Here is a 144179-nt window from a genome sequence, read left to right on the forward strand (position 1 = left end):
GCATATATTATCCAAGCTTGAGATTCATCTCTTTATGGACAGCCACAAAACAAGAATCTCAAAAGAACCCATGAAAAAAGACACTCCTCCTCCTCCTCCTCCCACATACCCTAATCTACACTTTATCCTCCCCATCCTAGTACCCTATTTCTCTTTATCCATCATATCCTATTCAAAAAAACCCTGTACTGCTTAAGAAAGCTAAAAATACCCTGACCTGTTTTCTCTCACCCATGCCCAACAGCCCTTTTAATGTGAATTCCTGCACCCCAATTCCCTTAGATTAATTCTCATCATCTCTCTGTATCCCATACTTCCTACAACTCAGAACTACATGTTCTACTGACTCCTCTTCCTGACATTCCACACACAATCCTGCCTGGTGTTTCCCTATCAATTTCAATGTTTGGTTTAGTGCATAGTGCCCCTGCCTTAACCTAGTCCACACAATTTCCTCTCTTCTGTATCTACTTCCTACCCTAGTACCTGCATCATTTCTTTGTATTCCATATAAATGCCTCCCTTTCCCCTCCCTGTCCCATCTTTCTTGCCACATTTGGTTAATTTTTTTCCCAGATAACACACTTAACCTCTGCTTTACTGATACTAATGTGCATTTCTATATTTTCTTTCTTTATTGCCCTCTTTGCCAACTCATCCACCCTTTCATTGCCCTTCACCCCTACATGAGCTGGAACCCATAGAAATTTATCCTGACCTCCCTGATTTGCAACTCTTGTGACTGACTGAAGGATTTCATGAAGTACATCTTGCCGGCTGTTTGAGTGAGAAGACCTTAATCTTGCTAGTACTGAAGATGAATCTGAGCATATCAACGCTTTGACGAGTTTAGTTTTCTCCACCCAACACAACGCAACCAACACTGCCATCATCTCCACTGTATACACCGCTAACTTATCAGATGTTCTTCAGCTGATTGCAATTGCTTTTGCTGGTATAGCCACCCCAAACCCTGTCACTCCTGTCTCAGGTTCCTTAGCACCATCTGTATAGACCTGAGTATAATCACTATACTTTTCCATCACATGACAGTTAAATGCACTTACCAAATCAGTTTTATACTTTCCTTTCCTTGTTACCTTTAACAAATGCCAGTCTACGTCAGGCCATACCAGCTTCCATGGAGCTACTGAAGGACTTATCCTTAGATCAAACACTCCACATGATCTAGCAATATCATTCCCTACCCAACTAAAGTTTTCCCTCTGAAACCTCCCATTTTCCCAGGACTCCTGTAACACTCCTTTAGCAGGGTGAGAGTCATTGTGTCCCTGCAAATAAACCCAGTAGTTTGCCATCAATTGCATCCTTCTTAATTCCAAAGGCATTATTCCGATTTCTACCTGCAGGGCCGATACTGGTGATGTTTTAAAAGCCCCACTGCACACTCTCAAAACCTGAGCCTGAATCACATCCAGTTTCCTTGTAAGAGATCTAGCTGCTGATCCATACGCTACACTTCCATAATCCAACACAGATCTTACTAAAGCCACATACATTCTCTTCAATGCGGAACAACTTGCTCCCCATTCCCTACCAGTCAAACATCTCATCACGTTTATTACTTTTTTACATTTCTCCTCAACTTTCCTGATATGGTCTGCCCATGTTAATTGTGAATCAAATATAAATCCCAGAAATTTAAATGATCCAACCCTTTCTAATTCAATCCCATACATCCTTAACTTCTTCCCTACTTCAATTCTTTTTCTAGTGAAAAATACAGTTTGAGGTTTTTTTTCCACTGAAAATCTACATCCCCAATCATAACCCCACTCTACCACTTCATCAATTGCTCCTTATTGTTTCCTGATTATATGCCCCATGTTCCTGCCTCTTTTCCACAAGGCCCCATCATCCACAAACAGTGACCTACCTATATCGACTGGTACCTTTGTGAAGACATCGTTGATCATAATGATGAAAAGTAACGGGCTAATCACACTACCCTGAGGTGTGCCATTTCCCACTATGTACTGTTTTGATAATTCTGATCCAATCCGAACTTGAATTTTTCTACCAAACAAAAAATATTTAATCCAATTAAAAACTCTCCCCCCAACCCCCATCTTGTGCAGTTTAATTAATAATCCTTCCATATCATATCATAGGCTTTGTCAATGTCAAAAAAAACACTGCAACTACTGACTCTTCATTTGCCTGGGCCTTTCTTATTTCAGTCTCTAACCTTATCACTGAGTCCATGGAATTCCTCCCCTTCCTAAAACCACTCTGATAACTTGCCAGCATTCCTCTCTTCAAGATCATATGATAACCTTTCAGTTATCATCCTTTCCATTACCTTACATATATTTGATGTTAGTGCTATTGGCCTGTAGCTAGTGGGTTTTGACTGATCCTTGCCAGGTTTCCTTATTGGAATTACTACTGCTTCTTTCCATGCACTTGGTAATCTTCCCTCCTCCCACATTCTGTTATAAAAATGCAGTAACTTCAAGAGCGCTCCCTCTCCTAGATTTTTTAGCATAACATAGCATATTAGATCGTTCCCTGGGGAGGTTGTTCTTGATCTCTTTATTGCTCTCACCATTTCTGCAAAAGTAAATGGATCATCAATTGTATCATCCATTTCTTCCCTCCAATTTAACACACCTGGGTATTGACTCATTGTTCTTTCCCTTTTCCCTTCTTCAGACAAATTTTCTGAACTATGTATCTTTACAAATGACTTGGCTATGATCTCAGCCTTATCCCTGCTGGAGACTGCTGTTTCCTCCTCAGATATCTTTACTGGATACTCCCAATCCCTTCCATCTCCCCCCAGCCTCTTAATCATTCCCCATACCTCTACCACAGGCATTTTTCTTCCTATTTTGTTGCAAAAACTCCTCCAACTTGCTCTTTTAGCTTGACGTATAGTTCCTCTCACCTCTGCCTGTGCCTTCTTATATTGAATCAAATGGTGCATATTATGGGTTCTTTTAACTAGCCTGAATGCTCTATTTCTGTTTTTTTACAGCCTGACAACATTCCTTTGTCCACCATGGCACAAGTTTTCTATTCATCCTATTTTTACTCCTGGTTTATAGATCCTTCTGCTGCCATAATAATTGCTGAAGTCCCCTGACTGTTTAATTCATCTATATCTCCAGAAATGTCAATCCTTCTTTGCGTAACTTCTGGAACTTAACCCAATCTGCTTTTCCAAACACCCACTTTGGGACTCCCCCACCTGGTCTTATTTCAACTCTTTCACCCACTGAACATAAATCTGGGTAGTGATCACTGCCTACTGTTGAAGCAGTCCAAACTCCCCAGTTACTAATGCCAGCCAAGACATTAGACACTAACGTTATATCAATACCGACTCAGTTCCTGTTATGTTTATCCTTGTTCCTCTACCATCATTCATACACACCAAATCCCTTTCTTCCATCAAATCTTCAATTACCGTTCCATTTGAATCAGTAATCGGATCACCCCATATTGTGCTGTGAGCATTGAAATCTGCATACCACACTACTTTATGTCTATTTTGTCCTTGTATCCTTAGTAGGCTGTCCAAATCCAACCTCTTACATGGATTGTAGTAGTTAATTATAACCACTCCCTCACCTCTCTTCCATATTTCCACCACTATTTATTCCTGTTCGTCTCCTTTTTCCAGTACTCTATACGGTATACCTTGCTTGATTAACATAGCACAACCTCCTCCTCCCCCTAGATTTCTGTCTTTCCTTATCATTGTATACCCATGTACCACAAAGTCTAAAGCTGGTTTCAACCAAGTTTCCTGAATACACACTACATCCGGTTTTACAACCATTTCTTTAATAAAGTCCTTAAATTCCTGGCCATTGGCCAGTAAACTCCTTGCATTCCATTGCAAGAGGATCACCATAATGAGTATTAACCAACCTATGACACTTCCTCGCTTGACTGATTAGTGAGGTTCTCCCTCACTTCTTCCCATGTCAGTCCAACTAACCCTAAATGGTTTACTGCTGCTTTGACCACCAGCTGAATTTTGTCACTTTTTGACTTTACCTCTGCCGTACTATTAAGGACTCCTGCAATGAATGTTACTAGAGCTTTTTTCCCCACATAAATTCTGTCATTTACTCTTCGCTGCATCTCATGTATCCCTATTGCTCTCTGGTCATTAGGAGCATTATTTAGTTCTCTTCACATTCTTACAGCTTCTGCATGAGTGATCTTTTTTTTCACTCTTATTTCTTGAATTTTATTCTCCCATCTCATAACCTCACGCTCACAATACGCCACATTATGAGCTCCTCCACAATTACAGCATTTTGGTTGCACTCCTGTTCCGCACTTTCCATATTCATGATCATCCCCACATCTAGCACATCTCCTCTGCCTTTTACAGTTTTTAGCTATGTGTTCACACCTTTGACAATTATAGCACCTCAATGGCTTTGGCACACATACCCTTACTGGGTAACTCAGGAAACCCAGGAACACTTTCCTTGGCACTCTTTCTTCTTCAAATTCAATCAATACTGTTTCACTTTCCTTTTTCATTCCCTCCTTTGTTGTTTTCAGTCTTAGAATATTAATTACTTTCCCCCCTTTGATATTCCTCTTCAACTCCTCCATGTTTATACTCATTGGTATACCCATGATCACTCCTTTACAGCCACCATTTCATGCTCCCACCCTCCCTGTATATTCCACCTTGCATTTTCCTATCTCTTTTAGCTTGAGTGCTTTCTCAAGTTGTTCCTCATTCACACGCCTTACCAATAGATTGCCATCATTAAGGACTTTTGCAAATACTATTTCCCCTATCTTATTTGCCAGAGTTGTTGTTAGCACAAAAAGGGTACTTTTCTTCATGGTTCCTTGCACCTTCTCATTAAAACTAATTATGACAACACCTCCTCTCTGAACTTGTTCATCTTCCTCACTTTCAGAACTCTCTCCACTGTCATTTCTTATTCTTTTATTCCCTTTGTCTTGGTTTTCATTCATCCTTCCCCTCACTATCTCCTTATTCCCTTTATTTCTCCCTTCACAATAATCCATTTCTCCCCAGCTGCCTACCTCTGATCCCAAATCCCTATCCCACTCCTTCCCGACTCTTCTTCCCTCAACAAGTCCCAAACCACATGCACCAACTCTAATCAGAACCCTCACCCCCCTCCACCACCCACCCAGTCACCGTCCCACAGCCCCTTATAAACACCTGCCGCCAAATTGGCCACAGGTGTGCCTCTTTGATCCAGGCTGATCTTAACAGCTGCAAGAACCAGAGTCCGGAGCTTCGGACCGGATTGAGACCCGGAATGCAGATTCTGGACCGGACAGGACACTGACACATGGGCTGATCCAATAACCCTTTCATTCCTGGAATCATTCTTGTGAATCTTCTCTGAACCCTCTCCAATGTCAGTATATTCCAGTCCGTTAGCCTCTGCACCTAGGTCCAGGTATGACTCTAAGCTGAGCAGATTCTTTTGAAATGTTTCACCTCAGACTTCTGCCTCTTGGTCGTGCTCTTCTTGTACACTTGATAAAAGTGATGAGATTGAGTCTTACCCATGTCCCACCTAGACTTCAGAAAAGGGAATGTCCAGAACCTTTGGAATGAATCCTGGAGTCGGCCACCTTCCAGCAGCCAGTTGTTACAGAGCTTACGTGGACCCCACTCATGTGCACGTCAGGACGAACTCTGCCCACGCGAAGTGATGGATTGAGTATGAAACTGGCCTCACAGTGGACATCAGACATGTTTGCTGCTCAAATTATAGATGGTCTCCTCCGTCAGCCCCCTTCAACTGTTACACCAGTGCTTGATCACACTGGGGACTGCAGCAACCCTCCTCTTACCGGTAGATTTCAATTTCAAAAAAGAGGCAGTCCCACTGGAAATTAAAATGAAATGATTCATGTTGAGTTCCCCCCGCTGCCCCCCTGCATCCAAGAGACAGGTGGCTACAATTAAAATGGACTCCACGGGGTGTGGAAATGTGGCACAACCCCGGTGAGACTCACCATCTTTTATAGATGCACCAGAGCAAGCATCCTATCTGGATGCATCACAGCTTTGTATGGCTACTGCTCTGAATATGAAATGGCAGAGTTGTGAATGCAGCTCAGTCTGTCACACAAAGCAACCTCCCATTCATGGACTGTGTCCTCACTTACCACCGGCTCAGGAAAGGAGACAACACAATCAAAGAGTCCACACACCACTGTCATTCTCTCCTCTCTCCCCAGTCCACCCCCACACCGTCCCACTGACCCAAAAATCTGTCTTTCTCTGCCCAACACCCGACCCCACACCATGCCTTCCAACAACACTCTCCGCAAAGTCTCCACTTTGTCTCCACCGTCCCCAGCACACAGATGCACAGACGCACACAGACACACATAGACACACACACACACACACATGGGATCAGGGTGGAGACAGCAATCGGAGGGTGGAGGGGGGTTGAGGACTGAGGTAGATCATCCATTTTCATATTCAATGGTGTGAGAGGCTGGGTTGCTTGAGGGGCCAAAGCCAACTCGTGTGTGTGTTTGTGTGTGTGTGTGTGTGTGTGTGCGTGTGTGTGCGAGACAGAGAGAGGTGGAGAGATCTTGGGAACTGAGGGAAAGACACAGAATAAGTAACCAAGAGAGGAATGTGGACGCAGAGACTTCTGAAGAGAAATTAAAGATAAAGTGAAAGAGATGTGCTGTCAGAGACTATGTGAAACAGGAGAATGAAAGGACAAGATAGAGATGGGCAGAGAGGCTGTGGGTAAGGGTACAGAATCTGAGAGAGGGAGAGAGCTAGAGATGGACAGGGACTGTGGTTGGAGATGTGGAGATGGTTAATGGGATGTGTTTGAGTTACAGCTTGTGCTCTGTGCCTGTTTGGAGTAGTATTGCCTCTTCCCCATCACAGTGCATTAGATAAGTGTGACATAGCCAATTTCCACTGCTTTACTTATTACCCCTCAACCATCAAGCTCTTGAGTAAATGTGGATACCTACCCTCACTACCCCATCATTAAATGTCTTACACCAAAGATCTCACTTTAAGGATTCTTTATCTCATTATCTCATGTTCCCAATATTCATTGTTATTTATTTATATTTGCATTTGCACAGTTTTGGTTGTCTTCACTCTGGTGAATCTTTCATTGATTCTGTTTTAGTTACTATTCTATGGATTTGTTGAGCATGCCCAAAGCAAAATACATCTCAGGCCTGTATATGGTGATATATATGTTCCTTGATAATAAAACTTACTTTGATCACTTTGAAGTGTACTTGTTTCCAATCTTTGTTCTCCAATCACCAAATGAAGTTACAAGTTTTAAGTTCAAGCCCAAGTTTCAAGTTTAATTATCATTCAAATATACATGAATACAGGCAAACGACAAGGTGTAAGTCACAAACCAACAGCGTACAGCGCACTGCACATAGCACATTGCACAAATAGCACGTTTGGTTATTCATCAGTGCAGAACAACATACAGTCACAAAGAGAGATAAAAATATATCGCCCAAGTCTTGAGTTGTCCTGGTCCAGCTTGTTCTTTCACCAAGTGAACACTGGAGGGCAGCACAGACAGGAGGGCTCAGACACCAACCCAGTATGAAATCTGATTTGGACAATCCACATAGTATAGTGAGAATGGTTGCAAGGACAGTGTACCTGGAGGAAAAATGTACAGCCAGTGCAGAGTACACCTGTGGCCATTCCCCTCAATAATAACTTTAGATACTATTGAGAGGGATGACCTAACAGGGAGGAGCCACAATGACCAGGTCTCTGGCACTGAGTTTGATGCTGTGTCTCAGATGAGCGGAGAGGTGAAGAGGACTGCAGTATTGGTAGGAGATTCCTTCATCGGAGGAACAGAGAAAAGGTTCTGTGGGTGAGATAGAGACACACAAATTGTATCTTGCCTCCCTGATGCCAGGATCAGGGATATCTCAATTCTTGACCATGGCATTCTCAAAGGCAAAGTTGAGCAGCTGAAGTTTTTGTACATATTGACATCATGACATGGGTAAATAATGTGATGAGGTCCTGAAGAGAGATTTTATGGAGCTAGGTAGAAAGCTGAGAAACAGGACCATCAGGATAGTGATCACTGGATTGTTGCCTGTGCCATGTGCCACTGAGGGAAAGAATAGGATGATTTGGCAGGTGAATATGTAGCTGAGGAACTGGAGCATGAGGCAAGGGTTGAAATTTATGGATCTTAGTGATCTCTCCTGGGGCAGCTATGACCTGTACAATAAAAGACAGGCTACACCTGATCCCGAGGATCTCCAATATCCTTGTGGGCAGGTTGGTTCAAGTTGTTTGGGTGGGTTTAAACGAGTTCAGCAGGGGGCTGGGAACTGGAATGATAATGCGGAGGATGAGCGCTATCAGATGTAAATAGATGGAATGTGTAGTGAGACTCCTAGCAGGCAGACCTATACGATAGATAAAAATTGCAGTAAACCGGAAGAGCTGTAATGTAAAGGTGTTCAAAATTGAAAAAGGTGAATACAGAACTAAAGGTGTAATATTTGACCGCGGGCGGTAATGGAATAAGGTCGATGAACTTATAGTACAGATTCAGATTGGCAAAGATGATGTAGGTATCACTGAATAGGCAGGAAGGCAGAGGGTCTGGCATGGCACTGTTGATAAAAAATGAAATTAAATCATTCGAAAGAAGTGACATAAGGTCAGAAGATGTTGAATTGTTGTAGTTAGAGCTGCGGAACTGCAAGGGTAAAGAGACACTGATGGGTGTTATCTACAGATGCCCAAACAGAGGTAAGGATGTGGTCTACAAGTTAGAATGGGAGATGTGAATTGCCTGCCAAAAGGGCAATGTTACAGTACTCACAAGGTCCATCAATATACAAGTAGATTGGGAAAACCAGGTTGGTGTGGGATTCCAAGAGGGGCAATTTCTAACTTATGGGATATCTTTCTAGAGCAGTTTGTGTTTGAGCCCTGTAGGGGTTAGCTGTTCTAGATTGAGTGTTGTGCACTGAACCAGAATTGATCAGAGAGCTTAAAGTAAAACAATCTTGAGGGGTAACTTATCATTATGTAGTCAAAATGACACTGCAATTTGAGAAAGGGAAGCTGAAATCACATCTTACAGTATTACAGTGGAGTAAAATATATCACAGGGGCATGAGAGAGGAGTTGTCCAGTACTGATTCAAGAAAAAAATAACACAGGCAAGGATGATGACAGAGATGCAATCGCTGCAATTACTTAAAGCGATTCAGATGACACAGGATTTATTATTCTCAGTGTAGGAAGTATACTAAGGGCAAGATGACACAACCATGGCTAACGAAGGAAGTCAAGGTCAACATGAGGTCCAAAGTGAGGACATATAATAGAGCAGAAAATTTGCGAGATGTTAGGGGAGTGGGAAGCTTTTAAGTACCAACAAAAGGCAACTAAAAGTCATTAAGTAGGTAAATATGGAATAAAGCTAGCCAATAATATTAAAGACAATACCAGCAATTTCTTCAGGACCATAAAGTGTGAAAGAGAGGCAAGACTGGATGTTGGACCAGTGGAAAATGATACTGTTATGGGGACAAGGAAATGGCAGGAAAACTGGATAAGTATTTTGCATCAGTCTTACTGTGGAAGAATCTAACAGTGTGGAGGAAGTTATAGGTATCAGGGGTCATGTAATGTGTAAAGTTACCACTACTAGAGAGAAGGTCCTTGGGACACTGAAAGGTCTGATGATGGATAACTCACCGGGAGCAGATGGTGTACTCCCCTAGATTCTGATAGAGGTGGTTGAACAGATTGTGGAGGCATTAGTAATGACCTTTCAATAATCATTAGATTCTGTAAAGGTTCCTGAAGACTGGACAATTGCAAAAGGAACCCCACTCTTCAAGAAAAGAGAAAGGCAGAAGAAAGGAAATTAAAGGCCAATTAGTCTGACCTCAGTGGTCGCGAAGATGTTGGATTCAGTTGTTAAGGATGTGTTTTCGAGGTTCTCGGAGACACAGGATAAAATAGGCCATAGTCAGCATAGTTTTCTCAAATGAAAATCTTGCCTGACATATCTGTTGGAATTTTTTGAAGAAATAACAAGCAGGATAGACAAAGGAGAATTGGTTAATGCTGCAAACTTGTGTAACACCCTGGGAAAGTGTTCACTGCTGACATAATGGTCTTTCAGTAGAAGCTGTGTTTGGAGTATTGTGAGCAGTTTTGGGCCCTTTACCTCAAAAAGGATGTGCTGAAACTGGAGAGAGAACAAAGGAGGTTCATGAAAATTATTCCAGGATGAATTGACTTGTCCTATGAAGTGAGTTTGATTGTTCAGATCCTGTAATCAATGGAAATAAGAAGAATGAGGGATGACCTAATTTAAACCTACCAAATGGTAAAAGGTCTTGATAGAGTCTCTGAGGAGAGGACGATTTCTATGCTTGGCGTTTCGAAGACCAGAGCGGACAGACTCGAAATAGATTGGCATCCTCTCCGAACAAAGCTTAGAAGGAATTTGTTTAGCTAGAGAGTGGTCAATCAATGGTATTTGTGATCACAGGCAGCTGTGGATGCCAATTCTTTATGCGTAAGGCAGAAGTTGATAGATTTCTGATTGATCAAAACATGAAGTGATATAGGGGAAGACAAGTAATTGAGGCTGAGCGGAAAAATGGATCAGCCATGATGAAATGGTGGAGCAGACTTGATGGGGCAAAGGACCTAATTCTGCTCCTATATATTATGGTCGTCTGGAAATCCAGCAGCACATCTTGTTCATGCATCAACTAGAGCGATGCAACTCCCCCATCATTGGTCTTTCCAAAGAACAAGTAAACTTTGTGCTGTGGACTCTCCCTCCTCTGGGGCTGAGACAAAAATTGATTCGCCATGGTGAAATGGCAGAGCAGATACAATGGGCCAAATGGTCAACTGGAAATCTAGCACCCCGTTTTCTTCACACAACAACTCAATCAATGCAACTGCCCCATCATTGCTCTCTGCATAGAACAAGTAAACTGAACTTGCAGTATTTTTTGTCCAACAGGATCTTGCGATCACTGTACTAAATATCCAAGGCAATCAACTGTACTTGTTTAGGACCGCCACACAGTCTGGGCACAAATGTACAAACAAGTCCAGCTCCATCAATATTGAACAAGTTGCTGATGGGGTAGTCCTGCAGTCATTGATGTTCTTAGTCTCCAGCAGTGACTTGCGGATGGAAAATAGACGTACAGGATGAGCAAATACACGGGAGTGGTCGCTGTGTCTGAGCACGCCGCCATCGTTCCAGAAGCAGATGTAGAGTCTCGATGTGGAGGGGCCCCTCCCTCCTCTGAGCTCTCTCATGTCTGCTTGGTGGGCAAGACCAGTTGTAATGGGGAACTCTGAGTAGAGAGCAGTAACAAATATTTGAGACATGTTGAGTGGACGTGCAGACCCCTCATCCATTGTGGTCACTCCCGGGTTCTCTGCTTGTCCACATCCATGAAGCTCTTTGTCTCCTTTAGCGTCTCTGTCTGCTGCTCTCTCGGCTGCCCTGTCCATTCTCTGACTTCCTCTGCTATCCATTGGGTCAATCAGCACAGAGATCGTCCCTTTGATCCACTGAGGGAACTCCAACCATCAAACACCACGTTACACCAATACCATTTCATTAATCCCATCACCTCCCCCAGTTTCTACCCCTCACCCTCTCAGTGGGGGCAATTTATAGTGGACAATTAACCTACCGCCCTTGCATCATTGGAATCTGGGATGAAATAATAGCACCCTGGGTAACCCGTGCCTTCACTGGGAGAACATGCAAACCCCACCCAGATGGAATCTAAAACCAGGATTAAACTGGGTTTGCTGTAGTTGTGAAGCAGCAGAACTTCCTGCTGCCCATCTGTGTGTGTTTTCTCTCTCACTCCAGAGACAACTGGACTCCAGCACCATTTTCTGTTTCACAACCTCAACCACTTCCTGCCACCATGTTACAACTTTGCAAGTCGTTTATCAAGGTCCCACACATCTCGAGCTGCTGAAACCGTTCATTCGTATTCTCTGCCTTGTTGATCAATCTGTTGTGTTTTGTTTTCACTAGATCTGTTTCATCTGATTGACCTGTGCCAGCCTCTCACTGGATCTGGCACAAGGCCACAAACAGTATTAATTTATTGCTCTTGCCCCATGTCACTTCCTTTGTTCAACACAGTTCATCCAAACATGCAGCTCAGTCTTCGTCAGGTCACACAGGCTGTTTTTTTGATAAGCCTGTCAGTCGACGAAATCAAAAACAGCTTTTTATTTGGAAATGATCGCGCATTAATCAGATTGTGGACCCCACTGCATCTACTTATCGCAGCTTTGATGAAACCGTCCCCGGGGGGGGGAGCCAGCTCACAAAATGGTGGCTGCAGAGAACACACATAAAATGGCAGCATCCATTCCTTCCACTACAGGAATATATTTGTTTTTACTGCTTCCCTTGTCCCTGGGTCATTCTGTGCTTTACATTCCTCCTCATATGCTCTAAACATGAGCTGTAGAATACTTGAAAGTGAGTCCATAGGTTGTGGAATCAATTCAGAGTTGCAGTGTGAGAAGTTACCCACGCTGGTTCAGGAGTCTCATGTATAACTGTTCCTGAACCTGGTGGTGTGGAACCTGAGGTCCATACCTCCATTCCAACAGCAGCAATGAAAGATTATGGACTGGATGGTAGGGTTCCCTGATGATGCATGTTGCTTTCTTGTATCAGTGCTTCTTGTAGATCTGCTCAGTGGTGGGGAGGGGGTTTTTTGTGATGGATTGGCCATATCTACCACTTCATGGAACGCACACAAAATGCTGGTGGAACGCAGCAGGCCAGGCAGCATCTATAAGGAGAAGTGCTGTCGATGCTTTGGGCCAAGACCCTTTGTCAGGACTAACGAAGCTTCGACAGCGCTTCTCCCTATAGATGCTGCTTGGCCTGCTGCGTTCCACCAGCATTTTGGGCGTGTTGCTTGAATTTCCAGCATCTGCAGATGTCGTCGTGTTTGTCCACCACTTCACGTTGGCTTTTTTGTTCCATTGATCAGGACTGTGGTGCTGAGATAAAAGATCAGTCATAGTCCCATTGAAGGGGGAGCAGGCAGAAGGATCCAAAAATCCTTCTACTCTCATTGTTCTTATTTGGTGTGAGGTGACGTTCTGACATCAGTCAGTCCGCTCTTGACGTCGAGCGCTGTGGCTTTCTGCCTGTGATCACACCTCTGTATTTCACCTTTTGCACAACACGTACTTTCTTGTCGACTGCTCCTCACAACGTACTGACTAGAAGGGGAAGCTTTGTGCAGTGCATCAGCGTCTATTCTGTTCCGTGAGAACAATGAACACCAGGCATCTGCTGATCTCCTGCTGGCTAACTCTCTGTGCCTCACTCTGTAAGTTTTATTCAGAGCAAGTCTTTGTCTTTAAAATCCTTCTCTGCACGTTCTCTGTTACTTTCTGGACTGGGGCATTTCTGGGTCCCACACTACCAGGGCAAGGAGAGTGTAGGTTGGGCACAGTGAAGCTGCCTCTCCTGTCACACTCTCATAAAGCACGAGTTTGACATAGAGAGCAAGAGAAGCTTGGTTATTGGTGGATATTAGGACAGAGGATTGTCTCATTCTGTAGCCAAAGAATCCATCCTGCTGCTAATTCTGGAAACGGAGATTGAGAAACTGGCACCAGTTGTTCACAGGATTGGCAGGGATGTGGAATTACGTACACGAGAGAAAATGGCGGGGTGCCACTCCAGAAATGAATATCTGTGTGATTGAAAAATCTCCAGAGAGGAGGCCCTGAATCCTCGACTTTGCCTGTTGCTTGGCGGCCGGGGCCGGGGCCGAAGCGTTCGGCAGAGATGGTGCTCGGCGCTCGGTGTCGGAGGGCTGGTCGGAGGCTCGAAGTTTTCGGACGGACTCAGAGTTGGCCGTGGTTGGGTGCTTCCAGGGTGCTGCATCGGCAACTTTGCGGCACTGGAGGTTCATGGCAGGAAGAGTTTTTCTTCCTTCTACCGTCTGCGTGAGATGATGGGCTATCGGGGACTTTGAGACTTTTTCTTTACTGTGCCTCTGGTCTGCTCTTTATCAAATTATGGTATTGCTTTGCACTGTTGTAACTGTATGTTATAGTTATGTGGTTTTTGTCGGTTAGTCTTGGTCTGTCTTGTGTTCCTGTGATATCACACTGGAGGAACATTGTATCATTTCTTAATGCATGCATTACTAAATGACAATAAACGAGGACTGAGTGTCCTCATAATCTAATAATCTAATGTGACCCAGGACCCCTCAGAACCCAGGAACTGGGATCTGGTCTGGAGATGTTTCATGGGAAAAGATCATGATGGGGAATCGCTGCAGGAATGATGGATGGTGAGGGCAGGAAGTAGGGAGGCACTGGAATGCACAAAGAGAGTGGAAGTTGTTAGCTGTCATCTAACGTTTTGGCATCCGAGTGCTGGTTTCCTCTCTCTCTGCAGACAGACTGTCGATCTATCCATAGCCCAAATGACAATACTGAACATTCAAGCAGTGAGAGAGAATGATGAAGAAAATCGTGATATCATTGCCAGAAAAGGTTGTTAACCTGCAGAATGAGTCGAAAACCTGAGGATTGAGATTGATTACGAACACAGCAAAGAGTAACAGAAGTATCATTGAAGAAAACGAAAATGGACAATTGAAGGATGTTAAGAACAGACTGTGAGAGCTGGAATCAGGAAATGAAACGAATATAGCAGCAGGTACAACTGTGGTTCCCTTACAGACAGAGGTGGGTCTTTGCAGTGGGGAATGAAGGAACAGTGGAGGAAATAAACCGTGTCTTCTTGTGTGCCTTTGTGGAAGACACAAAAACCTGCCAGAAATACAGGATAGACAAGTGTTGAATGCAAGGGTAGAAATAAAATCAGTCAGCATCAATGATGAAATAACATCATGAAAATGGATAACTGACACATACCGGATGATCTCCATCCCGGAGTTTGTGACAAGATGTCAGTAGTGTTACTCAACTTTCTGGTTATCATCTGCCAAACTCTACAGTTTCAGGAATGGTTCCTTCAGCCTGTTTCAAAAAGGAGGGAGAGAGAGAAAACTGGGAACCACTCACCTCCCCAGCTGACACTGGGAGCGGGGACAATATTGGGATCTGTAATAATGGATGTGAAATGCATGCTGAAGAGGAATTATCACAAAGTTTCACCAGACTGGTTTCTAATGTGAGGGGTCTGACATGTCACTAGTGTGGGAAATAGACGAGGCCTCTATTCAAATAGTTCAAAGTAAGTTTTATTATCAAAGTACATTTCTGTCACCACATACAAACCTGAGATTATTTCTCTTCGGGCATACTTAGCAAATCTATAGAACAGCAACTGTAAACAGGATCAATGGACAACGAACTGTGCAAATGCAAATATAAATAAATAGCAATCAACAACCTGTTCTTGGACCTGGATTCTTCATCTTTGCAGCATATGGAGCAGGTCGCGTTTCTAGCGGCTCTCTCTCTTTTAATATATTTTTATTTCCCACTAACAGATCCCTTTTAGTTCTAATGACTCACTACTTCTACTGAAGGAATTATTATTTTTATTGAAGGATTCATGACTTAATTACAATGGCCGAAAAAAGTCGTTCTGGTATTGAATTGTGTTGTGGCAAGACTTTCCCCGAAATGGAGCAAAGGGAACAAACCAAGAAAACAGAGGAACCTGTTACACTAGCGGGAAAATTTTCTTCAATACAAGACCTGGTCAGAATTCGGATCGCTGAATATTAAAATTGATAAGCTGACCAGTTCAAACGGGAAGCTTGAAAAAGCTATTTCTACGATTCAAGACTCGCTGAAAAACTTGGATTCTCAACTTCAAACACTTCAGCAGACTACAACCCGAATCGAGAGCAAGCATGATTTATTCAAGCAAACTATTAAAGATCAAGGAATGAAGATATCTTCGACGGAAAAGAAAATCAATGAAATTACCTCGGAACTATCTAAAATTAAGAAAAGAATGGTTGATTTAGATAGTAGAGGGCGTCGGAGGAATCTGCGTATTCTGGCACTGCCTGAAAATACTGAAGCTGGCGATCTGTTAAAATTGTTTTCAGATATGCTGTATTCACTTTTCAATGAGACTCTCGAAACTAGCCCCTTAATCGACAAAGCCCTCAGAATTCCATACTCTCGTCGTTCAGCCGAATTACGTCCTCCAACAGTTGTACTTTCTTTGCATTATTACATGACTGAAGAAGCTATTCTCCGAGAAGCCAGAAAGAAATGGAAATTACTCTTTAATTCAACACACATTCGTATAGTTGAAGATTATCCCCCCGAAATCTTTGCCGAAAGAACGAAATATCGAGAAGTTATGAGTGAAATGTATAAGTTAGATTTAAATCCCTCCCTTCGCTTTCCAGCAAAGCTGATAATTCTTCCTGAAAAATCTCAACCATTGAGAATCTATTCTCCTCACGAGGGATGGGAGAATATTAAAAACTTTACAGTTAATCCTACTGAATACAATATTGAAGTTATATTGATTATTCAATAGCCAATTTTGAAGTATCTGCTGTATGAGTTGTTTATGGAGCTTTTAAGTACATGTTATACCTTTTCACTCTCTGGTATGGGACATGGTCGATTTATTTTTTTTACCTTATTAATAATTAATACATATACAACTGTTTTGTAGGGAACCTTTATAGTATTGTACTTTAGTGGTCTGTGTGGGACCTGTTGTGTATTAATCTTTTTTTTTATTTGTTTCAATACTTATAGTTTTAGGTCTGTCATATACATATATTCATTTATTTTTATTTTTTCAGAGAAAGAATATTCTTTGTAAAATTATTTGCTCGGATTTATTCTTTCTTTTGAATATGTGTTTAAGCTACTTTAGCTGATTCTGAGATGGCTGTTGTTGATTACGTTTTTATTAATGTTAGACACAACGTTATAGTAGTTGGATTCTGTTTGTGCCTTTTATTATGGCTATTTTCCATGGGATTTTTGCTTTTTTTATATCTGGAGCTGCAAGTTGGAGAACAGGGTCAAAGGTGATTAGTTAGCATGGGACCTGCCTATCGGTTCTATCTATCTATTGGGTGGGGGGAGGGGGAGGGGTCTATTCGTAGGTTTTTTTCTTGATTGGGCAGTTCTTTTGATGGATTTCTCTTTCGTAAATGCGACACTCCTTCTGGTTGTACCCGCACCTTTTGGTTTAATCTGTTCTTGCGTAATATTTCTTTTATATAATATTAAACTCAATTTTAAACATTGATGTTAATAAAATTAATATAATATCGTGGAATTGGAACGGTGTCAATCATCCCATTAAGCGTTAAAAGATTTTTAAGAAATTAAAAACACTTAATGCTGATATTATTTTTGCGCAAGAAAATCATATTCAAAAACAGGATGGGGATAGATTTTTCGATTTTGGAAAGGGCCTCTTTTCACTCAATGTCGGATAGTAAAACAAGAGGCGTTTCTATATTTCTTAGTCCCAAAACCCCTTTTGTACTCCTTAATACTATTCAATTGGAAGATATTTAATTGTTACTGGTTTATTATGTGAGCAAAAGGTAGCTCTGGTGTGTGTATACGTACGTAATGTAGATAATTCTGATTTTTTAAAGAAACTTTTTTCAGACTTACCGAATCTCAATGAATATAAGCTGATCATGGGTGATGACTTTAACTGTTGCTTAAATCCGGCGATTGACAGGTCATCAACCAATCCGTTGCTTCCTAATAAAGTGGCAGCTTCTTTTAACTCTTTTTTATTAGAATGTGGCCTTGTCGATATTTGGAGATAGAAACACCCCAATGATAAAGATTTCTCCTTTTTTCCACACGTCCGTCACAAATATTCCCGAATTGATTACTATTTTTTAGATACACATCTGTTAAACTCCGTTGTTGAATGTGCTTATGACATCATTGCGCTTTCAGATCATGCGCCTTTAAAGTTAATCCTTAAGCTCCCAAATAGATTTTTGAAAATCTCACAGTGGAGATTGAACCCCATTTTGTTACAGGATCCAGCTTTTGTTAATTTTATTAAGGAGCAAATTTCTGTATTTTTCGAATTTAATACAACCGAAGGAATGTCAAATCTGGTTATATGGGACATCTTGAAATCTTTTCTTAAGGGACATATAATCTCATATTCAGCAGCCTTGAGAAAGAAAACCAAAGTGGAATTGTCAGTGCTTATTAATAAAATTAAACAGATAGATAAAGTGTATTCAGTTAAACCTACTGAAGACCCATATAAAGAAAGGGTCAAACTTCAATCACAGTATGATTTATTTCTGACCTTTCCCATTGAACAGAAAATTTTTAAATCTAAAAGTTTATTTTATATACATGGGGAAAAATCTGCTAAACTTTTAGCGGGTCAGTTAAAGGTTGGGATGGTCAGAAGACAGATTTTAAAAATTCGCTGACCAGATAGAACAGAAACTTTAGATCCTTATGAAATTATTAAGATACTTATGGACTTTTATTCTAATCTTTATAAATCTGAATTCTCTGATAGTAATATCACTATGAATAGATTTTTGCAAAGGTTAAACATACCTCAAATTTTCAATTTTTCAATTTCATAGATTTTTTGAATTAAATGATTTTTTACTTTCTGGTAATATTTATTCTAATTTCTTTTTTAAACCTTGGATAAGGCTTTTCTAACATGGAAAATTAAGGGAATAAAAACTTCTTTAGATTTGTTTCTACAAGACTGTTTAATGTCTTTTTCACAGTTAATGGATAAAAATGATATCTCCAATACACAGTTTTTCAGATATTTACAGGTTAGGAATTTCTTACGTGATTTTTTACCAAATTACCCCTTGATCTGCTCTTCAAATTTTGCTTTTGTTATTTTTCAGTTTAAACCTTTTCAAAAAGGATTAATGGCTATCATTTATAAACAGTTAATGAATGCTCGCACATCGCCTAATGATAGGGTTCAACACTCCTGGGAAGTAGAACTTCAACATTCACTCTCAGATAACCAATGGAGTAAAATTTATTATTTAGTTAATAATTCATCTATCTGCGCACGCCATATTTTAATTCAGTTTAAGATAGTACACAGGGCCCATATGTCCAAAGATAAATTGGTGCATATTTTGCCTAATATATGCCCTATTTGTGAAAGATGTAATGCAGAAGTGGCTACTCTAACCCATATGTTTCGGTCATGTGTAAGTTTAAATAATTTTTGGAGGGATGTGTTTAGAATATTATCTAAAGTTATAGATCTGGATGTTCAACCTAATCCACTTACAGCAATTTTTGGGATTTTCCCAGAAGAAGCAAGTAAAGTGTCTGCCTCCGCCCAACATGCGATAGCTTTTTCAACTTTACTGGCAAGGAGAGCTATTTTGCTACACTGGAAAGAAACTAACTCGCCCACTGTTTTCTATTGTCTCTCCTTTATCATGTCATGTTTAAGCTTGGAGAAAATTAGAAGCCGGACATTTGATACATCTTTTGAATTTGGGGCCCTTTATTTAATATTTTCACATGATTTAATTAAGCTTTATTTATTTATTTTTCTCTATTCTCTTTGGACAATATCCCTGTCCATGAAGGTTCAGAGATGACTGGAAGGATGTGTTGTTTTTTCTCTCTCTTTTTTTAAGTTTATCCTCATTTGGACTGCCCAATCTTTTTTTTCTTTCTCTCTTTTTTGTTTTAGTTTAGTTAGTGGGGTTTTTCTTTCTATCAATAAAATTTCCAAACTTTTTTTTTACGATTGCTATGAGGTGTTGTAATTTCTCTCTGACCATTGTATATATAACAGCATAATATATTACCTATTTGAGTTTGATATTATATGCTTTTTGTCTTTAATATTGCTGTTTATATGTCTTTTATATTATCTACTTGTTAAACTCCTCTTTCGATTTGTATTTGTATATTCTTTATTTGAAAATCAATAAAAAGGATTGAAAAATGAAAATGTTCTTGGACGTGGTGGTGCAAGTCCAGAGGCACATGGACCTTCTACCTGATGATAGCACTGAGAAAGAGCATGGCCTGGGTGGTGAGGATCTTTGATTAATGTAGATGCTTTCAGTGGCTGGGGGGATTTTATCTGCGATGTACTGGACTGAATTTGCTACATTTTGTAGAACTTCCACTCAAATACATGGTTTCCATACCAGGCCATAATGAAACCAGCCAGCATACTGTGGGAAAACATTGGAATTCTCCCGTGAGGAATTCTTCTTTCATTGATAGACTTCTAGATATTAAAATGATCAAGCAAATGGCAAGAAAAAGTTTTAGCCAGGATCAGTTGACTACGTTGTGTGGTCCATTGGTAGCACATCTGTTTCCTGCTCCTGCTCGTCATGTTGACATGAGCTCGGTAAAGTGTTTGTGAACACAGATCACACAATAGAACCTCAGAGCAGGGAGTGTGAGTGTTTACACTCTGCGGCCATTTATTGATAACATCCTGTGCCTAACAAAGTGGCCACTAAGGGTATGTTCATGGTCTTCTGCTGCTGTCATGCATCAGAGATGCTCTTTTTCATCAGCACTGTTGTAACGTGTGGTTATTTGAGCTACTGCCACATTCCTGTCAGCTTGAACCAGTCTGGCTATTCCCCTCTAGCCTCTCTTATAAACAAGGCACTTTTGCCCAAAGAAATGCAGCTCAGTTTGTTTTTTAGATTTAATCACCACTATCAGTTTTATCTAGAGATTGATGTGGTGAAAATCCCAGGAGATCGGTCGTTTCTGAGATACTCAAACCATCCCATCCGGCATCAACAATCATTCCACAGTCAAAGACACTTAGGTCACATTTCTGATGTTTGGTCTGAACCTCATGACAATGTCTGCATGCTTTATGCATTGAGTTGTTGCCACATGATGGCTGATTTGGTATTTGCTTTAATGAGCAGATGTCCAGTTGTATCTAATAAAGTGACTATTGAGTGTGCTCCAGGCACAGCCCTGCAGTGGATTCAGTGACCAGCATCTCAATGTGGAGAAGCCATCCAAAGTGAGACAGAGAGAGATACTGTAGGGAAACTGTACCTTCAAATCTCTGAGTCTACGCTAACCATCAACCACCTGTTTACACTCATCCTACATTAATGGTGTCTGGTCCAGACAGCATTCCTGGCCAAGTACTAAAGATCTGTGTGGTCCAACTAGCAGGAGTATTTAGCACTTTCTTTACTGTGCATCCGCACATGGTTGGGAACGGGTTTAGAACCAGAGAAGCTGCCCCAAAGACACTCTGATCCATTTTTTTAAAATCTTGCCGTCTCCATCATATGAGACCGGAGATAGAAGCAGTCAGCAGTTCAGGACACTTTGTTGAATGAGAAAAAGCCAACATTTCAGGTCAAAGTCTCTACATTAGAACTGTGGAGAAGAAAAATTCTACAGGGGGTCTCTTTGATAGGGTGCCATGGGGATAAGCTGGCTACGGGATTATCTGGTCAATGAGTGGCAACAGTTGGAACAGGGAGAACATGGACAAAAGGACATTGAGCAGAATGTATAGACGTGAACTGTAAAACAGGAAGCCTGGTCCGGTAGGTCAGGCTGGACACCATCTCCACCACCACATCCAGCTAGATTCTCTTACACCCTTCTTAAGCCAATCACCCCTAGTGGGGCACAGGCTGTTGACAGCCACTAACTAGAGACCACTGTTCATCTAAACAGGGAATTCTGTCTCTCCAGGACACCAGAAACCTGCCCAGAAACTGTAGTATTGGACTGTACACCCTCTTTGCTCCAAGGTCTTATCAGAAGAGGAGAGTCCTCAGAGACAGACTCAAACTGTGACTCCACGCTCACCACCTGACACTGGAGATCCAGCCAACAGGTGAGGGTCGGACAGTGCAGTGTGTACAGGAGCAGCCAGTGGAAGGAACCCCCTGGGGACGGGAGGTGCGGCCTGTGGGACATTTCCCAGAGACGGAACAATTTGTGCTGAACCAGCTCTGTCGGAGAGCTTGGGGACCCAGGTCCAGTGACAATTCAGTCTGAGTGGTGGTCACCTTGAGTCCGAACAGCCGACAAACTGACCCCTGCACACCCACAGTGAGGGTATCCCAGTGTCTGACCCCAAACCTCCAACAATATGTCTGTGACCACACCCGACCACTGATATCTGGCTGCAGGTTGAAACTTCATTTCTCAGGGCTGGGGGCAGAGAGTTTTGAGCCCTGATGAAGGGTCTCAGCATGAAACAAAAGGAACTTTGTGTTGACTGTCTCACAGGGCTGGGAGAAACATGATGGGCCGAATGTCTTTTTCCAGTGTCTTTGATTTTCCCAGGACTGATTCCACTTCCAATCTCTGACCTCACCTATGGACTGTCTTGTCTTGTCTCCTCAGCTGGGACCGCGGTTCCCCCAACCACTGTGACCGGAACTCAGGGACACTCGGTCTCCTTACATCCTGGGATCCCAGTCGGACCGGACATTACTGAGGTTGAGTGGAGTCGGGTATGGCCCAGAAACAGGATTGTGAAGTACTCGAATGGGAACATTGACTACAGTAGTAATGAGCTGTACAAGAACAGGATAACCTTTCATTCTGGGAACATCAGTCTGGAAATCCATGATCTACGGAGAAATGACTCTGGTGAATATATTGGGATTTTTACAGCTGCAAGTTCAGGAGATGAAAGTAATACAACAGTGCGACTGGAGGTGTACGGTGAGTGACACCAGTCCCTGAAACACCCTTAATGGATGGGTGAGGGCAGATCCTCTGTGTTTCTCTGTTTACTGAACCCCACTGACTACCCGTGGCTGGGGCTGGGCTCACGGTTCCAGTGTAGTGAGTCTGGAGGATACACCCGCCACATCCACAGAGGCGGAGTCAGGAGCCGGGAGGGATTGAACCAACAATGGGGAATCTCATGTGTCTGAGACTGAGGGAGCTCAGCACACAGGGAGAATGGACTTGATGTGAATGGGCTGGACAGTCTGTATCTGTGGGTCTCAGTTGCACACTCTACCCCAGGTGAAAGGCCTGGTCTGTCCTGTTCAGGGATCCCAGTTATCCCATCTGTTTCCCAGGACACTGCTTGTTAATTGCCCAGACTGAGCTCAGCAAGGTGTTTATTCCTCAGCCTTCATGCTGTGCTGTGCTGAGTGAGACCCTGTGTATTCATTACACTGAATATTGTGTCCCAGTGAGTGACACATGGAGGGAAGGGAAATGGTTTTGTGACACTTCCTCCTGTGTGTGTCCAGAACGTGGTGTGGGACATGGAGTGATGGGAGTTGTGGGTGTGGCAGTAGAGCAGAGCAAGGTGTTACTCAGGGAGAAACTGGTCAAAATATGTAAGAAAGAGGGAAGGGAGTGGAATGTAAGTCTGAGGATAGTGTAAACTAAATGGGTAAAGTTACTCGAAGGTATTCTAAATGACCAAGCATAGAAGTATTTGGATTGGGAGATAGTTGAAATGTCTCTCTGTGTGGTAGGTTGTGTCTAGATTTTTGAGGAGGATATCGGAAAGTTGATGAAGGAAAAGCAGTTAAATTTGTCTACATGGACTTTAACAATGTCCTGCATGGGATGTTGGTGAAGAATGTTTATTGCCTTGGCATTCAGGTTGAGGTTGCAAATTGTATTCGACATTGGATTTGCAGGTGATCTACAAGATGGTTGTCTCTCTGATTGGAGGACTGTGATTAGTGAAATGCCTCAAGGATTGGTGCTGGGTCCTTATTTGTTATCTCTATCAGCAATCTGGATGACAATGTGGTTAACTGGATCATCAAATTTGAGGATGACACTGATTGGGTGTACGGTAAGGAAGACTATCAAAGTCTTTAGCGGGATCTGGACCAGCAAGAATAATGAGCTGAAAATTGGCAGTTTCAATTTGATGCAGACGAGTACAAAGCCTTGACCCTTGGGAAGTAAACCAGGGTGGAACTTAAATAATGACCAGTCAGGTACTGAAGAGTGTAGTAGAATAGAGAGATCTTGGAATACAGAACAATAAATTCTTGAAAGTGTTGTCACAGTCAGATAGGGTCATAAAAAAAGCTTTTGGCACGTTGCCATTCATAAATCAAAGGATTGAGTCCAGGAGTTGCAATGTTATGTTGAAATTTTATAAGACCTTGGAGAGGATTAATTTGGAGTATTTGTGCAATTCCTGTCACCTATGTACAGGAAAGGTATCAATTCGATTGAAAGAGTGCAGAGTATCAGGACTTGAGGACCTGAGTTATAGGGGAAGGTGGGGGAATTTCAAGGTGCAGGTGGAAGTATTGGAACCAGGTTCAATTTCAATGTCTAACTGAAACTTGAATAAATATTGGGAGGGATGTTAAAGACTTTGTCCAGATGTGGATCAATGGGGCTAGGTATAGACTAGATGGACTGAAGGATCTGTTTAGCCACTGCAATGTTCTATGATTCAATGTAGTCTCATTGAAAGGACCAGGAAGCATAGATGTTGATCCACTGAAGGTGGAGACCAGTGGGGTCGAAGGAAAGGGCCAGAGGAAACATATCCTTGCTTTCGGTGGGAGAGGGTGTGAGAACAGAGACGTAAGAAATGGAACAGGTTCTCAGGGTCTCACACCTTCATCATAATCTGGGCAGGCAGAGTAGAGATTGAGAGATTGACAGAATAGAATGGGCTGTGTCTTGTGTTGGACCAGATTCAAGGCAGCTCAGGGCTGGGGCTCACTCAGGTTTTAGGCTTTGAAGGGATGCAGGGACCACACAGAGGAGGAACAAAAGACATGGAAATGGAGAGAATTTCTGGAATAGAGCGCTATAAACAGGACATGATGGAGAGTTTGTAGATGAGTGTGGGTTGTGTTTGGGAAAGAGGGTGCAGCACGTGGGAACTTGCTTCAGCAGCAAGTGACTGAACAGAAGGATGAGGGAAGGTTTAAATCGTTTGGGTAAAAATGAGGTTGGATTGGTTTGAAGTTTACTCTGGACTGTTGGGGATGGGACGAGGGCGTTGAGGATCGAGCTGTCCACGATGATCTCCTTTACTCATCTTCTATCTCTCCCTCACGCCCTCAGAGCCTGTGTCAGGAGCAAACATCATGGTTCAGAACATCACCGGGACCTGTAGCCTCACCCTGACCTGTTCCGTGGCCTCTGGCAACCCCATCAGCTTCAGTTTGTGGAGAGGAGGAGAAGTTACAGGAGACAACAACAGCCATCACTTCTGGAGACACGAAGAGACGATACAGGTTCATTGCACAGCAGAGATGGAGGATGTGGTGTACGGGTGTAAGGCCAGCAACCCCATCAGTGAGGACACCGCACAGGTCCGGCTGGGGAACGTCTGTAATCTGGACACATGTAGTGAGTGTCAGAGGAAGGAGTTGCGATTTAGTTATCTCCCCATCCCAGGAGCGTGAGATGGGACAGTTTAGAAGAGCTTAATAAAAACATAAACATTTACAGCAGATTACAGACCCTTTGACCCACAATGTTGTGCGGACCATGTAACCTACTCTAAAATCTGCCCAGAAATTCCCTATAGCACAGCCCTCAATTTTTCCAAGCTCCATGCTCCTATCGAACAAGCTCTTAAAAGACCCTATTGGACCTGTCTCTACCAGCATTGCTGGCAGTGCATTCCATGCACCCACCAGTCTCTGTGTGAAAACTTACCTCTAACAGCCCCCTTGTCCCTACTTCCAAGCATCTTAAAACAATGCCCCTTTGTGTTAGCCATTTCAGCCCTGGTTATATGTCTCTGACTATCCACATGATCAATGTCTCTTATCATCTTGTACACCTCTATCAGGTCACCTCTCATAATCCTCTTTTGTTCCAAGGAATTCACTCAACCTATTCTCATAAGGCATGCTCCCCAATCCAGGCAACATCCTTGTAGATCTCCTCGACACACTTTCTATGGTTTCCATATCCTTCCTGTAGTGAGGTGACCATAACTGAGCACAGTATTCCAAGTGGGGCCTAACTAAGTGTAACTCCACTGATTTTAATCTAGCACCGTCACACTGGCCCTCAATAACCCCTCTACTCAAGCTCTACCTCCACCTCCCTGACCACTCGGTGCCTCAGCCATCCTAAATAATCCTTCCCTCCAATCTAATCATTCCTTCGCTCCAGCAAGATTGCACAGTTGTTTCAGTATGGACCATCTGCAAAATGCACTGCAGATCCTCACCCAGGCTATGCTGACAAATATGAGTGGAGGCCTGTGTATAAAATCCAAAGACAAAGCTTACCTACAAAGTAAACTGTCCTCTGCAGTATCCTCTCGGACAGGGTCAGAGAGCAGAATACATCCAAGCTGAAGTTTTTAAGAAAGCACATGGTACATTGGCATTCATCAACCATGGGATTGAGTTCAAGAGCCGAGAGGTAAAGTCAGACCCAACTTAGATTTCTGGTCACCTCACTGCAGGAAGGATATGGAAACTATAGAAAGGATTCAGAGGAGATTTAGAAGGATGTTGCCTGGATTGGGGAGCATGCCTTATGAGATTAGCTTGAGTGAACTCGGCCTTTTCTCCTTGGAGTGGTGGATGATGTGATGTGACCTGATAGAGGCGTATAAGATGATAAGAGGCATTGATCGTGTGGACAGTCAGAGGCTTTTTCCCAGGGCTGAAATGGCTAACATGAGAGGGCACAGTTTTAAGGTGCTTGGAAGTAGGTACAGAGGAGATATCAGGGGTAAGTTTTTTTAATGCAGAGAGTAGTGAGTGAGTGGAATGGGCTGCTGGAAATGGTGGTGGAGGTGGATACAACAGGGTCTTTTAGGAGAATCCTGTATAGGCGCATTGGAGCTCAGAAAAATAGAGGGCTATGGGTAGCCCTAGGTAATTTCTAAGGTAGGGACATGCTCGGCTCAGCTTTGTGGGCTGAAGGGCCTGTATTGTGCTGTAGGTTTTCTATGTTTCTATGTTTGAGAAGATGGGCAATTTCAGTTTTGATTCTTCCACCATTTCCTTAATTCCTGTCACAACATTTTCAAATGTCAACAGTATTGTTCTTTTGTGTACCAATGGGAGCACCATACAGCAGGAGGAAATGGGGGGAGTGATGTGATAGTGACTGGAGGGAATAGAGGATGATGGGACTGAGGGGTATTGAAGGGGTGGAGTGCAGGTCAGTGATGTGATGTTGATTAGAGGGAATGGGGAAAGAGGGGACTGACGGGTATCAGAGGGGTGGTGATGGGTTTGGAGATGAGTGATTTGATGGAGAGAATTGGATGGAAAGATTGAGGGGTACTGGAGGGGAGGGGTGGGATGGAGGACAGTGAGGTGATAGTGATCGGAGGGAATCGGGACTCAGGGGACTGAGGGTTATTGGAGGGAAAAAGGTTGGAGGGACTGAGGGATGTTGGAAGGGAGGGGAGTGGGGTGAAGAGGTGGGGGTTGGAGGGGATTTATGTGATGGTGATTGCAGGGTACTGAGGGACCATGTTGAGGTGACAGGGAGATTTTTCCGACAGAGGAGGGATGGAGTGAATTCATCAATCCTGTGTCACTGGGAATGTGAGGACTGGATTCATCAGGAAATCTTTTCTCCTCTGTGTTACAGCTTCTAAACCAACAGCGGTGCCGATTGCAGTGACCCTGGTGTTCAGATTGTCAGTGGTGCTGACCCTCCTGATCTCTGCTCTCACTGCGATCCTCATGGTCACACGGAGGAGAAGACCTGAGGGAAGGGAAGTAACTTCAGGGACTGAAGGCAAGTGGAGCTGACACCCTGTCATTGAGTCTAGTATTTGGGAGAGGGAGAGAGAGGGGGTGGGCTGGGGTGGTGACAACAGTGGTGGGAGAGAAGAGTTAGATGGGGTAAAGTGGGAATGGTTTCAGTACAGGCCCTGTCACCTCTGCTTTCTGTCCCACAGACCCACTGGAGACAGGCATCATTGACACAGACCTTCAGAAGAATCGCAGTGTCTGGCAGCCCCCCAGGGAGATTGACAGGGTAATGACAGACACATTACCCCTGAAAGAGGGCACCCAGGGACCACTCACAGTCCTTGGGGCAAACTGAATGCAAGGCCTGCATGTAATCTGAACAATCCCAGAATCAACCACAGGTCCCTGTCACCGGGGGTCGTTCCAACCACCACTGCATATTAATACTCTCAGTTACTCCAAAATCTGCTTCTGCAAACTCCAGTCTCAACAACAACATTGTGTGGGTAGTCATCAGTACTAAGCCCCCAAATCTCAAAGGCACCGAGTGGCATCAATTGTAAATGTGTCAGATACCGTTTGTAAACGGATCTATAAAGTAAAGTAAGTTGAGAACCTGTGTCAAGTATGGCTCGAGCAGAAATACCTTCAGTCCATTTGGACACACCAGAGTCTGGTCCCACTAAACCTTCACGAATATTGTTTTGCACTTTAGTATTTCCCGTGATGCACTGATTGGAACGTATTCTGTCTGAGATGCCAGTCCATATCTATACAGTGTTCACCCGCAGTTTTGCATCTTTAGTTCTCTGTTTGATTAACCGTGATTTACTTTCTGTAGATTTTCGTGTTACTCATAGTTTCACTTGAAATGTCTATCTTCTTCACAGTTGTTACAGAACTTCCAGGTTTGGTACGTTTTGTATTCAACTGAACAGGACAGTTGGAATATTCTGATGCGGGAATAAAAATTGTGGTAAATGCTCTGTAAATGCTGCCCCATGCAAAGTTATTATTTTCCAGGGAATAACACCCTGCACCAGCAAAAAATAAAGTGGAGTTATATTTACTGATATTAAAACTTTAACAGTTAATAGAGGGAAAAGAAAAGGGTCCAGCACAGCTAAGCCAGTCTGAATGGGCAGATAAACGTTGGATCTTTGATTTCTCACTTGCTGAACCCATGATCTGCATGGAAGACACCAGTCACCTTTGGAACTTCCCTTGAAAGCCATTTTGAATGAACTGGCTAACTCAGGAGCATTGGCTCTTCCTGCTGAGAACCATTTGGCTACACGAAGCACTTCTTGCAACAGTGACTCGCCTTTGAACAGTGTTCACTGAGCATCTTCCCTTGTGTTCTCCTCCACTGCTCCTGCCAACCAAACCTCCCCGGACTGGCTGACACAACATTCCCAGCCTGAGCAAATAGTCCTTATCTCAGCCGAAACCAAAACACTAAGCTATGAGGCTTAACGATGAGAAAACATTGCATTTGCAGAAAAACTGCTAAAATTAAAATACCTCACAGCATACTAGTAGAAACACAATAAAACATGTGCTTAACTTGGGAATGACACAGGCAAATTGTTTGAATGTGAGCAATGACTCAATGGCAGCCATAGAGATGGAGGGCCAATGGGCCTGTTTCTGTGACTCCACCCTATTTGACTCCCTTCACCAACACATCACAGTTCAGAGTTCAAAGTATATTTTATTATCAAAGTGTGCATATATTATACAAGCTTGAGATTCATCTACTTATGGGCAGTCAGAACACAAGAATCTCAAAAGAACCCATGAAAAAAGAAAGTTAACAAACACCCAATGTGCAGAGAGAGAGAGAGAGAGAAACATCACACCAATCATGCAAACAATAAAAGCCAGCCAAAGCATTCAGGATGAAAGCGAGCCCATAGACACAAACCCTGGAGCATCCGGAGCAGGCCCACAGCCTCAGCTTCAGTTCATCACACAGCAGAGCAAAATGTCATGGAGCTGACACACATGGACCCTGAGGCATCTGGAGCCAGCTCACAGCCTCAGTGTCAATATGCAGCAAACCAGCCAACACACACGACCTTTTCAATCGATCTGGCTCAGGTTTAAATCATCCACTATAACACCACACACAGTTCCAGTCACGGTCTGTGCCGATCAAAGTCCCAGGTCTGCTGCTCTTGGACCAGATTCAGACACGGTCTGGGCTGGGTCACACCCGGGTGTAGAAGGGAAACTGGGACCATAAGACCATAAGATATAGTAGAAGTAGGCCATTTGGCCCATCGAGTCTGCTCCACCATTCAATCATGGGCTGATCCAATTTTTCCAGTCACACCCACTACCCTGCCTTCACCCAAACCCTTTGATGCCCTGGCTAATCAAGAACCTATCTATCTCTGCCTTAAGTACACCCAATTACTTGGACTCCACAGCCACTTGGGGCAACAAATTCCACAGATTTATCTCCCTCTGACGAAAGTAATTTCTCTGCATCTCAGTTCTAAATGGACGTCCTTCAATCCTGAATTCATACCTTCTTGTCCTAGACTCCCCTACCATGGGAAATAACTCTGTTATATCTAACTTGTTCAGGCCTTTTAACATTTGGAATGTTTCTATGAGATCCCCCTCATTCTCCTGAACTCCAGGGAATACAACCCATGAACTGCCAAACATTCCTCATGCAGTAACCCTTTCATTCCTGGAATCATTCTGTAAATATTCTCTGAACCTTCTCCAATGTTAGTATAGTCTTTCCAAAATAAGAAGTCCACAGCTGCACACAATCCTCCACGAATGCCTTATAGAGCCTCAGCATCACATCCCACCTCTTATATTCTATACCTCTAGAAATGATCGCCAACATTGCATTCGCCTTCTTCCCAACCAACTCAACCTGGAGGTTACACTTACAATGGTGACAACATATGTGGGCCTGGAGAGGATTACTGGGAATCAAAGCCATAAACAGGGAACTGTGGATTTTTTATGGATGTTGCGGGAAGTGGTTGGGAAAGTGGGAACTTACTCCAGCAATAACTGATGAAATGAAGGTTGAGGGAAGGGCTAAAGTGGTGTGTGGCAATGAGCTGGAATCAGCTTCAAGTTCACTTGGGACCATTGGGGATTGAATGCAGGAATCGGGGACCGATTTTCCTTAACTCATCTTTCACCATTACTGCTCAACCTGAAATCCCGTGTAAGGAACATACGTCATGGTCTATTCATTTTCATAGATGCTGCTTGACCTGTTGAGATCCTACAGCATTTTGAGTGTGTTGCCCTTGGTTCTGAACATTACCGGGACCTTTGACCTCACCTGGTCCTGCTCCATGTCCTTAGGGTTCTCACCAGCTTCAAGTGGTGAAGGGGAGGAGAAGCTGTGCGAGACTCCAGCATACATCACCTCTGGAATCATGGAGAGATGGGTGCGGTTCATCACACAGATTAACCTGTGAATGGGCAGTGTGATGGGGCAGTGTAGGTGGCGCTTCACTTTGTGTCAAACATGTGCATATTTATTTGTTTTACAATAATCACACTGTTCTCAGTTCAATCTTGACAAATATTTATGCATTTAAAACATCAAATTAAATCATGATCATCCTTGTCCAGGATGCAACCCAACCCTTGTAATGCCCACTGCCATCTGAAAACATCCAAGATGTGAATGAAGAGTACGTACTCTCTTTCCAAAACTAGATTGAGCTGAGTTACTGACTCTCAGCTGATCTGCAGTGTCGGAGCCAGAGTCAGGTAGCAGTTTGTGGTGTCCTGCCATTTTTCGGTTGAGTAGCAGTGCACAGTATGAACTGTTCCCTAAAGCGAAAGACTACTCTGAGTGATCTCCTGAGGGGCTGATCCCTCAGTAGGTACTTCTGTCTTTCATCAGTACTGTGGGTCTCTTAATTGTTGTCCAGCCTATAGTGGTTAAAGCCTTGTGCATTCTGTTTAATCTTGTCAAGCTTATTTTTCTACATCCTGTGATTATTTAAAGTGGACTCCCAATTAACACCTAATGGTGGGTCATTGTGTTCCGAAAATAATTTGTTTCACAGAGTCGCTCGCTCAGGCCACCAATGTTCTGTTGGAATTCCAATGCATGAACTCATCTTCTATCTCCACATGGGAGTCTATCGCTCCTCTGCACCTGGGTTCAGTTGTCTCCCAGCACACACCGTGACACTGTCTGCTACAATGCAGGTAGTCAACAGCTAGGTCCAGGTATGACTCTAAGCTGAGCAGATTCTTTTGAAATGTTTCATCTCAGACTTCTGCCTCTTGGTCGTGCTCTTCTTGTACACTTGATAAAAGTGATGGTGGTGAGTCTTACCCATGTCCCACCTAGACTTCAGAAAAGGGAATGTCCGGAACCTTTGGAATGAATCCTGGAGTTGGCCACCTTCCAGCAGCCAGTTGTTACAGAGCTTACGTGGACCCCACTCATGTGCACGTCAGGACAAACTCTGCCCACGCGAAGTGATGGATTGAGTATGAAACTGGCCTCACAGTGGACATCAGACATGTTTGCTGCTCAAATTATAGATGGTCTCCTCCGTCAGCCCCCTTCAACTGTTACACCACTCCCACTGGAAATTAAAATGAAATGATTCATGTTGAGTTCCCCCCGCTGTCCCTCTGCATCCAAGAGACAGGTGGCTACAATTAAAATGGACTCCACGGGGTGTGGAGATGTGGCACTACCCTGGTGAGACTCACCATCTTTTATAGATGTACCATAGCAAGCATCCTATGTGGATGCATCACAGATTTGTATGGCTACTGCTCTGAATATGAAATGGCAGAGTTGTGAATGCAGCCCAGTCTGTCACACAAAGCAACCTCCCATTCATGGACTGTGTCCTCACTTACCACCGGCTCAGGAAAGGAGACAACACAATCAGAGAGCCCACCCACCACTGTCATTCTCTCTTCCCTCCCCAGTCTGCCCCGACACCATCCCACTGACCCACAAATCTGTCTTTCTCAGCCGAACACCCGACCCCACACCATGCCTTCCAACAACACTCTCCGCAAAGTCTTCACTTTGTCTCCCTTGTAAAGGCCGACTCCACAGTTCCTCCACCGTCCCCAGCACACAGATGCACAGACACACACAGGATCAGGATGGAGACAGCAATCGGAGGGTGGGGAGGGGGTTGAGGACTGGGGTAGATCATCCACTGTCATATTCAATGGTGTGAGAGGCTGGGTTGCTTGAGGGGCCGAAGCCAACTCCTGCTCTTATATCCCTCTTTGTGTGTGTCTGTTTGTACATGTGTGAGAGAGAGAAAGAGTGGGTGGGGAGATCTTCAGAACTGAGTGAAAATGCAGACTGAGAGGGAGAGACACAGACTAAGAAACCGAGAGAGGAATGTGAAAACAGTGACTTCTGAAGAGAAATGAAAGGTAAATTGAAAAAGATGTCCTCTCAGAGACTATGAGAAACAGGAGAATAAAAGGACAAGAGAGAGATGGGCAGAGAGGCTGTGGGTAAGGGTACAGAATCTGAGAGAGAGAGAGAGAGAGAGCTAGAGGTGGACAGGGACTGGTTGGAGATGTGGAGATGGTTAATGGGATGTGTTTGAGTTACAGCTTGTGCTCTGTGCCTGTTTGGAGTAGTATTGCCTCTTCCCCATCACAGTCTATTAGATAGCTGTGACATAGCCAATTTCCACTGCTTTAGTTATTAGCCCTCGACCATCAAGCTCTTGAGTAAATGTGGATACCTACCCTCACTACCCCATCATTAAATGTCTTACACCAAAGATCTCACTTTAAGGATTCTTTATCTCATTATCTCATGTTCCCAGTATTCCTTGCTATTTATTTATATTTACATTTGCACAGTTTTTTTTGTTTTCACTCTGGAGGATCTTTCATTGATCCTGTTTTAGATACTATTCTTTAGATTTGTTGAGCATGCCCAAAGGAAAATAAATCTCAGGATTCTATATGGTGATATATATCTACTTTGATAATAAAGCTTACTTTGATCACTTTGAAGTGTACTTGTTTCCAATGTTTGTTCTCCAAGCACCAAATGAAGTTGCAAGTTTTAAGTTCAAGAGCAAGTTTCAAGTTTAATTATCGTTCAATTATACACGAATAGAGGCAAACGACAAGGTGCAAAACACATACCAACAACATACAGTCACAAAGAGAAATAAAAATATATCGCCCAAGTCTTGAGTTGTCCTGGTCCAGCTTGTTCTTTCACCAAGTGAACACTGGAGGGCAGCACAGACAGGAGGGCTCAGACCCCAACCCAGCATGAAATCTGATTTGGACAATCCACATATTATAGTGAGAATGGTTACAGGGACAGTGTATTCCGTGTGGTATGTGGGAAGTCTGGGACACCTCCAGTCTCCCAGATAAACACAACTGCATCAGGTGCACCGAGTTGCACTTCCTGAGAGAACATATTAAGGAACAGGAGCTCAACTCGATGACCATTGACTCATGTGGGAGAATGAAAAAGAGATAGAAAAGAACTAGAGGGAGGTAGTTACCCCAGGATTACAGGTAACTGAGAGATTGCCAGGAGAAGGAGGGGAAATGTACAACCAGTGCAGAGTACACCTATGGCCATTCCCCTCAATAATAACTTTAGATACTATTGAGAGGGATGACCTAACAGGGAGGAGCCACAATGACCAGGTCTCTGGCACTGAGTTTGATGCTGTGTCTCAGATGAGCGGAGAGGTGAAGAGGACTGCAGTATTGCTAGGAGATTCCTTCATCGGAGGAAAAGAGAAAAGGTTCTGTGGGTGAGATAGAGACACACAAATTGTATCTTGCCTCCCTGATGCCAGGATCAGGGATATCTCGATTCTTGACCGTGGCATTCTCAAGGGCAAAGTTGAGCAGCTGAAGTTTTTGTACATATTGACACCATGACATGGGTAAATAATGTGATGAGGTCCTGAAGAGAGATTTTATGGAGCTAGGTAGAAAGCTGAGAAACAGGACCATCAGGATAGTGATCACTGGATTGTTGCCTGTGCCATGTGCCACTGAGGGAAAGAATAGGATGATTTGGCAGGTGAATATGTAGCTGAGGAACTGGAGCATGAGGCAAGGGTTGAAATTTATGGATCTTAGTGATCTCTCCTGGGGCAGCTATGACCTGTACAATAAAAGACAGGCTACACCTGATCCCGAGGATCTCCAACATCCTTGTGGGCAGGTTGGCTCAAGTTGTTTGGGTGGGTTTAAACTAGCTCAGCAGGGGGTTGGGAACTGGAATGGTAATGCGGAGGATGAGCGCTATCAGATGTAAATAGATGTAATGTGTAGTGAGACTCCTAACAGGGAGACCTATGCGATAGATAAAAATTGCAGTAAACCGGAAGAGCTGTAATGTAAAGGTGTTCAAAATTGAAAAAGGTGAATACAGAACTAAAGGTGTCATATTTGACCGCGGGCGGTAATGGAATAAGTTCGATGAACTTGTAGTACAGATACAGATTGGCAAAGATGATGTAGGTATCACTGAATAGGCAGGAAGGCAGAGGGTCTGGCATGGCACTGTTGATAAAAAATGAAATTAAATCATTCGAAAGAAGTGACATAAGGTCAGAAGATGTTGAATTGTTGTAGTTAGAGCTGAGGAACTGCAAGGGTAAAGAGACGCTGATGGGTGTTATCTACAGATGCCCAAACAGAGGTAAGGATGTGGTCTACAAGTTGGAATGGGAGATGGGAATTGCCTGCCAAAAGGGCAATGTTACAGTACTCACAAGGTCCATCAATATACAAGTAGATTGGGAAAACCAGGTTGATGTGGGATTCGAAGAGGGGCAATTTCTAACTTATGGGATATCTTTCTAGAACAGTTTGTGTTTGAGCCCTGTAGGGGTTAGCTATTCTAGATTGAGTGTTGTGCGATGAACCAGAATTGATCAGAGAGCTTAAAGTAAAACAATCCTGAGGGGTAACTTATCATTATGTAGTCAAAATGACGCTGAAATTGGAGAAAGAGAAGCTAAAATCACATCTTACAGTATTACAGTGGAGTTAAATATATCACAGGGGCATGAGAGAGGAGGTGTCCAGTACTGATTCAAGAAAAAAATAACACAGGCAGGGATGATGGCAGAGATGCAATTGCTGCAATAACTGAAAGCAATTCAGATGACACAGGATTTATAAATTTCAAAGTGTAGGAAGTATACTAAGGGCAAGATGACACAACCATGGCTAACAAAGCAAGTCAAGGCCAACATGAGGTCCAAAGTGAGGACATATAATAGAGCAGAAAATTGGCGAGATGTTAGGGGAGTGGGAAGCTTTTAAATACCAACAGAAGGCAACTAAATGTCATTAAGTAGGTAAATGTTGAATAAATCTAGCCAATAATATTAAAGACAATACCAACAATTTCTTCAGGACCATAAAGTGTGAAAGAGAGGCAAGAGTGGATTTTGGACCACTGGAAAATGATACTGTTATGGGGACAAGGAAATGGCAGAAAAGCTGGATAAGTATTTTGCATCAGTCATACTGTGGAAGAATCTAACAGTGTGGAGGAAGTTACAGGTATCAGGGGGTCATGTAATGTGTAAAGTTACCACTACTAGAGAGAAGGTGCTTGGGACATTGAAAGGTCTGATGATGGATAACTCACCGGGAGCAGATGGTGTACACACCAAGATTCTGATAGAGGTGGTTGAACAGATTATGGAGGCATTAGTAATGACCTTTCAATAATCATTAGATTCTGTAAAGGTTCCTGAAGACTGGACAATTGCAAAAGGAACCCCACTCTTCAAGAAAAGAGAAAGGCAGAAGAAAGGAAATTAAAGGCCAATTAGTCTGACCTCAGTGGTCGGGAAAATGTTGGATTCAATTGTTAAGGATGTGTTTTCAAGGTTCTCAGATACACAAGATAAAATAGGCCATAGTCAGCATTGTTTTCTCAAATGAAAATCCTGCCTGACATATCTGTTGGAATTTTTTGAAGATATAACAAGCAGGAATAGACAAAGGAGAATTGGTTAATGTTGCAAACTTGTGTAACACCCTGGGAAAGTGTTCACTGCTAACATAATGGTCTTTCTGTAGAAGCTGTGTTTGGAGTATTGTGAGCAGTTCTGGGCCCTTTATCTTGAAAAGGATGTGCTGAAACTGGAGAGAGAACAATGGAGGTTCATGAAAGTTATTCCAGGATAAATTGACTTGTCATATGAAGTGCGTTTGATTGTTCTGATCCTGTAATCAATGGAAATAAAAAGAATGAGAGATGACCTAATTGAAACCTACCAAAATTGTAAAAAGTCTTGATAGAGTGGCTGTGGAGAGGATGTTTTCTGCGGGTGGAGTTTTGAAGACCCAATAGATTGACATCTTCTTCGAACAGATTTGTGGAGGAACTTGTTTAGCTGGAGAGTGGTGAATCAGTGATATTTGTTGCTACAGGAAGCTGTGGAGGCCAATTCTTTATGTACATTTAAGGCAGAGGTTAATAGATTCTTGATTGATCACAGCATGAAGGGATACAGGGGGAAGGCAGGAGACTGGGGCTGAGAGGAAAACAGATTAGCCATGATGAAATGGCAGAGCAGATTCAATGGGCCAAATGGTCATTTGGAAATCCAGCAGCACATCTTGTTCACACAACAACTCAGTCAATGCAAATCCCCCGTCATTGGTCTCTGCAGAGAACGAGTAAACCAAACGCAGTATTTTTTTGTCCAACAGGGTCTTGTGATCACTACACTAAATATCCAAAGCAATCAACCATACTTTTTTAGGGCTGCGCACAGTCTGGGCACAAATGTACGCAACAAGTCCAGCTCCGTCAATATCGAGCAAGTTGCTGCTGGGGTAGTCCTGCAGTCATTGATGTTCTTAATCTCCAGCAGTGACTTGCGGATGGAAAATAGACGTACAGGATGAGCAAATACACAGGAGTGGTCGCTGTGTCTGAGCACGCCGCCATCGTTCCAGAAGCAGATGTAGAGTCTCGATGTGGAGGGGCCCCTCCCTCCTCTGAGCTCTCTCATGTCTGCTTGGTGGGCAAGACCAGTTGTAATGGGGAACTCTGAGTAGAGAGCAGTAACAAATATTTGAGACATGTTGAGTGGACGTGCATTGTGGTCACTCCCGGGTTCTCTGCTTGTCCACATCCATGAAGCTCTTTGTCTCCTTCAGCGTCTCTGTCTGCTGCTCTCTCGGCTGCCCTGTCCATTCTCTGACTTCCTCTGCTGTCCATTGGGTCAAACAGCACAGAGATCGTCCCTTTGATCCACTGAGCGAACTCCAACCATCAAACACCACGTTACACCAATACCATTTCATTAATCCCATCACCTCCCCCAGTTTCTACCACTCACCCTCTCAGTAGGGGCAATTTATAGTGGACAATTAACCTACCGCCCTTGTATCATTGGAATCTGGGATGAAATAATAGCACCCTGGGTAACCCGTGCCTTCACTGGGAGAACATGCAAACTCCACACAGCTGGAATCTAAAACCAGGATGAAATTAGGTTTGCTGGAGTTGTGAGACAGCAGAACTTCCTGCTGCCCGTCTGTATGTGATTTCTCTCTTAACTTCAGAGACAACTGCACTCCAGCACCATTTTCTGTTTCACAACCTCAAACACTTCCCGCCACCATGTTACAACTTTGCAAGTCTTTCATCAAGGTCCCACACACCTCGAGCTGCTGAAACCCTTCATTCGTATTCTTGTTGATCAATCTGTTGTGTTTTGTTGTCACTGGATCTGTTTCACCTGACTGACCTGTGCCAGCCTCTCACTGGATCTGGCACAAGGCCACAAACAGTATTAATTTATTGCTCTTGCCCCATGTCTCTTCCTTTGTTCAACACTGTTCATCCAAACATGCAGCTCAGTCTGCGTCAGGTCACACATGCTGTTTTTTTGATAAGCCTGTCAGTCTGACAAAATCAAAAAGAGCTGTTTATTTGGAAATGATCGCTCATTTATCAGATTGTCGATCCCACTGCATCTACTTATCGCTGCTCTGATCTAACCATCCCCAGGGGGGAGCCAGCTCACAAAATGGTGGCTGTAGAGAACACACATAAAATGGCAGCCTCCATTCCTTCCACTACAAGAATGTATTTGCTTTTACTGCTTCCCCTGTCCCTGGCTCTTTCGGTGTTCTATAGTTTTTTAATCCCTTCATCACTGACAATCCACAGGATCAGCATTCAATCCCTCACTTTGTTGTACGAAAGCTTCAGAATTCGGGGAGATGAGATTGTTTGGTCAGGTAGGCAGAGGAAGAGGCAAATGGAGAATAGAATGGAGTTTGTGTTGGATCAATGTAAATTGATGTTCTCTATTTGGAGGCTGTGTCGTCTGGTCCTACACTCCTCCACCATAACAAGCATCCTCTCTGTTGAGGTCTTTTAGCATTCGATAGGTTTTACTGCTTCCGCTGTCCCTGGCTCATTCCGTGTTTTACATTCCTCCTCATATGCTCTAAAGATGAACTGTAGAATACTTGAAAGTGAGTCCATAGGTTGTGGAATCAATTCATAGTTGCAATGTGAGAAGTTACCCACGCTGGTTCAGGAGTCTGATGTATAACTGTTCCTGAAACTTGTGGTGTGGAACCTGAGATCCATACCTCTGTTCCAACAGCAGCAATAAAAGCAGATTATGGACTGGATGGTAGGTGTCCCTGATGATGCATGTTTGCTTTCTTGTAGCAGTGCTCCTTGAGATCTGCTTAGTGGTTGGGAGGGATTTTCTTGTGATGGACTGGACCGTATCCACCACTTCATGTTGGCTTTTCTGTTCCTTTGATCAGGACTGTGGTGATGAGATAAAACTTCAGTCAGAGTTTCATTGAACGGGGGCAGGGACGAGGGTCCAAAAATCCTCCTGCTCTTATTGTTCTTATTTGGTGTGAGGTGACATTCTGACATCAGTCAGTCCGCATTTGACGTCGAGCGCTGTGGCTTTCTGCCTGTGATCACACCTCTGTATTTCACCTTTTGCACAACACGTACTTTCTTGTCGACTGCTCCTCACAACATACTGACTAGGAGGGGAAGCTTTGTTCGGTCCATCAGCATCTATACTGTTCTGTGAGAACAATGAACACCAGGCATCTGCTGATCTCCTGCTGGCTAACTCTCTGTGCCTCACGCTGTAAGTTTGATTCAGAGCAAGTTTTTGTCTTTTAAAGTCCTTCTCTTCAGGTTCTCTGTTAATTTCTGGACTGGGGCATTTCTGGGTCCCACAATACCAGAGCAAGGAGAGTGTATGCTGGTCAGAATGAAGCACGGGTTTGATATAGAGAGCGAAAAAAGCTTGGTTACTGCTGGGCATTGGGACAGAGGATTGGCGCATTCTGTAGCCATAGACACATCCTGCTGCTAATTCTGTAAATGAAGCTTGAGAAAAAAGTATCAGTTGTTCACGGGATTGGGAAGGATTTATCAGGGATGTGGAACCCAGGAACTGGGATCTGATCCAGAGATGTTTCCAGGAAAAGTTCATGATGGGGAATCGTTGTAGGAATGATGGTTAGGGGGGGGGGGGACACTGAATGCAGAAAGAGAGGGGAAATTGTTAACAGTCATCTAACATTTTGGGATCTGAATGCTGGTTTCCTCTCTCTCTCTGTTAACAGAGTGTCGATCTGTCAATAGCCCAAATCACAGAATCACAGTGAGAGAGAATGATGAGGAAAATCCTGATATCATTGTCAGAAGCAGTTGTTAACCTGAAGAATGAGTCTTTTCTTTTTCAATCTTTTTATTAAGTTTCAAATTAGTAAACATAACAATAATGATAATGATACAAAGAGGTCGGGATTACATTAATAACGGTTAACATGTACAAACACAGATTCCAAATAACAAATGTAGTTTAGCCTCCCAATCTCTTAGTAAATGCCCATGAAAAAAAAATTGATAAAGAGAGAATAAAAACCATAAACTAAAAAAAAACTGAACTAAAAAAACAAAGATTGGACTGCCATATTTCATTGGCTAAAATTATAATTTGTTGTTAACTCTGCTCCTCTATACCTGAGCAAAATATTAATAAAAATGGATTCAGAAAGGCTCAACTTACATCATATGAAAACAAATGGCCTCCAAGTTTCTTCAAATTTAACCAAAGGATCCACAGAACTGCTCCTCATTTTTTCCAAGTTTAAACATGCTATCATTTGGTAAAATCATTGAAATGTGGTAGGGGGATTGGAATCTTTCCATTTAAGTAAAATGTTTTTTCTGACTATTAATGTAACAAATGCAATTAAATGACAAGCTGATGAGGTTAAATGATTGTAGTCTATCACTGGTAATCCAAAAATTGCAGTAATCGGATGAGTTTGTAAATCAACCAACAGAACTATTGAAATAATATCAAAAATATCTTTCCAGTATTTTCCTCAAAGAAGGCAAGAACAGAACATAAGTGTCAAGGAAGCTACTTCAGAATTATATCTATCGCAAACAGGATTTATTTGGCAGTAAAAGTGAGCTAGCTTATCCTTGGACATATGAGCCCTATGAACCACCTTAAATTGTATCAAAGTGTGTCTGGCACACATTGAGGAAGTATTAACTAGTTGAAAAATTTTCTCCCATTTCTCTGTAGATAAAGATAATTGAAGTTTTCTTTCCCACTCATTCTTAATTTTATCAGAAGTACTTAAGTGTATTTTTATAATTAAATCATAAATAAATGCTATTAAACTCTTCTGATATGGATTTAAACTTAATTTTTTTTCTGTAACTTCAATTTGATGTGATATCTGAACGGTACCTAAAGTAGCGTTCAGAAAGTTTCTAATCTGTAAATATCTGAAAAAGTGTGATGTAGGCAAATTATATTTATTACACAATAAATGAAACATGAAACAATCATCCATGAATAAATCACTAAAACATGTTATTCTCTTTGTTTTCCATAAAATAAAAGCTTAATTAATTCTTGATGGTTGAAAGAAAAATATAGATATAATAGAACTTGGCAGGATAAATTTATTCAATCCAAAAAATTTACAAAATTGTAACCACATTCATATTGTATGTTTGATTATTGGCTTCTCATTTGTTTATTCAATTTAGTAAGTGCAAAGGGAAGCGCAGCTCCTAAAATAGAAGCCCATGAAAACACCTGTGCAGACTCCCACTCGAGGTTCATCCATCGTGGATATTGAGTTTCATCCAACTCTTGTGTCTGAAACATTAATTTTGAATATTAATTGCCCAATAATAAAATCTAAGATTCGACAAAACCAAACGCCTTCCTGTTTTGATTTCTGTAAATATTTCTTACTTAACATAGGATTTCTTTTCTGCCATATATATGAAGAAATTTTAGAATCAATAATATCAAAAATGATTTAGGGATGAAAATTGATACTACCTGAAATAGATATAGAAATTTAGGTAAAATAATCATCTTCATAGCATTAATTCAACCAATCAAAGATAGGGACAATGGGGACAATTTAGTAAACAGTTGTTTAACTTGATCAATTAAGGGTAAAAATGTGATTTTAAATAGAACCTTATACTTCTTAGTAATTTTAACACCCAAATAAATAAAATATTCAGTAACCAATCTAAATGGTGATTGCATATAAATTGGAACCTGCATATTTAATGGGAAATACACATTCTTATTAAGATTCAATTTATGACCAGAAAATCTACTAAACTGAGCAAGTAGTGTTATTACTGCAGGAATGGGTATCTCTGGGTACAACATATGTAGTAATAGGTCAACTGCATGTAATGATACTTTATGCATCCCATTCTTACAATTAATGCCAAATATATTGGGTGAATCAAGAAGAGTGACTGCCAAGGGCTCCAGGGCAATATCGAATAGTAAAGGGCTTAAAGGACAACCCTGTCTCGTACCTCAAAAAAGCCTACAAAAGGGGGATCTCTGATTATTGGTAAATACAGCAGCCAAGGGTGTATGATATATCAATTGAATCTAAGGTAGAAATTTTGGGCTAAAATTAAATTTCTCAAGTATATTAAATAAATATTCCCATTCAAGTCTGTCAAATGTCTTCTCGGCATTAAGCGAAATAACGCATTCTGCAGTATTAGATAAAGTGGTGCATATAATGTTCATTAAACTCCTAACATTAAAATGTGAATAACAATTTTTAATAAATCCTGTCCGATCCTCAGAGACAATTTGTGGCAATATCTTCTGTAATCAACTTGCTAATATTTTGGAAAAGATTTTAGAATCAACATTCAACAAAGATATAGGTCTGTATGATGCATATTCATATCTTTGCCTTTTTTAGGAATTAAAGAAATAGATGCTTCATAAAAGGATTGTGGTCATTTACCTACAAATAAAGCATATTTAAAAATTCTGCATAACAAAGCAGAATGTAAATCTGAAAAATAATATAAAAATTCATCTGTATACCTATCCGGACTTTACCAGAGTTCATTGAAAAAATTGCTTTTATTTCCTCTTCAGTAATGGGTGCAGCTAATGGGTTAATCAGCTGGTAATTTTGGAATATTCAGTTTCCTTAAATATTCATGCATTATGGTAGGATCATCAGGAAATTTTGATTGGTATAAATTGGTATAAAATTCTTGAAAAGATTTATTAATTTCATTGCGGTCAACCGTCAAAATACCATGCTGTCTATGAACTTTATTCATCTGACGTTTCACCAAAGCAGCCTTCATTTGGTTAGCCAATGATAGATTTGATTTATCACCATGTATATAAAATTGACTCTTAGTTTTAAGTAATTGATTTTTAATTGAGGATGTTAATAACAAACTATGTCGCATCTGAAGTTCACCTCTCTCTTTATAAAGCTCCAGATTGGGAGCAATAGAATATTTTTTATTAATTTCTTTAACCTTATCAAGCAATGTATATATTTCACTATTAATCCATGTTTTCAATCCAGCAGAGTATGAAATAATTTGCCCACAGATATATACTCTTAAGGTACAGGTGTCCCCCGTTTTTCAAATGTTCACTTTATGTCAACTCGCTGTTTCAAAAGACCTACATTAGTTACCTGTTTTCACTGACAGAAGGTGCTTTCAATGTTAAGAGAAAAGGCAGCGCATACCCTGTGCAGCCAAGCTACTCCCCCAGAAATGCATTCTCGCCAGCATTGCTTAAATGCGTGCCTGTGAGCATCTGTGCTTAATGTCAATTTATTTTCTACATCGGTTAGCAATATGAGTTCTAAGGTATCAGAAAAGTCTAAAAGAGTGCATAAGGGTGTTACACTTAGTGTAAAACTAGAAAATTAAGCATTTCGATTGTTGTGAACAAAATAAGGATATAGTGAGTTTGGCTAAGGGCTTGTGGAAGTTGACGAAGATGATATTGAAGGGGTTTTGGCTTCCCATGACCAAGAACTGAGAGATGAAGAGCAGATGAAGAGGAAAAGATAACAATTGAAACCGAACACAGTAGCAAAGTAGTGAAGTCATCCAGGAACTGAACATGAAGCAATAATGTGAGACTTTTATTGCGATTGGCAATGCTGCAATGGTTGCAGAAAAGTACGACTTTAATTTTTAAAAGGTACGTAGGTTTAGGGCATATTTGCTGGATGGTTTGAGTGCTTATGCAAATTTATGATGAAGGTCAACAGATGCTTGATGCTCCAATTAACGAGCATGAAATTCAGAAAGCTATTTCATCAATGCAATCAGGTAAAGCTCCCAGACTTGATGGTTCTTCGGTGGGATTGGTCAAAAAAATTGAAAGATTAGTTTCTCCGTATCTTTTGGAAATATTTCATGAATCCTTTGAGAAAGGTAATTTACATTCTTCTTTTTATGAAGCATCTATAGCCTTAATTCTTAAAAAAGATAAAGATGCCGTTGAATGCTCATCACATAGACCTATTTCGCTGTTAAATGTGGATGCAAAAATTCTTTCTAAAATAATGGCTAACAACTTGGAAACTTTTTAAATTAAAATTATCTCTATGGACCAGATGGGCTTTATTAAAGACCGTTACTCTTTCTCTAATGTTTGGAGATTGATGAACATTATTTATTCACCATTATCTAAGCAACCTCAATGTGTTATCTCTCTTGATGCAGAAAAGGCATTCGATAGAGTTGAGTGGCCATACTTGTTCACAGTATTAGAAAAATCTGGTTTTGGTAATAATTTTAATAGATGGATTCAAATGATCTATAAGAACCCTATTGCCATGGTCATTACTAGCAAATACAGGTCTTCTTTCTTTTCACTTTCTCGTGGTACTAGACAGGGACGTCCATTAAGCCCTTTATTATTTAATCTTGTATTGGAACCTTTAGCTATAACTTTATGGGAGGCCAAAAACATTCATGGTATTTCTATAAATGGAACCATACATAAGATTTCTCTTTATGCAGATGATCTTTTGATTTTTATTTCAAATCTTGAGGAATCAATTCCTAATCTTTTGGAAACACCTAAAGATTTTGGAAAATTTTCAGGATACCAACTTAGTTTGAATAAAAGTGAATTGTTTCCATTAAATGCTCCTGTTAGTATATATAATTATATTCCTTTTAGAATTGTTAATACATTTAGATATTTAGGTATTATAATTACGAAAAAATATAAAGATCTTTATAAAGCTAATATAGTTCCTCTAGTACACTCCATGAAATTACTATTTTCTAGATGGAATCCACTTACTCTTTCTTTAGTAGGTCATATCCATGCTGTTAAAATTATGATTTTATCTAGATTTTTAGATATTTTCCAAAATATACCTATCTTTTTAACTAAAAAAATTTTGATCAAATTGACTCTCCTATTTCTTCCTTTATTTGGAACAAGAAGGGACCAAGAACTAACAAATACCATTTACAAAAACCCAAAAAAGATGGTGGACTTACACTTCCTAATTTAAGACTGTCTTATTGGGCTGTGAATATTAGATAATTATGTTTTTGGTTATATTGGCTTGATAAGATATCTAGATAATAGTTAAATGTATTACTTCCAGAGTTGATTCCTAATGGGGTTTTCTTTGTAGTTAATGTTTTTTTTTTCTTAGTTAGATGGGGTTCTTTTTTTTCCTTCTTTTTTCTATATATAATTTTTTTTTAATTTCTATATATTATGATTAGTTTTTTTCTTCAGCTTTATTAATTGTATACTAATCAATTTGTTGAAATTTTGTATTATTCAATAGTTGCAGAATATTATGTATTAATAAAATGATTCTAAAAATGAAAATGAAAATGAAACTGTATGATAGAAAAATGTGTGAGGCTAAGTGGTCAAGCATACTGTCATTTTTCAAGCCTTCCACATCAGCCAGAGCAGACAATGAAACTCGACCTTCGACAACGAGGCAGGCAGATTTTGACGAAGGTGACCGACCTGTCCTGGAGGAAACAGACGGCGATGAGATGACATCCCTGTCTCCCAACACTCCAAGCTCTGACGACTCAGCCAAACACACCAGTGTGCTCATTGTATTCCCAATTCTGATAAGGGGAATTACACTATACATACATTATTTCTACTTTATATAGGCTGTGTATTTTTATGTGTTACTTGGTAGCTTCATAGCTTAAGGATTACTGGAAAGAGTGCGTCTGCCGGGAGTGCTTGTGCCATGTGTTTTTGCTGCAAGAGCAGCCGAGAATGCTTGCGTGAGATTTTCGCTGCAGTGGACAGGCTGCAATAATTGCAGAGAAGTATTCCTACATTATATAGGCTGTGTATTTATCAGATCATTCCTGCTTTTACTATATGTTACTGTTATTTTAGGTTTTATGTGTTATTTGGCATGATTTGGTAGGTTATTTTTTGGGTCTGCGAATGCTCACAAATTTTTCCCATATAAATAAATGGTAATTGCTTCTTCACTTTACGACATTCCAGCAAACAAACAATTTCATAGGAATTCTCTACCTTCGAATCGCGGGGGAAACCTGAATCCCATAATATCCCACTGGAAATTTCTTCCATTGAGATAGTTGAAAAGACAAAATGCAATCTTTTCTTTAATGAAATTATCAAAATTTAAATCATGAAGCAAAATGGAGTTGAACCGCCATTATCTAGTACTAAAAGTTACATCAAATAATTTAATTGATAATTCAAAGGCGCATCTTCGGAAATGGCGATTGTATCACACTCACAGGCAGTGACAGATGAAAATAATCGAGATTCAATAAATAAATAATCAATTCTAGAGGAATTATGATATACCGGAGAAAAGAAAGGTTACTCTTTATCATTGGGATTTAAAAGCTCCGAATTTCTAAAATTCCTGCGTCAACTAAAAAGGAATTAATAAAAGTAGCAGATTTGTTTGGAAGTACCTGATTTGGTGCAGACCTATCCATCATAGGGTTCAGAAAACAATTAAAATCTCTGCCCATTATTAACATATATTCATTTAAATTGGGAAGAGATACAAATAAATGCTTAGATAATTGAGGATAGACAGTATTTGGTGCATAAACAGACAGACAGACAGACATACTTTATTGATCCCGAGGGAAATTGGGTTTCATTACAGCTGCACCAACCAAGAATAGTGAAGAAATATAGCAATATGAAACCATAAATAATTAAATATTAATAAGTTATTCATGCCAAGTGCAAATAAAGTCCAGGACCAGTCTATTGGCTTAGGAGGTCTGACATTCGAGGGAGGAGTTGTAAAGTTTGATGCCCACAGGTAGGAATGACTTCCTATGACGCTTAGTGTTACATCTTGGTGGAATGAATCTCTGGCTGAATGTACTCCTGTGCCTAACCAGTACATTCTGGACCAATATTAACCAAAACTACTTTTTGGTTATAAAGTAAACCAGTAGTTAATAGCAATCTACCATATGGGTCTGAGATTGTCTCATAATGATCAAATGAGATCGATGAGTCTAAATAAAAATGGATATGCCTTTCGCTTTGGTTGAAGAATTAGAATGAAACTGTTGCACTTTCCAAAACCTAAAAACTTCTGATTATTATCCTTCCTCACAAGAGACTCCTGCGCAAAAATAATCAGAGCATTTGATCTATGAAAAACTTTTAAAATCTTCTTCTGTTTAATTGGGTGATTCAAACCATTCGTGTTCCATGAAACAAAGTTAATAATATTATCCATTTTCTTTAAATAAATGATATAGTATGTAAAGGATTAACCATATTGCATTGGAAACTTATGAATCAGGAAGAGGGAAAAAAGTTTAAAGAGGAACCAGAAGTTACGACAATACAGACATTTTTGTAGTTTCAAATCAGCCCAAATGAAAAATACTGAAATAAAAATAGCTCCCCCCTACTGCGACAAAGACCCAAAACCTGGCCAATAGAAAGCCAGGGAACTACCTAAGAAGCTCCTTACCTCCATCTCTCTTGATGGCAAATCTCCAGATTTAAAAAAAAACACCCATAGTCAAAACATTGCAAAAGGAATGCCAAACACAAGTTAAGAAAAAAAAAACAGCCATTTGCAGACCATTTCAAAAGACAAGGTCTTAAAAAATGAAGTAGAATACAATCTTAATAATATTTCAAGAAAAAACAAATGATCATCAAGCCAGAGTCTTAATAACTTTCTAAAGAGAACAATTAAAAATAAAAAAGGAAAATAATAAAGGAAAAAGAAAGGAACTTTAACATAGAAACATAATAAACCTCCGCACGCCAAAGCAAGGTACTAGAAGAATCAGCACAAGGGCAAAGTTCTACAAACTTAAAATGTTCGAATCTATAGACTAGTTATTAACTAATAAACCAGCTACATACAAACATAAAGGAACGGTAAATGTATTAAACATCTGAGCTCAAACAATGCTCCTCGAGAAATTGTTGTGTGTCATCTATGGATTTAAATCACTTAAACAATTTATCAGGCAGAACAACCCTTAAACGAATGGGGTATAGCAGAGCCGGTCGGAAATTCCTTTGATATAATTCTGACATCACCGATTTGAAAGTCAAGCTTTCTTGCATTGCCTCAGGACAATAATCTTTAACCAGATGAAACTTATGATTTTGATGTAAAATAATTCCTTTCTGACGAGTAATTCAAATTAAGCGCTCTTTAGTACTCACATAGTGAAATCGAAGAATCACAGGGCACGGTTTTAACTCTTTCAACAGTTTTGGTCTTAAATCCCGATGGTTATGGTCGAGTACCAGAGAAGAAGTAAAGACCACCGAGCCAAAGGCCTCCATTAAGAACTGAGAAAAAATTTTAGTAAGGTCCCTGCTCTCAACGTCTTCACTGAGTCCTATTATTCACAAGTTCTGTCTGCGACTACGACTCTCCAAATCAATAACCTTGACTTTATACTGCTCCAATGTATGAGCAGCTGAGGTTAGTTTCTTTTCCAAAGAATTCAGTCTGGAATCTCTGTTTTCCAGCTTCACTAAGCTCTGAAATTTGATGTTGCTGTTTTTCGTCCTCCTTTTTGAGTACTGCCAGTTTACCTTCATTCTCCTTTAACATTACTTTCTCATTACAGAATCTCTTATCAAGTTTTTCATCCAAAAGATTGGAGACAGCCAGCAAAGTGAGTTGAGGCTGTTTAGGTTGTTCGAAGACACCTTCTTTCTTCCCATTTCCATTACCTTGCCTTACGCTAATGCCTTTCTTCCTTAGTAGTCATTTACGGCGATTAACATTCAGAATTCAAACATATATAGCTGTTAAAAACACTTTGATATAGATAATAAAATGGTGGTAAGGAAATTGAAAAATGACCGGAGCAGAGCCAAAATGTGACCTAGTCCATCTAGCGCCACCAATAGAATCCAGAATGAGTCATAAGTCTGAGGATTGAGATTGATTACGAACACAGCAAAGGGTAACAGAAATATTGTTGAAGAAAGCAAAAATGGAAAATTGAAGGATATTAAGAACAGACTGTGAGAGCCAAAATCAGGAAATGAAACAAACATAGCAGCAGGTACAACTGTAGTTTCCTTACAGACAGAGGTTGGTCTTTGCATTGGGGAATAAGGACCAACGACATAGGCAGGAAGAGGGATGAGGTCCTGAAGTGTGAGTTTCGGGAACTAGGCAGAAGGCTGAAGAACAGGACCTCAAGGGTGGTGTTCTCAGGATAGCTGCCAGTGCTGCGTGATAGTGATGGTAAGAATTGGAGAAGATGGCAGTTGAATGCGTGGCTGAGGAGTTGGTGCAGAGGGCAGGGTTTTACCTTTTTGGATCATTGGGATCTCTTCTGGGGAAGGTGGGACCTGCAGAGATTGGATGGGTTGCACGTGAACTCAAGGGGGAGCAATATCCTTGCAGGTAGGTTTGCTTGCATGGTTCAGGAGGGTTTAAACTAATTTGCAAGGGGGCTAGGACCCGCAGCGATTGAGCAGTGAAAGAAGTGCATGGAGCAGCACCAGATCTAGCATATAGAGAGGATTTGAGGACAGAGAAACAGAAGAAAGGGTGTAAAGGTAGTAAGGTAGAAGGGCTAAAGTGTGTACTTCAATGCCAGAAACATCAGGAACAAAGGTGATGAACTGAGAGCTTGGGTACATACAATAGTGGTCATTACGGAGACTTGGCTGGCACCAGGGCAGGAATGGATTCTCAAAATTCCTGGATCTCAGTGCTTTAAAAGGGACAGAGAGGGGGGGAAAGGGGAGAAGGGGTGGCATTACTGGTCAGGGTTACTATTACAGCTGCAGAAAGGGTGGGTAATGTAGCAGGATCTTCTTTTGAGTCAGTATGGGTGTAAGTCAGAACAGGAAGGGAGCAGTTTGTCACAGTATGTTGACAAGTCGACTAGGGGGAATTCCATACTAGATCTAGTATTTGGTATCGAACCGGGTCAGGTCACTGATCTCTCAGTGGGTGAGCATCTGGGGGAGAGTGATCACCGCTCGCTGGCCTTTAGTACTATCATGGAAAAGGATAGAATCAGAGAAGACAGGAAAATTTTTAAGTGGGAAAGGGCAAATTATGAGGATATAAGGCTAGAAGTTGTGGGTGTGAATGAGATGATGTTTTTGCAGGGAAATTTACTATGGACATGGTCGATGCTTAAGGATCTCTTGCAGGAAATTAGGGAAAAATTTGTCCCGATGAGGAAGATAAAGATTGGTAGGGTGAAGGAACCATGGGTGACAAGTGAAGTGGAATATCTAGTTCGGTGGAAGAAGGCAGCATACATGGGGTTTAGGAAGCAAGGATCAGATGGGTCTATTGAGGAATATAGGGTAGCAAGAAAGGAGCTTAAGAAGGGGCTGAGAAGAGCAAGAAGGGGGCATGAGAAGTCCTTAGCGAGTAGGGTAAAGGAAAACCCCAAGGCATTCTTCAATTATGTGAAGAAGAAAAGGATGACAGGAGAGAAGGTAGGGCTGATTAGAGATAAAAGTGGGAAGATGTGCCTGGAGGCTGTGGAAGTGAGCAAGGTCATCAATGAATACTTCTCTTTGGTATTCACCACTGAGAGGGAACTTGATGACGGTGAGGACAATATGAGTGAGGTTGATATTCTGGAGCATGTTGATATTTAGGGAGAGGAGGTGTTGGAGTTGTTAAAATACATTTTGATGGATAAGTCCCCGGGGTCTGACAGAATATTCCCCAGGCTGCTCCACGAGGCAGGGGAAGAGATTGCTGAACCGCTGGCTAGGATTTTGATGTCCTGGTTGTCCACGGAAATGGTACTAGAGGACTGGATGGAGGCGAATGTTGTCCCTTTGTTCAAAAAAGGTAGTAGGGATAGTCCAGGTAATTATAGACCAGTGAGCCTTATGTCTGTAGTGGGAAAGCTGTTGGAAAAGATTCTTAGAGATAGGATTTATGGGCATTTAGAGAATCATGGTCTAATCAGGAACAGTCAGCATGGCTTTGTGAAGGGCAGATTGTGCCTAACAAGCCTGATAGATTTCTTTGAGGAGTTCAACAGGCATATAGATGAGGGTAGAACAGTGCATGTGATCTACATGGATTTTAGTAAGGCATTTGACAAGGTTCCACATGGTAGGCTTATTCAGAAAGTCAGAAGGCATGGGTCCAGGGAAGTTTGGCCAGGTGGATTCAGAATTGGCTTGCCTGCACAAGGCAGAGTGTTGTGGTGGAGGGAGTACTTTAGGATTGGAGGGGTGTGACTAGTGGTGTCCCACAAGGATCTGTTCTGGGACCTCTACTTTTTGTGATTGTTATTGACGACCTGGATGTGTGGGTAGAGGGTGGGTTGGAAAGTTTGCAGATGACACAAAGGTTGGTGGTGTTGTAGATAGGGTAAAGGATTGTCGAAGATTGCAGAGACACATTGATAGGATGCAGAAGTGGGCTGACAATTGGCAGATGGAGTTCAATCCGGAGAAGTGTGAGGTGGTACACTTTGGAAGGACTAACTCCAAGGCATAGTACAAAGTAAATGGCAGGATACTTGGTAGTGTGGAGGAGCAGAGGGATCTAGTGGTACATGTCCACAGGACCCTGAAAGTTGCTTCACAGGAGATAGAGTAGTTAAGATAGCTTATGGGGTGTTAGCTTTCATAAGTCAAGGAATAGAGATTAAGAGACGCGAAGTAATGTTGCAACTCTATAAAACTCTAGTTAGGCCACACTTGGAGTACTGTGTCCAGTTCTGGTCGCCTCACTATAGGAAGGATGTGGAAGCATTGGAAAGGGTATAGAGGAGATTTACCAGGATGCTGCCTGGTTTAGAGAGTATGGATTATGATCAAAGATTAAGGGAACTAGGGCTTTACTCTTTGGAGAGAAGGAAGATGAGAGGAGACATGATAGAGGTGTACAAGATATTAAGAGGAATAGACAGGGTGGACATCCAGCGCCTCTTCCCCAGGGCAGTGCTGCTAAGTACAAGAGGACATGGCTTTAAGATAAGGGGAGGGAAGTTCAAGCAGGATATTAGAGGAAGGTTTTTCACTCAGAGAGTGGTTGGTGCATGGAATGCACTGCCTGTGTCAGTGATGGAGGCAGATACAATAGTGAAGTTTAAGAGACTACTAGACAGGTATATGGAGGAATTGAAGTTCTTGGGTTATATGGGAGGCAGGGTTTGAGGGTTGGCACAACATTGTGGGCTGAAGGGCCTGCAATGTTCTGTACTATTCTATGAGCTGTAGAGGAAATAAACCGTGTCTTCTTGTGTGTCTTTGTGGAGGACACAAAAACCTGCCAGAAATACAGGATAGACAAGTGTTGAATACAAGTGTAGAAATAAAATCAGTCAGCATCAATGATGAAATAACATCATAAAAATGGATAACTGACACAGGCCTGTTGATCTCCATCCCGGAGTTTGTGCCAAGATGTCAGTAGTGTTACTCAACTTTCCGGTTATCATCTGCCAAACTCTACAGTTTCAGGAATGGTTCCTTCAGCCTGTTTCAAAAAGGAGGGAGAGAGAGAAAACTGGGAACCACTCACCTCCCCAGCTGACACTGGGAGTGGGGGCAATGTTGGAATCTGTAATAATGGGTGTGAAATCATGCTGAAGAGGAATTATCACAAAAATTCAACAGACTGGTTTCTGATGTTGTGGGTCTGACATGTCACTAGCGTAGGAAATAGACTAGGCCTCTATTCAAATAGTTCAAAATAAGTTTTATTATCAAAGTGCATATCTGTCACCACATACAACCCTAAGATATTTTCTCTTCAGGTATACTTAGCAGATCTATAGAACAGTAACTGTAAACAGGATCAATGGACAACAAACTGTGCAAATGGAAGTATGAATGAATAGCAATAAACAACCTGTTCTTGGACCTGGTGGTGCAAGTCCTGAGGCACTTGTACCTTCTACCTGATGATAGCAGTGAGAAAGAACTTGGCCTGGGTGGTGAGGATCTTTGATTATGTCGATGATTAATGTAGATGCTTTCAGTGGCTGGGGGGGATTTTATCCCCGATGTACTGGACTGAATTTGCTAAATTTTGTAGGACTTTCACTCAAATACATGGTTCCCATACCAGGCCATAATGAAACCAGCCAGCATACTGTGGGAAAACATTGGGATTCTCCCGTGAGGAATTCTTCTTTCATTGATTGTTTTCTAGATATTAAAAAGATCAAGGAAACGGGGAGAAAAAGTTTTAGCCACGATCAGTTGAATACGTTGTGTGGTTCAAAGGTAGCACGCCCGCTTCCTGATCCTGCTCGTCATGTTGACACGAGCTCGGCAAAGTGTTTGTGAACCCGGATCACACTATGGAACAACAGAGCAGCGAGTGTGAGTGTTTGCATGTGTGTGTGAGTGTGTGAGTGTGTGCGTGGGTGTGAGTGCATGCATGTGAGTAAGCATTGTAATTGTGTGAGAGAGAGAGAGGGAGAGAGAGAGAAAGAACGTATCACACAATGGGAAACTTGAGTAAGATGTATGTGTCACAACTATGAGTTGTTTTTAAAAAAGAGAGGGATTTTTTCAGTTCTATGTGGATTGTATTTTCCCAGTGTCACCTCATGGGCATGTAGTGCTCCTTCGATTGTGAACTTTTCATGTCTAATTGTTTGTCTTTGCACAAAGTAGGTTTTCAGTTTGTGTTGTAAGTGTCTCATTTGGGATCACAAAGATTGTAAAACTCTCTTTGTATTGATCACTTTTATTCAATTTGGTTTGACGTGCTTTCTCGATCACTATGTGAGTTGAACAGAGCAGGAGACTGTGCTGTTGATAAGGATGCCTGCTTCAAATCTGTCAACCATCTCTACAGTAGCTGTTTCGATCAGGACAGGGTTGTGTACACACTCACACTTCCTTGGGTCAACAACTAGATCTTCTGTCTTGATTATGTTGAGGTCTGTGTTGTTCTGACACCATGACAAAAGCATCATGATCACTTTCCTGCAGAGTGAACTCACACATATGACCTTCAGTAGTTTGTTTAGATTTAGACAAGTTCAGTTTGTACTCCTCCTGGTTATTGAGACCCCTCTCTGCTTCCTTGTTACTCCTCTTCAACCTTCCAGAGTTCCCTGCATTGGGGTCCCCCTCCCAACCCAGTTTTATCAAATTTAAAGCTCAGTCTACCTCCCTTGTGATTGGATTCAGTCTGATCACAGTCTGTCCTAGTGGAACTGTACTCACCTTCTCCAGTACTAATGCCAATCCCACAGGGACTAAAAGCCACAGCAGGGTCTGAGTAAGTCCTCGCTGATCCCATCAACTGTGTCATGATGTGGTTATGGGTTGGGTAATAATACAAAGATTAAGACGCTTGTGGTCATGTATGTGAATGTAACCCGGTTGCTCAGTGTCTGGGGAGATTTTACACATTGCAGCCACTTATTGATAACATCCTGTACCTAACAAAGTGGCCGCTAAAGGTATGTTCCTGGTCTTCTGCTGATGTCATGCATCATGATCTGCTCCATCAGCACTGTTGTAACGTGTGGTAATTTGAGTTACTGTCACATTCCTGACAGCTTGAACCAGTCTGGCTATTCCCCTCTAGCCTCTCTTATAAACAAGGCACTTTTGCCCAAAGAAATGCAGCTCAATTTGTTTTTTAGTTTTAATCACCACTATCTGTAATATCTGGAGATAGATGTGTTGAAAATCCCAGGAGATCAGTCGTTTCTGAGATACTCAAACCATCCCATCCGGCATCAACAATCATTCCAGAGTCAAAGACACTTAGGTCACATTTCTGATGTTTGGTCTGAACCTCATGACAATGTCTGCTTGCTTTATGCATTGAGTTGTTGCCACTGTTGGCTGATTTGGTATTTGCATTAATGAGCAGAAGTCCAGTTGTATCCAATAAAGTGAACATTGAGTGTGTTCCAGCCACAGCCCTGCAGTGGATTCAGTGACCAGCATCTCAGTGTGGAGAAGCCATCGAAAGTGAGACAGAGAGAGATACTGTAGGGAAATCGTACCTTCAACCCATTGAGTCTCCATTAACCAAACCACCTGTTTACACTCATCCTACATTAATGGTGTCTGGTCCAGATGGCATTCCTGGCCAAGTACTAAAGATCTGTGTGGTCCAACTAGCAGGAGTATTTAGTACTTGCTTCACTGTACAGCCGCACATGGCCGGGAAATGGGTTGGAACCAGAGAAGTTGTCCCAAACAAACTCTGATACATTTGTTAAAATCTCTTCATCTCCATCATATGAGACCAGAGATAGAAGCAGTCAGCAGTTCAGGTCACATTGTGGAATGAGAAAAGAGCCAACATTTCAACGGATTCTGCCCGACCTGCTGAGTTCATCCAGGATATTAACCAGAATGTATAGATGTGAGCTATTGAACAGGAAGCCTGGTCCGGTAGGTCAGGTTGGACACCATCTCCATACCACATCCAGCTAGATTCTCTTACACCCTTCTTAAGCCAGTCACCCCTAGTGGGGCAAGGCTGTTGACAGCAGCTCACTAGAGACCTCTATCCATCTAAACAGGGAATTCTGACTCTCCAGGACAACAGAAACCTGCCCAGAAACTGTAGCATTGGACTGTACACCATCTTTGCTCCAAGGTCTTATGAGAAGTGGCAGAGTCCTCAGAGACGGACCCTAACTGCGACTTCACACTCACCACCTCACACTGGAGATCCAGGCAGCAGGTGAGGGTCGGACAGTGCAGTGTGTACAGGAGCAGCCGGTGCAAGGAACCCCCTGGGGATGGGAGGTGCAGCCGGTGGGACATTTCCCAGAGACGGCTGAATTTGTGCTGAACCAGCTCTGTAGGAGAGCTTGGGGACCCAGGTCCAGTGACAATTCAGTCTGAGTGGTGGTCACCTTGTGTCCGATCAGTCGACCTCCTGACCCCTGCACACCCACAGTGAGGGTATCCCTGTGACAGATCTCAAACCTCCATGAATATGTCTGTGACCACAACCCCCACCCGACCATTGATACCTGGCTGCAGGCTGAAACTTCATTTCTCCGGATTGGGTACACAGAGTCTTGAGTCCTGATGAAGGGTCTCAGCATGAAACAACAGGAACTTTGTCTTGCTTGTCTCACAGGGCTGGGAGCAACATGATGGGCCGAATGTCTTTCTCTGGTGTCTTTGATTTTCCCAGGTGTGATTCCTCTTCCTATCACTGACCTCACCTATGGACTGTCTTGTCTTGTCTCCTCAGCTGGGACTGCGGTTCCCCCCACCACTGTGACCGGAACTCAGGGACACTCGGTCTCCTTACATCCTGGGATCCCAGTCGGACCGGACATTCCTGAGGTTCATTGGATTCGGGTATCGCCCAGAATCAAGATTGTGACGTACTCGAATGGGAACATCATGTACTTCAGTTTCGATCAGTACAAGAACAGGATCACATTCCATCCCGGGAACCTCAGTCTGGAAATCCATGATCTACGGAGAAATGACTCTGGTGATTATGAGGTGATTTTTACAAGACATTCAGGACATGAAAATAAAACAAGAGTGCGACTGGAGGTGTACGGTGAGTGAGACACTGCGGAGGGGCCACCAGTTCCTGAAACACCCCTAATGGATGGGTGAGGGCAGATCCTGTGTGTTTCTCTGTTTACTGAACCCCACTAACTACCCGTGGCTGGGGCTGGGCTCATGGTTCCAGTGTAGTGAGTCTGGAGGATACACCCGCCACATCCACAGAGGCTGAGTCAGGAGCCGGGAGGGATCGAACCAACAATGGGGAATCTCATGTGTCTGAGACTGAGGGAGCTCAGCACACAGGGAGAATGGACCTGGTGTGAATGGGCTGGACAGTCTGTATCTGTGGGTCTCAGTTACACACTCTACCCCAGGTCAAAGGCCTGGTCTGTCATGTTCAGGGATCCCAGTTATCCCATCTGTTTCCCAGGACACTGCTTGATAATTCCCACAGACTGAGGTCTGAGCTCAGCAAGGTGTTTATTCCTCAGCCTTCATGCTGTGCTGTGCTGAGTGAGACCCTGTGTATTCATTACACTGAATATAGTGTCCCAGTGAGTGACACAGTACACGGACACAACAGCACACTCACACACAGCAATATGGTTCCTGACTCACTCTGACAGTAATATCACATTCACAATAATCTCACTCAGCAGCGTCTGACTGAGAAACCTTCTCTCCACTGTTTGAGCGCATTGTGTAGTTAAGGAATATCACAAATATTAACCTCAGCAACAACCCATCTTCAGACATGAAGGTGGATTGCAGATTGAATGTAAAATGCTTCTCTGAGCAGTAGTTTTCTTGCAGCTGTAGGCTGGAGTTCATTGCAAACCAGACAATTCCATTTAACATCCATTTTGTGTGTCTGGAGTGTGGGTGTGAAGAAGGGGGTGTGTAAAAACTATATGCAAGTCAAAGGAAGCATTGTAGATACATTAAATCTATACAATTATCCTGCATTTACCACTGACCTTTAGCATATAAAAATATCATATAATATTGTGTCGGGAGGCCGTTTCCTCCAAGATTGTCTGAATATGATGCCTGCTGCTTGTTTTTGTTGAATAAGACATTTCTATATCCACCAGCTTTGGTGTCTCTCCGGTGAGTTCATGTTACAACATCCTCCATCCCAGTGTTAATGTTCACCATTAGAGGGAGGAGAACATCAAAACATGGGAAATAGAACACAGAAGATCGAAAGTCATGAACATGGGTTGAAGACAGAGACCTCCTCTGGGATCAAGTCGGGGGAAAGTAATTGAGGTTTACAAAATTACGAGGGGGATAGACAGTGTAAATGCAAGCAGGCTTTTTCCACTGAGATTGGGCCAGAGCAGAGTTAGAGGTCATGGGTTAAGGGTGAAATGTAAAATATTTAAGAGGAACATGAGGAGGAACCTTCACAATGGGTGCTGAGCACACTGTATAGACTGCCAGCAGTCATGATGTATGTGAGTTTGGTTTGAAAATTTGAAAGAAATTTGGATAGGTACAGGTATGGAATGGTTCTGTTGGGCTATGGTTTTGGTGCAGGTTGAGTGACAAGGCAGATTAAGAAATCGACATAGACTAGATGGGCTGAAGGGCCTGTTTCTGTTCTGTAGTTTTCTGGGACTCTATGACTCTCTGAATCAGATAGTAGTCAATGAAACCTTTCAGCCAATTAACCTGTTCTATACATCAGCTCTATGAAAGGATGGAGAACTGCAAGTTCTGCATCAGATCCAGCTGGAGACGGGCCCTTGTCTATACACTGGTCTCCACTGGAATAGTGTCAGAAGTCAGAATCAGTGTATCAGAGTGGGAGCAGGATGGAGAATCAAAGTGACAGCCTCTAGAAATTCTGAGTCACAATGGTGCCTGAATTGAAACGTCCCTCAAGGTGGTCGGTGACACTGAGTCTGGTTTCTCAGTGGAGAGAAGGTCACCGTGTGAACACTGAGTGAGTTCACTGAATTGGGAGTATACGTCAATCTCTGTTTCATTCCTTTGGTGCCCTGCATGGAGGGAAGGGAAATGGTTTTGTGACACTTCCTCCTGTGGATGTCCAGAACGTGGTGTGGGACATGGAGTGATGGGAGTTGTGGATGTGGCAGTAGAGCAGAGCAAGGTGTTACTCAGGGAGAAACTGGTCAAAATATGTAAGAAAGAGGAAAGGGAGTGGAATGTAAGTCTGAGGATAGTGTAAACTAAATGGGTAAAGTTACTCGAAGGTATTCTAAATGACCAAGCATAGAAGTATTTGGATTGGGAGATAGTTGAAATGTCTCTCTGTGTGGTAGGTTGTGTCTAGATTTTTGAGGAGGATATCGGAAAGTTGATGAAGGAAAAGCAGTTAAATTTGTCTACATGGACTTTAACAATGTCCTGCATGGGATGTTGGTGAAGAATGTTTATTGCCTTGGCATTCAGGTTGAGGTTGCAAATTGGATTCGACATCGGCTTTGCAGGTGATCTACAAGATGGTTGTCTCTCTGATTGGAGGACCGTGATTAGTGATGTGCCTCAAGGATTGGTGTTGGGTCCTTATTTGTTATCTCTATCAGCAATCTGGATGACAATGTGGTTAACTGGATCATCGGGTTTGTGGATGACACTGATTGGGGGTGTATAGGACAGTGAGGAAGACTATCAAAGCCTGTAGAGCAGGAATAATGAGCTGAAAATTAGCAGCTTGAATTTAATGCAGATGTGTATGAAACTTTGACCCTTGGGAAGTAAACCAGGCTGGAACTTAAATAACGACCAGTCAGGTACTGAAGTGTGTAGTAGAATTGAGGGATCTGGGAATACAGAACCATAATTTCTTCAAAGTGGTGTCACAGGTAGATAGGGTCATAAAAAAAGCTTTTGGCACATTGGCCTTCATCAAATCAAGGGATTGAGTACAGGAGTTGCAATGTGATGTTGAAATTTTATAAGACCTTGGAGAGGACTAATTTGGAGTATTTGTGCAATTCTGGTCACCTATGTACATGAAAGGTATCAATTAGATTGAAAGAGTGCAGAGTATCAGGACTTGAGGACCTGAGTTATAGGGGAAGTTGGGGGAATTTCTTCACCCAGAGGGTGGAACAAGGTGCAGGTGGAAGTGTTGGGACCAGGTTCGATTTCAATGTCTAAATGAGATTTGAATAAATATTGGGAGGGATGTGGAAGGCGATGTCCAGATGTAGGTCAGAGGGGCTAGTTATGGACTAGATGGACTGAAGGGCTTTTTTAGCCACTGCAATGCTCTATGATTCAATGCAGTCTCATTGAAAGGACCAGGAAGTATAGATGTTGATCCACTGAAGTTGGAGACCAGTGGGGTTGAAGGAAATGGCCAGAGGAAACTTATCCTTGCTTTCGGTGGGAGAGGGTGTGAGAACAGAGACGTAAGAAATGGAACAGGTTCTCAGGGCCTCACACCTTCATCATAATCTGGGCAGGCAGACTGGAGATTGAGAGATTGACAGAATAGAATGGGCTGTGTCTTGTGTTGGACCAGATTCAAGGCAGCTCAGGGCTGGGGCTCACTCAGGTTTTAGGCTTTGCAGGGATTCAGGGACCACACAGAGGAGGAACAAAAGACATGGAAATGGAGAGAATTCCTGGAATAGAGCACTATAAACAGGACATGATGGAGAGTTTGTAGATGAGTGTGGGTTGTGTTTGGGAAAGAGGGTGCAGCACGTGGGAACTTGCTTCAGCAGCAAGTGACTGAACAGCAGGGTGAGGGAAGGTTTAAATCGTTTGGGTAAAAATGAGGTGGGATTGGTTTGAAGTTTACTCTGGACTGTTGGGGATGGGACGAGGGCGTTGAGGATCGAGCTGTCCACGATGATCTCCTTTACTCATCTTCTATCTCTCCCTCACGCCCTCAGAGCCTGTGTCAGGAGCAAACATCATGGTTCAGAACATCACCGGGACCTGTAACCTCACCCTGACCTGCTCTGTGACCTCTGGCAACCCCACCAGTTTCAGTTGGTGGAGAAGGGGAGATGTTACAGGAGACAACGGCAGCCATCACTTCTGGAAACACGGAGAGACGATACAGGTTCATTGCACAGCAGAGATGGAGGATGTGGTGTACGGGTGTGAGGCCAGCAACCCCATCAGTGAGGACACCGCACAGGTCCGGCTGGGGAACGTCTGTAATCTGGACACATGTAGTGAGTGTCAGAGGAAGGAGTTGGGATTTAGTTATCTCCCCATCCCAGGACTGTGAGATGGGACAGCTTAGAAGAGCTTAATAAAAACATAAACATTTACAGCAGATTACAGACCCTTTGACCCACAATGTTGTGCTAACCATGTAACCTACTCTAAAATCTGCCCAGAATTTCACTATAGCACAGCCCTTGAGTTTCCTAAGCTCCATGCTCCTATCGAACAATCTCTTAAAAGACCCTATTGAATCTGTCTCTACCAGCATTGCTGGCAGTGCATTCCATGCACCCACCAGTCTCTGTGTGAAAACTTACCTCTAACAGCCCCCTTGTACCTACTTCCAAGCATCTTAAAACAATGCCCCTTTGTGTTGGCTATTTCAGTCCTTTGATACAGCCTCTGGCTAGCCACGCGATCAATGCCCCTCATCATCTTTTACACCTCCATCAGGTCACCTCGCATCCTCTTTTGCTCCAAGGAGTTCACTCAACCTATTCTCTTAAGGCATGCTCCCCAATCCAGGGAACATCCTTGTAAATCTCCTCGACACACTTTCTATGGTTTCCATATCCTTCCTGTAATGAGGTGATCAGAATGAGCACAGTACTCCAAGTGGGGCCTAACTAAGTGTATCTCCACCTCCCTCACACTGGCCCTCAATAACCCCTCTACTCAAGCTCAGCCTCCACCTCCCTGACCACTGGGTATCTCAGCCATCCTAAATAATCCTTCCCTCCAATCTAATCATTCCTTCACTCCAGCAAGATTGCACAGTTGTTTCAGTATGGACCATCTGCAAAATGCACTGCAGATCCTCACCCAGGCTATGCTGACAAATATGAGTGGAGGCTTAGTATAAAATACAAAATTGAAGGTTAACTACAAAGTAAACGGTCGTCTGCAATATCCTCTCAGACAGTGTCTGAGAGCAGAATACATACAAACTGAAGTTTTTAAGAAAGCACATGGTACATTGGCATTCATCAACCAGGGGATTGAGTTCAAGAGCCGAGAGGTAAAGTCAGACCCAACTTAGATTTCTGGTCACCTCACTGCAGGAAGGATATGGAAACTATAGAAAGGTTTCAGAGGAGATTTACAAGGACGTTGCCTGGATGGGGAGCATGCCTTATGAGAATAGTTTGAGTGAACTCGGCCTTTTCTCCTTGGTGTGGTGGATGATGTGATGTGACCTGATAGAGGCGTATAAGATGATAAGAGGCATTGATCGTGTGGATAGTCAGAGGCTTTTTCCCAGGGCTGAAATGGCTAACATGAGAGGGCACAGTTTTAAGGTGCTTGGAAGTAGGTACAGAGGAGATATCAGGGGTAAGTTTTTTTAATGCAGAGAGTAGTGAATGAGTGGAATGGGCTGCTGGAAATGGTGGTGGAGGTGGATACAACAGGGTCTTTTAGGAGAATCCTGTATAGGCGCATTGGAGCTCAGAAAAATAGAGGGCAATGGGTAGCCCTAGGTAATTTCTAAGGTATGGACATGCTCGGCTCAGCTTTGTGGGCTGAAGGGCCTGTATCGTGCTGTAGGTTTTCTATGTTTCTATGTTTGAGAAGATGGGCAATTTCAGTTTTGATTCTTCCACCATTTCCTTAATTCCTGTCACAACATTTTCAAATGTCAACAGTATTGTTCTTTTGTGTACCAATGGGAGCACCATAGAGTAGGAAGAAATGGGGGGAGTGATGTGATAGTGACTGGAGGGAATAGAGGATGACGGGACTGAGGGGTATTGAAGGGGTGGAGTGCAGGTCAGTGATGTGATGTTGATTAGCGGGAATGGGGAAAGAGGGGACTGACGGGTATCAGAGGGGTGGTGATGGGTTTGGAGATGAGTGATTTGATGGAGAGAATTGGATGGAAAGATTGAGGGGTACTGGAGGGGAGGGGTGGGATGGAGGACAGTGAGGTGATAGTGATTGGAGGGAATCGGGACTCAGGGGACTGAGGGTTATTGGAGGGAAAAAGGTTGGAGGGACTGAGGGATGTTGGAAGGGAGGGGAGTGGGGTGAAGACGTGGGGGTTGGAGGGGATTTATGTGATGGTGATTTCAGGGTACTGAGGGACCGTGTTGAGGTGACAGGGAGTTTTTTCCGACAGAGGAGGGATGGAGTGAATTCATCAATCCTGTGTCACTGGGAATGTGAGGACTGGATTCATCAGGAAATCTTTTCTCCTCTGTGTTACAGCTTCTAAAACAACAGCAGTGACCCTGGTGTTCAGATTGTCAGTGGTGCTGACCCTCCTGATCTCTGCTCTCACTGCGATCCTCATGGTCACACGGAGGAGAAGACCTGAGGGAAGGGAAGTAACTTCAGGGACTGAAGGCAAGTGGAGCTGACACCCTGTCATTGAGTCTAGTATTTGGGAGAGGGAGAGAGAGGGGGTGGGCTGGGGTGGTGACAACAGGGGTGGGAGAGAAGAGTTAGATGGGGTAAAGTGGGAATGGTTTCAGTACAGGCCCTGTCACCTCTGCTTTCTGTCCCACAGACCCACTGGAGACAGGCATCATTGACACAGACCTTCAGAAGAATCGCAGTGTCTGGCAGCCCCCCAGGGAGATTGACAGGGTAATGACAGACACATTACCCCTGAAAGAGGGCACCCAGGGACCACTCACAGTCCTTGGGGCAAACTGAATGCAAGGCCTGCATGTAATCTGAACAATCCCAGAATCAACCACAGGTCCCTGTCACCGGGGGTCGTTCCAACCACCACTGCATATTAATACTCTCAGTTACTCCAAAATCTGCTTCTGCAAACTCCAGTCTCAACAACAACATTGTGTGGGTAGTCATCAGTACTAAGCCCCCAAATCTCAAAGGCACTGAGTGGCATCAATTGTAATTGTGTCTGATACCGTTTGTAAATGGATCTATAAAGTAAAGTAAGTTGAGAACCTGTGTCAGTACGGCTCGAGCAGAAATACCTTCAGTCCATTTGGACACACCAGAGTCTGGTCCCACTAAACCTTCACGAATATTGTTTTGCACTTTAGTATTTCCCTTGATGCACTGATTGGAACGTATTCTGTCTGAGATGCCAGTCCATATCTATACAGTGTTCACCCGCAGTTTTGCATCTTTAGTTCTCTGTTTGATTAACCGTGATTTACTTTCTGTAGATTTTCGTGTTACTCATAGTTTCACTTGAAACATCTATCTTCTTCACAGTTGTTACAGAACTTCCAGGTTCGGTACGTTTTGGATTCAACTGAACAGGAGAGTTAGAATATTCTGATGCGGGAATAAAAATTGTGGTGAATGCTCTGTAAATGCTGTAAATCCCATGCAAAGTTATCATTTTCCAGGGAATAACACCCTGCACCAGCAAAAAATAAAGTGGAGTTATATTTACTGATATTAAAACTTTAACAGTTAATAGGGGGAAAAGAAAAGGGTCCAGCACAGCTAAACCAGTCTGAATGGGCAGATAAACATTGGATCTTTGATTTCTCACTTGCTGAACCCATGATCTGCATGGAAGACACCAGTCACCTTTGGAACTTCCCTTGAAAGCCATTTTGAATGAACTGGCTAACTCAGGAGCATTTGCAGAAAAACTGCTAAAATTAAAATACCTCACAGCATACCAGTAGAAACACAATAAAACATGTGCTTAACTTGGGAATGACACAGGCAAATTGTTTGAATGTGAGCAATGACTCAATGGCAGCCATAGAGATGGAGGCCAATGGGCCTGTTTCTGTGACTCCACCCTATTTGACTCCCTTCACCAACACATCACAGTTCAGAGTTCAAAGTATATTTTATTATCAAAGTGTGCATATATTATACAAGCTTGAGATTCATCTACTTATGGGCAGTCAGAACACAAGAATCTCAAAAGAACCCATGAAAAAAGAAAGTTAACAAACACCCAATGTGCAGAGAGAGAGAGAGAGAGAGAGAAACATCACACCAATCATGCAAACAATAAAAGCCAGCCAAAGCATTCAGGATGAAAGCGAGCCCATAGACACAAACCCTGGAGGATCCGGAGCAGGCCCATAGCCTCAGCTTCAGTTCATCACACAGCAGAGCAAAATGTCATGGAGCTGACACACATGGACCCTGAGGCATCTGGAGCCAGCTCACAGCCTCAGTGTCAATATGCAGCAAACCAGCCAACACGCACGACCTTTTCAATCGATCTGGCTCAGGGTTTAAATCATCCACTATAACACCACACACAGTTCCAGTCACGGTCTGTGCCGATCAAAGTCCCAGGTCTGCTGCTCTTGGACCAGATTCAGACACGGTCTGGGCTGGGTCACACCCGGGTGTAGAAGGGAAACTGGGACCATAAGACCATAAGATATAGGAGCAGAAGTAGGCCATTTGGCCCATCGAGTCTGCTCCACCATTCAATCATGGGCTGATCCAATTTTTCCAGTCACACCCACTACCCTGCCTTCACCCAAACCCTTTGATGCCCTGGCTAATCAAGAACCTATCTATCTCTGCCTTAAGTACACCCAATTACTTGGACTCCACAGCCACTTGGGGCAACAAATTCCACAGATTTATCTCCCTCTGACGAAAGTAATTTCTCTGCATCTCAGTTCTAAATGGACGTCCTTCAATCCTGAATTCATACCTTCTTGTCCTAGACTCCCCTACCATGGGAAATAACTCTGTTATATCTAACTTGTTCAGGCCTTTTAACATTTGGAATGTTTCTATGAGATCCCCCTCATTCTCCTGAACTCCAGGGAATACAACCAATGAACTGCCAAACATTCCTCATGCAGTAACCCTTTCCTTTCTGGAATCATTTTGTGAATATTCTCTGAACCTTCTCCAATGTTAGTATAGTCTTTCCAAAATAAGAAGTCCACAGCTGCACACAATCCTCCAAGTGTGGTCCCACGAGTGCCTTATAGAGCCTCAGCATCACATCCCACCTCTTATATTCTATACCTCTAGAAATGATCGCCAACATTGCATTCGCCTTCTTCCCAACCAACTCAACCTGGAGGTTACACATACAATGGTGACAACATATGTGGGCCTGGAGAGGATTGCTGGGAATCAAAGCCATAAACAGGGAACTGTGGATTTTTTATGGATGTTGCGGGAAGTGGTTGGGAAAGTGGGAACTTACTCCAGCAATAACTGATGAAATGAAGGTTGAGGGAAGGGCTAAAGTGGTGTGTGGCAATGAGCTGGAATCAGCTTCAAGTTCACTTGGGACCATTGGGGATTGAATGCAGGAATCGGGGACCGATTTTCCTTAACTCATCTTTCACCATTACTGCTCAACCTGAAATCCCATGTAAGGAACATACATCATGGTCTATTCATTTTCATAGATGCTGCTTGACCTGTTGAGATCCTACAGCATTTTGAGTGTGTTGCCCTTGGTTCTGAACATTACCGGGACCTTTGACCTCACCTGGTCCTGCTCCATGTCCTTAGGGTTCTTACCAGCTTCAAGTGGTGAAGGGGAGGAGACTCCAGCATACATCACCTCTGGAATCATGGAGAGATGGGTGAGGTTCATCACACAGATTAACCTATGGATGGGCAGTGTGATGGGGCAGTGTAGGTGGCGCTTCACTTTATGTCAAACAAGTGCACATTTATTTGTTTTACAATAATCACACTGTTCTCAGTTCAATCTTGACAAATATTTATGCATTTAAAACATCAAATTAAATCATGATCATCCTTGTCCAGGATGCAACCCAGCCCTTGTAATGCCCACTGCCATCTGAAAACATCCAAGATGTGAATGAAGAGTACGTACTCTCTTTCCAAAACCAGATTGAGCTGAGTTACTGACTCTCAGCTGATCTGCAGTGTCGGAGCCAGAGTCAGGTAGCAGTTTGTGGTGTCCTGCCATTTTTCGGTTGAGCAGCAGTGCACAGTATGAACTGTTCCCTAAAGCGAAAGACTACTCTGAGTGATCTCCTGAGGGGATGATCCCTCAGTAGGTACTTCTGTCTTTCATCAGTACTGTGGGTCTCTTAATTGTTGTCCAGCCTATAGTGGTTAAAGTCTTGTGCATTCTGTTTAATCTTGTCAAGCTTATTTTTCTACATCCTGTGATTATTTAAAGTGGACTCCCAATTAACACCTAATGGTGGGTCATTGTGTTCCGAAAATAATTTGTTTCACAGAGTCGCTCGCTCAGGCCACCAATGTTCTGTTGGAATTCCAATGCATGAACTCATCTTCTATCTCCACATGGGAGTCTATCGCTCCTCTGCACCTGGGTTCAGTTGTCTCCCAGCACACACCGTGACACTGTCTGCTACTACAATGCAGGTAGTCAACAGCTAGGTCCAGGTATGACTCTAAGCTGAGCAGATTCTTTTGAAATGTTTCATCTCAGCCTTCTGCCTCTTGGTCGTGCTCTTCTTGTACACTTGATAAAAGTGATGGTGGTGAGTCTTACCCATGTCCCACCTAGACTTCAGAAAAGGGAATGTCCGGAACCTTTGGAATGAATCCTGGAGTCGGCCACCTTCCAGCAGCCAGTTGTTACAGAGCTTACGTGGACCCCACTCATGTGCACGTCAGGACGAACTCTGCCCACACTAAGTGATGGATTGAGTATGAAACTGGCCTCACAGTGGACATCAGACATGTTTGCTGCTCAAGTTATAGATGGTCTCCTCCGTCAGCCCCCTTCAACTGTTACACCACTCCCACTGGAAATTAAAATGAAATGATTCATGTTGAGTTCCCCCCGCTGTCCCCCTGCATCCAATAGACAGGTGGCTACAATTAAAATGGACTCCACGGGGTGTGGAGATGTGGCACAACCCCGGTGAGACTCACCATCTTTTATAGATGTACCATAGCAAGCATCCTATGTGGATGTATCACAGATTTGTATGGCTACTGCTCTGAATATGAAATGGCAGAGAGCTGTGAATGCAGCCCAGACTGTCACACAAAGCAACCTCCCATTCATGGACTGTGTCCTCACTTACCACCGGCTCAGGAAAGGAGACAAAACAATCAGAGAGCCTATCCACCACTGTCATTCTCTCTTCCCTCCCCAGTCTGCCCCGACACCATCCCACTGACCCACAAATCTGTCTTTCTCAGCCGAACACCTGACCCCTCACCATGCCTTCCAACAACACTCTCCCCAAAGTCTCCACTTTGTCTCCCTTGTAAAGGCCGACTCCACAGTTCCTCCACCGTCCCCAGCACACAGATGCACAGACACACACAGGATCAGGATGGAGACAGCAATCGGAGGGTGGGGAGGGGGTTGAGGACTGGGGTAGATCATCCACTGTCATATTCAATGGTGCGAGAGGCTGGGTTGCTTGAGGGGCCAAAGCCAACTCCTGTTCTTATTTCCCTCTTTGTGTGTGTCTGTTTGTACATGTGTGAGAGAGAGAAAGAGTGGGTGGGGAGATCTTCAGAACTGAGTGAAAATGCAGACTGAGAGGGAGAGACACAGACTAAGAAACCGAGAGAGGAATGTGAAAACAGTGACTTCTGAAGAGAAATGAAAGGTAAATTGAAAAAGATGTCCTCTCAGAGACTATGAGAAACAGGAGAATGAAAGGACAAGAGAAGATGGGCAGAGAGGCTGTGGGTAAGGGTACAGAATCTGAGAGAGAGAGAGAGAGAGAGCTAGAGGTGGACAGGGACTGGTTGGAGATGTGGAGATGGTTAATGGGATGTGTTTGAGTTACAGCTTGTGCTCTGTGACTGTTTGGAGTAGTATTGCCTCTTCCCCATCACAGTGTATTAGATAGGTGTGACATAGCCAGTTTCCACTGCTTTAGTTATTACCCATCGACCATCAAGCTCTTGAGTAAATGTGGATACCTACCCTCACTACCCCATCATTAAATGTCTTACACCAAAGATCTCACTTTAAGGATTCTTTATCTCATTATCTCATGTTCCCAGTATTCCTTGCTATTTATTTATATTTACATTTGCACAGTTTTTTTTGTTTTCACTCTGGAGGATCTTTCATTGATCCTGTTTTAGATACTATTCTTTAGATTTGTTGAGCATGCCCCAAGGAAAATAAATCTCAGGATTCTATATGGTGATATATATCTACTTTGATAATAAAGTTTACTTTGCTCACTTTGAAGTGTACTTGTTTCCAATGCTTGTTCACCAAGCACCAAATGAAGTTGCAAGTTTTAAGTTCAAGAACAAGTTTCAAGTTTAATTATCGTTCAATTATACACGAATAGAGGCAAACTACAAGGTGCAAAACACATACCAACAACATACAGCACACTTCACATAGCACATTGCACAAATAGCACGTTTGGTTATTCATCAGTACAGAACAACATACAGTCACAAAGAGAAATAAAAATATATCGCCCAAGTCTTGAGTTGTCCTGGTCCAGCTTGTTCTTTCACCAAGTGAACACTGGAGGGCAGCAGAGACAGGAGGGCTCAGACACCAACCCAGTATGAAATCTGATTTGGACAATCCACATATTATAGTGAGAATGGTTACAGCGACTTTGTATTCCGTGTGGTATGTGGGAAGTCTGGGACACCTCCAGTCTCCCAGATAAACACAACTGCATCAGGTGCACCGAGTTGCACTTCCTGAGAGAACATATAAAGGAACAGGAGCTCAACTCAATGACCTTTGACTCATGTGGGAGAATGAAGAAGAGATAAAAAAGAATTAGAGGGAGGTAGTTACCCCAGGATTACAGGAGTGAGGTAACTGAGAGATTGCCAGGAGAAGGAGGGGAAATGTACAGCCAGTGCAGAGTACACTTGTGGCCATTCCCCTCAATAATAACTTTAGATACTATTGAGAGGGATGACCTAACAGGGAGGAGCCACAATGACCAGGTCTCTGGCACTGAGTTTGATGCTGTGTCTCAGATGAGCGGAGAGGTGAAGAGGACTGAAGTATTGGTAGGAGATTCCTTCATCGGAGGAAAAGAGAAAAGGTTCTGTGGGTGAGATAGAGACACACAAATTGTATCTTGCCTCCCTGACGCCAGGATCAGGGATATCTCGATTCTTGACCATGGCATTCTCAAGGGCAAAGTTGAGCAGCTGAAGTTTTTGTACATATTGACACCATGACATGGGTAAATAATGTGATGAGGTCCTGAAGAGAGATTTTATGGAGCTAGGTAGAAAGCTGAGAAACAGGACCATCAGGATAGTGATCACTGGATTGTTGCCTGTGCCATGTGCCACTGAGGGAAAGAATAGGATGACTTGGCAGGTGAATATGTAGCTGAGGAACTGGAGCATGAGGCAAGGGTTGAAATTTATGGATCTTTGTGATTTCTCCTGGGGCAGCTATGACCTGTACAATAAAAGACAGGCTACACCTGATCCCGAGGATCTCCAATATCCTTGTGGGCAGGTTGGCTCAAGTTGTTTGGGTGGGTTTAAACGAGTTCAGCAGGGGGCTGGGAACTGGAATGGTAATGCGGAGGATGAGCGCTATCAGATGTAAACAGATGTAATGTGTAGTGAGACTCCTAGCAGGCAGACCTATACGATAGATAAAAATTGCAGTAAACCGGAAGAGCTGTAATGTAAAGGTGTTCAAAATTGAAAAAGGTGAATACAGAACTAAAGGTGTAATATTTGACCGCGGGCGGTAATGGAATAAGGTCGATGAACTTGTAGTACAGATACAGATTGGCAAAGATGATGTAGGTATCACTGAATAGGCAGGAAGGCAGAGGGTCTGGCATGGCACTGTTGATAAAAAATGAAATTAAATCATTCGAAAGAAGTGACATAAGGTCAGAAGATGTTGAATTGTTGTAGTTAGAGCTGAGGAACTGCAAGGGTAAAGAGACGCTGATGGGTGTTATCTACAGACGCCCAAACAGAGGTAAGGATGTGGTCTACAAGTTAGAATGGGAGATGGGAATTGCCTGCCAAAAGGGCAATGTTACAGTACTTACGAGTTCCATCAATATACAAGTAGATTGGGAAAACCAGGTTGGTGTGGGATTCGAAGAGGGGCAATTTCTAACTTATGGGATATCTTTCTAGAGCAGTTTGTGTTTGAGCTCCGTAGGGGTTAGCTATTCTAGATTGAGTGTTGTGCGATGAACCAGAATTGATCAGAGAGCTTAAAGTAAAACAATCCTGAGGGGTAACTTATCATTATGTAGTCAAAATGACGCTGAAATTGGAGAAAGAGAAGCTAAAATCACATCTTACAGTATTACAGTGGAGTAAAATATATCACAGGGGCATGAGAGAGGAGTTGTCCAGTACTGATTCAAGAAAAAAATAACACAGGCAGGGATGATGGCAGAGATGCAATTGCTGCAATTACTGAAAGCAATTCCGATGACACAGGATTTATAAATCTCAAAGTGTAGGAAGTATACTAAGGGCAAGATGACACAACCATGGCTAACGAAGGAAGTCAAGGTCAACATGAGGTCCAAAGTGAGGACATATAATAGAGCAGAAAATTGACGAGATGTTAGGGGAGTGGGAAGCTTTTAAATACCAACAGAAGGCAACTAAATGTCGTTAAGTAGGTAAATGTTGAATAAATCTAGCCAATAATATTAAAGACAATACCAACAATTTCTTCAGGACCATAAAGTGTGAAAGAGAGGCAAGAGTGGATTTTGGACCACTGGAAAATGATGCTGTTATGGGGACAAGGAAATGGCAGAAAAACTGGATAAGTATTTTGCATCAGTCTTACTGTGGAAGAATCTAACAGTGTGGAGGATGATACAGGTAATGTGTCGTGTAATGTTTGAAGTTACCACTACTAGAGAGAAGGTCCTTGGGACACTAAAAGGTCTGATGGTGGATAACTCACCGGGAGCAGATGGTGTACTCCCAAAGATTCTGATAGAGGTGGTTGAAGAGATTGTGGAGGCATTAGTAATGACCTTTCAATAATCATTAGATTCTGTAAAGGTTCCTGAAGACTGGACAATTGCAAATGGCACCCCACTCTTCAAGAAAAGAGAAAGGCAGAAGAAAGGAAATTAAAGGCCAATTCGTCTGACCTCAGTGGTCGGGAAGATGTTGGATTCAATTGTTAAGGATGTGTTTTCAAGGTTCTCAGAGACACAGGATAAAATAGGCCATAGTCAGCATAGTTTTCTCAAATGAAAATCTTCCCTGACATATCTGTTGGAATTTTTTGAAGAAATAACAAGCAGGAATAGACAAAGGAGAATTGGTTAATGTTGCAAACTTGTGTAACACCCTGGGAAAGTGTTCACTGCTAGCATAATGGATTTTCTGTAGAAGCTGTGTTTGGAGTATTGTGAGCAGTTCTGGGCCCTTTATCTTGAAAAGGATGTGCTGAAACTGGAGAGAGAACAATGGAGGTTCATGAAAGTTATTCCAGGATAAATTGACTTGTCATATGAAGTGCGTTTGATTGTTCTGATCCTGTAATCAATGGAAATAAAAAGAATGAGAGATGACCTAATTGAAACCTACCAAATGTAAAAAGTCTTGATAGAGTGGCTGTGGAGAGGATGTTTTCTGCGGGTGGAGTTTTGAAGACCCAATAGATTGACATCTTCTTCAAACAGATTTGTGGAGGAACTTGTTTAGCTGGAGAGTGGTGAATCAGTGAGATTTGTTGCTACAGGAAGCTGTGGAGGCCAATTCTTTATGTACATTTAAGGCAGAGGTTAATAGATTCTTGATTGATCACAGCATGAAGGGATACAGGGGGAAGGCAGGAGACTGGGGCTGAGAGGAAAACAGATTAGCCATGATGAAATGGCAGAGCAGATTCAATGGGCCAAATGGTCATTTGGAAATCCAGCAGCACATCTTGTTCACACAACAACTCAGTCAATGCAAATCCCCCGTCATTGGTCTCTCCAGAGAACGAGTAAACCAAACGCAGTATTTTTTTGTCCAACAGGGTCTTGTGATCACTACACTAAATATCCAAAGCAATCAACCGTACTTTTTTAGGGCTGCGCACAGTCTGGGCACAAATGTACACAACAAGTCCAGCTCCGTCAATATCGAGCAAGTTGCTGCTGGGGTAGTCCTGCAGTCATTGATGTTCTGAATCTCCAGCAGTGACTTGCGGATGGAAAATAGACGTACAGGATGAGCAAATACACGGGAGTGGTCGCTGTGTCTGAGCACGCCGCCATCGTTCCAGAAGCAGATGTAGAGTCTCGATGTGGAGGGGCCCCTCCCTCCTCTGAGCTCTCTCATGTCTGCTTGGTGGGCAAGACCAGTTGTAATGGGGAACTCTGAGTAGAGAGCAGTAACAAATATTTGAGACATGTTGAGTGGACGTGCAGACCCCTCATCCATTGTGGTCACTCCCGGGTTCTCTGCTTGTCCACATCCATGAAGCTCTTTGTCTCCTTCAGCGTCTCTGTCTGCTGCTCTCTCGGCTGCCCTGTCCATTCTCTGACTTCCTCTGCTGTCCATTGGGTCAAACAGCACAGAGATCGTCCCTTTGATCCACTGAGGGAACTCCAACCATCAAACACCACGTTACACCAATACCATTTCATTAATCCCATCACCTCCCCCAGTTTCTACCACTCACCCTCTCAGTAGGGGCAATTTATAGTGGACAATTAACCTACCGCCCTTGTATCATTGGAATCTGGGATGAAATAATAGCACCCTGGGTAACCCGTGCCTTCACTGGGAGAACATGCAAACTCCACACAGCTGGAATCTAAAACCAGGATGAAATTAGGTTTGCTGGAGTTGTGAGACAGCAGAACTTCCTGCTGCCCGTCTGTATGTGATTTCTCTCTTAACTTCAGAGACAACTGGACTCCAGCACCATTTTCTGTTTCACAACCTCAAACACTTCCCGCCACCATGTTACAACTTTGCAAGTCTTTCATCAAGGTCCCACACACCTCAAGCTGCTGAAACCCTTCATTCGTATTCTTGTTGATCAATCTGTTGTGTTTTGTTGTCACTGGATTTGCTTCATCTGACTGACCTGTGCCAGACTCGCACTGGATCTGGCACAAGGCCACAAACAGTATTAATTTATTGCTCTTGCCCCATGTCACTTCCTTTGTTCAACACTGTTCATCCAAACATGCAGCTCAGTCTTCGTCAGGTCACACAGGCTGTTTTTTTGATAAGCCTGTCAGTCTGACAAAATCAAAAAGAGCTGTTTATTTGGAAATGATCGCTCATTTATCAGATTGTCGATCTCACTGCATCTACTTATCGCTGCTCTGATCTAACCATCCCCAGGGGGGAGCCAGCTCACAAAATGGTGGCTGTAGAGAACACACATAAAATGGCAGCCTCCATTCCTTCCACTACAAGAATGTATTTGCTTTTACTGCTTCCCCTGTCCCTGGCTCTTTCGGTGTTCTATAGTTTTTTAATCCCTTCATCACTGACAATCCACAGGATCAGCATTCAATCCCTCACTTTGTTGTACGAAAGCTTCAGAATTCGGGGAGATGAGATTGTTTGGTCAGGTAGGCAGAGGAAGAGGCAAATGGAGAATAGAATGGAGTTTGTGTTGGATCAATGTAAATTGATGTTCTCTATTTGGAGGCTTTGTCGTCTGATCCTACACTCCTCCACCATAACAAACATCCTCTCTGTTGAGGTCTTTTAGCATTCGATAGGTTTTACTGCTTCCCCTGTCCCTGGCTCATTCCGTGTTTTACATTCCTCCTCATATGCTCTAAAGATGAACTGTAGAATACTTGAAAGTGAGTCCATAGGTTGTGGAATCAATTCAGAGTTGCAGTGTGAGAAGTTACCCACGCTGGTTCAGGAGTCTGATGTATAACTGTTCCTGAAACTGGTGGTGTGGAACCTGAGATCCATACCTCTGTTCCAACAGCAGCAATAAAAGCAGATTATGGACTGGATGGTAGGTGTCCCTGATGATGCATGTTTGCTTTCTTGTAGCAGTGCTCCTTGAGATCTGCTTAGTGGTTGGGAGGGATTTTCTTGTGATGGACTGGACCGTATCCACCACTTCATGTTGGCTTTTCTGTTCCTTTGATCAGGACTGTGGTGATGAGATAAAACTTCAGTCAGAGTTTCATTGAACGGGGGCAGGGACGAGGGTCCAAAAATCCTCCTGCTCTTATTGTTCTTATTTGGTGTGAGGTGACATTCTGACATCAGTCAGTCCGCATTTGACGTCGAGCGCTGTGGCTTTCTGCCTGTGATCACACCTCTGTATTTCACCTTTTGCACAACACGTACTTTCTTGTCGACTGCTCCTCACAACATACTGACTAGGAGGGGAAGCTTTGTTCGGTCCATCAGCATCTATACTGTTCTGTGAGAACAATGAACACCAGGCATCTGCTGATCTCCTGCTGGCTAACTCTCTGTGCCTCACGCTGTAAGTTTGATTCAGAGCAAGTCTTTGTCTTTTAAAATCCTTCTCTTCAGGTTCTCTGTTAATTTCTGGACTGGGGCATTTCTGGGTCCCACAATACCAGAGCAAGGAGAGTGTATGCTGGTCACAATGAAGCACGGGTTTGATATAGAGAGCAAAAAAAGCTTGGTTACTGGTGGGCATTGGGACAGAGGATTGGCGCATTCTGTAGCCATAGACACATCTTGCTGCTAATTCTGTAAATGAAGCTTGAGAAAAAAGTATCAGTTGTTCATGGGATTGGGAAGGATTTATCAGGGATGTGGAACCCAGGAACTGGGATCTGATCCAGAGATGTTTCCAGGAAAAGTTCATGATGGGGAATCGTTGTAGGAATGATGGTTGGGGGGGGGGGACACTGAATGCAGAAAGAGAGGGGAAATTGTTAACAGTCATCTAACATTTTGGGATCTGAATGCTGGTTTCCTCTCTCTCTCTGTTAACAGAGTGTCGATCTGTCAATAGCCCAAATCACAGAACCGGACATACAATCAGTGAGAGAGAATGATGAGGAAAATCCTGATATCATTGTCAGAAGCAGTTGTTAACCTGAAGAATGAGTCTTTTCTTTTTCAATCTTTTTATTAAGTTTCAAATTAGTAAACATAACAATAATGATAATGATACAAAGAGGTCGGGATTACATTAATAACGGTTAACATGTACAAACACAGATTCCAAATAACAAATGTAGTTTAGCCTCCCAATCTCTTAGTAAATGCCCATGAAAAAAAAATTGATAAAGAGAGAATAAAAACCATAAACTAAAAAAAACTGAACTAAAAAAACAAAGATTGGACTGCCATATTTCATTGGCTAAAATTATAATTTGTTGTTAACTCTGCTCCTCTATACCTGAGCAAAATATTAATAAAAATGGATTCAGAAAGGCTCAACTTACATCATATGAAAACAAATGGCCTCCAAGTTTCTTCAAATTTAACCAAAGGATCCACAGAACTGCTCCTAATTTTTTCCAAGTTTAAACATGCTATCATTTGGTAAAATCATTGAAATGTGGTAGGGGGATTGGAATCTTTCCATTTAAGTAAAATGTTTTTTCTGACTATTAATGTAACAAATGCAATTAAATGACAAGCTGATGAGGTTAAATGATTGTAGTCTATCACTGGTAATCCAAAAATTGCAGTAATCGGATGAGTTTGTAAATCAACCCACAGAACTACTGAAATAATATCAAAAATATCTTTCCAGTATTTTCCTCAAAGAAGGCAAGAACAGAACATAAGTGTCAAGGAAGCTACTTCAGAATTATATCTATCGCAAACAGGATTTATTTGGCAGTAAAAGTGAGCTAGCTTATCCTTGGACATATGAGCCCTATGAACCACCTTAAATTGTATCAAAGTGTGTCTGGCACACATTGAGGAAGTATTAACTAGTTGAAAAATTTTCTCCCATTTCTCTGTAGATAAAGATAATTGAAGTTTTCTTTCCCACTCATTCTTAATTTTATCAGAAGTACTTAAGTGTATTTTTATAATTAAATCATAAATAAATGCTATTAAACTCTTCTGATATGGATTTAAACTTAATTTTTTTTCTGTAACTTCAATTTGATGTGATATCTGAACGGTACCTAAAGTAGCGTTCAGAAAGTTTCTAATCTGTAAATATCTGAAAAAGTGTGATGTAGGCAAATTATATTTATTACACAATAAATGAAACATGAAACAATCATCCATGAATAAATCACTAAAACATGTTATTCTCTTTGTTTTCCATAAAATAAAAGCTTAATTAATTCTTGATGGTTGAAAGAAAAATATAGATATAATAGAACTTGGCAGGATAAATTTATTCAATCCAAAAAATTTACAAAATTGTAACCATATTCATATTGTATGTTTGATTATTGGCTTCTCATTTGTTTATTCAATTTAGTAAGTGCAAAGGGAAGCGCAGCTCCTAAAATAGAAGCCCATGAAAACACCTGTGCAGACTCCCACTCGAGGTTCATCCATCGTGGATATTGAGTTTCATCCAACTCTTGTGTCTGAAACATTAATTTTGAATATTAATTGCCCAATAATAAAATCTAAGATTTGACAAAACCAAACGCCTTCCTGTTTTGATTTCTGTAAATATTTCTTACTTAACATAGGATTTCTTTTCTGCCATATATATGAAGAAATTTTAGAATCAATAATATCAAAAATGATTTAGGGATGAAAATTGATACTACCTGAAATAGATATAGAAATTTAGGTAAAATAATCATCTTCATAGCATTAATTCAACCAATCAAAGATAGGGACAATGGGGACAATTTAGTAAACAGTTGTTTAACTTGATCAATTAAGGGTAAAAATGTGATTTTAAATAGAACCTTATACTTCTTAGTAATTTTAACACCCAAATAAATAAAATATTCAGTAACCAATCTAAATGGTGATTGCATATAAATTGGAACCTGCATATTTAATGGGGAAAACACATTCTTATTAAGATTCAATTTATGACCAGAAAATCTACTAAACTGAGCAAGTAGTGTTATTACTGCAGGAATGGGTATCTCTGGGTACAACATATGTAGTAATAGGTCAACTGCATGTAATGATACTTTATGCATCCCATTCTTACAATTAATGCCAAATATATTGGGTGAATCAAGAAGAGTGACTGCCAAGGGCTCCAGGGCAATATCGAATAGTAAAGGGCTTAAAGGACAACCCTGTCTCGTACCTCAAAAAAGCCTACAAAAGGGGGATCTCTGATTATTGGTAAATACAGCAGTCAAGGGTGTATGATATATCAATTGAATCTAAGGTAGAAATTTTGGGCTAAAATTAAATTTCTCCAGTATATTAAATAAATATTCCCATTCAAGTCTGTCAAATGTCTTCTCGGCATTAAGCGAAATAACGCATTCTGCAGTATTAGATAAAGTGGTGTATATAATGTTCATTAAACTCCTAACATTAAAATGTGAATAACAATTTTTAATAAATCCTGTCCGATCCTCAGAGACAATTTGTGGCAATATCTTCTGTAATCAACTTGCTAATATTTTGGAAAAGATTTTAGAATCAACATTCAACAAAGATATAGGTCTGTATGATGCATATTCATATCTTTGTCTTTTTTAGGAACTAAAGAAATAGATGCTTCATAAAAGGATTGTGGTCATTTACCTACAAATAAAGCATATTTAAAAATTCTGCATAACAAAGCAGAATGTAAATCTGAAAAATAATATAAAAATTCATCTGTATACCTATCCAGACTTTACCAGAGTTCATTGAAAAAATTGCTTTTTTTATTTCCTCTTCAGTAATGGGTGCAGCTAATGGGTTAATCAGCTGGTAATTTTGGAATATTCAGTTTCCTTAAAAATTCATGCATTATGGTAGGATCATCAGGAAATTCTGATTGGTATAAATTGGTATAAAATGCTTGAAAAGATTTATTAATTTCATTGCGGTCAACCGTCAAAATACCATGCTGTCTATGAACTTTATTCATCTGACGTTTCACCAAAGCAGCCTTCATTTGGTTAGCCAATGATATACTTGATTTATCACCATGTATATAAAATTGACTCTTAGTTTTAAGTAATTGATTTTCAATTGAGGATGTTAATAACAAACTATGTCGCATCTGAAGTTCACCTCTCTCTTTATAAAGCTCCAGATTGGGAGCAATAGAATATTTTTTATTAATTTCTTTAACCTTATCAAGCAATGTATATATTTCACTATTAATCCATGTTTTCAATCCATCAGAGTATGAAATAATTTGCCCACAGATATATACTCTTAAGGTACAGGTGTCCCCCGTTTTTCAAATGTTCACTTTATGTCAACTCGCTGTTTCAAAAGACCTACATTAGTTACCTGTTTTCACTGACAGAAGGTGCTTTCAATGTTAAGAGAAAAGGCAGCGCATACCCTGTGCAGCCAAGCTACTCCCCCAGAAATGCATTCTCGCCAGCATTGCTTAAATGCGTGCCTGTGAGCATCTGTGCTTAATGTCAATTTATTTTCTACATCGGTTAGCAATATGAGTTCTAAGGTATCAGAAAAGTCTAAAAGAGTGCATAAGGGTGTTACACTTAGTGTAAAACTAGAAAATTAAGCATTTCGATTGTTGTGAACAAAATAAGGATATAGTGAGTTTGGCTAAGGGCTTGTGGAAGTTGACGAAGATGATATTGAAGGGGTTTTGGCTTCCCATGACCAAGAACTGAGAGATGAAGAGCAGATGAAGAGGAAAAGATAACAATTGAAACCGAACACAGTAGCAAAGTAGTGAAGTCATCCAGGAACTGAACATGAAGCAATAATGTGAGACTTTTATTGCGATTGGCAATGCTGCAATGGTTGCAGAAAAGTACGACTTTAATTTTTAAAAGGTACGTAGGTTTAGGGCATATTTGCTGGATGGTTTGAGTGCTTATGCAAATTTATGATGAAGGTCAACAGATGCTTGATGCTCCAATTAACGAGCATGAAATTCAGAAAGCTATTTCATCAATGCAATCAGGTAAAGCTCCCAGACTTGATGGTTCTTCGGTGGGATTGGTCAAAAAAATTGAAAGATTAGTTTCTCCGTATCTTTTGGAAATATTTCATGAATCCTTTGAGAAAGGTAATTTACATTCTTCTTTTTATGAAGCATCTATAGCCTTAATTCTTAAAAAAGATAAAGATGCCGTTGAATGCTCATCACATAGACCTATTTCGCTATTAAATGTGGATGCAAAAATTCTTTCTAAAATAATGGCTAACAACTTGGAAACTTTTTAAATTAAAATTATCTCTATGGGCCAGATGGGCTTTATTAAAGACTGTTACTCTTTCTCTAATGTTTGGAGATTGATGAACATTATTTATTCACCATTATCTAAGCAACCTCAATGTGTTATCTCTCTTGATGCAGAAAAGGCATTCGATAGAGTTGAGTGGCCATACTTGTTCACAGTATTAGAAAAATTTGGTTTTGGTAAAAATTTTAATAGATGGATTCAAATGATCTATAAGAACCCTATTGCCATGGTCATTACTAGCAAATACAGGTCTTCTTTCTTTTCACTTTCTCATGGTACTAGACAGGGACGTACATTAAGCCCTTTATTATTTAATCTTGTATTGGAACCTTTAGCTATAACATTATGGGAGGCCAAAAACATTCATGGTATTTCTATAAATGGAACCATACATAAGATTTCTCTTTATGCAGATGATCTTTTGATTTTTATTTCAAATCTTGAGGAATCAATTCCTAATCTTTTGGAAACACCTAAAGATTTTGGAAAATTTTCAGGATACCAACTTAGTTTGAATAAAAGTGAATTGTTTCATTAAATACTCCTGTTAGTATATATAATTATATTCCTTTTAGAATTGTTAATACATTTAGATATTTAGGTATTATAATTACGAAAAAATATAAAGATCTTTATAAAGCTAATATAGTTCCTCTAATACACTCCATGAAATTACTATTTTCTAGATGGAATCCACTTTCCCTTTCTTTAGTAGGTCATATCCATGCTGTTAAAATTATGATTTTATCTAGATTTTTAGATATTTTCCAAAATATACCTATCTTTTTAACTAAAAAAATTTTGATCAAATTGACTCTCCTATTTCTTCCTTTATTTGGAACAATAAGGGACCAAGAACTAACAAATACCATTTACAAAAACCCAAAAAAGATGATGGACTTACACTTCCTAATTTAAGACTGTCTTATTGGGCTGTGAATATTAGATAATTATGTTTTTGGTTATATTGGCTTGATAAGAGCCAAAAATCACTTTGGGTTGATTTGGAATTGAAAGCTGTTAAACAATTTCATTTAACTTCAATATTAAGAGCTCCATTACCTTTACAGCTCTCTAAAATTACAAATTTAAATTTTTCCCAGTTATTAAACAATCTTTACAGATTTGGATTCAGTTTTGTAATTTTTTAAATTTTAAACAATTTAAGTTGTCTAGTTTTCTATATCAAAACTTTTCATTTGAATCTTTAATAACCGACCCCATTTTTCTCCAATGGAAAAATAAATGGATCCTTTCTTTACATATTTATTTAGTGATGGTCAATTGATGACTTTTGAAGAATTAATTAACAACTACCCTCTCGCTCATACACATTTTTGCAATATTTTCAGTTTAGACATTTTTTACAACAGTATTTACCTAAGTTTCCATATTTACAAGAATCTGATTTGTTGCATACCATTTTGAAATTGAATCCCATAGTGAAAGGTTCCATTAGTAGAATTTATAATTTATTTTTGTTACGAAAGTAGAACCTATCACTAAAGATTAAACAAGATTGGGAGAGAGAACTTAATATGACCTTTGTGAATGAAGATTGGGTTCGAATTTTGAAAAACGTAAATTCTTCTTGTATATGTGCCAATCACTGTTTAATTCAATTTAAAATTGTCCATTGTTATTATTTAACAAAGGACAGACTATCTGAAATATTTCCTAGTGTAGATAATTACTGTGATAGATATAAAACTGAAGTAGCTACTTCGTCACATATGTTCTGGTCATGTTCTTCATTTAAACTGTTTTGGAAATCTTTATTGTCTACAATCTCTAAACTTTGAAAATAAATTTACAACCTAACAGACTAACTGTTCTATTTGGAATAGTTCTGTATCATATTCAGCATATTTCATCTTCAGATCAACATGTAATTGCATTTGTTACATTGTTGGCAAGAAGAGCTATTTTATTAAAATAAAAAGATGTCTCTTCCCTGACATTAATTGAATGGATTTCTCAAGTAATGTTATGTCTCAGCTTGGAAAAAGTTAAAAGTAGAACTTTCACACCTCGATTTGATTTTGAGAGCAGATGGGGTTCTTTTGCCAATTATTACCATTTAATTTGAATTATTCTATATATGGTTTCCTTCCAATTTTATTTTTTTAAAATGTGAATTGAAGGCTGATGACTTTTATATATATATATATATATATATATATATCTAGATAATAGTTAAATGTATTACTTCCAGAGTTGATTCCTAATGGGGTTTTCTTTGTAGTTAATGTTTTTTTTTTCTTAGTTAGATGGGGTTCTTTTTTTTCCCTTCTTTTTTCTATATATAATTTTTTTTAATTTCTATATATTATGATTAGTTTTTTTCTTCAGCTTTATTAATTGTATACTAATCAATTTGTTGAAGTTTTGTATTATTCAATAGTTGCAGAATATTATGTATTAATAAAATGATTCTAAAAATGAAAATGAAAATGAAACTGTATGATAGAAAAATGTGTGAGGCTAAGTGGTCAAGCATACTGTCATTTTTCAAGCCTTCCACATCAGCCAGAGCAGACAATGAAACTCGACCTTCGACAACGAGGCAGGCAGATTTTGACGAAGTTGACCGACCTGTCCTGGAGGAAACAGACGGCGATGAGATGACATCCCTGTCTCCCACCACCCCAAGCTCTGACGACTCAGCCAAACACACCAGTGTGCTCATTGTATTCCCAATTCTGATAAGGGGAATTACACTGTACATACATTATTTCTACTTTATATAGGCTGTGTATTTTTATGTGTTACTTGGTAGCTTCATAGCTTAAAGATTACTGGAAAGAGTGTGTCTGCCGGGAGCGCTTGTGCCATGTGTTTTTGCTGCAAGAGCAGCCGAGAATGCTTGCGTGAGATTTTCGCTGCGGTGGACAGGCTGCAATAATTGCAGAGAAGTATTCCTACATTATATAGGCTGTGTATTTATCAGATCATTCCTGCTTTTACTATATGTTACTGTTATTTTAGGTTTTATGTGTTATTTGGCATGATTTGGTAGGTTATTTTTTGGGTCTGCGAATGCTCACAAATTTTTCCCATATAAATAAATGGTAATTGCTTCTTCACTTTACGACATTCCAGCAAACAAACAATTTCATAGGAACTCTCTACCTTCGAATCGCGGGGGAAACCTGAATCCCATAATATCCCACTGGAAATTTCTTCCATTGAGATAGTTGAAAAGACAAAATGCAATCTTTTCTTTAATGAAATTATCAAAATTTAAATCATGAAGCAAAATGGAGTTGAACCGCCATTATCTAGTACTAAAAGTTACATCAAATAATTTAATTGATAATTCAAAGGCGCATCTTCGGAAATGGCGATTGTATCACACTCACAGGCAGTGACAGATGAAAATAATCGAGATTCAATAAATAAGTAATCAATTCTACAGGAATTATGATATACCGGAGAAAAGAAAGGTTACTCTTTATCATTGGGATTTAAAAGCTCCGAATTTCTAAAATTCCTGCGTCAACTAAAAAGGAATTAATAAAAGTAGCAGATTTGTTTGGAAGTACCTGATTTGGTGCAGACCTATCCATCATAGGGTTCAGAAAACAATTAAAATCTCTGCCCATTATTAACATATATTCATTTAAATTGGGAAGAGATACAAATAAATGCTTAGATAATTGAGGATAGACAGTATTTGGTGCATAAACAGACAGACAGACAGACATACTTTATTGATCCCGAGGGAAATTGGGTTTCATTACAGCTGCACCAACCAAGAATAGTGAAGAAATATAGCAATATAAAACCATAAATAATTAAATATTAATAAGTTATTCATGCCAAGTGCAAATAAAGTCCAGGACCAGTCTATTGGCTTAGGAGGTCTGACATTCGAGGGAGGAGTTGTAAAGTTTGATGCCCACAGGTAGGAATGACTTCCTATGACGCTTAGTGTTACATCTTGGTGGAATGAATCTCTGGCTGAATGTACTCCTGTGCCTAACCAGCACATTCTGGACCAATATTAACCAAAACTACTTTTTGGTTATAAAGTAAACCAGTAGTTAATAGCAATCTACCATATGGGTCTGAGATTGTCTCATAATGATCAAATGAGATCGATGAGTCTAAATAAAAATGGATATGCCTTTCGCTTTGGTTGAAGAATTAGAATGAAACTGTTGCACTTTCCAAAACCTAAAAACTTCTGATTATTATCCTTACTCACATGAGACTCCTGCGCAAAAATAATCAGAGCATTTGATCTATGAAAAACTTTTAAAATCTTCTTCTGTTTAATTGGGTGATTCAAACCATTCGTGTTCCATGAAACAAAGTTAATAATATTATCCATTTTCTTTAAATAAATGATATAGTATGTAAAGGATTAACCATATTGCATTGGAAACTTATGAATCAGGAAGAGGGAAAAAAGTTTAAAGAGGAACCAGAAGTTACGACAATACAGACATTTTTGTAGTTTCAAATCAGCCCAAATGAAAAATACTGAAATAAAAATAGCTCCCCCCTACTGCGACAAAGACCCAAAACCTGGCCAATAGAAAGCCAGGGAACTACCTAAGAAGCTCCTTACCTCCATCTCTCTTGATGGCAAATCTCCAGATTTAAAAAAAAACACCCATAGTCAAAACATTGCAAAAGGAATGCCAAACACAAGTTAAGAAAAAAAAAACAGCCATTTGCAGACCATTTCAAAAGACAAGGTCTTAAAAAATGAAGTAGAATACAATCTTAATAATATTTCAAGAAAAAACAAATGATCATCAAGCCAGAGTCTTAATAACTTTCTAAAGAGAACAATTAAAAATAAAAAAGGAAAATAATAAAGGAAAAAGAAAGGAACTTTAACATAGAAACATAATAAACCTCCGCACGCCAAAGCAAGGTACTAGAAGAATCAGCACAAGGGCAAAGTTCTACAAACTTAAAATGTTCGAATCTATAGACTAGTTATTAACTAATAAACCAGCTACATACAAACATAAAGGAACGGTAAATGTATTAAACATCTGAGCTCAAACAATGCTCCTCGAGAAATTGTTGTGTGTCATCTATGGATTTAAATCACTTAAACAATTTATCAGGCAGAACAACCCTTAAACGAATGGGGTATAGCAGAGCCGGTCGGAAATTCCTTTGATATAATTCTGACATCACCGATTTGAAAGTCAAGCTTTCTTGCATTGCCTCAGGACAATAATCTTTAACCAGATGAAACTTATGATTTTGATGTAAAATAATTCCTTTCTGACTAGTAATTCAAATTAAGCGCTCTTTAGTACTCACATAGTGAAATCGAAGAATCACAGGGCACGGTTTTAACTCTTTCAACAGTTTTGGTCTTAAATCCCGATGGTTATGGTCGAGTACCAGAGAAGAAGTAAAGACCACCGAGCCAAAGGCCTCCATTAAGAACTGAGAAAAAATTTTAGTAAGGTCCCTGCTCTCAACGTCTTCACTGAGTCCTATTATTCACAAGTTCTGTCTGCGACTACGACTCTCCAAATCAATAACCTTGACTTTATACTGCTCCAATGTATGAGCAGCTGAGGTTAGTTTCTTTTCCAAAGAATTCAGTCTGGAATCTCTGTTTTCCAGCTTCACTAAGCTCTGAAATTTGATGTTGCTGTTTTTCGTCCTCCTTTTTGAGTACTGCCAGTTTACCTTCATTCTCCTTTAACATTACTTTCAAAGCACAGAATCTCTTATCAAGTTTTTCATCCAAAAGATTGGAGACAGCCAGCAAAGTGAGTTGAGGCTGTTTAGGTTGTTCGAAGACACCTTCTTTCTTCCCATTTCCATTACCTTGCCTTGGGCTAATGCCTTTCTTCCTTAGTAGTCATTTACGGCGATTAACATTCAGAATTCAAACATATAAAGCCATTAAAACACTTTGATATAGATAATAAAATGGTAGTAAGGAAATTGAAAAATGACCGGAGCAGAGCCAAAATGTGACCTAGTCCATCTAGCGCCACCAATAGAATCCAGAATGAGTCATAAGTCTGAGGATTGAGATTGATTACGAACACAGCAAAGGGTAACAGAAATATTGTTGAAGAAAGCAAAAATGGAAAATTGAAGGATATTAAGAACAGACTGTGAGAGCCAAAATCAGAAAATGAAACAAACATAGCAGCAGGTACAACTGTAGTTTCCTTACAGACAGAGGTTGGTCTTTGCATTGGGGAATAAGGACCAACGACATAGGCAGGAAGAGGGATGAGGTCCTGAAGTGTGAGTTTCGGGAACTAGGCAGAAGGCTGAAGAACAGGACCTCAAGGGTGGTGTTCTCAGGATAGCTGCCAGTGCTGCGTGATAGTGATGGTAAGAATTGGAGAAGATGGCAGTTGAATGCGTGGCTGAGGAGTTGGTGCAGAGGGCAGGGTTTTACCTTTTTGGATCATTGGGATCTCTTCTGGGGAAGGTGGGACCTGCAGAGATTGGATGGGTTGCACGTGAACTCAAGGGGGAGCAATATCCTTGCAGGTAGGTTTGCTTGCATGGTTCAGGAGGGTTTAAACTAATTTGCAAGGGGGCTAGGACCCGCAGCGATTGAGCAGTGAAAGAAGTGCATGGAGCAGCACCAGATCTAGCATATAGAGAGGATTTGAGGACAGAGAAACAGAAGAAAGGGTGTAAAGGTAGTAAGGTAGAAGGGCTAAAGTGTGTACTTCAATGCCAGAAACATCAGGAACAAAGGTGATGAACTGAGAGCTTGGGTACATACAATAGTGGTCATTACGGAGACTTGGCTGGCACCAGGGCAGGAATGGATTCTCAAAATTCCTGGATCTCAGTGCTTTAAAAGGGACAGAGAGGGGGGGAAAGGGGAGAAGGGGTGGCATTACTGGTCAGGGTTACTATTACAGCTGCAGAAAGGGTGGGTAATGTAGCAGGATCTTCTTTTGATTCAGTATGGGTGTAAGTCAGAACAGGAAGGGAGCAGTTTGTCACAGTATGTTGACAAGTCGACTAGGGGGAATTCCATACTAGATCTAGTATTTGGTATCGAACCGGGTCAGGTCACTGATCTCTCAGTGGGTGAGCATCTGGGGGAGAGTGATCACCGCTCGCTGGCCTTTAGTACTATCATGGAAAAGGATAGAATCAGAGAAGACAGGAAAATTTTTAAGTGGGAAAGGGCAAATTATGAGGATATAAGGCTAGAAGTTGTGGGTGTGAATGAGATGATGTTTTTGCAGGGAAATTTACTATGGACATGGTCGATGCTTAAGGATCTCTTGCAGGATATTAGGGAAAAATTTGTCCCGATGAGGAAGATAAAGATTGGTAGGGTGAAGGAACCATGGGTGACAAGTGAAGTGGAATATCTAGTTCGGTGGAAGAAGGCAGCATACATGGGGTTTAGGAAGCAAGGATCAGATGGGCCTATTGAGGAATATAGGGTAGCAAGAAAGGAGCTTAAGAAGGGGCTGAGAAGAGCAAGAAGGGGGCATGAGAAGTCCTTAGCGAGTAGGGTAAAGGAAAACCCCAAGGCATTCTTCAATTATGTGAAGAAGAAAAGGATGACAGGAGTGAAGGTAGGGCTGATTAGAGATAAAAGTGGGAAGATGTGCCTGGAGGCTGTGGAAGTGAGCAAGGTCCTCAATGAATACTTCTCTTTGGTATTCACCACTGAGAGGGAACTTGATGACGGTGAGGACAATATGAGTGAGGTTGATATTCTGGAGCATGTTGATATTTAGGGAGAGGAGGTGTTGGAGTTGTTAAAATACATTTTGATGGATAAGTCCCCGGGGTCTGACAGAATATTCCCCAGGCTGCTCCACGAGGCAGGGGAAGAGATTGCTGAACCGCTGGCTAGGATTTTGATGTCCTGGTTGTCCACGGAAATGGTACTGGAGGACTGGATGGAGGCGAATGTTGTCCCTTTGTTCAAAAAAGGTAGTAGGGATAGTCCAGGTAATTATAGACCAGTGAGCCTTATGTCTGTAGTGGGAAAGCTGTTGGAAAAGATTCTTAGAGATAGGATTTATGGGCATTTAGAGAATCATGGTCTAATCAGGGACAGTCAGCATGGCTTTGTGAAGGGCAGATTGTGCCTAACAAGCCTGATAGATTTCTTTGAGGAGTTCAACAGGCATATAGATGAGGGTAGAACAGTGCATGTGATCTACATGGATTTTAGTAAGGCATTTGACAAGGTTCCACATGGTAGGCTTATTCAGAAAGTCAGAAGGCATGGGTCCAGGGAAGTTTGGCCAGGTGGATTCAGAATTGGCTTGCCTGCACAAGGCAGAGTGTTGTGGTGGAGGGAGTACTTTAGGATTGGAGGGGTGTGACTAGTGGTGTCCCACAAGGATCTGTTCTGGGACCTCTACTTTTTGTGATTGTTATTGACGACCTGGATGTGTGGGGAGAGGGCGGGTTGGAAAGTTTGCAGATGACACAAAGGTTGGTGGTGTTTTAGATAGGGTAAAGGATTGTCGAAGATTGCAGAGACACATTGATAGGATGCAGAAGTGGGCTGACAATTGGCAGATGGAGTTCAATCCGGAGAAGTGTGAGGTGGTACACTTTGGAAGGACTAACTCCAAGGCATAGTACAAAGTAAATGGCAGGATACTTGGTAGTGTGGAGGAGCAGAGGGATCTAGTGGTACATGTCCACAGGACCCTGAAAGTTGCTTCACAGGAGATAGAGTAGTTAAGATAGCTTATGGGGTGTTAGCTTTCATAAGTCAAGGAATAGAGTTTAAGAGACGCGAAGTAATGTTGCAACTCTATAAAACTCTAGTTAGGCCACACTTGGAGTACTGTGTCCAGTTCTGGTCGCCTCACTATAGGAAGGATGTGGAAGCATTGGAAAGGGTATAGAGGAGATTTACCAGGATGCTGCCTGGTTTAGAGAGTATGGATTATGATCAAAAACTAAGGGAACTAGGGCTTTACTCTTTGGAGAGAAGGAAGATGAGAGGAGACATGATAGAGGTGTACAAGATATTAAGAGGAATAGACAGGGTGGACATCCAGCGCCTCTTCCCCAGGGCAGTGCTGCTAAGTACAAGAGGACATGGCTTTAAGATAAGGGGAGGGAAGTTCAAGCAGGATATTAGAGGAAGGTTTTTCACTCAGAGAGTGGTGGGTGCATGGAATGCACTGCCTGTGTCAGTGATGGAGGCAGATACAATAGTGAAGTTTAAGAGACTACTAGACAGGTATATGGAGGAATTGAAGTTCTTGGGTTATATGGGGGGCAGGGTTTGAGGGTTGGCACAACATTGTGGGCTGAAGGGCCTGCAATGTTCTGTACTATTCTATGAGCTGTAGAGGAAATAAACCGTGTCTTCTTGTGTGTCTTTGTGGAGGACACAAAAACCTGCCAGAAATACAGGATAGACAAGTGTTGAATACAAGTGTAGAAATAAAATCAGTCAGCATCAATGATGAAATAACATCATGAAAATGGATAACTGACACAGGCCTGTTGATCTCCATCCCGGAGTTTGTGCCAAGATGTCAGTAGTGTTACTCAACTTTCCGGTTATCATCTGCCAAACTCTACAGTTTCAGGAATGGTTCCTTCAGCCTGTTTCAAAAAGGAGGGAGAGAGAGAAAACTGGGAACCACTCACCTCCCCAGCTGACACTGGGAGTGGGGGCAATGTTGGAATCTGTAATAATGGGTGTGAAATCATGCTGAAGAGGAATTATCACAAAAATTCAACAGACTGGTTTCTGATGTTGTGGGTCTGACATGTCACTACCGTAGGAAATAGACTAGGCCTCTATTCAAATAGTTCAAAATAAGTTTTATTATCAAAGTGCATATCTGTCACCACATACAACCCTAAGATATTTTCTCTTCAGGTATACTTAGCAGATCTATAGAACAGTAACTGTAAACAGGATCAATGGACAACAAACTGTGCAAATGGAAATATGAATGAATAGCAATAAACAACCTGTTCTTGGACCTGGTGGTGCAAGTCCTGAGGCACTTGTACCTTCTACCTGATGATAGCAGTGAGAAAGAACTTGGCCTGGGTGGTGAGGATCTTTGATTATGTCGATGATTAATGTAGATGCTTTCAGTGGCTGGGGGGGATTTTATCCCCGATGTACTGGACTGAATTTGCTAAATTTTGTAGGACTTTCACTCAAATACATGGTTCCCATACCAGGCCATAATGAAACCAGCCAGCATACTGTGGGAAAACATTGGGATTCTCCCGTGAGGAATTCTTCTTTCATTGATTGTTTTCTAGATATTAAAAAGATCAAGGAAATGGGGAGAAAAAGTTTTAGCCACGATCAGTTGAATACGTTGTGTGGTTCAATGGTAGCACGTCCGCTTCCTGATCCTGCTCGTCATGTTGACACGAGCTCGGCAAAGTGTTCGTGAACCCGGATCACACAATGGAACAACAGAGCAGCGAGTGTGAGTGTTTGCATGTGTGTGTGAGTGCACGCATGTGAGTAAGCATTGTAATTGTGTGAGAGAGAGAGAGAGAGAGAGAGAGAGAGAGAGAAAGAACGTATCACACAATGGGAAACTTGAGTAAGTTGTATGTGTCACAACTATGAGTTGCTTTTAAAAAAGAGAGGGATTTTTTCAGTTCTATGTGCATTGTATTTTCCCAGTGTCACCTCATGGGCATGTAGTGCTCCTTCGATTGTGAACTTTTCATGTCTAATTGCTTGTCTTTGCACAAAGTGGGTTTTCAGTTTGTGTTGTAAGTGTCTCATTTGGGATCACAAGGATTGTAAAACTCTCTTTGTATTGATCACTTTTATTCAATTTGGTTTGACGTGCTTTCTCGATCACTATGTGAGTTGAACAGAGCAGGAGACTGTGCTGTTGATAAGGATGCCTGCTTCAAATCTGTCAACCATCTCTACAGTAGCTGTTTCGATCAGGACAGGGTTGTGTACACACTCACACTTCCTTGGGTCAACAACTAGATCTTCTGTCTTGATTATGTTGAGGTCTGTGTTGTTCTGACACCATGACAAAAGCATCATGATCACTTTCCTGCAGAGTGAACTCACACATATGACCTTCAGTAGTTTGTTTAGATTTAGACAAGTTCAGTTTGTACTCCTCCTGGTTATTGAGACCCCTCTCTGCTTCCTTGTTACTCCTCTTCAACCTTCCAGAGTTCCCTGCATTGGGGTCCCCCTCCCAAACCAGTTTTATCAAATTTAAAGCTCAGTCTACCTCCCTTGTGATTGGATTCAGTCTGATCACAGTCTGTCCTAGTGGAACTGTACTCACCTTCTCCAGTACTAATGCCAATCCCACAGGGACTAAAAGCCACAGCAGGGTCTGAGTAAGTCCTCGCTGATCCCATCAACTGTGTTATGATGTGGTTATGGGTTGGGTAATAATACAAAGATTAAGACGCTTGTGGTCATGTATGTGAATGTAACCCGGTTGCTCAGTGTCTGGGGAGATTTTACACATTGCAGCCATTTATTGATAACATCCTGTACCTAACAAAGTGGCCGCTAAAGGTATGTTCCTGGTCTTCTGCTGATGTCATGCATCATGATCTGCTCCATCAGCACTGTTGTAACGTGTGGTAATTTGAGTTACTGTCACATTCCTGACAGCTTGAACCAGTCTGGCTATTTCCCTCTAGCCTCTCTTATAAACAAGGCACTTTTGCCCAAAGAAATGCAGCTCAATTTGTTTTTTAGTTTTAATCACCACTATCTGTAATATCTGGAGATAGATGTGGTGAAAATCCCAGGAGATCGGTCGTTTCTGAGATACTCAAACCATCCCATCCGGCATCAACAATCATTCCAGAGTCAAAGACACTTAGGTCACATTTCTGATGTTTGGTCTGAACCTCATGACAATGTCTGCATGCTTTATGCATTGAGTTGTTGCCACTGTTGGCTGATTTGGTATTTGCATTAACGAGCAGATGTCCAGTTGTATCTAATAAAGTGAACATTGAGTGTGTTCCAGCCACAGCCTTGCAGTGGATTCAGTGACCAGCATCTCAGTGTGGAGAAGCCATCGAAAGTGAGACAGAGAGAGATACTGTAGGGAAATCGTACCTTCAACCCATTGAGTCTCCATTAACCAAACCACCTGTTTACACTCATCCTACATTAATGGTGTCTGGTCCAGATGGCATTCCTGGCCAAGTACTAAAGATCCGTGTGGTCCAACTAGCAGGAGTATTTAGTACTTGCTTCACTGTACAGCCGCACATGGCCGGGAAATGGGTTGGAACCAGAGAAGTTGTCCCAAACAAACTCTGATACATTTGTTAAAATCTCTTCATCTCCATCATATGAGACCAGAGATAGAAGCAGTCAGCAGTTCAGGTCACATTGTGGAATGAGAAAAGAGCCAACATTTCAACGGATTCTGCCCGACCTGCTGAGTTCATCCAGGATATTAACCAGAATGTATAGATGTGAACAGGAAGCCTGTTCCGATAGGTCAGGTTGGACACCATCTCCACCACCACATCCAGCTAGATTCTCTTACACCCTTCTTAAGCCAGTCACCCCTAGTGGGGCACAGGCTGTTGACAGCAGCTCACTAGAGACCTCTATCCATCTAAACAGGGAATTCTGACTGTCCAGGACACCAGAAACCTGCCCAGAAACTGTAGCATTGGACTGTACACCATCTTTGCTCCAAGGTCTTATGAGAAGTGGCAGAGTCCTCAGAGACGGACCCTAACTGTGACTTCACACTCACCACCGGATACTGGAGATCCAGGCAACAGGTGAGGGTCGGACAGTGCAGTGTGTACAGGAGCAGCCGGTGCAAGGAACCCCCTGGGGATGGGAGGTGCTGCCGGTGGGACATTTCCCAGAGACGGCTGAATTTGTGCTGAACCAGCTCTGTAGGAGAGCTTGGGGACCCAGGTCCAGTGACAATTCAGTCTGAGTGGTGGTCACCTTGAGTCCGATCAGTCGACCTCCTGACCCCTGCACACCCACAGTGAGGGTATCCCTGTGACAGATCTCAAACCTCCATGAATATGTCTGTGACCACAACCCCCACCCGACCATTGATACCTGGCTGCAGGCTGAAACTTCATTTCTCCGGATTGGGTACACAGAGTCTTGAGTCCTGATGAAGGGTCTCAGCATGAAACAACAGGAACTTTGTCTTGCTTGTCTCACAGGGCTGGGAGCAACATGATGGGCCGAATGTCTTTCTCTGGTGTCTTTGATTTTCCCAGGTGTGATTCCTCTTCCTATCACTGACCTCACCTATGGACTGTCTTGTCTTGTCTCCTCAGCTGGGACTGCGGTTCCCCCAACCACTGTGACCGGAACTCAGGGACACTCGGTCTCCTTACATCCTGGGATCCCAGTCGGACCGGACATTCCTGAGGTTCATTGGATTCGGGTATCGCCCAGAATCAAGATTGTGACGTACTCGAAAGGGAACATCACGTACTTCAGAATCGATCAGTACAAGAACAGGATCACATTCCATCCCGGGAACGTCAGTCTGGAAATCCATGATCTACGGAGAAATGACTCTGGTGATTATGAGGTGATTTTTACAAGACATTCAGGACATGAAAATAAAACAAGAGTGCGACTGGAGGTGTACGGTGAGTGAGACACTGCGGAGGGGCCACCAGTTCCTGAAACACCCCTAATGGATGGGTGAGGGCAGATCCTGTGTGTTTCTCTGTTTACTGAAACCCACTGACTACCCGTGGCTGGGGCTGGGCTCACGGTTCCAGTGTAGTGAGTCTGGAGGATACACCCGCCACATCCACTGAGGCGGAGTCAGGAGCCGGGAGGGATCGAACCAACAATGGGGAATCTCATGTGTCTGAGACTGAGGGAGCTCAGCACACAGGGAGAATGGACCTGGTGTGAATGGGCTGGACAGTCTGTATCTGTGGGTCTCAGTTACACACTCTACCCCAGGTCAAAGGCCTGGTCTGTCATGTTCAGGGATCCCAGTTATCCCATCTGTTTCCCAGGACACTGCTTGATAATTCCCACAGACTGAGGTCTGAGCTCAGCAAGGTGTTTATTCCTCAGCCTTCATGCTGTGCTGTGCTGAGTGAGACCTTGTGTATTCATTATACTGAATATAGTGTCCCAGTGAGTGACACAGTACACGGACACACAGCAATATGGTTCCTGACTCACTCTGACAGTAATATCACATTCACAATAATCTCACTCAGCAGCGTCTGACTGAGAAACCTTCTCTCCACTGTTTGAGCGCATTGTGTAGTTAAGGAATATCACAAATATTAACCTCAGCAACAACCCATCTTCAGACATGAAGGTGGATTGCAGATTGAATGTAAAATGCTTCTCTGAGCAGTAGTTTTCTTGCAGCTGTAGGCTGGAGTTCATTGCAAACCAGACAATTCCATTTAACATCCATTTTGCTGGTCTGGAGTGTGGGTGTGAAGAAGGGGGTGTGTAAAAACTATATGCAAGTCAAAGGAAGCATTGTAGATACATTAAATCTATACAATTATCCTGCATTTACCACTGACCTTTAGCATATAAAAATATCATATAATATTGTGTCGGGAGGCCGTTTCCTCCAAGATTGTCTGAATATGATGCCTGCTGCTTGTTTTTGTTGAATAAGACATTTCTATATCCACCAGCTTTGGTGTCTCTCCGGTGAGTTCATGTTACAACATCCTCCATCCCAGTGTTAATGTTCACCATTAGAGGGAGGAGAACATCAGAACATGGGAAATAGAACACAGAAGATCGAAAGTCATGAACATGGGTTGAAGACAGAGACCTCCTCTGGGATCAAGTCGGGGGAAAGTAATTGAGGTTTACAAAATTATGAGGGGGATAGACAGTGTAAATGCAAGCAGGCTTTTTCCACTGAGATTGGGCCAGAGCAGAGTTAGAGGTCATGGGTTAAGGGTGAAAGGTAAAATATTTAAGAGGAACATGAGGAGGAACCTTCACAATGGGTGCTGAGCACACTGTATAGACTGCCAGCAGTCATGATGTATGTGAGTTTGGTTTGAAAATTTGAAAGAAATTTGGATAGGTACAGGTATGGAATGGTTCTGGTGGGCTATGGTTTTGGTGCAGGTTGAGTGACAAGGCAGATTAAGAAATCGACATAGACTAGATGGGCTGAAGGGCCTGTTTCTGTTCTGTAGTTTTCTGGGACTCTATGACTCTCTGAATCAGATAGTAGTCAATGAAACCTTTCAGCCAATTAACCTGTTCTATACATCAGCTCTATGAAAGGATGGAGAACTGCAAGTTCTGCATCAGATCCAGCTGGAGACGGGCCCTTGTCTATACACTGGTCTCCACTGGAATAGTGTCAGAAGTCAGAATCAGTGTATCAGAGTGGGAGCAGGATGGAGAATCAAAGTGACAGCCTCTAGAAATTCTGAGTCACAATGGTGCCTGAATTGAAACGTCCCTCAAGGTGGTCGGTGACACTGAGTCTGGTTTCTCAGTGGAGAGAAGGTCACCGTGTGAACACTGAGTGAGTTCACTGCATTAGGAGTACACGTCAATCTCTGTTTCATTCCTTTGGTGCCCTGCATCGAGGGAAGGGAAATGGTTTTGTGACACTTCCTCCTGTGGATGTCCAGAACGTGGTGTGGGACATGGAGTGGTGGGAGTTGTGGGTGTGGCAGTAGAGCAGAGCAAGGTGTTACTCAGGGAGAAACTGGTCAAAATATGTAAGAAAGAGGGAAGGGAGTGGAATGTAAGTCTGAGGATAGTGTAAACTAAATGGGTAAAGTTACTCGAAGGTATTCTAAATGACCAAGCATAAAAGTATTTGGATTGGGAGATAGTTGAAATGTCTCTCTGTGTGGTAGGTTGTGTCTAGATTTTTGAGGAGGATATCGGAAAGTTGATGAAGGAAAAGCAGTTAAATTTGTCTACATCGACTTTAACAATGTCCTGCATGGGATGTTGGTGAAGAATGTTTATTGCCTTGGCATTCAGGTTGAGGTTGCAAATTGGATTCAACATCGGCTTTGCAGGTGATCTACGAGATGGTTGTCTCTCTGATTGGAGGACCGTGATTAGTGATGTGCCTCAAGGATTGGTGTTGGGTCCTTATTTGTTATCTCTATCAGCAATCTGGATGGCAATGTGGTTAACTGGATCATCAGGTTTGTGGATGACACTGATTGGGGGTGTATAGGACAGTGAGGAAGACTATCAAAGCCTGTAGAGCAGGAATAATGAGCTGAAAATTAGCAGCTTGAATTTAATGCAGATGAGTATGAAACTTTGACCCTTGGGAAGTAAACCAGGCTGGAACTTAAATAACAACCAGTCAGGTACTGAAGTGTGTAGTAGAATTGAGGGATCTGGGAATACAGAACCATAATTTCTTCAAAGTGGTGTCACAGGTAGATAGGGTCATAAAAAAAGCTTTTGGCACATTGGCCTTCATCAAATCAAGGGATTGAGTACAGGAGTTGCAATGTGATGTTGAAATTTTATAAGACCTTGGAGAGGACTAATTTGGAGTATTTGTGCAGTTCTGGTCACCTATGTACATGAAAGGTATCAATTAGATTGAAAGAGTGCAGAGTATCAGGACTTGAGGACCTGAGTTATAGGGGAAGTTGGGGGAATTTCTTCACCCAGAGGGTGGAACAAGGTGCAGGTGGAAGTGTTGGGACCAGGTTCGATTTCAATGTCTAAATGAGATTTGAATAAATATTGGGAGGGATGTGGAAGGCAATGTCCAGATGTAGGTCAGAGGGGCTAGTTATGGACTAGATGGACTGAAGGGCTTTTTTAGCCACTGCAATGCTCTATGATTCAATGCAGTCTCATTGAAAGGACCAGGAAGCATAGATGTTGATCCACTGAAGGTGGAGACCAGTGGGGTCGAAGGAAAGGGCCAGAGGAAACTTATCCTTGCTTTCGGTGGGAGAGGGTGTGAGCACAGAGACGTAAGCAATGGAACAGGTTCTCAGGGTCTCACACCTTCATCATAATCTGGGCAGGCAGAGTGGAGATTGAGAGATTGCAGAATAGAATGGGCTGTGTCTTGTGTTGGACCAGATTCAAGGCAGCTCAGGGCTGGGGCTCACTCAGGTTTTAGGCTTTGCAGGGATTCAGGGACCACACAGAGGAGGAACAAAAGACATGGAAATGGAGAGAATTTCTGGAATAGAGCGCTATAAACTGAACATGATGGAGAGTTTGTAGATGAGTGTGGGTTGTGTTTGGGAAAGAGGGTGCAGCACGTGGGAACTTGCTTCAGCAGCAAGTGACTGAACAGCAGAGTGAGGGAAGGTTTAAATCGTTTGGGTAAAAATGAGGTGGGATTGGTTTGAAGTTTACTCTGGACTGTTGGGGATGGGACGAGGGCGTTGAGGATTGAGCTGTCCACGATGATCTCCTTTACTCATCTTCTATCTCTCTCTCACGCCCTCAGAGCCCGTGTCAGGAGCAAACATAACGGTTCAGAACATCACCAGGACCTGTAACCTCAGCCTGACCTGCTCCGTGACCTCTGGCAACCACACCAGCTTCAGTTGGTGGAGAAGGGGAGATGTTACAGGAGACAACAGCAGCCATCACTTCTGGAAACACGGAGAGACGATACAGGTTCATTGCACAGCAGAGATGGAGGATGTGGTGTACGGGTGTGAGGCCAGCAACCCCATCAGTAAGGACACCGCACAGGTCCGGCTGGGGAACGTCTGTAATCTGGACACATGTAGTGAGTGTCAGAGGAAGGAGTTGGGATTTAGTTATCTCCCCATCCCAGGACTGTGAGATGGGACAGCTTAGAAGAGCTTAATAAAAACATAAACATTTACAGCAGATTACAGACCCTTTGACCCACAATGTTGTGCTAACCATGTAACCTACTCTAAAATCTGCCCAGAATTTCCCTATAGCACAGCCCCTGAGTTTCCTAAGCTCCATGCTCCTATCGAACAATCTCTTAAAAGACCCTATTGGATCTGTCTCTACCAGCATTGCTGGCAGTGCATTCCATGCACCCACCAGTCTCTGCGTGAAAACTTACCTCTAACAGCCCCCTTGTATCTACTTCCAAGCATCTTAAAACAATGCCCCTTTGTGTTGGCTATGTCAGTCCTTTGATACAGCCTCTGGCTAGCCACGCAATCAATGCCCCTCATCATCTTTTACACCTCCATCAGGTCACCTCGCATCCTCTTTTGCTCCAAGGAGTTCACTCAACCTATTCTCTTAAGGCATGCTCCCCAATCCAGGCAACATCCTTGTAAATCTCCTCGACACACTTTCTATGGTTTCCATATCCTTCCTGTAATGAGGTGATCAGAACTGAGCACAGTCCTCCAAGTGGGGCCTAACTAAGTGTATCTCCACCTCCCTCACACTGGCCCTCAATAACCCCTCTACTCAAGCTCAGCCTCCACCTCCCTGACCACTGGGTATCTCAGCCATCCTAAATAATCCTTCCCTCCAATCTAATCATTCCTTCACTCCAGCAAGATTGCACAGTTGTTTCAGTATGGACCATCTGCAAAATGCACTGCAGATCCTCACCCAGGCTATGCTGACAAATATGAGTGGAGGCTTAGTATAAAATACAAAATTGAAGGTTAACTACAAAGTAAACGGTCCTCTGCAGTATCCTCTCAGACAGTGTCTGAGAGCAGAATACATACAAACTGAAGTTTTTAAGAAAGCACATGGTACATTGGCATTCATCAACCAGGGGATTGAGTTCAAGAGCCAAGAGGTAAAGTCAGACCCAATTTAGATTTCTGGTCACCTCACTGCAGGAAGGATATGGAAACTATAGAAAGGTTTCAGAGGAGATTTACAAGGACGTTGCCTGGATTGGGGAGCATGCCTTATGAGAATAGTTTGAGTGAACTTGGCCTTTTCTCCTTGGTGTGGTGGATGATGTGATGTGACCTGATAGAGGCGTATAAGATGATAAGAGGCATTGATCGTGTGGACAGTCAGAGGCTTTTTCCCAGGGCTGAAATGGCTAACATGAGAGGGCACAGTTTTAAGGTGCTTGGATGTAGGTACAGAGGAGATATCAGGGGTGAGTTTTTTTAATGCAGAGAGTAGTGAATGAGTGGAATGGGCTGCTGGAAATGGTGGTGGAGGTGGATACAACAGGGTCTTTTAGGAGAATCCTGTATAGGTGCATTGGAGCTCAGAAAAATAGAGGGCTATGGGTAGCCCTAGGTAATTTCTAAGGTAGGGACATGCTCGGTACAGCTTTGTGGGCTGAAGGGCCTGTATTGTGCTGTAGGTTTTCTATGTTTCTATGTTTGAGAAGATGGGCAATTTCAGTTTGGATTCCTCCACCATTTCCTTAATTCCTGTCACAATATTTCCAAATGTCAACAGTATTGTTCTTTTGTGTACCAATGGGAGCACCATACAGCAGGAGGAAATGGGGGGAGTGATGTGATAGTGACTGGAGGGAATAGAGGATGACAGGACTGAGGGGTATTGAAGGGGTGGAGTGCAGGTCAGTGATGTGATGTTGATTAGAGGGAGTGGGGAAAGAGGGGACTGACGGGTATCAGAGGGGTGGTGATGGGTTTGGAGATGAGTGATTTGATGGAGAGAATTGGATGGAAAGATTGAGGGGTACTGGAGGGGAGGGGTGGGATGGAGGACAGTGAGGTGATAGTGATCGGAGGGAATCGGGACTCAGGGGACTGAGGGTTATTGGAGGGAAAAAGGTTGGAGGGACTGAGGGATGTTGGAAGGGAGGGGAGCAGGGTGGAGAGGTGGGGTTTGGAGGGGATTTATGTGATGGTGATTTCAGGGTACTGAGGGACCATGTTGAGGTGACAGGGAGTTTTCTCCGACTGAGGAGGGATGGAGTGAATTCATCAATCCTGTGTCTCTGGGAGGGTGAGGACTGGATTCATCAGGAAATCTTTTCTCCTCTGTGTTACAGCTTCTAAACCAACAGCGGTGTCGATTGCACTGACCCTGGTAATTGTACTGTCAGTGGCGGGGACCCTCCTGATCTTTGCTCTCACTGTGATCCTCAGGGTCACACGGAGGAGAAGAGCTGATGGAAGGGAAGGAACTTCAGGGACTGAAGGCAAGTAGATCTGACACCCTGTCATTGTGTCTAGTAATTGGGGGAGGGACAGAGATGGGGTGGGGCAGGGAGTTGACAACAGGGTTGGAAGAGAGGAATAGTTTTAGTACAGACCCTGTCACCTATGCTTTCTGTCCCACAGACCAAGCGGAGACAGGCATCATTTACACAGATCTTCAGTGGATGCAGAAGAATCGCAGTGTCGAGCAGCCCCCCAAGGGAAATGACAGGGTAATGACAGACATGTTACCCCTGGAAAGGGGCCACTCACCCTCATCGGGGCAGCCTGAACATAAGGCCTGCATGTAATCTGCACAATCCCAGAACCAACCATGGGTTCCTGTCACCGGAAATTGTTCAAACTACCACTGCAGAACACAGCAGCGTACACACTGAGGCACAGCAAGATCACATTTACCACTGAGGAGTCAATTGAACTTTTACCTCAGTGAACTCCAAGCCTAGTCAGGCAGATCTAACAGCAATTGTACCCTCTGTGCACACAGTGTTAGTGGGTACACTGCCCCCACATACCCGGTCACTGGGTACACTGTCCCCCACATACCCAATCACTGGGATACACTGTCCCCAAATACCCGGTCACTGGGATACACTGTCCCCCACACACCCAGTCACTGGGATACACTGTCCCCCACACACCCAGTCACTGGGATACACTGTCCCCACATACCCGGTCACTGGGTTCACTGTCCCCACACACCCAGTCACTGGGATACACTGTCCCCACACACACCGTCACTGGGTACACTGTCCCCACATGCCCAGTCACAGGGTACTCTGTCCCCCACTGTCCCCACATACCCGGTCACTGGGATACACTGTCCCCACATACCCGGTCACTGGGTACACTGCCCCCCACATACCCAGTCACTGGGATACACTGTCCCCACATACCCGGTCACTGGGTACACTGTCCCCCACATAACCAATCACTGGTTTACACTGTCCCCACACACCCAGTCACTGGGATACACTGTCCCCACACACCCACTCACTGGGTACACTGTCCCCAAACACCCAGTCAGTGGGTACACTGTCCCCACACACCCAGTCAGTGGGTACACTGTCCCTACATACCCGGTCACTGGGTACGCTGTCCCCACACACCCAGTCACTGGGACACACTGTCCCCACACACCCAGTCACTGGGCACACTGTCCCCACATACCCGGTCACTGGGTACACTGTCCCGCACACACCCAGTCACTGGGTACACTATCCCCACATACCCGGTCACTGGGTACACTGTCCCCACACACACAGTCACTGGGACACACTGTCCCCACACACCCAGTCACTGGGCACACTGTCCCCAAACACCCAGTCAGTGGGTACACTGTCCAGCACACACCCAGTCACTGGGTACACTGTCAGGCAGATCTAACAGCAATTGTACCCTCTGTGCACACAGTGTTAGTGGGTACACTGCCCCCACATACCCGGTCACTGGGTACACTGTCCCCCACATACCCAATCACTGGGATACACTGTCCCCACATACCCGGTCACTGGGATACACTGTCCCCCACACACCCAGTCAGTGGGTACACTGTCCCCCACACACCCAGTCACTGGGATACACTGTCCCCACATACCTGGTCACTGGGTACACTGTCCCCACACACCCAGTCACAGGGTACACTGTCCCCACACACCCGGTCACTGGGTACACTGTCCCCACATGCCCAGTCACAGGGTACTCTGTCCCCCACTGTCCCCACATACCCGGTCACTGGGTACACTGTCCCCACACACCCAGTCACTGGGTACACTGTCCCCACACACCCAGTCACTGGGACACACTGTCCCCACACACCCAGTCACTGGGCACACTGTCCCCACATACCCGGTCACTGGGTACACTGTCCCCACACACCCAGTCACTGGGACACACTGTCCCCACACACCCAGTCACTGGGATACACTGTCCCCACACGCCCAGTCACTGGCTACACTGTCCCCACATACCTGGTCACTGGGTACACTGTCCCCACACACCCAGTCACAGGGTACACTGTCCCCACACACCCGGTCACTGGGTACACTGTCCCCACACACCCGGTCACTGGTACACTGTCCCCACACACCCAGTCACTGGGACACGCTGTCCCCACACACCCAGTCACTGGGCACACTGTCCCCAAACACCCAGTCAGTGGGTACACTGTCCCGCACACACCCAGTCACTGGGTACACTGTCCCCATATACCCGGTCACTGGGTACACTGTCCCCACACACCTAGTCACTGGGACACACTGTCCCCACACACCCAGTCACTGGGATACACTGTCCCCACATACCCGGTCACTGGGTACACTGTCCCCACACACCCAGTCACTGGGACACACTGTCCCCACACATCCAGTCACTGGGATACACTGTCCCCACATACCCAGTCACTGGGATACACTGTCCCCACACGCCCAGTCACTGGGTACACTGTCCCCACATACCTGGTCACTGGGTACACTGTCCCCACACACCCGGTTACTGGGTACACTGTCCCCACATGCCCACTCACAGGGTACACTGTCCCCCACACACCAAGTCACTGGGATACACTGTCCCCACATACCCGTTCACTGGTTACACTGTCCCCACAAACACAGTCACTGGGTACACTGTCCCCACACGCCCAGTCACTGGGTACGCTGTCCCCACATACCTGGTCACTGGGTACACTGTCCCCACACACCCGCTTACTGGGTACACTGTCCCCACATGCCCAGTCACAGGGTACACTGTCCCCACAAACACAGTCACTGGGTACACTGTCCCCACATACCCAGTCACTGGGATACACTGTCCTCACACACCCACTCACTGGGATACACTGTCCCCACACACCCAGTCACTGGGACATACTGTCCCCCCACACCCACTCACTGGGTTCACTGTCCCTATACATGCAGTTATGCCCAGTAGTGTGTGCATTTCTTATGATAAGTCGTGGAGTTAATATTTGTGTCGATGGGCAGTTTGTGAGTACATTGTGAATGCACTGAGAATGAGGCCATGTTGATGCTGGGTTGGTACCATTGTTTGTCAGTCGATTATTGCTGATCCGAATTTCCATCATTGTGTATTGCTTTGTATGTCCAGGTCTTTTGTGTCCATTTGTCCAGTCTCAATGTCTCCCCTCTCCAGAGTCCTTGTCTCTGCATCCAGTCTCCATGTCCTATCACTAGGTCCTGGTCTATATCTCCCTGTCTCCGTGTCTTGTTTCCCAGTCCTGGTCCATATTTCCTTGCCTCTGTGTCCTCATCCAGATCTCTCTGCCTCTGTGTCCTCATCTAGTTCTCCCTGTCTCAGGGTCCTGGTCCATATCTCCCTATGTTGATGCCCTATCTCTGGCTCCCAGTCTGTATCTCCTTGTTCCTGTGTCCTCTCTCCAGGTCCTGCCGCTGTGTTCTGGTCTGTATATCCCTTACTGGGTCCTGGGCTCTGTTTCCCTGTCTGTGTTTCCCAGTCTCCAAGACTTTCTGATGCAGTGTGTCCTATCTCTGTTTCCCTTACATCACCCAGAGCTGACAGGTTCTGTTTCTTTTGTAGTGTGCTGCTCCGGAGGTCGTTGCCGAGACTACCCCCACTGAGTACGCTGCGGTGATGTACCGTGCCAGTCCCTCCCGTGGATGGCCTGAGGACAGAGCCCCTGAACAGTATCCTGTAGTCTAGGATGGATCGTCCCTCCCTTGGCACTGGAACAAGGAGGGACAGACTCTCAGGGGGATCTGCATGTGGACTGGTGGCTTGAAGATGCAGGTTTCCTCTCTGTCCCACTGTCGTGGTGGGGGGTGAGGACTATGGGACACAAGCATTGCTGCTCTTTCCTGCTGTACTTAGAAAGTGTTGAATGTTAGTTCAATAATAGTCACCAGTTTTGGCTGGTGGAAGAGATTTTGTCAGAACGTCCCCTGTAGATTATCACCTTGTTTAATCCTACTCAAACAGTAGTTAATAATTAAATGAATAATGTGAGCCTGTGCCCAGTTTCCAAATGCTCACCACTCTCCCATCTTGAGTGATCAATTCTCGAACACAGGTTCACACTGATGGTGCAGAATTATCAGTGGGGAAAGATGGGGATCCAGGAGACTCTGTCAACCTTCTGCCAGAAGTCAGGAAGGGAAAAAAGAGGGCGGAGGGGAGAAGATTTCAGAGTGACATTGGATTTATGAGGAATGGCTATGAGGTGGGACTCAGTGGAGAACAGGGATTTAAGAGAGGGAGAAAAATGGAAAGGTTTAAGGGAGCAACAACACACACGAAGTGCTGGAAGAACTCAGCACGTCAGACAGCGTCTCTACCGGGGAATAATAGTTGACGATTCGGCTGACTGCTGCCCCAACTGCTAAGCTCCTCCAGCATGAAGTGTGTGTTGCCCAAGATTCCCAGTATATGGTTGTGTCTCGGGTTTAAGGGAGAGTGAGTTTTTGGAAAGTGAGGAGAACGAGAGACAGGGATTTAATATAAGCGATGCAAGGATACAGCATAGATGGGGCGATGGCCATGTTGTACAGGATCTAGCCATGTGATCTCATACACACCACATGACCATTCGAGTTCTCTACACCTCTCTAGGATGTGGAAGGCAAGTCCAGAAGTTTAACCTCCTGGGATCCAAGGCAAGTTGGTACATTGAGTACAAAGTGAGCTTGGTAATAGGAGGCAGAGAGTGATAGTGGACTGTTGCTTTTGTGATTGGAAGCCTATGGCCACTTTCATCCCACAGGGGTCATTACTGGACCCTATGTGTGCATGTTGGATGCGGTGTTTCATTGATTTTATTGTGTTTCTTGGATTTACTGAGTATGCCCTCAAGGGAATTAATCTCATGTTTCTATATGGTGACATATATGTACTTTAATAATAAATTTATTTTGAATTTTGAATGTACATTGTGATTTTCCATATGGATGTAGGAAAGATCCGAAGACACTGATGGAGATCTACATTATTGCAGGCAGAATAGAGAAGGAGGTTTGTACATTTTTCCTCAAGGCCTAGGTGTTCAAAGCCAGCCAAGGTATAAAGGTGGGGAATAGGAGGTTCAAGGGGACATTTACCATATAACCATCTAACAATCACAGCATGGAAACAGGCCATCTCGGCCCTCCTAGTCCGTGCCAAACTCTTAATCTCACCTAGTCCCACCTACCTGCACTCAGCCCATAACCCTCCACTCCTTTCCTGTCCATATCCTATCCAATTTTACCTGAAATGACACAACTGAACTGGCCTCTACTACTTCTACAGGAAGCTCATTCCACACAGCTATCACTCTCTGAGTAAAGAAATACCCCCTCGTGTTTCCCTTAAACTTCTGCCCCCAACTCTCAAATCATGTCCTCTCATTTGAATCTCCCCTACTCTCAATGGAAACAGGAGGTAAAAAATCTGCAACACTCTACCTGAGGGTATGGAGGTGGCAGAAATGCTCACAATATTTAAGAAGTGTCTGGACAAGCAACTGTGTTACCAAGCAATGGAAAACTATAGACCAGCTGCAGTCAAGTGTAATCTGGTACTCAGAGATTGTCACAGATAATAAGGGTGTTTTTCTTTGTTGTGTGTCTCGATGACTCCATCGTATTCAACTCCTTTCACAAACACCTCGCAGTTCAAAGTACATTTATTATCAAAGTATGTATACGTGACACAACCTTGAGATTCATCTGCTTACAGACAGCCACAAAACAAGAAACACAAAAGAACCCATAAAGTTAAAAAGACCAACAAATGTGCAGAGAGAGAAAAAAACACTACTTGTAGAAACAATAAGAGATGCAACAGCATTTAGAACGAAAGTGAGTCCACATACACAAAGTCTGGAGCACCTGGAACAGGCTGCAGCTTCAGCATTATCGCAGTGAAGAACGGAGCAAATGTCACAGTGCAGTGAGCAGAACCGGCCTGTCCCTCACCTCCAGTCCCAACACCCTTTCCTCTTCAATCCACCTGGCCCAGCATTTAAATCATCCAAACATCAGATCGTTCCTCATTCTCAGACAGGGGCCTTGTTGCATCGATACGCTCTGTGCATGGATCCCGGTGCCACATTCTGGCCCGGACCTGACCTTTCCCAAATGACCCAGTTAGATCGATCAGGCCTCGCTCTCGGTTTAGGTGGACAGTCTCCAAAGCTCCTCCACTCCCACTTTTCTCCACTTCACGTGCCCTTGCTCCATCTTAACCATATCTCAACCTCATTCCCACCTCCTTTCCTCAAACTTCCCTCGACCTCGCTCTGACCTTGCATTGCAGCTGCACGCCTCAACCCTCGAGTCAGCCGCACCTTCTTTGTTTATGGTAATCGTTTACCTAACAAATAAGACAGACAGCAGGAGTGCCCATGTCACACCACAGCCTTATGGCTGGGGAACCCTCCCCATTCCATACTCCACCACCCATTGTTGATGCTTCAATACATGGATGCCACCCACACAGGAAACAGGTTGTTGGTCTGAGCATGGTATCAGCCTCGGAAACACAGAAGAGGTATATCTGACAATCAATCCGGGAGCTCCTTCTCCTCCAGACATCCCCCCCATCCCCAAGATTACAATTGAAACACACATCCCCGTCCCCACTCCTCCCCCCAGGATAAATCAGAAACTGTGGTAGATAAAGAGAGTGAATACTTCTTGAAACTATCGTATCTCATCACATCAGGCCTGAGGGACATACAGATTCACAAAGTGCGATGGCACACTGTGCGGGCACACAGCAAGGTGAAACAAGTGACCTGGTACAAGTGGAAGGTCAGAGGCTTTTTCCCAGGGCTGAAATAGCCAGCACGAGAGGTCACAGTTTAAAGGAGCTTGGAAGTAGTTACAAAGGGGATGTCAGGGATAAGTTTTTTACACAGAGAGAGGTGAGTGTGTGGAATAGGCTGCCAGTGACAGTGGTGGAGGCAAATACGAAAGGATTTTTTAAGAGACTCCTGCAGAGGTACATGGAGCTTAGTAAAATGGAGGGCTATGGGTAACCCTGGGTAATTTCTAAAGTAAGTACATGTTTGGCACAGCATTGTGGGCCATGTGGCCTGTATAGTGCTGCAGGTTTTCTCTGCTTCTATGTACAATTTCCTGGAGTTTTAAACTCCCTGGCAGGAAAGAGGGGGCCAACAGGATGGAAGCTACATGGCCAGTGGAGCTGAGGTGTCTCGTGTAGACCCTCCAGAGGATGCACCTAGCGTATCCTCTGCACCCACCACCTCTGCAGCGGGATGGAGAGGAGGTAGCGGTACCATCTTGGTCCTTGCATGTGTGGTACTGTGCATGGGCTGTGGTCCGGTAGACGTGGAGGGCCGTCCCTCGGATTCCTCCTCCCACAACGGTTGCATGAACAGCTGGCATCAGAGAGAGGAGAGGTAGTGGAGATCGAGCAGGACTGGGGTGATCCCAGCCTCATCTGCTCCAGAAAGTGCAGGTGTGGGGAAAAGAAACTGACCGAGATTGAAGGGCAGGACACTGGGAAGGATGACTCACTGCACGATGATCTCAAGGATCCACAACAAGAAAAATCCTGTTAATAGACCAGAGACACTTCTCTCTGTCTTCTGGGAGACCAGACATCTGTGAGGCTGTGACAGCACCCAAAGGGATATGCTTGACATGTCCCTGTGTACAGATTTCACCAGCAACGTCAAGTGAAAACAGCATCAGAGGGGAAGAGGTGATCCATTGGCAGAAACAACCACAGCACAATGCAGTAACAGAAACACTGGGGTTGGCGAGATAAACTGAGGTGGAACGGGGAGAAGGGACTCACTTTGGCCTGATGGTGTTGAACTTCAGGAGAGTTGTTGGAGCCGCACTCACCCAGGTAAGCGGACACTGCTCCAGATGAACCTTGTGGAGTGCTGAAAGCCTTGGGGTGTGAGGAGGTGAGTCACTCCCCACAGGATTGCCAGCCTCTCACCTGCTCCTGTAGACTCGGTGTTGATGTCCAGTTGAGTCTCTGGTCAGTGGTGATTACCGGATTTTGATGGTGGGGACTGGACAATGGGAATATGAGAATGAGGGTGTCAGACTCTCTTGTTGTCACAGCCTGGTACTTGTGTGGTGTGAATATCAGATCGGAAAGGTCATGGTGTCAGGACCAGAAGCGAGGGACAGGACGGTTCTACTTACTGTTCCATGATGTTTACTCGTCTTTGCACTGAATTGAGGCTGTCTCATGCTCTCGCTGCAGTAAATACTGGCTTTGTCGCCAACTTCTCTCTGAATGTCATTTGCTTACTTTCATTGTTTGCACCTTTTTCTCTGCACATTGGGTGTTTGATTTCTCTTTGAGTGGTTTCTTTTGGGTTTCTTTGTGTTGCGGCTGCTTGCAAGGCGAGGAATCTGAAGTTCGTATTGTGGGTACACACCTTGAGAATTAATGTCCATTGAAGTTCTCAGCCCCTTTCTGAAAGTTGTCTGGATCTTGATGGAGTGGGCTACTTCACCTGCTGGGGTGGGAATGGAACTGAAGATCGTGCAATCAGGAGTGAGTGTTCCCATTTCTGTCCTCAGGATCAAAGGAAAGTCACCGATGAAGGTGGGTGGGCCCAGGACGCTGCCCTGAGAAACTCCTGCACTGATTACCTGGGGCTGGGGTGGGGGGGGGGGGGTTGTACAGAAACACATGAGTCCACAGTAGCAATCAACCACTGAGCCCATTCTGTGTGATCATATCTGATCCTCTGTCCGTGATCACACTTCCTACTGTCCTCGACGGACACTGCATCAAGAAACCAGACTCCTCAAGTTTATTCAACAGCTCATCCACAAGTCTCTGAGAATTCCACAGCTCTGAGCGAAGAAATCACTCTACCTCAGTCTGACCTATCTTCCCTCTCTCCTGAGACTGGTACCACTTGTTCTAGACTTGTCAGTCAGGACCCTGTGTCCATCACAGACTGGAACAGTTCAATGGATTCCACCCCCCCGACCCCCATTCCTCCAATGAACACAGGCCCTGTTAACCCAGACTTTTCTCATATAACAGGCCAAACACCTCTGGAACCGGGCAGGTGAATCTTTATGACAATTCTATCTGTTCTCAGGTAACGAGACCTTGGTAGGGCCAAAAGACCAGTGTCATTACAGAGAGACACCATTGCTCTGTACATATGATGAGGCCAACATACCATTTGCCCCTCAGCTGCTTGTTGTGCCAGGACCAGCTCCCTTTGGACATCACCGTTTCCCATCCTTCAGCATTTCCATAGTATTTTGCCTTGCTGTTCCCTTGCTAAAGTGGAGAACTTCACATTTACCCACATTATAGCACATATTTGCCCAATCAACGAGTCAAAAAGAATCTTGAGATTTCTTTGCATCCCTTCCTCAGCTCACAATCCCATCCAGTTTCATGTGTCAGCAACGTTTGGGAGATTACATTCAGGGAATCCTCCCTCATCCATTTCATTTTTGTACATTGTGAAAAGAACCGGAGAGTACAAGCACAGTCACACTGACCCTCCAAGTTCATGCAGTCCATCAAGTCCCCATCCATTTGGGTCCCATTTACCATCACTTGGTCCATGTCCCTCAATGTTGTTGGAATATCTACATCCCCCTCCTACTCCAGCAGTGTGCTCCAGAATCCAAACATCTTCTGAGCGAAAATACTTTCTCCTCAGATCCACTGTGAACCTCCTTCTCTTACTTTCAATTAAACTATTGAGTTTCAGATATCTCCAGCCAACATAGCTCTCTGGGTCATTGAGGCATGCAAACCAGAAGCTCAGAGACCTGGGCCTTCACCTTGCCTTGTGCAGCTGGATCCTGGACTTCCTGTCAGAATGCCGGCAAGTGGTAAGAGTGGGCTCCCTCATTTTGCTCCTCTGACCCTCAACACAGGACCCCCCGAGGGCTCTGTCATAACCCCCACTCCTTTACTCTCTGTACACCCATGACTGTGTCACCACCCACAACTCAAATCTGCTAATTAAATTTGCAGATGATACTACACTGATTGGCCCAATCTCAAATAATAATGAGAAGCCCTCACTCTGACACAGTGGTGCTAAGAAAACAACCTCTCCTTCAATGTCACAAAAGCGAAGGAGCTGGTTGTGGACCACAGGAGGAACAGAGATAAGCTCACCCCTGACATCAATAGATCTGGGGTTGATAAGGTGAGCAGCTTTAAGTTCCTCGGTATACATATCACTGAAGATCTCACTTGGTCTGTACACACCGTTGTGTAGTGAGAAAAGCACAACAGTGCCTCTTCCATCTCAGATGGTTGAAGGAGGTTGGCATGAGCTCCCAAATCCTAAGGACTTTCTACAGGGGCACAATTGAGAGCATCCTGACTAGCTACATCAATCTGTACTGCTGTATTGTACTTCTCTCAACCGCAGGACTTTACAGAAAGTGGCATGGACAGGCTGGCACATCTGTGGAAGTGAACTTCCCACTATCCAGGACATTTACAGTGCCAGGTGTGTAAAGGGGGCCCGAACCAATCGGCTCCAAGACAGCTTCTTCCACCATGACATCAGACTGATTAATTCATGACAACACAATTGTAATTCTAAGCTAAATTGACTGTTCTGTTGTACATCTTACTGTACGTACTATTTAGTACAAATTACTATAATTTGCACTTTGAACATTCAGATCAAGACATAAAGTGAAGGTTTTTACTCATCAGGTGCGTGAAGGATGTGAAAAACAAAGTCAATTCAATTCAATTCATGAGGATCCCCACAATCTCCAGTAAACTCTTGGAGGATGACAGCTGATACAGCCACTTGGGATTTATTGTCTGCCATTTCCACAACAGTTTTAACCTGTACCACTGTCCTGTAGTTTTCTTTTTCTTTAGACCCTTGTTTCCCCAGTATACCTGGAAGTTAATTATAACCTCTCGGTGAAGGCCGAACCCAAGATTTAGTTGACCTGCTGTGCATTGTTTTATTTCCCACTCACAAATCTTTTCACTTGATCAACAGAAGTATTCTGAACTTTTCCATTTCCTGTCACCTGTTGGCACAGTGCTTCATTAACACCTTAACCTGTGACAACTAGCTTATCGCATCTCAACAGCAGCCCTCATCCTGCACAGGAGCTCAGGGTGTCAACTGGTGGCAGGAAATGAGAGAGACTCAGAACATGTCTGGTCAACAAGTGTTGAGATGTGTGAAGCAGAGAATGTAGCTGGACTCAGGGTGGGGGGAGAGAGAGAGAGAGAGAGAGAGAGAGAGAGAGAGAGAGAGAGAGAGAGACATACACAACTAGGACCAAACACAAAAGCTGAGACAGATAGATCAGCAGGGAGAGACTGAATGTGCTGAAAGACCAGAAGACAACATGAATGAAGGGAAATAACAGGAACACAGAGAGAAAGGGTAAGAATGCTGATAGATAGAGAGACTGGACAGGGACCAAGAATGGAGAATGTAGAACTGTACAGCACAGAAACAGGCCCTTCGGCCCACAGTGACCATGTCAATCAAAATTATTACCACCTGCCTATATCTGGTGCCTGTCCCTCCATTCCCTGCATGATACCATGCCCGTCTAAACATTGTGATCAAATTTGCTTCCACCACTTCATCTGCTACTCACTGTGCAGAAGAACTTGCCTCAGATCTCCTTAAAGACAGGTGACCCCAGTCATTATCAATACTCTTCAGAGATAATCTGCCTGATGTCAGTGGTCAAATAACAAGAACTTATGATATGCAACAGCTGCTCATATGACCATCTACCACCTGCTCCCATGGCTTCAAGTGACCCTGATCAAGGGGCTAAGAAGGTGCTACACCTTGCCCAAGGGTGACCTGCCAGTTAGTGGAGAGAAGGAGCTCCCTACTTTTTTTTGGTAGAGTGGTATCTCCATCTTGCCATGAGAAATTCTGCCTCGGCTGGAAATCCAAATTAACACACACAGAATGCTGGAGGAACTCAACAGGTCAGTTATGCATCTATGTAAATGAACAAGCAGTAGATATTTTGAGTTGAGACCCTTCTTCGGGACTGGAAAGGAAGGAGGAAGACACCAGAGTTAAAAGGTGGGGAATGGGAGAAGGTGATAGATGAAGCTAGGTGGGTAGGAAAGGTAAAGGGCTGGAGAGGAAGGAATCTTGATAGGACGGGAGAGTGGACTATAGGAGAAAGGAAAGGAAAAAGGGACCCAGTGGGAGGTGTTAGGTAGGTGAGAAGAGGTAAGGGACCAGAGTGGGGAAATAGAAGAAGAGGCAAGGAGGAAGAATTTTTTTTTACCAGATAGAGAAACTGATATTCATGTCATCAGGTTGGAGGCCATCCAGACAGAATACAAGGTGTTGGTCCTCGACCCTGAGTGTGGCCTCATCATGGCACAAGAGGAGGTCATGGACCAACATGTCAGAACGGGATTGGGAATTGAGCTACCAGGAAGTTCAGCTTTTGGCAGATGGAGCGGAGGTGCTGAACAAGGCTCACCAGTGTAGAGGAGACCACAACGGGAGTATTGGACACAATAGACGACCCCAGCAGATTCACAGGTGAAGGTCTGTCTGGGGGCCTGAATGGAGGTGAGGGAGGAGGTGAATGGGCAGGTGTAGCACTTTGGCAGCACATAGGGATCCTCTTCTGCCTCCTCTCCAAAGCCTCCACATCCTTCCTGTAATGTAGAGCCCAGAACTGTACACAGTACTCCAGATGTAAGCCAAGGAAAAGTCTACACAACTGAACATTCATACCCAGCACTCTGACTGCTGAAGACAAACAGACAGAATGTCTTCTTTACCCCCCCCCCCCCACCCCATCCACCTGGGTTGGCACTTTCTGGGAGCTGTGGACCTGCAGTGCATGAATACCCTGTATTCCAGTGCTCAGGACGATTGTGCCATTTATTGAATACTTTCCCCTTACATTTGACCCCATAAAGTGCAAAAACTGACACTTGTCTGGATTAAACCATCTGCCATTTCTCAGCCCATATTTCTAACTGGTCTATATCCTGCTGAATCCATTAACAACTTTCCTCACCTTCCATAATTCCATCAACTTGCAAGCCTACAATTCAGCCCAACGACATTATGTATAAATCATTTATACATATCGCAAGCAACACAGATCCCATAAGTGATCCTTGCAGAACGCCACTGGTCACAGGCCTCCAGTCAGGTGAACGCAGCTGAGCTCCCCATCTTATATCACCAAGCCAATTTTGAAACAGCAAGTTTGAGCAAAGAAGAGGAAAGAGATCAGTACAACCTGTTCCAGGGTGTGGAATAGCAGATGGACAGTGAATGATGAAGTCGGGTTGAGAGCATTGCACCCTATACTCTGGCACACATCGCTCTGCTCTAGATCCAGAGTCAATCACTAAAATCTGATGCTTTGCAATTTTGGGCTTAGTATATCTTCTCTCAATTGGTACAGTCTTACTTATTGACACCTGACCGCCAAAGCACAATCACCCTCCACCTGCCCAATTACCCCATCTGACTTGGTCTCACCCTGACACCGACGTTTCCTTTTTCATAGAAACATAGAAAACCTGCAGCACAATACAGGCCCTTTGGCCCACAATGCAGTGCCGAACACGTCCTTACTTTAGAAATTACCTCGGTTTACCCATAGCCCTCCATTTACCTGTCCAGGAGTCTCTTAAAAGACCCTATCTTTTCCGCCTCCACCACCGTCCTCGGCAGCCCATTCCACACACTCATCACACTCTGTGTAAAAACCTTACCCCTGACATCTCCTCTGTACATACTTCCAAGCAGCTTAAAACTATGCCCTCTCATGTTAGCTATTTCAGCCCTGGGAGAAAGCATCTGACTATCCACACGATCAATGCCTCTCGTCATCTTATACACCTCTATCAGGTCACCTCTCATCCTCCTTCGCTCCAAGGAGAAAAGGCCGAATTCATTCACCCTATTCTCATAAGGAATGCACCCCAATCCAGGCAACATCCAAGCTAGATAGATATCTGATGGATAGGGGAATTAAGGGATATGGGGACAAGGCAGGGACTGGGTATTGATAGTGAATGATCAGCCATGATCTCAGAATGGTGGTGCAGACTCGAGGGGCCGAATGGTCTACTTCTGCACCTATTGTCTATTGTCTATTGTCATAAATGCTTGAAGAATTCAGGGTAGTCAGCATTTGGTGCATAAATATTAACCAAAGCTACTTTTTAGTTATAAAGTAAATATGGGTCTGAGATTGTCTCATAATGAACAAATGAGATCGAGGAGTTTATGTAAAAATGGATATGCCTTTTGCTTTGGTTGAAGAGTTAGAATGATACTGAGCGCTTTCCAAAACCTAAAAAAACTGCTGATTATCATCCTTCCTCACGTGAGTCTCCTGCACAAAAAGTAATCTGAGAATTCAATCTATGAAAAACTTTCAAAAATCTTCTTCTGTTCAATTGGGTAATGCAAACCATTCATGTTCCATGAAACAAAGTTAATAATAAACCATATAGTGTGTAAAGGGTTAACCATATTGCTTTGGAAACTCATGAATCAGGAAGAGGGAAAAAAGTTTGAAGAGGAACCAGAAGTTATGACAATACAGACATTTTTGTAGTTTCAGATCAGCCCAAATGAAAAATACTGAACTAAAAATAGATCCCCTCCCCCCCACTCCCACAAAGACCCGAAACCTGCCAATAGAAAGCCAGGGAACTATCTAAGAAGCTCCCTACCCCCAGCTCTCTTGACAGCAAGTCTCCAAAGTTTCTAAAAAATAAAATAACCACCCAGAGTCAAAACATTGCGAAAGGAATGCCAAACAGAAGTTAAGAAAAAAACAACCATTTGAAGACCATTTTAAAAGAGGTCTTAAAAAATGAAGCAGAATACAATCTTAATAATATTTCAAGAAAAAACAAGTAATCACCAAGCCAGAGTCTTAATAACTTTCTAAACTGAACAATTAAAAATAAAGTAAAATAATAAAAGAAAGGAACTTTAACATAGAAACATAATAAATCTCCGTACGCCAAAGCGAAGTACCAGAGGAATCGGCCCAAGGACAAAGTTCTACGAACTTAAAATGTCCAAATCTATAGGCTGGTTATTAACTAATAAACCAGAAGTATACAAACATAAAGGAACGGTAAATTTATTAAACATCTGAGCTCAAACAATGCTCCTCGAGAAATTGTTGTGTGTCATCTACGGATTTAAACCACTTAGACAGTTTATCAGGCAGAAAAAGCCTTAAACGAGTGGGGTATAGCACAGCCAGTCAGAATTTCCTTTGATATAATCCTGACATCACCAATTTAAATCTCAATCTTTCTTGCATTACCTCAGGACAATAATCTTTAACCTGATGAAACTTAAAATTTTGATGTTCAATAATTCCTTTCCGACGAGCAATTTGAAATAAGTGCTGCTTAGTACTCACATGATGGAATCGAGGAATCACAGGGCATGGTTTTAACTCTTTCAATGGTTTTGGTCTTAAGCCCGATGATTACGGTCGATTATCGGAGAAGAAGAAAAGAACTCCGAGCCAAAGGCCTCCATTATGAAAAGAGAAAAAAATTTAGTAAGATCCCAACTCTCTACATCTTCACTGAGTCCTATTATTCACAAATTCTGTCTGTGACTACGACTCTCCAAATCAATAATCTTGACTTTATACTGCTCCAATGTATGACAGACAGGTTATTGATCCCCAGGGAAATTCGGTTTTGTTACTGTTGCACCAACCAAGGATAGTGTATAAATATAGCAATATAAAACCATAAATATTTAAATAATAATAAGTTAATGATGCCAAGTGGAAAGGAGTCCAAGACCAGCCTATTGGCTCAGGGTGTCTGACACTCTGAGGGAGGAGTTGTAAAGTTTGATGGCCACAGGCAGGAATGACTTCCTATGACGCTCAGTGTTACATCTCGGTGGAATGTGTCTCTGGCTGAATGTACTCCTGTGCCTAACCAGTACATTATGGAGTGGATGGAAGACATTGTCCAAGATGGTATGCAACTTGGACAACATCCTCTTTTCAGACACCACCGTCAGAGAGTCCAGTTCCACCCCCACAACATCAATGGCCTTATGAATGAGTTTGTTGATTCTGTTGGTGTCTGCTACCCTCAGCCTGCTGCCCCAGCACACAACAGCAAACATGATAGCACTGGCCACCACAGCCTTGTAGAACATCCTCAGCATCGTCCTGCAGATGTTAAAGGACCTCAGTCTCCTTAGGAAATAGAGACAGCTCTGACCCTTCTTGTAGACAGACTCAGTGTTCTTTGACCAGTCCAGTTTATTGTCAATTCGTATCCCCAGGTATTTGTAATCCTCCACCATGTCCACAGTGACCCTTTGGATGGAAACAGGGGTCACTGGTGCCTTAGCCCTCCTCAGGTCCACCACCAGCTCCTTAGTCTTTTTCACACTAAGCTGCAGATGATTCTGCTCACACCATGTGACAAAGTTTCCCACCGTAGCCCTGTACTCAGCCTCATCTCCCTTGCTGGTGCATCCAACTATGGCAGAGTCATCAGAAAACTTCTGAAGATGGCAAGACTCCGTGTTGTAGTTGAAGTCCGAGGTGTAGATGGTGAAGAGAAAGGGAGACAGAACAGTCAGTCCCCTGTGGAGCCCCAGTGCTGCTGACCACTCTGTCTGACACACAGTGTTGCAAGCCCACATACTGTGGTCTGCCAGTCAGGTAATCAATAATCCATGACACCAGGGAAGCATCCTCCTGCATCACTGTCAGCTTCTCCCCCAGCAGAGCAGGGTGGATGGTGTTGAACGCTCTGGAGAAGTCAAAAAACATGACCCTCACAGTGCTCGCCAATTTGTCCAGGTGGGCGTAGACACATTTCAGCAGGTAGAGTAGCCAAGGTTAGGTTCTTTTCCAAAGAAGTCAATCTGGAATCTCTCTGTTTCCCAGCTTCACTAAGCTCTGAAGTTTGCTGTTGCTGTTTCTCATTCTCCTTTTTCTTGAGTGCTGCCCGCTTCGCTGCCGCTGCTACTGTGCGGTCCGGAATCTCCGGAGGAGAAGGCCTCCGAGACCTCGGCTTTGCTCGTTTCGGCGGCCGGGACGAGGTCGAAGACGCTCGGCAGAGGAGGGCGCTCGGGAGGCTGTATCGGAGGGGCTGGTCGGAGGCTCGAAGTTTTCGGACGGACTCAGAGTCTGCTGTGGTCATTGCTTCCAAGGCATCAGATGTCAGTGCCTGGAAGTTTATGGTAGGGAGAGTTTCTCCCTTTTGCTGCCTGATATCAGGACTATTGGAGTCGATCGGGACTTGTGACCTTTTTTAAAAACCGTGCCCATGGTCTGCTTTTATCAAATTACGGTATTGCTTTGCACTGCTGTAACTATATGTTATAATTATGTGGTTATGTCAGTGTGAGTCTTTGCTTTGCCCTTTTTTTGTTTTGTGATATCACTCTGGAGGAACATTGTATCATTTCTTAATGCATGCATTTCTAAATGACAAGAAAAAAGGACTGAGTGTCCTCATAATCTAATAAGTCTGAGGATGGGGATTGATTATGAAAACAGCAAAGGGTAAGAGAAATATTGTTGAAGAAAAGGAAAATGGACAATTGAAGGATATTAAGAACAGTCTGTGAGAGCCGGAATCAGGAAATGAAACAAATATAGCAGCAGGTACAACTGTGGTTCCCTTACAGACAGAGGTGGGTCTTTGCAGTGGGGAATGAAGGAACAGTGGAGGAAATAAACCGTGGCTTCTTGTGTGTCTTTGTGGAAGACACAAAAACCTGCCAGAAATACAGGATAGACAAGTGTTGAATGCAAGTGTAGAAATAAAATCAGTCAGCATCAATGATGAAATACCATCATGAAAATGGATAACTGACACAGGCCTGATGAACTCCATCCCGGAGTTTGTGACAAGATGTCAGTAGTGTTACTCAACTTTCTGGTTATCATCTGCCAAACTCTACAGTTTCAGGAATGGTTCCTTCAGCCTGTTTCAAAAAGGAGGGAGAGAGAGAAAACTGGGAACCACTCACCTCCCCAGCTGACACTGGGAACAGGGACAATGTTGGAATCTGTAATAATGGGTGTGAAATGCATGCTGAAGAGGAATTATCACAAAGATTCACCAGACTGGTTTCTGATGTGGTGGGTCTGACTTGTCAGGAATGTGAGAAATAGACTACACCTATATTCAAACAGTTCAAAGTAAGTTTTATTATCAGAGTACATTTCTGTCACCACATACAACCCTGAGATTATTTCTCTTCGGGCATACTTAGCAAATCTATAGAACAGTAACTGTAAACAGGATCAATGGACAACAAACTGTGCAAATGCAAATATAAATAAATAGCAATCAACAACCTGTTCTTGGACATAGTGGTGCAAGTCCTGAGGCACTTGTACCTTTTGCTTGATGAGAGCAGTGAGAAAAGTGCATGGCCTGGGTGGTGAGGATCTTTGCTTATGGCAATGATTCATGTAGGCACTTCCAGTGGCTGGAAGGGTTATATCCGTGATGTACTGGATTGAATTTGCCTCATTTTGTAGGATTTTCACTCAAATACATGGTGTACCCATAACAGGCCATAATGAAGCCAGCCAGCACACTGTGGTAAATCATTGGGATTCTCTGGTGAGGAATTCTTCTTTCATTGATTGTTTTCTAGATATTAAAAAGATCAAGGAAATGTGGAGAAAAAGTTTTAGCCAGGATCAGTTGAATACGTTGTGTGGTTCAATGGTAGCACGTCCGCTTCCTGCTCCTGCTCGTCATGTTGACACGAGCTCGGTAAAGTGTTTGTGAACCCCGATCACACAATGGAACTACAGAGAAGGGAGTGTGAGTGTTTGCGTGTAACTGTGTGAGTGAGTGAGAGTGAGAGTGAGAACCGTGGTGTGTGTCTGCGTGTGAGTTTGTGAGTGTGTTTGTCTGGGAATTGGGATCACACATGGAGCATACAGTGTCAGTGTTTGCATGTGTGTGTGAGTGCATCTGTGTCTGTGAGTGTGAGTGTGTGCATGTGTGTAAGCATGAGCAATGTTCTCTATGTGTGCATGTTTCTGTGTGAGTGTGTGTGTATTAGAGAGAGAGAGAGATATGAACACAGATCACACAATGAGAAACTTGAGTAAGGTTGTCACAACTATGTCTATGTGTCACAACTATGGGTTGTTTTTAAAGAAGAAAGAGATTTTCTCAATTTGTATGTAGATTGTATTTTCTCACTGTCACCTCATGGGCATGTAGTGTTCCTTCGATTGTGAACTTTTCATGTCTAATTGTTTGTCTTTGCACAAAGTGGGTTTTCACTTCGTGTTGCAAGTGTCTCATTTGAGATCATGAGGATTGTTAAGATCTCTTTATATTGATCACTTTTATTCAATTTGGTTTGACGTGCTTTCTTGATCACTGTGTGAGCTGGAAAGATCCAGAGTCTATACTGTTGATAAGGATGCATAGAAACATAGAAAACCTACAGCACAATACTGGTCTTCAGCCCACATGTCCCTACCATAGAAGTCAGTAGGCTTACCTATAGCCCTCTATTTTATTAAGCTCCATGTACCTATCTAAAGCCCCTATTGTATCTGCCTCCACCACTGTTGCTGGCAGCCCATTTCACGCACACACCACTCTGAGTAAAAACTTACCCCTGATATCTCTTCTGTACCTACTTCCCAGCACCCTAAACCTGTGTCCTCTTGTGGCAACCATTTCAGCCCTGGGAAAATGCCTCTAACTATCCACATGATCAATGCCTCTCATCATCTTATACACCTCTATCAGGTCACCTCTCATCCTCTGTCACTCCAAGGAGAAAATGCCAAGTTGACTCACCCTGTTTTCATAAGGCATGCTCTCCGATCCAGGCAATACTCTTATAAATCTCCCCTGCACTCTTTTTATGGCTTCCACATCCTTCCTGTAGCGAGGCAACCAGAACTGAGCACAGTACTCCAAGTGGGGTCTGCCCAGGGTCCTATATAGCTGCAACATTCCCTCTCGGCTCCTAAATTTAGTTCCACAATTGATGAAGGCCAATGCATTGTACGCCTTCTGAACCACAGAGTCGACCTGCGCAGATGCTTTGAACGTGCTATGGACTTGGACCCCAAGATCCCTCTGATCCTCCACACTGCCAGGAGTCTTACCATTAATACTATATGCTGCCATCATATTTGACCTACCAAAATGAACCACTTCACACTTAACTGGGTTGAACTCCACCTGTTACTTCTCAGCCCAGATTTGCATCCAATCGATGTTCCGCTGTAACCTCTGACAGCCCGCCAAACTATCCACAACACCTCCAACCTTAGTGTCCTCAGCAAACTTACTAACCCATCCTTCCATTTCCTCATCCAGGTCATTTATAAAAATCACGAAGAGTAAGGGTCCCAGAACAGATCTCTGTGGCACTCCACTGGTGACTGACCTCCATGTAGAATATGACCCGTTTACAACCACTCTTTGCTTTCTGAGGGCATGCCAGTTCTGGATCCACAAAGCAATGTCCCCTTGGATCCCATGCCTCTTTATTTTCTCAATAAGTCTTGCATGGGTACCTTATCAAATGCCTTGCTGAAATCCATATACACTACATCTACTGCTCTTCCTTCATTAATGTGTTTAGTCACATCTTCAAAAAATGCAATCAGGCTCGGAAGGCATGTCCTGCCCTTGACAAAGCCATTCTGACTACTCCTACTCATATTATACCTCTCCAAATGTTCATAAATCCTGCCTCTTAGGATCTTCTCCATCAACTTACCAATCACTTAGGTAAGACACTGGTCTATAATTTCCTGGGCTGTCTCTACTTCCTTTCTTGAATAAAGGAACAGCATCCTTAAACCTCCAATCCTTCGGAACTTCTCCCGTCCCCATCGATGATGTAAAGATCATCGCCAGAGGCTCAGCAATCTCCTCTCTTGCCTCCCACAGCAGCCTGGGGTACATCTCTTCCAGTCACAGCAACTTATCCAACTTGATGCTTTCCAAAAGCTCCAGCATATCCTCTTTCTTATTATCTACATGCTCAAGCTTTTCAGTCTGCTGCAAATCATCACTACAATCACCAAGATCCTTTTCTGTAGTGAAAACTGAAGTGAAGTATTCAGTAAATACCTCTGCTATTTCCTCTGGTTCCATATACACTTTCCCACTGTCACACTTGATAGGTTCTATTCTTTCATGACTTATCCTCTTGCTCTTTTCATTCTCGTAGAATGCCTTGGGCTTTTTCTTTATCCAGCCTGCCAAGGACTTCTCATGGCCCCTTCTGGCGCTCCTAATTTCCTTCTTAAGCTCCTTCCTAGTTGCCTTATAACCTTAACCTTCTAGAACTCTAACATTACCTAGCTCTCTGAATCTTTTGTAAGCTTTTCTTTTCTTCTTGACTAGATTTAATACAGCTTTTGTACACCATGATTCCTGTACCCTACCATAACTTCCCTGTCTCATTGGAATGTACCTATACAGAACTCCACACAAATATCCCCTGAATATTTGCCAGATTTCTTCGGTACTTTACGCGGAGAACATCGTTTTTTTAATTTAAGCCTGCAATTTCTTGCATGATAGTCCCATAATTCCCCTTATTCCAATTAAACTCTTTTCTAACTTGTCTGTTCCTATCTCTCTCCAATGCTATTGTAAAGGAGACAGAATTATGATCACTAACTCCAAAATGCTCTCCTACTGAGAGATCTGACACCGGACCAGGTTCATTTCCTAACACCAAATCAAGTACCACCTCTCCTCTTGTAGGCTTATCTACACTTTGTACATATTGTGTCAAGAAACCTTCCTGAACACTCCTAACAAACTCCACCCCATCAAAACCCATTGCTCTAGAGAGATGCCAATCGATATTTGGGAAATTAAAATCTCCCATCATGACAACTCTGTTATTATTACACCTTTCCAGGATCTCTTTCCCTATCTGCTCCTCGATATACCTGTAAATATTGGGCAGCCTATTAAAATAAAAACCAGTAACATTATTGACCCCATCTTGTTCCTAAACTGTACCCACAGAGATTTTGTAAACAATCCCTCCATGGCGTCCACCTTTTCTGCAGCTGCGACACTATCTCTGATCAGCAGTGCCATGCCCTGACTTCTTTGGCCTCCCTCCCTCTCCTTTCTGACACATTCCAAACCCGGCACTTGAAGTAACCATTCCTATCCCAGAGTCATCCAAGTCTCTGTAATGGCCACCACATCATATCTCCAGGTACTGATCCATGCTCTAAGATCATCTGCTTTGTTCACAACACTCCTAGACACTAAAATAGACACATATCAAACCTTCAGTCTGAACGTGTCCCTTCTAACACCTGCCTACTCTCCCTCTTGCACTGTCTACAAGCTGTCTCTATTTGTGAGTCAATCTCCTCTTCCCCAGTCTCTTCTGTTTGGTTTCCACCCCCCAACAATTCTAGTTTAAACTCTCCCCAGTATCCTTAGCAAACCTCCCCTCCAGGATATTAGTCCCCCTGGGATTCAAGAGCAACCCACTTTTTGTACAGGTCACACCTACCACAAAAGAGGTCCCAATGATCCAGAAATCTAAATCCCTGCCCCTTGATCCAATCCCTCAGCCACGCATTTATCCTCCACCTCATTCTATCCCTATTTTTGCTGCTGTGTGGCACAGGCAGTAATTCCCAGATTACTACCTTTGCAGTCCTGCTTCTCAACTTCTTTTGTAACAACCTGTCGTCTTTTCTCAGGACCTCTTAACTTTTCTTACCTACGTCATTGTGTATGTCAACGTTTACCACGACCTCTGTCTGTTCTCCCTCCCACTGCAGGATATCTTGGATGTGATCAGAACCATCCCAGACTCTGGCACCAGGGAGGCAAACTACCATCCAAGTTTCTTTCCTGCATCCACAGAGTCGCCTGTCTGACCCACTAACTATAGAGTCCCCTATCACTCCTGCCTTCCTCATCCTTTCCCTACCCTTCTGAGCCACAGGGCCAGACTCTGTGCCAGAGGCACGGCCACTGCCATTTCCCCCAGGTAGGTTGTCCCCCCCCCCAACAGTACTCAAACAGGAGTACTTATTGTCAAGGGGTACAGCCACAGGGGTACTCTCTAGTACCTGACTCTTTCCCTTCCCCTTCCTGACTGTGACCCACTTGTCTGCGTCCCGTGGCCCTGGTGTGACCACCTGCCTATAATTCCACTCTATCAGCTCCTCGCCCTCCTTGACTAGGCGAGGGTCATCGAGCTGCTTCTCCAGTTCCCTAACTCAGTCCCTCAGGAGCTGCAGCTCAACACACCTGGTGTGAATATGGCCGTCCAGGAAGCTGGGAGACTCCAGGACCCCCCACATCTGACACCAAGCACCGAAAACTGGGCTCACACACATACTACCTCCTTCCAGCAGTTATCACAGTTAAACCTACTCCGCCTCGACCTGTTACTGCCTAAGCCCATCGAGCTAAAGCCCTGGCAATCTGCTGCCTCTCACTCCGCTGCCCGCTGGATATGGCTGCCTTCTTTTTAAACCTTTCACACTCTACTCGTTGACGTCACGTGCCTGCGCAGTCTCACCTCTCTTTTAACCCGAGTAGTAAAAAACTCCCTTCGTTCCAAAAATTCAGCCGTTCACTCACAGCCATCTTGCTCTGAATCAAGAAGGCCTGCTTCAAATCTGTCAACAATCTCTACAGTAGCTGTTTCAATCAAGACAGGGTTGTGTACACATTCTGTCTTGATTATGTTGAGGTCTGTGTTGTTCTGACACCATGACAAAAGCATCATGATCACTTTCCTGCAGAGTGAACTCACACATATGACCTTCAGCAGTTTGTTTAGATTTAGTCAAGTTCAGTTTGTACTCCTCCTGCTTATTGACACCCCTCTCTGCTTCCTTGTTGCACCTCTTCAGCCTTCCAGATTTCCCTGCATTGGGGTCCTGCTCCCAACTCAGTTTTATCAAATTTAAAGCTCAGTCTACCTCCCTTGTGATTGGATTCTTTGGGAGTCTGATCACAGTCTGTTCTAGTGGAACTGTACTCACCTTCTCCAGTACTAATGCCAATCCCACAGGGACTAAAAGCCATAGCAGGGTCTGAGTAACTCCTCCCCGATCCCATTAACTCTGTCATGATGTGCTTGTGGGTTGGGCAATAATACAAAGATTGAGATGTTTGTGGTCATGTTTGTGAATGTAACCCCGGTTGCTCAGTGTCTGGGGAGATTTGACACTCTGCGGCCATTTTGTTGATAACATCCTGTAACTAATAAATTGGCCACTAAGGGTGTGTTCGTGGTCTTCTGCTGCTGTTGCCCATCCACTTCAAGGTTCAAGGTGTTCTCAGAGATGATAAGGTGGATGAGCTTAGAGCATGGACTGGAACAATTTGTTTTATGGGAAGGATGTAATACAGAAATGGAGGTTATTTAAAGGTGAACTTTTAAGGATATAGAATCTTTATGTTCCTGTTACTTTGAAAGGAAAGGTTAAAAGTTTGAGAGAGCCATGGTTTTCAAGGGATATTGGAAACTTGGTTAGGAAAAAGAGAAAGATCTACAATAAAGATGGGCAACATGGAGTAAATGAGGTGCTCGAGGAATATAAAGTATGGAAAAGGAATCTTCAGAAAGAAATTAGAAAAGCTAAAAGAAGTTATGAGGACGCTTTGATAGGAAAGGTGAAAATAAATCCAAAGGGTTTCTACAGTTATATTAATAGCAAATGAATAGTGAGGGATAAAATTGGTCCCTTAGAGAATCAGAGTGGACAGTTATGTGTGGAGCCAAAAGAGATGGGGGAGTTTTTGAACAATTTCTTTTCTTTGGTATTCACTAAGTAGAAGGATATTGAATTGTGTAAGGTAAGGGAAACAAGTAGGGTAGTTATGGAAACTATGATGATTAAAGAAGAGGAAGTACTGGTGCTTTTAAAGAATATGAAAGTGGATAAGTCTCCAGGTCCTGACAGGATATCCACAGGACCTTGAGGGAAGTTAGTGTAGAAATAGCAGGGGCTCTGACAGAAATATTTCAAACGTCATTATAAATGGGGATGGTGCCAGAGGATTGGCATATTGCTCATGTTGTTCCATTGTTTTAAAAGGGTTCTAAGAGTAAACCTAGCAAGTAAGTTTTACATCAGTGGTGGGTAAATTAATGGAAATTATTCTTAGAGATGGTATATATAATTATCTGAATAGACAGGGTCTGATTACAAACAGTCAACATGAATTTGTGTGTGGAATGTCATGTTTGACAAATCTTATTGAATTTTTTGAAGAGGTTGCAAGGAAAGTTGATGATGGTAAAGCAGTGGATGTTTTCTATATGGACTTCAGTAAGGCCTTTGACAAGGTTCCGCACGGAAGGTTAGTTAAGAAAGTTCAATCGCTAGGTAGTAATATTGAAGTAGTGGAATGGATTCAACAGTGGCTAGATGGGAGATGCCAGAGAGTAGTGGTGGATAACTGTTTGTCAGGTTGGAGGCCAGTGACTATTGGTGTACCTCCAGGATCTGTATTGGGTCCAAAGTTGTTTGTCATATACATTAATAATCTGGATGATGGGGTGGTATATTGGATTAGTAAGTATGCAAATGATAATAAGATAGGTGGCGTTGTGGATAATGAAGTAGGTTTTCAAAGCTTGCAGAGAGATTTAGGCCAGTTAGAAGGGTGGGCTGAAGTATGGCAGATGGAGTTTAATGCTGATAAGTGTGAGGTGCTTCATTTTGGTAGGACTAATCAAAATAGGACATACATGGTAAATGGTAGGGCATTGAGGAATGCAGTAGAACAGCGTGATCTAGGAATAATGGTGCATAGTTCCTTGAAGGTGGAATCTCATGTGGATAGGGTGGTGAAGAAAGCTTTTGGTATGCTGGCCTTTATAAATCAGAGCACTGAGTATAGGAGTTGGGATGTAATGTTAAAATTGTACAAGGCATTGATGAGGCCAAATTTGGAGTATTGTGTACAGTTCTGGTCGCTGAATTATAGGAAAGATGACAACAAAATAGAGAGAGTACAGAGGAGATTTACTACAATGTTACCTGGGTTTCAGCACCTAAGTTACAGAGAAAGGTTGAACAAGTTAGGACTTTATTCTTTGGAGCGTAGAAGGTTGAGGGGGGACTTGATAGAATTATTTCAAATTATGAGGGGGATATATTGAGTTGATGTGGATTTTTCCATTGAGAGTAGGGGAGATTCAAACAAGAGGACATGAGTTGAGAGTTAAGGGGCAAAAGTTTAAGGGTAACACAAGGGGAAACTTCTTTACTCAGAGAGTGGTAGCTGTGTGGAACGAGCTTCCAGTAGAAGTGGTACAGGCAGGTTCGATATTGTCATTTAAAAAACAATTGGATAGGTATGTGGACTGGAGCGGAATGGAGGGTTATGGGCTGAGTGCAGGTCAGTGGGACTAGGTGTGAGTAAGCATTTGGCACGGGCTAGAAGGGCCGAGATGGCCTGTTTCCATGTGTAATTATTATATGGTTATGTGCTCTTCTCTACAGCACTGTTGTAACGTGTGGTTATTTGAGGTACTGTCACTTGCCTGTCATCTTGAACCAGTCTGGCTATTCACTGCTAGCCTCTCTTATAAACAAGGCACTTTTGCCCAAGGAAATGCAGCTCAATGTTGTTTTTTAGTTTTAATCACCTCCATCAGTAATATATAGAGATCGATGTGGTGAAAATTCCAGATCAGCATTGAATTGTTTCCACCTGATGACTGATTTGGTATTTGCATTAACAAGCAGATGTCCGGTTGTATCCAATAAAGTGAACATTGAGTGTGCTCCAGGCACAGCCCTGCAGTGGATTCAGCGACCAGCATCTCAGTGTGGAGAAGCCATCCAGAGTGAGACAGAGAGAGATACTGTAGAGAAACTGTACCTTCAAATCTCTGAGTCTACACGAACCATCAAACACCTGTTTACACTCATCCTATATTAACAGTGTCTGGTCCAGCTGGCGTTCCCGGCCAAGTACTAAAGATCTGTGTGGTCCAACTAGCAGGAGTATTTAGCACTTTCTTCACTGTAGAGCCGCACGTGGCTGGAAATGTGGTTAGAACCAGAGAAGTTGCCCCAAAGACACTCTGATTCATTTTTAAAATCTCTCCGTCTCCATCATATGAGACTGGAGATAGAAGCACTCTGCAGTTCAGGACTCATTGTGGAATGAGAAAAGAGCCAAAATTTCAGGTCAAAGACTCTTCATTAGAACGGTGGAGTAGAAAAAAACTGAAGGAAAAGTGGGTGTGAGGGTGTTGCTGACAGGGTGCCATGGGGATGAACTGGCTACAAGATTATCTGGTCAATGGCTGATTGGAAATTGGAATCAGTTGGAACTGGGAGAACATGGAGAAAAGGATATTGATCAGAATGTATAGACATCAACTATTGAACAGGAAGCCTGCTCTGGAAGGCCATGCTCCACTGCCACGTCTAGCTAGATGCCCTGACACCCTTCTTAAGCCAATCACCCCTAGTGGGGCACAGGCTATTGACAGCAGCTCACTAGAGAACTCTATCCATCTAAACAGGGAATTCTGACTGTCCAGGACAACAGAAACCTGCCCAGAAACTGTAGCATTGGACTGTACACCCTCTTTGCTCCAAGGTCTTATGAGAAGTGGCAGAGTCCTCAGAGACAGACTCAAACTGTGACTCCACACTCACCAACTGACACTGGAGATCCAGGCAACAGGTGAGGGTCGGACAGTGCAGTGTGTACAGGAGCAGCCGGTGGAAGGAACCCCCTGGGGATGGGAGGTGCAGCCGGTGGGACATTTCCCAGAGACGGCTGAATTTGTGCTGAACCAGCTCTGTAGGAGAGCTTGGGGACCCAGATCCAGTGACAATTCAGTCTGAGTGGTGGTCACCTTGAGTCCAATCAGTCGACACACCTGCACACCCACAGTGAGGGTACCCCAGTGTCTGTCCCCAAACCTCCATGAATATGTCTGTGACCACACCCAACCACTGATATCTGGCAGCAGGTTGAAACTTCATTTCTCAGGGCTGGGGGCAGAGAGCCTTGAGTCCCGATGAAGGGTCTCAGCATGAAACAACAGGAACTTTGTGTTGTCTGTCTCACAGGGCTGGGAGCAACATGATGGGCCGAATGTCTTCCTCCAGTGTCTTTGATTTTCCCAGGTCTGATTCCTCTTCCTATCCCTGACCTCACCTATGGACTGTCTTGTCTTGTCTCCTCAGCTGGGACTGCGGTTCCCCCAACCACTGTGACCGGAACTCAGGGACACTCGGTCTCCTTACATCCTGGGATCCCAGTCGGACCGGACATTCCTGAGGTTGAGTGGAGTCGGGTATAGCCCAGAAACAGGATTGTGAAGTACACAAATGGGAACATTAACTATTATGGTAATGGGCTGTACAAGAACAGGATTACCTTTCATCCCAGGAACGTCAGTCTGGAAATCCATGATCTACGGAGAGAAGTTGCTGGGGATAATGATGTGATTTATACAGCCGCAAGTTCAAGAGATGAATATAATACAAGGGTGCGACTGGAGGTGTACGGTGAGTGAGACTGGTCCCTGAAACACCCCTAATGGATGGGTGAGGGCAGATCCTGTGTGTTTCCCTGTTTACTGAAACCCACTGATTACCCGTGTCTGGGGCTGGGCTCATGGTCCCAGTGTAGTGAGTCTGGAGGATACACCCGCCACATCCACCGAGGCGGAGTCAGGAGCCGGGAGGGATCGAACCAACAATGGGGAATCTCATGTGTCTGAGACTGAGGGAGCTCAGCACACAGGGAGAATGGACCTGGTGTGAATGGGCTGGACAGTCTGTATCTGTGGATCTCAGTTGCACACTCTACCCCAGGTCAAAGGCCTGGTCTGTCGTGTTCAGGGATCCCAGTTATCCCATCTGGTTCCTGGGACACTGCTTGTTAATTCCACAGACTGAGGTCGGAGCTCAGCAAAGTGTTTATTCCTCAGCCTTCATGCTGTGCTGTGCTGAGTGAGACCCTGTGTATGCCTTACACTGAATATAGTGTCCCAGTGAGTGATACAGTACACGGACACAACAGCAAACTCACACACAACAATATGGTTCCTGACTCACTCTAACAGTAATATCACATTCACAGTAATCTCACTCAACAACGTCTGGTTGAGAAACCTTCTCTCCTCTGTTTGGGCGCATTGTGTAGTTAAGGAATATCGCAAATATTCACCTCAGCAGCAATCCATCTTCAGACATGAAGGTGGATTGGAGATTAGATTTAAAATGCTTCTCTGAACAGTAGTTTTCTTGCAGCTGTAGGCTGGAGTTGATTGCAAACCAGACAATTCCATTTAACATTCATTTTGCGTGTCTTGAGTGTGGGTGTGAAGAAGGAGGTGTGGAAACTATATGTAAGTCAAAGGAAGCATTGTAGATACATTATAACTATACAATTCTCCTGCATTTTCCTTTGGCATATAAAAATATCATGTAATATTGGGTCGGGAGGCCGTTTCCTCCAAGATTGTCTCAATACGATGTCTGCTGCTTGTTCTTGTTGAATAAGACTTTTCTATATCCACCAGCTTTCGTGTCTCTCTGGTGACTTCAAGTTACAACATCCTCCATCTCAGTGTTAATGTTCACCATCTGCAGGAGGAGAACATTAGAACAGCTGGAGACGGGCCCTTGTCTATACACTGGTCTCCACTGGGATAGTGTCAGAGGTCAGTATCAGTGTGTCAGAGTGGGAGCAGGATGGAGAATCAAAGTGACAGCAACTAGAACTTCTGAGTCACAATGGTGCCTGAATTGAAACGTCCCTCAAGGTGGTCGATGACACTGTGTCTGGTTTCTCAGTGGAGAGAAGGTCACCGTGTGAACACTGAGTGAGTTCACTGCATTGGCTGTATGCGTCAATCTCAGTTTCAGCTTTTAGTGCCCTGCATGGAGGGAAGGGAAATGGTCATGTGATACCTCCTCCTGTGGATGTCCAGAACGTGGTGTGGGACATGGAGTGGTGGGAGTTGTGGGTGTGGCAGTAGAGCAGAGCAAGGTGTTACTCAGGGAGAAACTGGTCAAAATATGTAAGAAAGAGGGAAAGTAGTGGAGTGTAATTCTGAGGATAGTGTAAACTAAATGGGTAAAGTCATTCGAAGGTATTCTAAAGGACCAAGCATAAAAATATTTGGATTGGGAGATAGTTGAAATGTTTCTCTGTGTGGTAGATTGTGTCTAGATTTTTGAGGAGGCTATTGGAAAGTTGATGAAGGAAAAGCAGTTAAATTTGTCTACATGGACTTTAACAATGTCCTGCATGGGATGTTGATGAAGAATGTTTATTGCCTTGGCATTCAGGTTGAGGTTGCAAATTGGATTCGACATCGGCTTTGCAAGTGATCTACAAGATGGTTGTCTCTCTGATTGGAGGACTGTGATTAGTGAAATACCTCAAGGATTGGTGCTGGGTCCTTATTGTTTGTTATCTATATCAGCGATCTGGGTGACAGCGTGGTTAACTGGATCATCAAATTTGAGGATGACACTGATTGGGTGTACGGTGAGGAATACTATCAAAACCTTTAGCGGGATCTGGACCAGCAGGAATAATGAGCCGAAAATTGGCAGTTTCAATTTGATGCAGACGAGTACAAAGCCTTGACCCTTGGGAAGTAAACCAGGGTGGAACTTAAATAATGACCAGTCAGGTACTGAAGAGTGTAGTAGAATAGAGAGATCTTGGAATACAGAACAATGAATTCATGCAAGTGGTGTCACAGGCAGATAGGGTCATAAAAAAAGCTTTTGGCACATTGGCCTTCATCCAACCAAAGGATTGGGTCCAGGAGTTGCAATGTTATATTGAAATTTTATAAGAACTTGGAGAAGCCTAATTTGGAGTATTTGTGCAATTTTGGTCACCTACGTACAGGAAAGTTATAAACGAGATTGGAAGAATGAAGAGTATCAGGACTTGAGGACCTGAGTTATAGGGGAAGTTGGGGGAATTTCTTCACCCAGAGGGTGGAAAAAGGTGCAGGTGGAAGTGTTGGAACCAGGTTCAATTTCAATGTCTAACTGAAACTTGAATAAATATTGGGAGGGATGTGAAAGACTTTGTCCAGATGTGGATCAGAGGAGATAGTTATCAACTAGATGGACTGAAGAGCCTGCTTTGACACTGCAATGCTCTGTGATTCAATGCAGTCTCATTGAAAGGACCAGGAAGCATAGATGTTGATCCACTGAAGGTGGAGACCAGTGGGGTTGAAGGAAAGGGCCAGAGGAAACATATCCTTGTTTTCGGTGGGAGAGGGTGTGAGAACAGAGACGTAAGAAATGGAACAGGTTCTCAGGGTCTCACACCTTCATCATAATCTGGGCAGGCAGAGTGGAGATTGAGAGATTGACAGAATAGAATGGGCTGTGTCTTGTGTTGGACCAGATTCAAGGCAGCTCAGGGCTGGGGCTCACTCAGGTTTTAGGCTTTGAAGGGATGCAGGGACCACACAGAGGAGGAACAAAAGACATGGAAATGGAGAGAATTTCTGGCATAGAGCGCTATAAACTGGACATGATGGAGAGTTTGTAGATGAGTGTGGGTTGTATTTGTGAAAGAGGGTGAAGCACATGGGAACTTCATTCATCAGCAGGTCACTGAACAAAAGGGTGAGGGAAGGTTTAAATCATTGGGTAAAAATGAGGTGGGATTGGTTTGAAGTTCACTTTGGACTGTTGGAGATGAGATGAAGGAGTTGTGGATCGAGCTGTCCACGATGATCTCCTTTACTCATCTTCTATCTCTCCCTCACTACATCACAGCCTGAGTCAGGAGCAAACATCACGGTTCAGAACATCACCGGGACCTGTAACCTCACCCTGACCTGTTCCGTGGCCTCTGGCACCCCACCAGCTTCAGTTGGTGGAGAAGAGGAGAAGTTACAGGAGACAACAACAGCCATCACTTCTGGAAACACGGAGAGACGTTACAGGTTCATTGCACAGCAGAGATCGGGGATGTGGTGTACAGGTGTGAGGCCAGCAACCCCATCAGTGAGGACACCGCACAGGTCCGGCTGGGGAACGTCTGTAATCTGGACATATGGAGTGAGTGTCGGAGGAAGGAGTTGGGATTTAGTTATCTCTCCATCCCAGGAGAGTGAGATGGGACAGCACAGAGGAACTTCAGTTTGTATCCATTCTGCACCCTGACATTGTCTGAGAGGATACTGTGGAGAACCACTCACTTTACAGGCAACCTTCATTTTTGGATTTTATCCTCCGGACTCTGTTCATATTTTGTCAGCATCGCCTGAGTGAGGAAGTGAAGTGCAGTTTGCAGAAAGTCCACATTGAATCAACTGTGTACTGTTCCTGGAAGGAGCGAATGATTAGATTGGAGGAAAGGATTATTTATGATGGCCGAGGCACCAAGTGGTCAGGGAGGTGCAGGCTGAGCTTAAGGAGAGAAGTTACTGAGGGAGTGTGAGGGAGCTGGATTGAAATCAGTGGAAATAGAATCCATGGCACATGTGCTGGGGAAGAGGGTTTACTGAGAGTTTCCTTCTTGACAGAATTGGACTAATATTTGTGGAGATCTGGTCAATGATACAGGCCCCCAGCTGTGAGTGATTTTAGAGGGAGAATGTGAGAGTTGGATTAACCAGCGAGTCCATAGATACAAAGCCGAGTGCAGCAGGAGCAGGACAGACTCGGTGTCTGTTCATCACACAGTGGGACAAATCGTTGAGAAGTTTGCAGTCACAAAACCCTGAGCATCTGGAGCCGGACACAGACTCAGCCTCAGCTCCGTGGGGAAGGGAGTGAACATCACAGAGCAGTAATGGACTGTGCCAGGGAGCTGGATTAACATCATTAGAGATACAGACAGTGACAAAGACATGAGGCGAGAGGGACTACAGAGGGATAATGTGAGGGAACAGAATTAAATCACTGGAGGAACAGTCAGTGGTGCTGGAGACTGAGGGAGAGTGGTGTCTTAGGAACTAGGTAAGTGAGATTGAATGACATCACTGGACATACATTTAGTGACTCAGGAAGTTTGTGGAGAGGAGGGATGAAGGGAAAACATGAAGAACTCAGTCAGTGTCAGCAGGTACATTCAGTGATACACAGTGATGGGGAAGAGGGATTCCTGGTGAGAGTGTCGGGAAGTGGCGTCAACACGGTTTGGATATGGCCCAAGTGCGGAGTGAGGGACACTGAGGCAGGTTGATAGTTCAGACTTTAATTCGAAAAAGGGAAAATTAAACAATAAATGGTAGGCCAAACAGCGCCTGTTAACTAAAACTCTCGAAAGGGAAACAAAGCCCACACTGCGGCCGAAAAGAATATCTGAACATTAAACGAATACCAAGTAACGCACATAAAATTCTGGTAGAACGCCACAGGCCAGGCAGCATCTATAGGAAGAAGTACAGTTCACACTTCAGGCCGGGACTCTTCGTCAGGACTAACAGAAAGAAGAGATAGTAAGAGATTTTTAAATGAATACTGCTAGTCTTCAGTGTTAGTTGATTTTGAAAGTCCAATGGCTCAGGGAAGGCCGAATGCAAAACAGCAGCGAAGCTTTGCTCTGATCTGTCCAAGTCTCGATGAGCACTACAACGACAAGAATGTAGTTAAATACTATCACGATTAAATAATAATTACCTGACCCTTCCAAATTCACAAGTGTGATTGCCGTATCTACTGCGCTACCGAATCTGTGGTTATGACAAGCGGAGTTTTCTGTCAGACACAAAACAATCATAAGACTATAAGATATAGGAATAGAAGTGGGCCATTTGGCTCATTAATCCTGCTCCGCCATTCAATCACGGGCTGATCCAATTCTTCCAGTCATCCCCACTCCCATGCTTTCACCACACACCTTTTGATGCCCTGGCTAACCAAGAACCTATCTATCTCTGCCTTAAAAACACCCTTGGCCTCCACAGCTGCTCGGTAAAACAAGATCCACAGATTTACCACCCTCTGACTGAAGTAAATTCTCTGCAACTCAGTTCCAAAAGGACGTCCTTGAATTATGAAGTCAGTGAGAAAGGACTAAATTAACATGAGTAGATTTGCAGTCAGTTGCACAGGCACTGAGAAAGAAGGGCTTTCGAGGGAATGGATGAGGCAGAGGATAACAGCTTTAATTAATGCCATCTATTCTTTCCTGGCTGTTTAAGGCCACAGGGTCTCTGTATTTCTGGAAGATTTTTTGTACCTTTGTTTGAGAAGATGGGCAACTTCAGTTTTGATTCCTATACCATTTCCTTAATTCCTGTCACAAACATTTCCAAATATGTCTGTCAACTGTACTCTTCATCTGTGTACCAATGGGAACACGATAGTGTAGAAGGGTGGAGGAGGATAGCGATGTGATAGTGATGAGGGGATGGGGGGGACTGAGGGGTATTGGAAGGGAGAAGGGAGGGAAATGATTTGATAGTGATTGGGGGAATAGGGATGAAGAGGGGACTGATGGGTATTGGAGGGGAGAGGTGCAGGATAGTGATGTGATGGAGATCGGAGGGAATAGGGGTGGAGGGACTGAGGGATGTTGGAAGGGAGGGGAGCAGGATGGAGAGGTGGGGTTTGGAGGGGATTTATGTGATGGTGATTGCAGGGTACTGAGAGACTGTTGAGGTGACAGGGAGTTTTCTCTGACTGAGGAGGGATGGAGTGAATTCAATCCTGTGTCACTGGGAGGCTGAGGACTGGATTCATCAGGAAATCTTTCCTCCTTTGTGTTACAGCCCCTAAAACAACAGCAGTGTCAGTTGCAGTGACCCTGGTGATTGGACTATCAGTGGTGGGGACCCTCCTGATTTCTGCTCTCACTGCAATCTTTATGGTCACATGGAGGAGAAGACCTGATGGAACAGCAGTAACTTCAGGGACTGAAGGCAAGTGGATCTGACATTCTGTCTTTGAGTCTAGTATTTGTGGGAGGGAGAGAGAGTGGGTGGGGTAGGGAGGTAACAACAGGGGTGGGAGAGAGGGGTTATATGGGGTAAAGTGGAAATGGTTTCAGTACATACCCTGTCACCTCTGCTTTCTGTCCCACAGACCCATTGGAGACAGGCATCACTTATGCAAATCTTCCAAAGAATCGCAGTGTCTGGCTGCCCCCCAGGGGGAATGACAGGATAATGACAGACACGTTACCCCTGGAAAGAGGGCACCCAGGGATCACTCACAGTCCTTGGGGCAGACTGAATGTAAGGCCTGCATGTAATCTGAACAATCCCATAATCAACCACAGGTCCCTGTCACTAGGGATCGTTCCAACCACTACTGCATATTAATACTCTCAGTTACTCCAACATCTGCTTCTGAAAACTCCAGTCTCAACAACAAGTAACCGTTGTGTGGGTAATCATCAGGACTAAGCCCCCAAATCTCAAAGGCACCTAGTGGCATCAATGGTAAATGTGTCAGATACCGTTTATAAATGGATCTATAAAGTAAAGTTAGTTGAGAACCTGTGTCAAGTATGGCTCGAGTAGAAATACCTTCAGTCCATTTGGACACACCAGAGTCTGGTCCCACTAAACCTCCAGGAATATTGTTTTGCATTTTAGTATTTCCCTTGATGCACTGATTGGAACTTATTCTCCGAGACGCCAGCCCATATCTTTACAATGTCCACCCACAGTTTTGCATCTTTTCTGCTCTGTTTGACTAACCGTTATGTACTTTCTGTAGATTTTCCTGTTCCTCATGGTTTCACTTGAAATGCCTATCTTTTCCAAGGTTGTAACAGAAAATACCTGTCAATTCTCTCATCAAAAGACCATTTATAACAGCATTCCTCTGCTTAGTAAGTCCTACAGGTGGGTCAGTTTCCTAATAAACAGGTCACATTCAGTTAAAACATTAGCAAACATCCACTGAATCAGCTCAGTTTGAAGGCTATTCTCATTCCTGAATATCTTGATCTCTGTAGCATCAGGGGCTACTTTATCAACAGAGGCTACCACTGACGGCATTACTCAGCTTCTGGAAACAATCCGCTCCTCAATCGTATTTCCATCCTCTCTAACTTCTCTGAATAACTCAGTTAAAGATGGAGGAAGATGCATCTTGTGAGTCATTAAAATATGTAGAGCAATCGTGCCGTGTGATAATACACTCTTCACAACTTGCTCCACCCTCAATACTACCCTCTCAGGTAGTTGAATGCCCCCTTTGTGACCCACACAACGCAACAGTTTCTCTGATGAGATAAGGTAGTCATAAAGCTTCTGCCCTTCCTCCTGGACTGTGTGCCTCAACTTCATACAGAGTCGGCCGAACTTCCAGTGGTGCCAAAGTTTGCATATAGTTTACTGATGTAGCTAGAGAATTGTTTTGCCTTATCTCAGCTGCTAGACCCTTTAAACTCTCTACCGGTATCTATTTTTTCATATTATCTGAGCACTGCCATTCATCCAATAGATAAGATTACTCCTCACCTCAAGCCTCACATTCTTCTTCCCGATTGGCTGTGGGTTTGACTCCAGGGAACATTCTCAGCTGATAATAACACTGGCTCTCCACAGCTACACTTTAGTGTTAAACAAACAGTGACGTAAAAGCTGAAAGCAGCACTGGACTTAAATCAACAGCTGGAGGACCAAGAAGACTTTTCACTTCAGACAAAGTCTTCCACTCACTCACAAAAAACTGTGCATCTGGCCATTAAAATATCCACCTTCTAAGTCGAGGGATATGAACTGGTCATGGCCTGCCTATCCAGGTACCCCTATTCTATCGGCCAGTGTGACTTCAGAGACATCCCTGGTAGTCGCATCGCACTTAACCTTAATATCTTTGGCATCCATAATAAAGTATCACATGCCACAAAACACTGGCTCAGACAGAAAAATCCCAGAAGAGCCCCCAAAAATGCAACCCTCTCACTGTGGCTCATAACAAAATTGGCTGGTTTGCTAACTCTGGCGAACAGTCACATAACTCAACAATAATGAGTAACGATGAGAAAGTCAGCTTCAATAAGCAACACACTTCCAGGTTCGGTACGTATCAGGTTCAACCGAATAGGAAAGTTGGCATGTTCTGATGTGGGAACAAAAATTGTAGTGAATGCTCTGTAAGTGCTGCCCCATGCAGAGTTGTCATTTTCCAGGAAATAACACCTTACTCCGGCATAAAAATAAAGCGGAATTATATTTACTGACATTAAAATTTTAACAGTTAATGAGGGGGGGGGGAAGAAAAGTGTCTAGTGCAGCTAAACTAGTTTAAATGGGCAAATAAACATTGGATCTCTGATTTCTCACTTGCTGAACCCATGATCTGCATACAAGACACCAGTCACCTTTGGAACTTTCCTTGAAAGCCACTTTGAATGAACTGGCTAACTCAGGAGCATTGGATATTCCTGCTGAGAACTATTTGGCTACACAAAGCACTTCTTGCAACAGTGACTCTCCTTTGAACAGTGTTGACAGAGTATCTTCCCTTGTGTTCTACTCCACTGCTCCTGCCAACCAAACCTCCCCGACTGGCTGACACAACATTCCCAGCCTGAGCAAATAGTCCTCATCTCAGCCGAAGCCAAAACACTAAGCTATGAGGTTAACAATGAGAAAACCTCACATTTGCAGAAAAACTGCCAAAATAAAAATAGCTCACAGCATAGCAGTAGAAATACAATAAAACACGTGCTCAACTTGGGAATGACACAGGCAAATTGTGTGAAAGTGATCAAATGGTAACCACAGAGAAGGAGGGCCAATGGGCCTGTTTCTGTAGCTCCATCCTATTTGAAACCCTCCACCAATACCTGACAGTTCAAAGTATATTTTGTTATCAAAGTGTGCATATATTATCCAAGCTTGAGATTCATCTCTTTATGGACAGCCACAAAACAAGAATCTCAAAAGAACCCATGAAAAAAGACACTCCTCCTCCTCCTCCTCCCACATACCCTAATCTACACTTTATCCTCCCCATCCTAGTACCCTATTTCTCTTTATCCATCATATCCTATTCAAAAAAACCCTGTACTGCTTAAGAAAGCTAAAAATACCCTGACCTGTTTTCTCTCACCCATGCCCAACATCCCTTTTAATGTGAATTCCTGCACCCCAATTCCCTTAGATTAATTCTCATCATCTCTCTGTATCCCATACTTCCTACAACTCAGAACTACATGTTCTACTGACTCCTCTTCCTGACATTCCACACACAATCCTGCCTGGTGTTTCCCTATCAATTTCAATGTTTGGTTTAGTGCATAGTGCCCCTGCCTTAACCTAGTCCACACAATTTCCTCTCTTCTGTATCTACTTCCTACCCTAGTACCTGCAACACTTCTTTGTATTCCATATAAATGCCTCCCTTTCCCCTCCCTGTCCCATCTTTCTTGCCACATTTGGTTAATTTTTTTCCCAGATAACACACTTAACCTCTGCTTTACTGATACTAATGTGCATTTCTATATTTTCTTTCTTTATTGCCCTCTTTGCCAACTCATCCACCCTTTCATTGCCCTTCACCCCTACATGAGCTGGAACCCATAGAAATTTATCCTGACCTCCCTGATCTGCAACTCGTTTGACTGACTGAAGGACTTCATGAAGTACATCTTGCCGGCTGTTTGAGTGAGAAGACCTTAAACTTGCCAGTACTGAAGATGAATCTGAGCATATCAACGCTTTGACTGGTTTAGTTTTCTCCACCCAACGCAACGCAACCAACACTGCCATCATCTCCACTGTATACACCGCTAACTTATCAGATGTTCTTCTGCTGATTGCAATTGCTTTTGCTGGTATAGCCACCCCAAACCCTGTCACTCCTGTCTCAGGTTCCTTAGCACCATCTGTATAGACCTGAGTATAATCACTATACTTTTCCATCACATGACAGTTAAATGCACTTACCAAATCAGTTTTATACTTTCCTTTCCTTGTTACCTTTAACAAATGCCAGTCTACGTCAGGCCATACCAGCTTCCATGGAGCTACAACCGGATAAACTACTGAAGGACTTATCCTTAGATCAAACACTCCACATGATCTAGCAATATCATTCCCTACCCAACTAAAGTTTTCCCTCTGAAACCTCCCATTTTCCCAGGACTCCTGTAACACTCCTTTAGCAGGGTGAGAGTCATTGTGTCCCTGCAAATAAACCCAGTAGTTTGCCATCAATTGCATCCTTCTTAATTCCAAAGGCATTATTCCGATTTCTACCTGCAGGGCCGATACTGGTGATGTTTTAAAAGCCCCACTGCACACTCTCAAAACCTGAGCCTGAATCACATCCAGTTTCCTTGTAAGAGACCTAGCTGCTGATCCATACGCTACACTTCCATAATCCAACACAGATCTTACTAAAGCCACATACATTCTCTTCAATGCGGAACAACTTGCTCCCCATTCCCTACCAGTCAAACATCTCATCACGTTTATTACTTTTTTACATTTCTCCTCAACTTTCCTGATATGGTCTGCCCATGTTAATCGTGAATCAAATATAACTCCCAGAAATTTAAATGATCCAACCCTTTCTAATTCAATCCCATACATCCTTAACTCCTTCCCTATTTCAATTCTTTTCCTAGTGAAAAATACAGTTTGAGTTTTTTCCACTGAAAATCTACATCCCCAATCATAACCCCACTCTACCACTTCATCAATTGCTCCTTATTGTTTCCTGATTATATGCCCCATGTTCCTGCCTCTTTTCCACAAGGCCCCATCATCCACAAACAGTGACCTACCTATATCGACTGGTACCTTTGTGAAGACATCGTTGATCATAATGATGAAAAGTAACGGGCTAATCACACTACCCTGAGGTGTGCCATTTCCCACTATGTACTGTTTTGATAATTCTGATCCAATCCGAACTTGAATTTTTCTACCAAACAAAAAATATTTAATCCAATTAAAAACTCTCCCCCCAACCCCCATCTTGTGCAGTTTAATTAATAATCCTTCCATATCATATCATAGGCTTTGTCAATGTCAAAAAAAACACTGCAACTACTGACTCTTCATTTGCCTGGGCCTTTCTTATTTCAGTCTCTAACCTTATCACTGAGTCCATGGAATTCCTCCCCTTCCTAAAACCACTCTGATAACTTGCCAGCATTCCTCTCTTCAAGATCATATGATAACCTTTCAGTTATCATCCTTTCCATTACCTTACATATATTTGATGTTAGTGCTATTGGCCTGTAGCTAGTGGGTTTTGACTGATCCTTGCCAGGTTTCCTTATTGGAATTACTACTGCTTCTTTCCATGCACTTGGTAATCTTCCCTCCTCCCACATTCTGTTATAAAAATGCAGTAACTTCAAGAGCGCTCCCTCTCCTAGATTTTTTAGCATAACATAGCATATTAGATCGTTCCCTGGGGAGGTTGTTCTTGATCTCTTTATTGCTCTCACCATTTCTGCAAAAGTAAATGGATCATCAATTGTATCATCCATTTCTTCCCTCCAATTTAACACACCTGGGTATTGACTCATTGTTCTTTCCCTTTTCCCTTCTTCAGACAAATTTTCTGAACTATGTATCTTTACAAATGACTTGGCTATGATCTCAGCCTTATCCCTGCTGGAGACTGCTGTTTCCTCCTCAGATATCTTTACTGGATACTCCCAATCCCTTCTATCTCCCCCCAGCCTCTTAATCATTCCCCATACCTCTACCACAGGCATTTTTCTTCCTATTTTGTTGCAAAAACTCCTCCAACTTGCTCTTTTAGCTTGACGTATAGTTCCTCTCACCTCTGCCTGTGCCTTCTTATATTGAATCAAATGGTGCATATTATGGGTTCTTTTAACTAGCCTGAATGCTCTATTTCTGTTTTTTTACAGCCTGACAACATTCCTTTGTCCACCATGGCACAAGTTTTCTATTCATCCTATTTTTACTCCTGGTTTATAGATCCTTCTGCTGCCATAATAATTGCTGAAGTCCCCTGACTGTTTAATTCATCTATATCTCCAGAAATGTCAATCCTTCTTAGCGTAACTTCTGGAACTTAACCCAATCTGCTTTTCCAAACACCCACTTTGGGACTCCCCCACCTGGTCTTATTTCAACTCTTTCACCCACTGAACATAAATCTGGGTAGTGATCACTGCCTACTGTTGAAGCAGTCCAAACTCCCCAGTTACTAATGCCAGCCAAGACATTAGACACTAACGTTATATCAATACCGACTCAGTTCCTGTTATGTTTATCCTTGTTCCTCTACCATCATTCATACACACCAAATCCCTTTCTTCCATCAAATCTTCAATTACCGTTCCATTTGAATCAGTAATCGGATCACCCCATATTGTGCTGTGAGCATTGAAATCTGCATACCACACTACTTTATGTCTATTTTGTCCTTGTATCCTTAGTAGGCTGTCCAAATCCAACCTCTTACATGGATTGTAGTAGTTAATTATAACCACTCCCTCACCTCTCTTCCATATTTCCACCACTATTTATTCCTGTTCGTCTCCTTTTTCCAGTACTCTATACGGTATACCTTGCTTGATTAACATAGCACAACCTCCTCCTCCCCCTAGATTTCTGTCTTTCCTTATCATTGTATACCCATGTACCACAAAGTCTAAAGCTGGTTTCAACCAAGTTTCCTGAATACACACTACATCCGGTTTTACAACCATTTCTTTAATAAAGTCCTTAAATTCCTGGCCATTGGCCAGTAAACTCCTTGCATTCCATTGCAAGAGGATCACCATAATGAGTATTAACCAACCTATGACACTTCCTCGCTTGACTGATTAGTGAGGTTCTCCCTCACTTCTTCCCATGTCAGTCCAACTAACCCTAAATGGTTTACTGCTGCTTTGACCACCAGCTGAATTTTGTCACTTTTTGACTTTACCTCTGCCGTACTATTAAGGACTCCTGCAATGAATGTTACTAGAGCTTTTTTCCCCACATAAATTCTGTCATTTACTCTTCGCTGCATCTCGTGTATCCCTATTGCTCTCTGGTCATTAGGAGCATTATTCAGTTCTCTTCACATTCTTACAGCTTCTGCATGAGTGATCTTTTTTTTCACTCTTATTTCTTGAATTTTATTCTCCCATCTCATAACCTCACGCTCACAATACGCCACATTATGAGCTCCTCCACAATTACAGCATTTTGGTTGCACTCCTGTTCCGCACTTTCCATATTCATGATCATCCCCACATCTAGCACATCTCCTCTGCCTTTTACAGTTTTTAGCTATGTGTTCACACCTTTGACAATTATAGCACCTCAATGGCTTTGGCACACATACCCTTACTGGGTAACTCAGGAAACCCAGGAACACTTTCCTTGGCACTCTTTCTTCTTCAAATTCAATCAATACTGTTTCACTTTCCTTTTTCATTCCCTCCTTTGTTGTTTTCAGTCTTAGAATATTAATTACTTTCCCCCCTTTGATATTCCTCTTCAACTCCTCCATGTTTATACTCATTGGTATACCCATGATCACTCCTTTACAGCCACCATTTCATGCTCCCACCCTCCCTGTATATTCCACCTTGCATTTTCCTATCTCTTTTAGCTTGAGTGCTTTCTCAAGTTGTTCCTCATTCACACGCCTTACCAATAGATTGCCATCATTAAGGACTTTTGCAAATACTATTTCCCCTATCTTATTTGCCAGAGTTGTTGTTAGCACAAAAAGGGTACTTTTCTTCATGGTTCCTTGCACCTTCTCATTAAAACTAATTATGACAACACCTCCTCTCTGAACTTGTTCATCTTCCTCACTTTCAGAACTCTCTCCACTGTCATTTCTTATTCTTTTATTCCCTTTGTCTTGGTTTTCATTCATCCTTCCCCTCACTATCTCCTTATTCCCTTTATTTCTCCCTTCACAATAATCCATTTCTCCCCAGCTGCCTACCTCTGATCCCAAATCCCTATCCCACTCCTTCCCGACTCTTCTTCCCTCAACAAGTCCCAAACCACATGCACCAACTCTAATCAGAACCCTCACCCCCCTCCACCACCCACCCAGTCACCGTCCCACAGCCCCTTATAAACACCTGCCGCCAAATTGGCCACAGGTGTGCCTCTTTGATCCAGGCTGATCTTAACAGCTGCAAGAACCAGAGTCCGGAGCTTCGGACCGGATTGAGACCCGGAATGCAGATTCTGGACCGGACAGGACACTGACACATGGGCTGATCCAATAACCCTTTCATTCCTGGAATCATTCTTGTGAATCTTCTCTGAACCCTCTCCAATGTCAGTATATTCCAGTCCGTTAGCCTCTGCACCTAGGTCCAGGTATGACTCTAAGCTGAGCAGATTCTTTTGAAATGTTTCACCTCAGACTTCTGCCTCTTGGTCGTGCTCTTCTTGTACACTTGATAAAAGTGATGAGATTGAGTCTTACCCATGTCCCACCTAGACTTCAGAAAAGGGAATGTCCAGAACCTTTGGAATGAATCCTGGAGTCGGCCACCTTCCAGCAGCCAGTTGTTACAGAGCTTACGTGGACCCCACTCATGTGCACGTCAGGACGAACTCTGCCCACGCGAAGTGATGGATTGAGTATGAAACTGGCCTCACAGTGGACATCAGACATGTTTGCTGCTCAAATTATAGATGGTCTCCTCCGTCAGCCCCCTTCAACTGTTACACCAGTGCTTGATCACACTGGGGACTGCAGCAACCCTCCTCTTACCGGTAGATTTCAATTTCAAAAAAGAGGCAGTCCCACTGGAAATTAAAATGAAATGATTCATGTTGAGTTCCCCCCGCTGCCCCCCTGCATCCAAGAGACAGGTGGCTACAATTAAAATGGACTCCACGGGGTGTGGAAATGTGGCACAACCCCGGTGAGACTCACCATCTTTTATAGATGCACCAGAGCAAGCATCCTATCTGGATGCATCACAGCTTTGTATGGCTACTGCTCTGAATATGAAATGGCAGAGTTGTGAATGCAGCCCAGTCTGTCACACAAAGCAACCTCCCATTCATGGACTGTGTCCTCACTTACCA

At 43.1% G+C, this 144179-nt stretch overlaps 1 protein-coding gene across 1 annotated transcript; it reads left to right on the forward strand.

The window, feature by feature from the left end:
* Positions 1-22403: 22403 nt before the first annotated feature.
* Positions 22404-107810, forward strand: LOC132380871 (uncharacterized). Its single transcript, XM_059949789.1, has 14 exons — positions 22404-22708; positions 25052-25339; positions 27560-27709; positions 27873-27952; positions 28508-28579; positions 37375-37561; positions 56686-57006; positions 60833-61120; positions 63321-63458; positions 97615-97902; positions 100105-100254; positions 100397-100485; positions 103829-103935; positions 107576-107810. The coding sequence occupies exons 2-14, from the start codon at positions 25075-25077 to the stop codon at positions 107808-107810; spliced, it is 2370 nt and encodes a 789-aa protein (XP_059805772.1). The 5' UTR covers positions 22404-22708; positions 25052-25074.
* Positions 107811-144179: the final 36369 nt, after the last annotated feature.

Source organism: Hypanus sabinus, chromosome 25 (genome assembly GCF_030144855.1).
Source record: "Hypanus sabinus isolate sHypSab1 chromosome 25, sHypSab1.hap1, whole genome shotgun sequence".
NCBI classification, from domain to species: domain Eukaryota; kingdom Metazoa; phylum Chordata; class Chondrichthyes; order Myliobatiformes; family Dasyatidae; genus Hypanus; species Hypanus sabinus.

What these genes read in the sequence shown, in the direction of transcription:
- LOC132380871 (XM_059949789.1), top strand. Translation starts at nt 25,075, where the DNA reads ATGGTTCAGAACATCACCGGGACCTGTAGCCTCACCCTGACCTGTTCC. An exon ending in CTTGCGGATGGAAAATAGAC is followed by an intron (nt 37,562 to 56,685) that starts GTACAGGATGAG and finishes TTGTCTCCTCAG; the next exon opens with CTGGGACTGCGGTTCCCCCC. An exon ending in CTGTAATCTGGACACATGTA is followed by an intron (nt 97,903 to 100,104) that starts GTGAGTGTCAGA and finishes TCTGTGTTACAG; the next exon opens with CTTCTAAACCAACAGCGGTG.